A 144,179-nucleotide genomic window follows, 5' to 3' on the forward strand; every position below is an offset into this window, starting at 1 on the left:
CAGAGGTTTTCCTTCTAGGTCTTCTTGTATTCCTTACTGCAGCAGTCACCAACTTCCTTTTATCAAAACTGAACTACTTTTCTTTCTTGAAAGTTTTTATGTGACCTCTGTTAAGATATAGTGCAAAATCATTTAGGTAAATGATTCTCTGTTTTATTTATGACAGTTCATTTATCTAAATATGCATTTAGAAAAAAGCAAAAATATGTATAAAGAGAGAAAAAAGTATTTCCTGTATTAGTGAGAGTCCACCAAAATTCACTTTTAGGTTTACATCATTACAAATCATTTTACCTCATGACTATGGCTGATTGTAATTTTTCAATAAACAACAAACAACAATTTCATTTGTAACAGTGAAAGTTCTGTTTTTCTTTAAAAGTACCTAACAACAAAACAAAAAAAACAAAACTTGCAGCTCTTGAAATTCATTATTTCATATTTTTTCATCAGTTCATTTGTTTATATCCTCTTGGAGTTACTTCCTAGAAGTCATGGAGAGGAATTCATATGACTCGAATATCTCCACTAAGGGTGACTATGTATCAACTGGTCATTTTTTGCTTCCTTTTTTTTTTACTGTTAGAGGGCAATGACATTCTTGGGGTTAACTACTTCTTGTCACACTGCTAAAAAGAACATAGAGGCTTAATTCAATTGTCTAACCTTACGCTTTTTAATCCACATTACAGTCTCTAGAGCATCTGCTCGCAAGTGGCACACTTGAAGAGGCAGAAGAGAAACTAGAAGAACTAACCAAGTGTCTTAAATGATGCTAGAAACCTTGATTTAGGCAGCAAATGAAGCTCAGGAGCATAAGCTTTCGTGTAGGTATCTACAAATGTTTACACTTAGTCAGAAGAGTCATACCCCTTTACTGACGTAGTTGTGCTTCATGCAGATGCTTCTCACCGTGAAATGGAGTGGGTTTGGTTTCTTTGCACTTGGTTTATCAATTTCCTTCAGTTTGATTTCTAGGCTATAGATTCCTTGAAGGTACACCATATGGTGGATAGTTGCAAAGGGTGAGGAGTGAGTTTTAGAACTGCTTTTATAGGCAACCTATTCTTGACTAATCCTTGACAAGATGTCTGACATATTCACACCAACATATATAGCTCACTCCCTCACAAAAATGGAAAAGAGTGTCCTTAGAGGACAATCTGCTACCAGCCTTAAATAATGTTTGGCAGAGCTCTCCCTCAGTCTTATTCAGGAAACAATGGTTATTTCTGTGTTGTCCTCATACAAGACAAAAGTGATCATATGTTTCTGAGTGCATATGTGTTATATGTATGAGCTACTGTGTGGCTCAATTCATTGAATGTACATGTAATGAAATAGGACTTTTGTGGGGACAATTGATTGAAATGTAAGAATTTTTTGAGCTCTGGGAGCACCTGTCATCAATACTATTATCACTATTTCTCACATTTCTAACATTTATTGATCTGGGCTTGTCATTGTAATTCTTTTATAATAAATATGTGTGCAGTAGTCTTCATTGTTTCATAATGTTAATTTATTAAAATTCATTATTATTTTTTCAAAAATTTATTTTCTAATACAGAAAAAAATCTTGCACTTTTGTGTTTTTGCTGTTCCTGCATACCTTGTTTAGCTGAGAAATAATGTGAATACTGTATGTATTACTTTAGAGTGCCAAAAAGAATATGAAGAGTAGAAAGAAGAATAAGACTTATTTTTGGTAGTTATTACTTAGATGTTTTTATTAAAGACAGGTGTGAATACAGAAGACATCAAAGCCTGTCAGAAAGTGCAATTATTTTCAAGTCTGAAAGTTTGCTTATTCTTCCTGATACTCCAAATATGCTGCTTGCAATTTATTTCAAAGGATGAATGTTTCACAACAAAAACATGATAGAAGAAGGTTAGAAATGGAAAGTGCTAAGAGCTGGCATATCTACTTAGTAAAAGCAGAATTAGAAATCTAGTTGGGAGTCTGCACACTTGGGGTGCTAAGACTATCGAAAACTACCCTTGAAGATCTTCCACTCACATCTTCTGAGGATGACTAAGCACTGCAGAGGTGGCTGTACAATAACAGTAGGAGTGAAAGGATTTTGAATGCTAAAGCAAATACTGTTTGAAATGTCAGATAGGAAGCTCTAAGATGTTTCTCTTTTGCCTAGAGGTAGGCATTTCTGTGGAAAACTTTGCACTTATTATTCATGAAGCACACTGTTGAGTGTGCTGGTTTTGAAGCAAATCTAAAACATAGCACTGTACCAGCTACTATGAAGAAAATTAACTCTATCCCAACCAAAACCAGCTATGAAATTATGGTTTTGTAAGGAGCACTGTGGAGGCCCTTACAACTGCATGGTTATGGTAGGTGCAAGTTTCCCATGACTTATTTTTTTGCTAATGGTAGCTAAATCACAGCTTAGGAAACTCCATGGCTACCTTTTCTTCCCTTAGTTGTCTTATCTCTTGTATTAGAATTTGGGGTTTATAAAATATAAGGAACCCAAACACCCCTTTTTTCACTACTGTTTCAAAGTTCTTTTCCCTCATCTAAAGCTCACTAATTTTTGTTATTTGGTGTTAGCCTGAACGTGGCATTTTATTTGATCTGTTTCATGCCATATATATGTTACCCAAATCTTTCAGTAAGAGAAATTTAGGGTGGACTTTCTATTGCTGAGAAGCAGCACATATATAGAATAATGATTTTTTATTTTCTTTTAAAAATGTATTAACAGATAACAGGATTTATTATGATTAAGAGAAAAGGATAGAATGAGATAGTTCGTTTCAACAAGAATTGACCACCTCCTAGTCCTTTGTGTCTTTTGAATATTGCTATCTTGAATATTAGACTGCAGGAGGCTTTGAAAATTAATCTTAGAAGTTCTATCCAGGAAAAAATTTTGTGCCATAATATATCAGAAAAGAATTTTCAGCTCAGTTAGTGGATCTTGCTAATACAACCAGACTCAGTTAGTAAATATGTCAGTTTATTCAGTTACCTTTTATTTTTACCTGGACCATTAAAATCTTCCACTGAATTGCAACTATTAATTCAGTTCATAAATCTAAAGGAAAATAAAAGATGCTCAGTGCACATACAAAGTACAAAATCTTTGTCTGTTCCATCTATTATAGCAGTCACATAAATTTAAGGTTCAAATTAATCAGTAAGTTTTGGATCAATTCTTAAACATCCACAAGACTGTCTTTTAAGTATATGTAGCATCAGACTACATAATCTGTGCCCTTTCAGTATTTTCTTCTTAAAAAAAACCAACTGTGAAATAAACAGAAGCTAACAAAAAAAAAAAAAACACAAAAAAAAAAAACACAAAAAACCCACAGAAACTATAAGCACAGATAGCTTCCATATATGTTTTCAGACATTTTCCACTATCCCTGTCCTTTTCCCTCCTTGCCACACACAAAAAAAGAATTTCTCAGCAAGACGTCAGCAATGTAGTTAAGCCTAGAGACATTTCTGAGCAACCTTTCTTACAGGATGAGTATGACATCTTTTGCATCTGTTTGGAAATGAATCACCAAGAGAAGTACCAGCTGTGCTAAAAGTCACATCCAAAAACAAAATGAAAATGTAGACTGAGAGGATAAGATTTTTTTTTTCCCAGTTTATTGGAGATTGTGAATGTGGTAACGCAGACGAGGCAGGCAGAGTATATTCAATATGGATTTGATGTAACTGATTTCAGCGGGAAGGTGGATAGATGGGGAAACCAAGGCTCTACACTGGGCAGTACAGGGAGAACAACTGTTTCTTTGGGAGGAAAATGCCAGCCTGCGTTAGGGATTGCCCTGGCCAGCAATATGTGTGGTTCACTTCCCCCATGGCTCTCTCCCATGACATCTTTGTCTCAGTTTCACTCCATGTTTCTTTATTCCCCCTCCTGTCTCCTCCCATTACATTTGTACTCTCAATGTAATAGCTCCCTCCACATTTTTTACCACTGAACCTTTAATTTCCATAGTATTTACCCATTTCCTACTAATATGTATTACTGATATGTTTCTCTGTAAGCTTTGCATCAGCCAGTGTCTGACCTTTCCATTTGGATCATCAACTTTATCCAATGAATGTGTTTAATTGTAACAAAGCCCATATATGTCTCATTTAGGTTAAATAAATTTAGTTTGTATTCATGTTAGAAGGATTTGCTCACCTGCTTTCCTGCTTTCTCCACCTCTCAGGAAATTAATTAGCAATTTGTACAGTCTTGGATTAGTTTTTTTGTTTGTTTTTGTTTGTTTTTTTTAAATTTTCTGTCTGCTTAATTAAGTCACTGTAGAAAAGGAATTTTTATACTGTTTTCTATCATTGTACAACAGAGATAATACAGACAAAAGAACAATCATCAGCACAATGTGACTGATAATGTAGTCTTGTATTCTTTTTTTCCTCTGGAAATGAAAATATTTGTTCATTCTTATTTTGTAATGTGGATTGTTTCACTGAATTGGTTTGCATAACGACTCCAACAGTTACACCACCAGCAAATGTCAGCGAATTTGTAGAAACATGAAGCTGTGAAAGTGTAATCAGAATGAGAAAAACTTCAGTTCACCCTCAATTAGATATCTCTATTTGGATGGATGACAATCCCTCTACACATTATTTGCTACATTGACTAGAAACTCAATTCACTTGTGAGAACACAAAATTTTTAGTGGAACTGGAGGTGATTGACCTAACCTCTCATGAGTCTAGCAGTTTAAGGCAAAGCAAGAAGAGGTTCCATCTGATCTTTTCAAGCCCAGTGTTGATGTTTTGCATGGGACAGGGTATTTCAAATGGTTCTGCACATCTAAGTTTTGGCAATTGAATTAAGCATCCAAGTTTATGTATAAAAAATACATTGCAAACAGATACATTTAGGTTTTTAGCATCATTGACCATGTTGAAAGCTGTAAACTGTAAAGCAATGTCCTTGCTGTATCTGTGGATCCAGGTTCAACTCTCTATTACCTCAGAATCTGTTACCTAAAACTAAAAGACCACAGCCATCCATTTTAGTATTGGCTAAGCAAGTTTTCATGTTAGATAAGAAGATTAGAAAGAACAGTCAAAATCTATTCAAAATATTCAGAGAAGTAAACCTACAATTATAGTCAGATGTAAACATATTTTAATCTGCTGTAGTAATCATTTACAGATTTTTTGTTTCTAAGACCGTGTTTACTTTAATTTTTTATCCTTTCATCCAGATCTAACACTTCATATTATATTGTCTATTGTCTTGATTTCTTTTTGTTACTTCATGCATTCTAACTTTATATAATTCACCAAACTAGTAGCAACACTAGTAACAAAATTAAATAAACAAAAAATTCCTAGTGAACACCAAAGGATGTACTAATAGGACATAAAAAAAGAGTACTTTTATTTTTAGACTTATTGCCTTAAGACTTTAGTTGAAGTGTTCAAACCGTTTTGAAAAGATTTATGCTTTGTGTTGTGTATCCTTAAGTAAAGAAAGATGGATTTAGGATATGATGCCTAAAAAAAACTATCAGACTTATTCTCAGAAATTCCAGACATCCATCAAAAATCCTTAGTTTGGCAGTCTCATAATTAGAAAAGGTTTGGAATGCCAACCAAAATATTTCTTGGTTTTCATCCAAGTGGCATAACTATCAGTGTCATGAAAAATTGCCATAAGTATTGTTGCTCTTCAGTTGCTGTCCTGAAGCAGCCATACACAGAATAGAAAAGGGGTGTTTAAATAATGTTGACAGTTCAGACAGCTTCTTTATGCTGTGAGGTTTTCTTATTCCTTTCAAAAATGAGAATTTGAAAGTAAAATTATTACTTCTTGCTTTTTTTCTTATTTTTTTCCCCAGCAAGATTTTATTTTTCATAGTCCTGTTGTAATCAAGGTACCTCTCATAGTGATGAAAGTTATCATGATTGCAAATGACCTATATGCTTCAAAAATTGTCAGGATTGTTCAGTTAACATGCTTTTGTTGAAGTGAAAGAAAGTTAAGTTTCAGGAGCAGTGAACTGCCTTAGTAACAGAATGTTAAGGGGTTGGAATGAACCTCAAAGACCAGGTAGTCCCAAGTCTCCATGGCAAGGACATGGCAAGGGACACCTTCTTCTGGACCAGTTTGCTCAAGGCTAATCGAGCTTGGCTTTGAACACCACCAGGCTTGGGGCATACACAACCTCCCTGGGCAGCCTGTTCCAGTGTCTCACCACCCTCAAAAGTAAAGAATTTCTTCCCCATATCTGACCTAAATTTGCCCTTTTTCAATTTTTCCCAATTACGCCTTGCTCCACCACTACAGCTCCTGATGAAGAGTCTCTCTCTGGCTTCTCTCTAGGGCCCCTTCAGATAATGGAAGGTTGCCATGAGGTCTTCACGCAACCTTCTCTGGGCTGGACAGACCCAACTATCTCAGCCTGTCTTCATAGCAGAGGTACTCCAGTCCTGTTATGAACTTTATGTCTCTCCTCTGGACTTGCTCCAATAGTTCCATGTTCTTGCTATGGTGGGAACACCAGAGCTGTACACAGCACTTCAGGTAGGGTCTCACAAGGGTCAAGTAGATGGGGAGGATCTTACATCATGTGTAAGAACAAAGCACACAAACACAACCAAGTCTCTCAGACCCGGTCATTTGGTGATCCTCATTGTTTATGGAAATGTTTTGATTTTCATTAAATTCTTCATCAAAATGCACTTAAAATTGGTCTACACATATTCCCTCACATCCAAAAAGCATATTGGATTTACAGCAAAACCCAGGGACTGTTGCCAACATTAGATACTTGTTACACACACCATTCTGCTAGAAAATTTCTTCCAGCCTCAAAAGCTTGTAACCAAAAGAGCAGTGCTATGTAATGTCACGAAAAAGGAAGTATCGCTATCATCATTTAGAGCTGGTAAGATACAGTCAATTAATTAAATTTTCAGTGGAAGCCATGTTTGTTCATTTGCACCTTTGTATAAACACCTGACTCAATTAAAGGTTATGCCCAAATTGCTTTTCTGTTTACTGGCTATAAAATAACCCTTTAGATAACGTGCTTTTTTTCAGACACATTTGCATCATGTGTTACATGGCACTGAGTGCTCTTACTAAAGAGCTGAGAAAGTAATGAGTTTTTCCGTACAGTTTAAAGCATTGTTTGGCATAAAAATATTACTTCTTGAAATAATGATTATGGCAACTATGAAAATGCATGTAAGATATTCAATTCTCATACATATCACTGAGATACATTTTACTTATATTTTATCTCAAACTTTTAAAGAAATAAACATATATGGATTATTTTAGCACTTTTTTCAGGGTAGAAAATTTCTAGTTAAAATTTCCTTTATAAAACTCAGTGAAAAAAATTATATTTTTAGTTCATCTGCAGTTATTATTTCATGTAATGAAGTTGGGATTTAGGAATATTTTTTCATCCTTACCGTTCCATAATGCTGTATGTGATGGGAGCTGCTAAGCAAATAATAATGACTGTTTTGCATGTAGGCAATACCATAGGCGAGAATTTTTTTCCCAGATATTTAAAGTCATCTATTTTTACTTTGACTATTTCCTTATTTTCGTGATTACTTTATCTTTTAACAACTTCTCTATGGCACATGTGTTTAATTTCTCTTCCCAGATGCTTGATCTGTCTTTAAAAAAAAAGATTAAATTTCTAAGTTACACCTGGTGCTTTGGTAATGTCAAAGAATCTCTTTTGTACAAGTAATCACTTTGGTCTTTTGGTTTTGTTTTGTTTTGGGTCCCCTCCTCTCTCCCTCCCACTGTTAATGGTGAAAAACTGTTACCTTTTTGGTCATGTTAAAAGCAAAAATGTCAGAGGTTTCCTTTGGCTACCTTCAGACACCTAAAGCTCCATACAAAACATTTCACAGGAAACAGAGTACAGAGCTCTGACTGTAATGACCACACTTCCCTCTACTCCAGATTCTGCTGCTATGGTGCAAATAGAGTGGATTAGTACAGTGAACAAAATAAATAGAGACTTTCTAGTAGCCAGTTATTCTCAGAATTATTTGTAGATCTATTTGTTTTCCCAAGGAGAGATTTGATTAATCAGTATGATGAATCTCTCTTGAGTAATGCATAAAGATGATTTCCATGAAGTTTTGTGTTGCTTCAAAATTATCAGTGTCAATACCAAATGTTGACATTGCAGCTATACATAGAAAGGCACCACTTTTGAAGAGACTCTGGTGGCTGCGATATTTACTCTGAGCTGCTGAAAACATAAGTACAGGTCTTTCTCTATCTAACATTTTATTACTTATACGAAGTGCAAAATTCCCAACAAAAATAATTAGGCAAAGTGCATATAGTCAGGCAAGCATGTCAGCAATTAAGATACTACAATCTGGTACTCTGGTCTACAATATATTGGGTCGTCTGTGTTCTTACTCTTTTTTTGTCTGTGGAAGGAAATGTACTTTATAAAACGGACCAAAAAAAAAAAAGATATTTTTTTGTAAAGAAAACTCTTTCCTGTGCAACTCTAAAAGTTTATTTTCCACTAGTATTATCCACAGGTACATGGAAAGGGATTGTTTTACATCACACTCAGGCACAAAGATTGTGTCTAGTTGTTTATACATCCTTTGGGAGAAAGAAAGAAAGATGCAAAGGGAGAGTCTAGGAAGGTTTTGAGAAATGAAGAGAGGATATACTTATGAAAACTAGGAGAGGGAAATCCTTACCACTTCAGTGCACTTATGCCTAAATTAGTCATTAATGGACTCTGTTTCGATTACTTGGAACAAATTAATCTTTTATTTTTTTTTTAATAATACAGCAAACTGCATATCAGTTATGTTGCTGCCTCATGTATAGGGAAGAACATAAGAAAGTGAGACAACACAGGTAATGGAGAAGACTATTCTATTCTGCTCAAAGGTATATTCAATTGGTCTGGAAAATAAGAAAGAAAATGTAATATCTGAGACAGAATACCACGGGGACAAGTGAAGGTGGAGTTAGAAGGAGCAGAAAAGAAACCTTGATCCATTGAAAACAATTCAATCAATGGTAATTTAACAAAGTTGAGGGTGCTGGGAGAGCCTGGGGAGGACCTGATAATCTTTTAGTGATTGGATGAAGGAAACAGTTGCTGGACATACAAAAAGGCATATGGTGGAAATGCCCCTGAAGTGAAAAGATTGCTTTATGAAGCAAAAGGACTTACTTGTCAGTCACTATTGGTGCTCAGAGGACTGGTTCCATGTGCAGTAGCCCTTCCTCATCTGCACTGTGGCTTCTGAAGTCTCCCTTACTAGAGATATTCAAGACCCATCTGGACAAAATCCTGTGCCCTGCACTCTAGGATGACCCTACTTGAGCAAAGAGGTTGCACCATGTGACCCCCTGGGGATTCTTCCATCCTGACCCTTTCTGTGATTCAGATGGCTTTTCCTCTGCCTGGTTTTGCAGCTAAGAGAGAAAGGCATTATAACTGCAGGTGACAACACATGGCCATGGAACAAAAAATAACTTGATGCACTACAGAGCATTAGGACAAACTCTTTTCAATAACAGAAAGTGAATTTATATTCTGACGTGTTTTTCCTCTTTCTCACCATGGTTCTCTGAAAATCAGTCACAAAATACTCTCTTTGCCAACTGCATACTTTCAAATAATATTTAAGAAAGAGAATGATGTACACAATGTTCAGTCACACATATGAGCCATAAGGGGAAAAGAAACATATTGACCTAATTTTTTGGTCTGTCGTAACAATAGTCTCACAAAGTTTAGGAACTAGTAAAAATTTGGTTATGATCAGGAGCACAGATTCTAGTGTTTATAGCAGTGATTATAACTGCTAATATAGAATATATTGAATGATCACTGTCAGTTCTGAAAGTACTACAATTTCTATAAGTTATGCGTTAGAAGATATTTTATTTAAATCTGAATTCCTGTTTCATTTCAGATCCTTGTTGCATCATATGAAAATTCTTAAATAAAATTGTTCTGAATCTTTGAAATATCTAGTACAGTTAATTTGATTTATTAAATGTTTAACTTTTAGCTGCAAGGTACAGAAAAACACCCAAATTACATGTAAATAAGGTAGGAACTTGCAATGGATTATTTCTGGAAATTCTGTTGAATTTTAGCTCTGAAAAATAACAGCATTAATCATCTTCTATTGTTTTCAAAATCAGATATCTACTTCGTGCTTAGTGTCTTATGTTGTAATTTTAAAGCAACAAGTAAGGGAAAACATCAGGTCCCCATGATTTAACTGCTAGAGATAATTCTACAATGTTTTACCCTTAGTTAATTCACTAGACCTTAGCCAATTTCAAATCATAATCCATATCAACAGAGGACAAAGACAATGTTTGCCTCTAACATAGAGGGGATTAAAATTTAGGGGACAGCAATGTGAAAATATACTGAATAGAACACATATTAAACTGAAAATCATGCAAATCCTGCAGTGGGCAGGAATGGAAGCATGTCATGCAGATCGAACTTCGATTTATCATTGCAGTAACTGCAATTTTAACAATCTCATCAGATTATAGCAAGCAGATACAAGTAATCCAGTCCTATAAAACAAAGATCTATTGTTCTCCCCCTTACAGGGACTTTTAGGCCTTTGATCTAGGCTTTGGCAATTACATAATTCACTAGTATTTTTATCCTCCTCTTCCTTCCTCCATGAACGACAACAAATAACTCATAATCCTACCTTAATGTGGTTAATTCAAAGTTCCTTGAAGGAATGTTAGATGGAAAAATTCTTCAGAAAAATTTTATGGAGTGACTCATTAAGGTGCCACAGACAGCCTTCATGGTGATCTATGAATAATGGAATGGATTTAAAAGAGCGTTGTGAATCGGTGTCTGGTCTGGTTGATTAGAGCTAGCACTTGATAAGCTGTAGTGTACAGCAGTACTGAGCTGCAATAAGGTATAAAATAATACTGTTAAAAGTTCTAGAAAAGGGGAAACAGAGTCATTAGGAGGATTTGTAGGATGAGAGGGAAAGAGTGGATAAATGTCCATGTAGATAGCCACAAAAATACTTTGAAGAGACCAAAGGAGGCAGTATTTATACTACCTTGACCAGACAAGATACTCTGATACTAGAAAGAAAAAGAGTTCAACTATGAAATCAAGTCTAGTGGAAGTACAGAGTCAGAAGTACTACATCTAGCACGCAACCTAGTGTTAAAGAAAGACCAGAAAATATGAAACTCTCCATATTACTCTGAATGCAGCATCATATGGTACCTAACCCTTTATAGGCTTTGCTAGAAATACATTTTATACAAAGTTTTCCAAAAATTTATCACTGAAAAATTTCAAATACCATTTGAGCTTCAACATTTAATAAATTCCGAACATTTCTTCCTTCATATTTTCATCAGAATTGTCAATGCTCTCTGTTATCTCCACTAGAAAAAGAACTAGACTCCCAAAAGTAAGACACTATTTTTTAAGCCTCCCTGCCTCTTATTCTGTTTATTATTGTATCTTTTTAATGTTTTTCTCAAGGGGAAAACCTCAGCAAATGATAACATATCAAAGACCACAGGTTCTTCTAACATCATAGCAGTGGTTTGGGATGGTGACTAAGGTAAATCCTTTTCTACAGATTAATGTTGGGCTTTTATTTTATTTTTTAAGTGCTGCCTCTAGCTAGGTCAGGATCTAGAAATATTGAGTTAGTCAAATATGGAAGAAATGCAGGAACATAAAATAGCTTTTTGGTTTGCAAATATATAAGTGTGTCTATATATATTTATATCTAGAGAGAGAGTTTTTCCTCTCTCTTTTTTTTTTTTTTCTTTTTTTTTTTCTTTTTTTCAACTAGAAGATTGATAATTCTTCTGGTAATTTACAAGTGATGACAAAAGTATAAGAGAAGCTGTCCACACAGCCTGTAATGAAAACTAACAAATATATTTGAGCACTATCAGCAGAACTCTTGACCACCTTTGACGGCTACTATGAAACAGCTTAAAGATATTTCACATTGATTTTTTATTTTTTAAATATTGCATCTACACACAAGAATCACTATATATCACCTTTGAAGAATCTTTAATCAAATATATGCCTACATGAGAACAAAGTAACCACGTGTGCTGGAACTGAATGGGAGGGAGCTCCTTTTGCCTCAGCAGCCCTCCCAGTGCTGTGCTTTGCATCGGTAGCACCCCAGTGCTTTGGCTACTGCTGAGCAGGGCTGACACAGCATCAGTGCTCTCTCCCCAGCACTCCTCCCCACCAAGGGGCTGGGGGTGGCCAGCATCCTGGGAGGGGACACAACCAGGCCAGCTGACCCAAATTACCCAAAAGGATTTTCCACATGACATCGGCTCAGATATAAAAGCTAAGGGAAGGAGGGGAGGGACAGGTCTTCCAAGATTAGCATGTACTTCTTTTCAATTGACACATAATTAAATATTTTGGACATAAGTAGCAGCAGAGGTAACCAGGTAACCTGCTACTATTTTCCTGCCCACATTCATATCACAGTGAAACCTCTCTCAAAAGAGAACATTTATTTTCTTATGACTGTGAAGGCTGTGGAGGCATCACAAAGTGCAAGGATTCCTCTTATTAATCGTATTATCTACAGATTATTTGAAAACAACTTGGTGCACATATAGAAAATTTTGAAAATGTCATTAGACTATATAGTTGTTACAGAACTGACAAAATTACTGACAAGTTTACTCCTATTTTATTAAGTTATTTCCCTTCATCAGAAAATAAATAACATACATAAAGAAACCAAAAACAAATAAACTTGGAGGTTTGATCCACAGACAATCCAGAAATACAGACAAGCATTTAGGTCCAACTAAAGATGCCATCATACCCTCAATCTCTTACAGCACTGCTGCTTGAAAACATAGGATTTTTACATCTCTATCAAGGACAGGGGGAGTGCTTTTAATACCATAATTGATTATTGGATAGAAACAGCTGTATACCTCCAGACTTCATGTCTGTATCCTTCATGTTTCTCCCCGCCCGGTCTAGTAAACTTTAGAATTTACATCTCTATTCCTATAGTTCATTTGGTCATAACAGCCGCTGCACAGCACATTTCTGATGGTTAGATCCTGACTCTAAACAAAGCACATTTCAAGTGACATTATTTCCATTGAGAAAATATGAATAGGGGTCATCCAAATTGCAAAAGTATGATTTAGGAAAAGAAACAACTCTTTTTGCATTATGTGTTGTACTAAAGGAAAGATGGGATGTCACCTTCCACCATATGAAGCATAAATATATAGGGAACATAGTCTGAGATGCATTTAAATGTGTTAACTTTTTGTCTGATTTTCTGTTTCATTGCCTCTTAATATATGTGTGCTCATATAGATTTATTTTTAAACATATGATTGAACAAGGAAAAAATAGAAAAAGAATATGTATTTACCACTCTAGCAGATTACTTCTCTGAGAAAAAGGTATATAAACTATTTGTCGTACTGATCAAAACTAATATAATTTCTCTCTCCTTTGTAAATTTAACACATCATTGTTAATAGTAATTATTTCTTTTATTCTCATCTTTTAATTTTCCTTTATTTTTCCTATCCATAGAGATGTAGCTTGGAGAAAAAAATAATGGAAAAAGGTTTAAGTAAAACAGGCAAATGATCTCTTCAGTCTTTTTAAGTTGGAATTTAGTAGGAGAGAGAATTTTTTGTGAGTGTGTTTTTTACTGTTCCAAAATCTTATTGGATTTTTTTCAAAGCTAATATTTTAACACTGTTGCCAGGAAGAAAAAAAAAATTGCAAGCACAAGCTGCTGTTCTGAAAACATCGTTCTTGTAATTCCAGGCTTGTGTTTAGTGTCCCCATGAGTGCCATTCCAGCACCATAGGCTTCTCTTCTGTTCTTGCAATTTCTGTTGATTGTTGTGTGTATGGCCTCTTCCATATGCTGACAGTAGGTCAAAGAAATAAATAACACTGGTAAATATTTTTCTTCACATAAATACCACTAAACTTTGAGTTACACACATACACCAAAAAAAAAAAAAAAAAGAAAAAGAAAGAGAAAAAAAGATTAAACTTACTGATATTATCACACTAGCAGTACTCATGCTTACTTCTATAATATATGGAGAAAATGTCTTAGGAAAATACAATTATTTGGATAATTTAGATGATCTGTTACTACTACATGTAGTTTTCTTAACAATTTGTTGCATCCAAGTTAAAAAAATTAATTTTATAGCCTCAAATCAAGGCTGGGGAGGGGAGAAGTGGAAGAGAAATCCTATTCTAGTTCATAAGGTTAGTCAAGACTTATTGGTTGACCCACATTTAGTTCCAATGTGCTTTTTATATACACACATGTGCATACAGGCACACAGGCACAAGACACACACAGCAATTGAGGCAGATACACATTATATATCCATAGTTACTGCAACTACCTTTTTCACTACACAAGCATAAATTGAAACCAAATATTCATGAACAGAAAAATATCTATATAATTTCTAATATCTGCTATAGATTCCCCAAAGCAACAATATTAAAACAAGCATATGCAGTTGGTAGCTGGATTTGTGCCTTCAGATTTTTTTTGGTACCTACCCTGTTCATCCTGTTATCACCAAAACTGGCTCTACCTCCTCACTTTACATCTGCCTGAAAACTGTAAGTGACAGCTACAACCCTGAGACCTCTGATATCATCATGTGCTAGGACTTTTAAGGCCCCTGATATCATCTATGCTCCAGTTTTTGCTTTGAAGTAATAGACAAGTCGTTTTGTACAGAATAACTGGTGGTTATCCCTGTATGTTTATATTCCAAAATTACCATAACCCTAAGCATTACATTGCACAGTTGCATTGCACTGAAACTTGAAGGAATTTATCATGGTACAATTTGAAAAAAATATTTGCTCCCAAATTACAAATAGCATTTCTTCCCATCCCCCCGTCCAACCTTCTCTATCTTTTTTTCCCTTCTGTTCCTTTAGGATTTCTTTTAATGTAAACTACAGTAATTTCACGAATACAAGCCGCAGCAATTTGACAAAAATTTTGGTGGAAACCCGGAAGTGTGGCTAATAGTCGGGGGCAGCTAATCTGTGAATAATTTTCTGACATTTACAACCCCAGACGTGCCAGCCAGGGCGCCGAGCCAAGCACCTGCCAGTAAAAGCCGGCATTCCGCAATTGTTACAGTGTTACTGTGTTGCCCTGGCTACCTGCAGGCAGCACGGGGGGCAGGGAGAGAGGCGGGAGAGCTCTCTTCTTCCCTCCTCTGCCGCAGCCCAGGGGAGGACGGGGGAGGGGTGTGCTGCCATTGCCGCGGTTTGGGGAGGACGGGGAGGGGGCGTGCCGCCATTGCCGCGGCCCGGGGAGGACGGGGGGGGGGGGGCGCGCCGCCATTGCCGCGGCTCGGGAGCCGATGGGAGCCCCGCGCAGCCATTGCCGCGGCTCGGGGAGGAGGCGAGGTGCTTTGTCCGCACCCGCCGCCGGCGCCACAGGCGTGGGAAAGCTCCGTCCCTGCCCGCCGCTGCTGCCGTAGGAGCGGGGAAAGCTCCGTCCCTGCCTGCCACCGCGGGGCAGCGCCGACCCGGGGTGACCGAGCCCAGTGGCAGCGGCAGGTGGCCCCAAGCGGCAGCACCGGGCTGGGCCACCTGGCCCCGTCAGCAGCCCCTAGTGGGCCGAGCCTGCACAGCCTTAGCTCAGCCAGTAAACCCCGCCCTCCCGCGGTTCTGTTACTAATTGCACGCGGGTCCTCGCTGCGAACAACAGAGCGACTTATATTCAGGTGCGGCTTATTTATGGACAAAAACCGAAATATTTGCCAACACCCAGAGATGCGGCTTATACTCAGTGCGGCTTGTATTCGTGAATTTACTGTAATTGTTTACCTTAATCTTCTTCATGCTTTTTATATATGGGGATACAGGTCTGTGAAAAAAAAAGCAATCAAGTTCCATTACTTTACTGAAACTGCCTCAAACTGTTTTTATAGATAAGCTTATACAGAATCATTAAGAACTTATTTCTGTCCTTTGTGTTCAAGGCCTGAAAAATGAGAAAGTTATAAAATGTTTAAAAACCCCTGTGACAAGTAGGAAGAAAACAAATTGTCTTAAGATCCTCTGAAATCATTAAAGTGCCTTTATTTCCAGGAGATTTTTTTAATATATTAATATACATTTAATACTATAATAGTTTGGTTCAGATGTACAAAACTATTTGCTGTGTAGGTAAGATTCCATGCAGCAATAATTTCACATTGATTTTAGCAACTTTGGTTTGAGGAAACAGGAAGGGCTGATAGTTGGTCAGAAGACGCCTTAAAAGGTCCACGAGCAACCTAATTTTCTAAATCCTACTGAAAATATTATCCAGCAGGGAAAAAAAAAATTAAAAAGTACATAATATCTTTCGACATATTTTGGAGCAAATATTAACTCTGAGCTAATGTAATGTCTAAATATTCCAGCATTCATAAGACTTCCCTGAGAATTACTGCTCGTTTTTAATGGGATTTATTAAACTATCTTATTTTAAAACTATTTGCAAACAACCACAACAATGCTGTATTTTTCAGTTGCCAAGTATTTAATATATAAGCACTACAAAGATTATTATGTTAAAGTTATGATTGTAATACATCTCAGCCATATTATTCCAAAGATTATGTCAATGAAAAAGTGAAATTGCATCTATTTTATTTACCTGTGATAAATTCAAGCAATGATAAATCTGGTATTGTCATTTCAAACTCTAGAGAAATTAAAACTATTCCTACTGTGCATACACTAATGATTGCTATAGGGCCAGTTTTTAAAATGTTCAGAGTGAAAACAGAGATGAAACTGAAGCACATGTGAGTTTTCAGCTGGTGAGAAAAATAAACTGCAATTTCTAAAGGAAATTTTGGATGTAACTGCTGATGGGGAGTTTTGAGAGGCCAGTTTTTACACTAGATGGAAAACACCAAATTTGAAATTTGAGTTTCATATTACAGTTATACTGATAGTGATCTACCATAAGAAATTTCAACACTGAACTTTTAACAGTTAATTTTTCTTTAATGTTACTATTTTTCAGTGCCACAACACTGTAAATAGGACAATGGAGATGTGCTATTTGGATATAGTGTGAAGGCATAATAAAGGTAACCTGGAAATGGAGCAGTTGTGTCACTCATATCCCTCAGAAATTAGGCATCTAGATTTAATTAGTTATAGAGAATCCCTCTGAAGGCAGTGAAAGACGACCTCCAAAGAAAATTTATCCTTTCTTGTAACAACTCCAAAAAATACATGGACTCCCTCTTCTTTTTACTTCCTCTCCTATTCTTTTACCTGAAGAAAACCACTTACCTAATCTAGATACAAAACATAGGTGTCTGAAGTTAGAAAAGATGGATTTCTTCATGATGGATTCACCATGTACTGGCTGTGTTCCCAGGCAGTAGTAAGCTTTCAAACAAATATAATTCTGACTTATTGGTTTTGTTCACTTGTTGTTGTTATAAGTAAACCATGCTTCCAAAAGGACTGTAGAATATTCTTGATAACCTCTCACTGGCAAAAAAAACCAGGAGAGATCAGAATGCTTGGAATTTTTTTGTTGTTTGTTTAGAGGTTATTTTTAAACACTATATTTGAGCTAGTCAGACTAAAGTCCTGCCATAATTGAAATAAGTAGTTTTATTATGCCTTAATTAATCATAATTTCAGATGTTTATGGTAGGGAAAGCTAAGTGCACGTGTAAACAATTGGGTAGATTGACTTCATCTGTAATATCCCATCCACTAACATACGCACACATGTTTGGGAGTAGTGGACATTAAAAAAGCATTACAAATATATTCATTTTATACCTATGTGGAAACGTGAGAAGTCTATACATTTTAGTCCAAAAGCTGTGAAGCATATGGGTAAATGGTCATGGGCAACTGCAAGATTTAAATAAAATTCTGCAGGCACTCATACGTTTTGCAGAAAAAATGTGTTGCCTTCTTTATGAAAAGACTGTGTAAGGGTTTATTTGTCCAGCTTTAATCCATTTCTCTGAGGGAAATATTTCAACAGAGGAAAGATGTACATCCTATTAGAAAGGGCTTCAGTGATTTTTTGTATTATGTAGATTTACTCCACTGGTCTTGAGAAATGATATTCAAAAAGAAGACATATACTAACCTGTATGAAAATTAATATGATAAATACAAAATATTTGTCTACTGTTGAACTTGTTTCTCTGTTCTAGAAATCTTTTAAGTTGATTTTATGCCTTATTTTGTAAATACAAAAGTACTTGATTTATACTATGCATTATATACTGATTCACCTCTAAAACTAGAAATTAACATGTATCTATATCTACACTAGGATCTTTCTCAACCACTTTTCTAAGTGTTCAAAAATTATCAAAACCAATATGATTTTAATTTTAATGTGTCTTTTCTATTTGTAAAACAGGATCTCCTCATGTTCTGCGCATTAAACAGAAAGTCTGAATAGCATATATATTCTTGTATGCAATTTGGTGGAAATTCAGCAGTGAACAGCATGAAAAAGGTTTTACATGGAAGAATGTTAAAAAACAACTATTTCTAGTAGAAGCATCCCAACTAACTCATGATAAAAAGGTTATAGATGCAAGAATGTAAAAAAAAATATGCGTGAAGTCATACCATCATTAGCTTAGATACACGGTAAGTTCTTTCAGAGCATCACTAGGACGTATTACATACATGCTTAGAACACATAGGACTGATGTCATGGTTTTATTCTAAATACTATTGTGTATTCAGGACTTTTTTTTAAACAAAACAAAACAGAACAAAAAAACCAAAAAAAACCACCAAACAAGTAAAACCAAAAATACCCACACAAACCCAAAAAACCCACCAAAACAGGATATTGGACAAAGGTCTTCATATTTCACAATTCCTGACCAAGTGGGCACATATTTTGGTAAGGTAACAGCAAGACTTATTTTGTATCTGTGATAAGAATTACTGTGAGATGATGACACAGCAGCTACCTATTAGCACTATATTGGGTACTTGATGCCTTAGAGACTTGCATTTGGCAGGTGAATCGTGTTACAGAATTGATTCATGAATTGTCTTGCGGTGACAGGCACTATTTAATTGCTAGTATGCTTAAGAAAATCTTGGCTGATGAGGACACAGGACAGATTTCAAGCATACAGACATGACCTGTGCCACGCTGTTTGCTTTTCAGGATTCTGTGTCTGTTTAATTTAGAAACTCCTTATGTGGTCAAGGCCAAAAGTTTCTTTCTTTTTTTCCTGAAAATAATTCAACTGCCAACATAATGGCTCAGTCCAGTATTTTTTACAGAGGACACTATTAAAATTTCAGAATCAAAGGCCTAGATGAAAGACAACTCATTGCATTGTATGGTGCAAATATATATCCTGATATAAAAAATGAAATCTTTACGACTTTGTAAATGTTGACTAAATTAAAGGAAAAAGCATACTTCAAGGACAGGATTGCTCTGAAAGCTCATATGGGTTATTACTGAATTGCTGCTGTTAAATTTCTTCAAAGGACTTCTTCAAAGGGGAGGGGCAAATCAATAATTTGGGCTCATAAGGACACCTCTATGAAACTGTAAAAATATATTTAAAAGCAAAACCAACCAAACAAACAAAAAAACAACAAACAAACAAAAAAAAAACCTAAACTAAACCAAACTAAAAAGAACTGAAAAAAACACAACCAAACAAAAATTAAAACCCAACAGAGCAACCTTATTCCAGGCTTTTTAAAATCTTATACGCAACCCTTCACTAAGGAAAACTGCTTAGCCTTGCAAATTACTCCAGTAATTGAGGGGTTCTGTATCAATTCAGGGAAAAATTTTACGATACAAAAGAAATGGAGTTGTAGTAGTTGCAATTATCAGAGTGATAGAAAGTAAATTTTATAAATCTTGATTGAATTTAGTTTCAAATTTGAGGAATATTATCCTGAATGGTTAATATTATAAGCTAAACTAAGTAAAATTTATTAAATTTCTTATCACAAAATTTACATTTTATGTTTTTGTCACTCTTTGATTTTACTGAATTTCAAAGAGTCATGGAATGGTTTGGACTTAAAGCAACTTCAAATGTCATCTAGTTCCAGCCCTCCTGCCTTGGGCAGGGACACCTTTCACTAGACCAGGCTGCTTAATGTCTCATGCAACCTGGTCTTTAGTAGGCACTTCTACAAAAGGGGCATCTACAATGTATCTGGGCAACTTGTTCCACTGTGTCACCAGCCTCACAGTAAATAATTTCTTTCTAAAACTCACTTTAAATCTACTTCTTTTAGTTTAAAGACATTCCCACTGCTTCTATTCCTACCTGACATTGTAAAGCATCCTTCTCCAGCTCCATTGGGAACCCCATTTAGGTACTGGAAGGCTGCTAAAAATCTTCCCAGACCCTTCTCTTCATACTGAACAACCCCAAATCTCTCATCCTTTCATCATCTTCACAGGTGGGGCCTCCAGCCCTCTGACCACCTGCACAGCTCCTTCTTATGTTGAGGGCCCTGGAGCTGGATGCAGGTGGGCTCTCACAAGAGTGGAGTAGAAGAGAAAAAAGCCCCTCCCCCAACCTGCCAGCCACATTGATTTTGATCCAGTCTGGGGTACAACTGGCTTTCTGAACTGCAATTGCACAGTGTAGGTTTGTGTTTGGCTTCTCACCAACCAATGCCCTCAAGTCCTTCTCCACAGGGCTGCTTTCTATCTATTCTCCTCCCATCCTGTACTTGTGCTTGGGATGGTGCTGACTCAGGTACAGGACCTTGTGATTGGCCTTGCTGAACTTCATGAGATTTACACACCTATCAAGCTTGTTGAGGTTCCTCTGGCTGGCATCCCTTCCCTCCCGCTTGTTGACTGAACCCCACAGCTTTGTGTTACCAGCAAGCCTGTAGAGGATGTACCAGATCCCTCTGTCCATGTTGTCAGCAAAGATGTTGAACAGCATTTGTCCCAACACCAATTCTTGAAAAACATAATATTTTCAATTTCACTACAAATCATCTCTTCAATAGTAACTATCAGGGCAGAATATGAAAGCAATTTTTATTTTTATTTTAATCCTGACTCCCTGTGTTTCTTTACTTCAGTGTCTAAAATTCTGTTTTAATTTCAAGGTCAGATCCGATCCCTACTTATGACTTGATTCACAAATCAATGAATTACAGTTTTTTTTCTGATCTTTAGTTGTTCACTAGGAAAAAACTGTCAAATATAATCTAGGATCTCCAGTGCATTTCTCTTGAAAATCCACTTCCATTAACTGGTTCTACAACCCTTTATGTAATCATGACCATATCCTAATACTTTATTCAATTTTTTTCCTTAGCAATACTGTTTTATTTCCCAATATGTTCCTATCTGATCAATTTTTTACTGAAAATTTCTGGTTTCATAGATGTTACACTACAATAACCAAAGAGAATGCTGTGAGTTGTTGCATAGGATCATGAAATATGTGCATGAAATACACAAGGCAAGACTTATTTGGAATATCTGACCTTTGTACTAAAATATGCCTGTAATACACAAATGGTTAAGCAGTAGTTAAATCAGTAGTTATCATCTCAGCAGGTTATGGCACTGCTTTATTCCAACAGAGCACATGGAGACGTTTTGTTTCTGAGTTCATCAACACATTTTCTCTTTTGCTTGTTTGTTTTTTTCCTAAATTATCAAATATATATGTCCTCCTTAGAAGGAGAATCATGTAATATTAAATCTTAATGGAAAACAGAAGTTTCAGTTACAATTTTTAGATTAAAAAAACCCCACAACTTCAACGTGAGAGTACAGAGGTATACATTTCTATGCTACAGAGAAAGTATTCACTTTCCAAATGAAACAGAATTTCTTAATCTGTGAGATTCAATTTAATTTTTTCTCTTTCCAGTTTAATCTAGAGATGCAGTGTTCAGTCTTGCAGTTCCAGCTGTGAGCTTTCATTATCAGTTACTATAGTCTGTCTTACTATTGTGTCTAAAAACTAATTAATTTTAGAACTGGCTGAATTCTATGAATCATTCCTATTTTTGTAGCAGTCAATAAGCAAAATATTGCCACATCATTTAACATCAGTCTGAAATTTAGGTTTCTAATGTAATTCTGTCAGAGGAAGAGATTAGGGGAAAGAAAACTTCCTAATATATGAATATATGTTTTTTGTTGAATGTGAAGTATTACCGCATAGATCAGTTCATAAGTTTCTGTAAAACTATTGTTTTCTTTACACATACATCACCTATATTTCGAATCTAAGTACTATTGATTGCTCAATTGTATTACATTAGATATTCTTCTTTGATTTCACAATGCACAAATCTAGGAAATAAAATTAAATCTGTATCTGTCATATTCCATTTCATTCACAATAGATGTATTATGTTATATCGTTATTTTCTGTGACAGTCATAAAATCAATTGCAGCATCTGTTGTAATTTGAACCATATAGCTAAATACTGAAAAATGTCTCTGTATTTAATTTTTTATCAGTCCTTATCAATCACCACTTATTTTTCCCCACTCCAGAAATTCTTAATTTGATGTATGTGAGATACTGCAGTGGAGATCCTTTAATTCTTTCAAGTATTGGTCAATCTTATATTTCCTAATACCAACTAGTTTCAAAATGTTAAAAGGCTATAAGACAAAGGATTAGAAGGATTCAGGATAGTGTGAAAGTGGGAAGAGTTTTTATTTTTTTTCCCCTAACACTCTCTTACTTACTTTCTCTTTTTCCGCAGAGATATTTTTATCTTTTATCAAGAGTAGCAGCTTGGGCCTTCCCCTGAGGGTTGTTACTCTCTTGCCGTGGACTATTACACAGAAACATGAAAATGTCCCCAAAGGGAATTATTTTGGTATGAGAACCACTATGCTATTACAGATTAATTTCTCTCCTAAAATCTATTGATTTCACACTGATTTCCCAGTGCTCTGTTTTGTTCCAACATTTTGCCTGGGAAAAGAAGACATATTGCAGCTGGGGTTAGGAAGAACAGAGGGAGACATATTCAGGGTTTCCAGTTCTTCTCCCTATTGGTGTGGAAAGACCAGTAACTGTGCCATGCTTATAGAAAAGAAATGAGAAAGAAGCTAATTGTAGTATAGTAGGTTTGAGTTGTGCAGTGTCCAATACAGCAAGGTCAAGCAAAATAAGACAAAGCCGGGAAGGTACCAGCAAGGGTGTCTCAGCTATTTAGCAGTATGTAACCCTAAGGATTTTCCTTTTTAGGAATTATACAATGCAGACATGAACAGTATATTGTCTAATTCCAATGTGCTTTTGTTTAGTAAACCAGATGTTGACTTTATGTGATACTTGTTATCGTATACCGAAGAGATTTTAGTTCTTTCTTACTGTACCTTCTCCGCTCTTCAGCCAATACATAGCTCATTTCTTCAGCCTTTTTTCTCTTGCAAGATGATCCAACACATTAAATGTTAGCTTCTGATATGGACTCCTCACAAGGGATCTCTAAATGATCTTATAAAAAATGTTTACTGCACATCTTTATCATTCTGGCAGCTTGATTAATACTGAGATGTGGCAAATTACTAAGATGATCATTACTTTAAAATGATAAATTAAAAAAATGCACAAAAGAATGTTATATTAAACAAGTTTTAGTTTTCCAAATTTGTACTCCTAAAATAACTTTTAAGATTTCAGGTGGCTGTGAGTATAACTGATCTGTAACTGTTCACTATAGCTATAGTATTCTAAGGCTTTTTTCAAGTTATTATGTTACAGTTCTTCACTGCTCTGAGAATTTTTTCTTCTATCAATTTCATGACAAATAATAATCCAGATTCAGAGGTTTCTTTTTCTCAATTGCTTCATTTAGTTTTAAAGGCATTTATAAAATATAAAAAAATACGTCCGCTGTGCATTTTTTTTCTTTAAGTTTATTAATTATCTAACACCATGTATATACATAAACATCTAAATATTTTTTAACCTAAATATATAAAATAATGCAAATGATGTTATGATGTGTGCCTTTTTGTTTGTTTCTGTTTTATTATCAGTAGACTATATGTTAGATTTTTTATAATTAACATGGCATTCTTTATAATGACTTTCTTCCTTTTTAATGTGAAGCTTTGACTACAGCAAAGAATTTGGGAATAATTAATATGTGACACAATATGCATGTATGCTGCTAAGGATAGAGCATGTTATCTGTGTGAACAGTATTGACAGTACCTAGCTATTACGTTCTGCTTTTCCCCCATGAATATTGAAGAACTTTTTAATGGCAGGTAAAATCTGCCTTCCTGTATGAATAACATTCATGAATCACAGACGATTTTTTTTTTTCCAAGCTGTGTTATCCGAGAACTGACGGTGAAAGTATTACAAGGTACTGCATCTTGGATTTCCTTTGTTTTCACATCATGTGAAATCCTATTTTTCTCTTGTAGAAAATATGGTGACAGCTTTATTTTTCTCTTACAACCACATGGATTTTAGATGATCAGCAGCAGAAGGCCAAGCAGGTTATTCTGGAATGTGTGAAGAGACGTTAAAGACCTATGATTGCACAACTGAATTGAGCTACAAATAGCTGAACTCCAACGCAGAGACTCAGACATGAAATTTCTTGAACTCTATGCCTTTGTGGCAGTTACATCTCTCCTCTGTGCTGAAGGATTGGCAACAATGATGTACCTGAAATATTTTTTTCCTCTTTTATTCCAAAACACACATTAGAAGTTGTTGCTGTCTTTCTAAGTTAGAAAGTTAATTTCAACCAGTTTCATTTATTTAGTATATCACTGTGTTTACACTGTCTTTTAAAGCCCAGCCTACATACTGTATATGTTCCATTTACAGCTGTTAGACTAATGGCATTTTCATTACTGAATGATGCTGTCACATAAAGTGGCTGTTCATTTCTTGGAAATAAATTCAAACAATGTATTCTTCTAGTTGCTTAAAGAAAATAAAGAAAAAAAATTTTCTTGTGCTTGCATTATACATCCATGCCAAGAGAAAGCACAACTGTTATTCATTCCATTTTCTTAGGAACTGAAAATCCCATGTTTGGTGGGTGTTCTGGTCGTCTGGCAATAATTTTACTATATTCTTTCTTGTTTACCTCTTCTTTTATTATTTTCATTGTAGTAAAAAATAAATAGTATATATTAATTCCTAAATAGCGTGACATATCACAGTAATTTCACGACTATAAGGCGCACACTTTTGACTAAAATTTTGGCCCGAATCAGGAAGTGCGCCTCATAGTCCAGTGCACCTTATGTAATGTACAAAGTTTGGAAATTTGACACCCCAGAAGTGCGAGCCATGAGGGGGAGTGGCCCCGCAGCTGCTCTGGGTTGTGAGGGGGGAGCAGCAGCGGGGCCACGCCAAGCTGTGAGGGGGAGCGTCAGTGGGGCCATGCCGAACTGTGAGGGGGAGTGGCAGCGGGGCTGCGCCGGGCTGTGAGAGGAGAGTGGCCCCGTGGCTGTGCTGGACTTTGAGGGGAGAGTGGCCCCATGGTTGTGCCAGACTGTGAGGGAGAGTGGCCCTGTGGCTGCGCCGGGCTGTGAGGGGGAGTGGCCCCACGGCGCCGTAGCTGCTGGGGGCAAGGGTGCCCGCAGTGCCACGGCTGCTGGGTACAGGCAGGCCCGGGGACCCGCAGGGCCGTGGCAACGGGGTGGAGGCGGGGCCTCAGCCAGCAACCATGCGGGGGGTGCCGGAGATGGATCCTCGCTGCAAAAAAAAAGTGCACCGTATAGTCTGGTGTGCCTTATATAATGTACTAAGTTGCAAAATTTGTCGACTCCTGGAGGTGTGCCTTATAGTACGGTGCACCTTATATAATGTACAAAGTTGCGAAATTTGCCGACTCCCGGAGGTGCACTTTATAGACCGATGCGCCTTATGGTCGTGAAATTACTGTACTGTATTATTTCGGCTTTTGTAAGCCATTTTCCTTCACATATTATAGACACAGAGAGAGTCTTGATGCAGAAAATCATGCCTTCAATTATTCTGGACATTTTTTCTTACATTTGTTACAGGAAAGGTAATCAGTATAGAAATTGCCTTTTATTTCTTTCTTTGAGTATTGATCATTCTGCACTTTGAATTCACTACCAATTTTCTCCCTGATGATAACATTTTCTCTGCCTGGAGCTTCTACTGTTCTAAAATTAACTCTTGTGTAATAAACCATTTTTACACTTAATTTCATATCACAGAAAGTAGTGTGTCACGCATTCTATAGTTGTATAAAAAGCAAGGTTGTGAATGTTGGATGTAGTTGTAGCTATGTACAACATAATATTAGGTATTCAAGTTCTTGTCCCAGGGCTGCATAACCACCTTATTGAAGATGATCTCATGGAAGGTATTTGATGAGCATACATTCTCTTTTTAGCATTTTCCATACATGATGAGGGAAAAACATGAAAAATAATAAAGATACAGGCTGAATCTCTGCCTCTCTAACCTACATGACGTGATTTTATCACAAGTTCTTATTAAGCTACTGCAGCTCAGATCTGTCAGAACTTCTGTATTAAATCTCAGTTCATTTTCAGAAATAAAGAGATGCATTCAAATAGATTAAGACACTGAAATGTACGAAAATGAGTGAAAAACAATAACAAATGAACTATTTCTGTGTCCAAATTTATTGGATTCTAATGGGATTTGAAAGAAAATATTTAAATAAAACAAAAATCATGACTAAACTGCTGTTTAAGTGCAACTGCTGGCCTTTAACTATGGTCAGCATGAATGAACCTCATTCAAGCAACCATTTGTTTTCTAAGTAGTCACAGAAGTAAATACACTTGTGGATATATGAAGGGGAAGGCTACATTCATCTGTTTGTTGAACATTGAAAATCTAACCTTTTTGTTGAATATGGTTTAGCAAATCTTTTGAACCTGATGGTATAGCAAAAACAGAGTGAAAAGTCATCAGAGAAAGTTGTTAAATAACATGTATTAACTGTATGATGCATTTTTCAAAGGAATTTATTGAAATGTGCAATAGCAGGTTTTGCTTTTCATACAATGCCGCATGCAGTTGTGCACATTGTGGATGCCAATACCAGAAAACATTCTACTAAATATTTCAAAGCAAATTTGCATGGGCAGGAATTCCGTAAGCAATTTTTCATCTGATTTACAATGAGATAAGATTTATAGACTGAAGTTCTGGAAACAGGAGGCAGGTGAAATTTGCCTACTTTCCTTCCTGTGCTTAGGATGGCACTCAGCCAGATATTCACAATATAAGTATAGTAGGCATCTACATAGAACTATTAATTCAGAAATATCTCTTGTGTACTGGAGATCACCAGATTATGTGATAAAAGGTTTGGCTCTGCTCATGAACTGGTGGAGGAATCAGAATAAATTAATCACAGAAGTAAGCAGCCATGCTCCCTGCTGCTGTCGTGATTGTCACAGGAAGGCCATCACCCTCATGGTCCGGGTATGAAACAGGGTTAGTCACGAAGCACTTCTCTCAATCACCTTTCAGACTAAGGAGGGTTACTGCCAAACATGTGGAATTCATGGGACAAGGGGAATATCTTCTTTGGATTGCACAGCATTTTTAATGGTATCTTTAGGGTAGGCAAAGTGAGGGAACAAGGTAGTTTTTGGGGAAGAACTACCATTGGAATGGAGGTGCAAGGGAATAAAAAAGGACAGCGCCATGCCTGATGATCATTATGCTTCTCTGGTCATTCCTTGCACTTGGTTACCAGAGACTGTTCTGGCTTCTTACTGAATTCCATTACTATCTATTTTCCTTTCAAGGGGACTGTCTACTCCATGTGTGCCTGTGTGCGTGTGTGTGTGTATGCATGCATGTGGACATCAGAATGCCAGTTCCCATAATAAGTCTGTAGATTACAGGTGATTCCAGGGCTTGCGACCAGGGAAGGTGGGATTATTCAAATCAGTATATGATCACTGGTGACTAACAACCTGGACTACCCAACAAGAAAAAAGAGCTTAGAAATGGCAAACTTGAGTGGCCATAGTTTGGTGCCAGAGATGTGTGTGAGTGATCTCTGAGACAGACGGAGAACTTTTCTGCTGGGAGGACCAGCATGTCCAGATCAACTTTCAGAGGGACTATAGTATCTAAGGATTGACTGAGAGATGGTGTGAGGCAACTGGTCATAAATGGATCCAGGGGCAGCTACTAGACAGACTCATTGCTTAAGATCAGTTACTGAATGATTCATACATATGAATTTACAGAAGTATATTTGGATACTCATTCAGATCTGTCAGAGTGGGAAACAGGATGAATTGGTCAGTGTTTCCTGTTTCCTTGTCTGCTGAAGGTCTCTGTGTGAAACAACCTTTAGAAGAAATTTTGTGTATACTTATATACATACTGTATTAATGTGCTGGTGTTGGAAATACATGCTCACATTTGCTACTGATCGGATGTGGAGGCATAGAGCTGCAGTAGTCAGGTCTCTGTTAGGCTGCAGGATTTAACAACCCATGACAAAGAAAAATGGGAATTGAAAGAAAATGTGGATTTTCTCATTAAAGAAAACTGTAAAATCACAGCAGAACAGCAGAACAGATAAACATTTGTATGCAGATTTCCATCTTCCCTAAACTCCACAGGAGGTACATTATCAAAGTGTAATTCATCTTATCTTAACATAGATGCTTACAACAGTTTTTCTACATTCCTGTTCCTCCAGTTAAGGATTAATATAGACTAGAAAAATAGTTTATTAGTGACACTAATTTTATACATCTAAAAGACTTGAACCACTGTTTCTTAGACCCATACTTAAATGTTTGCTGAGTGTTCAGGGGACAACTTCTGTTGCTGCATTTGATATTATGTAGTATGACTGGTTATCTTTTCATTATTATTTTATATACTCTATCAAGCAGAAAACCTCCTACTAAAATATTACTTTCTGCAGATCTAGACTTCCAAATAAAGCTTTGTACTTGTATTTTATATTTAGAAGAAGTCTGTGTCCCTCTTATGTGTACATTAAGGTCAGTCACTGTTGTTTTTTCTCTCTTGCTAACATATCTTTGTTTGCTCACCATATCATTACCTTGGTTCACCATACACTGTTTCCTATATTGTTATTTCTTCCTTTTGGGCCTGCCACTGCAGTTCTAGCTTTGGAGACATCATTTATAAGGACAGTAATATTGATATTAATGTCAGACTCTCTTAATTATAAAAAAAAATGGAACTTGAGGAAAGTATAGGCCAGACATGGGTAGATTTTTCTTATAGGGACAGATAATATTGTTCTTTGACCTGAGGGTGACGTAATTTCTAAATTTTTTGTTCCTAAGATAAATCTCATCAAAGTGATTATACAGATTTTTTTAAAAGGAAAATCAATGCAGTTTATCTAAAACTCTTTTAGGAGTAAAAACGTTTAGCTCTGTAAGTCTGGCAGACTTTGAAGTACCTGACACTAGGGGTCCATAATGGAAAGTTATACTACAGTTACTAAATACGTATTTTTCTGACAGTTCAGTCATCATTCTTTCCTCAGCAAAGAGGAAGGAAAAAACTTGAAGAGACTTCGATTCATTTGAAAAGATGAGAAGGTAAAGACAGGAAATACAAATAATGTTTTACTTCTCCAGGAAAAGAACAGACACGCCAAAAAGAAAATATGTCAAATTATTGCTCAGATTTCTGGTTTTCAAATTTACTAATTTGTCATGTTGTGTGGCATTTAATAGTCTGATTTTGTGCAAATTGGTTTTAATAACTAGTTGAGATCCTGTTTGGGTATAAATTCAGAGGACTTTTTCAGATACATTTTTTTAAAATGAAAACTATTTGACAAAAAAAAATGACAAAAAGCACTCTAATGTTAATTCATCACCATCTGATGATCTGAAATTCTGAAAAAAGTTCACAAGATAATTGAATTTTTGCATAAAATAATCTGTATATTTCATGTCTTCTACAATGTGCTAAATGAGAATGAGGCGCTGAGAAATTATTTTCATTTTTATCATTGTTGCTTGTTTCTAAATACAATGTTTGATATTTGATTTTTAATGTTAAATGGAGATATCCAGATGTGAACTTTTTTAATTGAACAGCTGTGTTTGTTCAGTATCTTTTGTCTTTCATCAGTTCATCCATTCCTTACTTCTTGTTGCATTCCTTTGTTAGAGCAGAACTAAAATTAGACTGTAAATAATGCTAAAAAAAAAAAAAAAAATCCTGACATGCCTATTTCTGTGGCAGTACAAAGCCCAAATGAAAGAAGATTAAACCAGAGGTCTATTTCTGAACAATGTCTGAATAGGAATCTGGAAATGGAAAATGCAAAATACAAATGTGCAAAGAGCATCAAATAATCTGCCTTCTTGTAAAGTCTCACATCTTCCAGCAGTCGGTACCCAAATTATTGTCAAAGCTTGAGGTATCTTTACATCATGTGTGTACAAGGTTCATTGTAACTGTTTTGCATTTTTTACTGTATTTTTGACAATATATAATCGTTAGTAGAAGTGTAGTAGAAGAATGGAAACTGGGCCTAAAAACTTTTGGACACCTTATGCAGGTTGCCATGAACACAGCTTATTTTTAAAAGTCAAACAGTTTTCAGGTTTACTGTAGATGTATAGCAAATCTATGTCCTGGATATCCTGGATCTGCAGATGTTCAAGAGCATCCATCTTTCTGATAATAATCAGAAGCAGAATTACTGTTGCAAACAGGCTCTTGTTCTGGGTGTCTGAATACCACAGAGCCACAGTTCTGCAAGGTTTCTTCGTAGAGACAGTTAAAATTATGTGCTGTACCTGTGTAAGGAAAGTAAGCAATGCTAGAGGGCATTTCAAGGCATGGGACTTCACCATTCCACTATTTAATCCTTAGGGCACTCCCCATCATGTATTTTGTCTAGGCCAACTAATACTTTCCCAAAAAATCTCTGCGGCAGGGATGTTTGAAATTGATGGTTTGAAAGCAGCCAACCTACTCTGGAGATCAGGAGAACTGAATTATGAACCATGATCCTTTCATGAAGGACGGAACTGACCTCAGTTTCTGTGAGTAGTCCTCTGTGTGATTTTTTTTTTTAAATCTTTAAGGTAAACTGAGCTACAAGGTGTTCCAAGTAAAACTCCTGTACCTGAGGATTACAGAACAGAGCTATGATGGAGTGATCAAGGACTGGGAACCAAATATCCTCAGCACAGGTCACAGCTGTGCTTCTTATTCTAGGGGGAAGAAAATCTAAGGAGGCATTTTCAGTTGCATTCTACCACCCCTCTTTAGTGTGTTTTATTCTGATGACTGGGACTTTAAAGAAACTGATTTCTGCTTCTAAGTTCATGGTGATGCTGCACACTCTCCCTGCTATATTGAGAAGCAATGTGGAAAGGCCTTACTTATTTGTGGCACCCCTCTAAATGAACCAAAGGTAGCTGATGCTAAAAATTATAGCAACTGCTTGCTTGACTTTTCACTATTTCTCTCTGCCTACCCATTTCATATAGAGCATCTTCTACTATAAAATAGGACTTATCTTTTCCTGTATTTTTGCTTTTTTCTAATATAGAGGAGGGAGATGAAAACACTGGCATAATATATTTGCCCAGGTCAACCAGGAGCAAAAGTTTATAAGTAAGGACGAAGTTGCGGGTTGTTGGTGTAATTAAAGATCAGAGCATTATTTTATGCAATCTATTTAGGCAGTCAACTGTAATACCTAATAGTTTTTCTTTTTATAATCCAGTGTTGTTTCTCTCACATACTACATTTACTTGATAAAGTGAGGATGATTTTCTTAATTTGAGTTTAATGGTGTAGTGCAAAAAGAGGAACATGTTCACTCCAAATGTGTTAGCTAAACTGTGATTGCGAGCATTCAGCTATGAGCTCCTGGGTTCCACAGACACAGCTCAGTGTAAAATATATGCTGCTACTTCTGCTAAAAACTGATCCTTTAGTGAAGTGGGCAGCAGGGTTATTTTTCAGTCAAATTATTTACCTGATACAGCTTCCAACAGGTCAATGAGAAAGCTAGCACAAACACAAGGAAAACAGTGGTAATAAACCTTTGAGAAGGCAAGCAAAATTGTAATTTTATGAAGAACTCATACATATGATGCGTTTTAAAGAGGATGGATAAAAATAAAATTATGGTGGATAAAATATGTTTTAGATTCCAAATTTTTTTTTACATTCTTTTCCCAGAATTAGATCCCTAATTTTCCCCATAAGCATTTTATCTGGCAAGAATAAAAAAACCTGCAGCTATCATCTCACTGTCCATTCTAATTTTCCTTCCTATCCACTTATATCATGGGAAACAACAGACAAATGAAAGCTTCTCTACACATTACACTATGGTCCAAATAGGTTGTCACAGCAAGGAAATAAATCTAACAACTGTGCATGCTTAAAACAGGGTTACAATAATCCCTCATACTATATTAAAATTTTTTTCTAGTGGCCCAAATTACAGTGTATTAAACAGTACACAGTATATTAAAGGGTATTTCACACAATGTTTATTTTATACTCTTACGTATCTGTATTAATATATACAGCAGAGAAAACACTTCAGATGACATTATTATAACTGACATTGAAGTGTTTCCTGACTTCTACATATGTAATTCTACAGCCTTAATATTTTAAGGTATTTTATTATATTCAGAATATCATATTCTGTACAGATAATGCATTGTATTACACATTCAATGAAACAAACTTGTTATATATAAATTGAATAGATTCACCTTTGATCTACTTTCCTCCAAGCAATCTGAGTAGATTTGGTTTTATAAGGTATGCATTTAGGTGAGTAGTGGTGGTATTTTAGCAGTGGGGTAGATTCCTTCATTAAAAGGACAGTGGAGCTTTTTGAAATCAGTGATTGCAAAGTTTAGCAGCAACAATTTCTAACCATAATTTCTTCATAATACCAGAAGTAAGATGGTTACAGGCAAACTAATCCATTTTATTGCATCAAAACATTTCATTTAGTATTTTACACTGAGGAGGCAGCTGGTGGTATTCCATTTCTCTTTGGCAAACTTAGAAGGTGGTCGTTATGTGGCAGTTAAATGCATACTTGAAAAATTGCACACTGATTGATTTTATATTCTCACCAATCATTTCTATACAAACATGCAGTGCCTCATTTTCACAAGACCACTGTTTTCTTTCAGTGAAAAAGCAAAAAAAAAAAATTAAAAATCAAGCAAATCCTATTACAAGGATATTATTTTAGGAATGTATTAAATTACCTGAAAGCTAATGTCTTTCTTAGATATATCTAGGTCTCATCTAAACAATAATAATTACAAGATACCAGAGGAAATGAAATTGAAGAGAAATAGAAACCTTTTCCTCAGGGGATTTTGAACATCTTTTAATTTATGTCCCAGGAAAAAAATCAATATTTTAAAAAAACCCCTAAATTTAGATCTATTTGTAAGCAACATTAAAGTTTTAGCAATAACTAAGAGTACATCTGAAAATAGATTGGTGAAAAAAGAAGTCAACACTCATGTAGAGAAGGGTTTTTTTTCCTATTGTCTACAAACCCTGCATCTCTTTCCTAATGTTCAAAAAAATTAATACATAAGCCAGAAAATATTTGGAAGCATGAAGCATTTACTTTTTGACAGTGTTAAATCTGGAAAATCCTTTGTAAAGCTGGAAACTGTTTGATTGGCATTAGAGGAGAATTTTTTTTCAAGCATGTCAGAAGATTGAACAAAGACCTTTAGTTGGGTTTACAAGCTTGGGCACCTTTGTGGATCTTCTGAGCACCATTAGGGTTTGCCTGCCCTTCTAACACCCCTGCTCAGACCAGGTTTGTTTCTGGCTATTGGTTGGGTTAAAGTGTGAAAGGTTGTCTCCATTCCTATCCTTATCCTCCCAGCTGAAAACATAAGCATATCTTACCAATCAGTGTGTATGGTTTGTTTTATTCTTCTCATGACCTTCCTTATAACTTCTTGGTCAGTTTTTCCTTCACATATTCTGCTTCATGGCTCTTTTGACAAGGTAACCTCAAAGAAGCAAACATTTTACTTCCACCTACCCTTGCAGAGAGCACTGGGAAAACTCATGATTTTTATTTTCCTCTCCTTTTTTCTTCCATTGTCTTCGTGATACAATTCAGCTTTCTACCCTATTTTCTACTAACTGGAAGGCGGTGTCTTGGCATTGCACCAAAGTAATATTTCTTTAATGTGTGACTAGAAAGCTAAGGCAGAAAATTAGCTTTGCTCTACTGATGAAAACAAAGTTTAGCCAAAAGTCAAGTTTGGTTCTGGGTGGGTTTGGCTGTAGGTTGTTTGTGGGATTCTTTTTTGTTTTGGTTTGTGGTTATTGTTATGGATTTTTTGTTTGTTTGTTCGTTTTGTTTTGTTTTGTTTTTCTTTCCACAGACCTTTCATTCTTTTTGGAAGAAAACAATTTCTCATCTATATGGCAGAAAAAATATATAAGACTAAGACAACTGGTTGGTTTTCCAGGGATGTCATTCTTACCTTTGAATCCACAAACACTTGAAAAGCTTGGGCCAGCTGCCTGAACTGCTGAATATTACTCTGTGGAGGACAGTCCTTTCCAGCATGCATGGATTTTCATGTCTAACACACATTAAAACTCAGTTATGAACACAAGTAAATAATACACTTTCTATCAGTTACTATTTCTGTGGCATTTATCGGTGTAGAAGAGCCATGAAGTGCTTAATTATTTTTTTTCTGAAGCTCTAATAACTAGGTGCACACCACTATGAAACATCATATAAAGGCTTAAGAGGCAGAGAGCTGTTGTTTGTGCTGTCACAACAAAATTCTTAGCCTTGCAACTTCTATGTAACAATGCTGTACATTTATTTTTCTTCGCTCTCAGAGACAGGGGTTATTTTTCTTCACAGTTTTTTGTTGCCTAGTTGCTTCAATGTTGAACTCTATTTCTAATGTGTTTATTTCAGCATGTACTGTATAATTTCCATATGGCTCTGCTTTTGATGGCGATATGAGTCACTGATAATGATAGGTGAAGGAATATTCCTCTGAATGTACCCTCCTTTTTCTAAATTGTGGAGGACTTAATTCTACCTAGTACTTTCTTTGAGCCATTTTTCAAAATAGGGATTATAAAAGCATAAAGGCCTTGTTCTTATGGCCATTTTTCAACTATACTTAATTTTAGATTATAGGTAAAATAATTTTTGATAGTAAAGTTTGGAGAGATATCTTTGGCCATCAGGAAACAGAGGATAAATAAACAAGCCATTTTATTCAGTTACTAAGTCAGTGATTTTATTAGTCAGGTTTATAGAAAGAAGTAATGCTGTTTGCTAGAACAAGTTTTCCACTGGCAGAAAACAGAAAATTCTCATGCACAAAAGCCCCAATTCAGGTATACATTCATATTTGTGTCATATTTTTATAACAACAGTAGAAGGTCTTTCTTTTTCCAGGAATATTATCTAATATAATATCTCTCCTTACAAAGTCTGGCTTAACTATTATTCTCAGACAATCATAGATGCAGCAACATGGCTCACATGTGATTATATGACTGTGACCAACTTTTTTTTTTTGAAGAGGAGCCTATTCATGATCTTCTGTTTGAAGTTGTCAGTGTCTTTCAAACATTTCTCAAAGTAGCACTGTATAGTGAGTTCCTAAATCATATCTTCAATCATTGTTTATTTACCAACACTTTGGGTAGCACTCACAGTGTTAACTCATTTTAACTCATTTTCTTTCCCTTCACAAAACTGCTGTTTGTGTTTTGACAAAGCTGTCACACAGGCTTTTCTGGAATTGCAAAACTTAAATTTTATAGTTCACTTTATATCTCTATAGACATAAATTAAAGGATGATTTCTCTGTGAACTGTACAACAAAAAAGCAATAGATGTCTTCATTAACCACTCTTTGTATTAATAGGCTCTAATTTCTGTAATTATATGGAGACACATTTAAATACTTAAAGTTTTGTTTACTGCTTTGATATTCACTTTGACTTTAATATTACTTTCTGCTAATTTTACTATGAGCAAATAATTTTTACAGCAATTACAATATGAAGAGATTATTTACATTGTTCACCATACAAATTTAACACTGCATTAAATGTCACCAGAAATTTTAAGCATTGTACAGCACTGAAAGAGAGAGGAATGATTGCATTTTCACTAACAACACACATTGTGTTTAAAGTCAATTTGATATGGTCAGTTCTCCATTTTTTGAATTAAAGCCACAGAAGTAAATCAGCCTAGTAATACTGAAACACATGAATGTGTTGCAGTTACGAGTCCAGTGTACCTGCCTCTGTCTTTAAATTGACATTTGTAATCCTTCTTAAACACAACCTGGACCAAGTACAATTGTTCATATGACTCCATGCTGCATCTTCCAAGAAGGGATTGTTATGCTAGCACTCGGATAAACCCAGTCTAGCATTAATACTGAGTAGTTATCAAGATAATAGCTGTAACTATAGGGAACCACTACACAGCAACATTTACTCTGCTTTTCACCCTTCAGGTAGTGTTGTAGGGAGATTACTTTGGTCCAGCAGAATTTAATAACTTGGCCACTATCCAATCCAAAATAGCTAGAAGGACTTCCAAGCCCAAGTGTAACCAGAAAATGGTACAGCTGCATTTTTATAGCCCTGTGATTAAGCTCATGTTAGACACAGCTCATTATCTTTATTTGAATGAAACAGTTAATAAGATATAACCCTCACAAATTATTTAGGTATTTATTATAGAGACTTACTGATACTGCACCCTGGGCCTCGTCCTGCTCCCCAAATATCCTGCAGAGCTGGCCTGGGGTCGTATCATGTAGAATAGATGAAATATCAGAGGCTCTTTATCTCAGGGATGGCTTAATTCTTAGGCTTCCATATAGGCAGAGCAGGAGAAAAAGAGGATAAAGAGCAGAGGGGGAGAGCCAGAGAAAAAGAGGAAGTCCAAAATGGGGCTCAGGCTTTTCTATGGGTCAGGAAAGGCGGAGGGGATAGTCTTGGCTTCCTGCCAATCCCATCACAGGGGTCAGTCCATTGGTCTTGCAGGGGTTACAGGGTTAAAGGGACATACCATTCTTAAAGCAGCAGGGTATAGGGTTACAACAACTTACCATTAAGAGAAGAAGCATATATTGAGATAGAAAGTATTAAAAATAGTATCAGAAAATAAATCATAAAAATTAAGCTCTGAAAATAGGTTTAAAACATTTTTATGACAGATACTATATTGTAACCTAAAGAAACCCATTATCCTCTTTGATATGTTGCATGGTATAGAAGTTCTGAATTAAGGTTCCATTAATACAATTTTTCTGTGTTTGGATCCAGCATTACCTGTGACTTCCAGGAGACTCCAAATGGACTTAAACAGATGACAGTTCAGATATGCTACCAATCTTTCCTTCAGGTAATATAATTAATTTCCTCTAACATATAAAATGGTTTATCAATTTTATAAGAATCTATATTCAGTCGTGTTAGTAGGTTGGAATTTTCATGTTTAAGTCCTGAAGTTAGGTCACATAGTAGGACACTCTGGATTTGTTTGCTATTTCCATCCATAAAAACTACAAAAACAGGTTGGCCTCCTCAGAACCAGATATCTTATAGAGATGCACAAATCAATTTTTATCATCTTGTGAATGGACTATCTAGAATATAGAGTTATGAGAAAATAAAATAAGCATTTTGAATCCACTGTCAGATCTTTTATAAAGACCTTGAGAGTAACATGTAGGAAGAATTTTTGAAGTATATTGGGTCATTTGTTGGTAAAACCAGCCTAGGAATACAGAAATATTAATTGCTTCTATCTTACTAAAATTAATGTCTTCCTAATGATATATTTTCTCAATCTATGTTGATTGTAAAAGAGTCATGATGATATATGTTTTGTTAATAATGGATCATCACGGGATTTTGAGCAAATCCTTGACTTAATTGTTCTTTAAAATGACGATTACATTGAAAACATTAAAATAAATTTTTTACAACTACAATATGTTATAATGTTGAAATTTTTTTGTGGTTGTGGTTGTGGTTGTGTTGGTGGGTTTTGGGTTTTTTTGTTCAGCCTTACAATAAAACAATACACTGGGTATTTCCAGAATAATACCAATTACACAGGATACCCTTTGATCAGCACCTTAGATGATGTACATCACTCCGACTAAAGGATAAATTACTGATTTCATCTTCTGTACTGTTTTTACTCCGCAATAAAAGAACCTGAATTTGAGTAACATTCAAAACATATTTTTAACCATCACAGATTTGCAACTTTTACATATATGAGTAATAACATGTACTTTCAATCTCTTGCAGGAATTGTAGCTGTTATTGTGACAGTACAATTACAGTTATGGCTAATTGCCAAGTGGTTTCTGCTCTACATTTCATTCTTTTCTTTTTACCAGGAGTTAAATACAGTACTTCTATTTAAACAGGAGTATAGAAACAGGAAGTGTTTCTGCAAGTGCATAAGAGGAAACTGAGGAAAATGTGAGTCCATTGCCCAGCAAAATGGAGGATCTGATCACATGGAATACAGAAAAGACTGACATACTGAACGTCTTCTTTATGGTGATCTTTACTAACAGACCAGTCTTCAGGAATCACAGACCTCAGTGCATGTGGAATTGCTGATATAAGGAAGATATACCCTTGGTAGAGAGGATCAGGTCACGGGATAGTTGAATATCCTGGACATGAATAAGTCCATGGGCCCTTGCAGGCCAATCAAGCACTACATACAGAAGCACACACAAGTATTGAGGGAGCTGATACATGTCATTGTGCAACCACTGCCAAGTAACACTGAGGGCAAATAATACTCCTCTCTTCAAAATATACAAGAATGAGGATCTAGAGAACTACAAGCCAGTCAGTTTTATCTCAGTCCCTGGAAGGTGATTGAGCATCTAATCCTGGAAAATACTTCCAGGGATGATAAAACAACAAAAGTCATAAGGAATAGCCAGCACTGCTTCGCCAAGGGGAAGTCATGCCTGACCAATTTGGTAAACTTCTATGATGAAATATCTGGCCTGGTCCGATGCCAAGCTCTTGACCCCTCAGTACAGGAGAGACATGCATGTAAAGGAGAGAGTCCAGCAAATGGCCACAAAAATGATGAAGGGATAGATGCATCTCTTCTTTGAAGAAAGGCTGAGAATCTGAAACTGTTTAGCCTAGAGAAGGTTTAGAGGGATCTTGTAAATTTCTATCAATGCGTTAAGGTAGGATGCAAAGAAGTTGTAACCAGGTTCTTTTCAGAGGTTGCCAGCGACAGGAACGGAAACAATGGTCAGATGATAAAACACTGGAGGCTTCATCTGAACGTCAGGAAAGGTTTTTCACTGTAAGGGTGACTGAGCATTGGAAAAGGACTCTCAGAGGGTTTGTGGACTCTGCCTCCATGGATATATTCAAAATCACTCTATACATGGACCTGGGCAACTGATTCTAGTGACCTTGCTTCACCTGTTCATGGATTCAGTGATTCTGTGTAATATTACGTGTATTTAATTTTCATCATACACTTGTAAATGTAAAGTAGTATAATTCAATTTAATCTCACTTCTTTTTTCCTAAACATGATCACTTCAATAATAAAGAATTTACAAGGTTCTTCAGTACTTTTAAATTGTCTCTTAAAAATATTTTCTTTTATTTATTGGAGAACTTTTCAGCTATGTATTTAATTCATTAATTTTCAGACTGGAAAGAAATAATAAGCAATCAAAGAATCAAAGCTTGTGCCTATAAATATCTCAACTGTCCTCATTCTGAAGGATTCAATTTACTGAATTGCCTAAAGAATTCCAGAAGATAACTAAAAAATGACCATGTCCTTATAGTGGTATGTAGAATCATAGAAATGTAGAATAATTTACATTGGAAGAAATCATAAGGATTCATTCCAACCCACCTGCCATGCTCAGGGACACCTTCCAGGACAGCTTTGATCAGCGTCAAAGCTCCATCCAAACTGGCCTCAAGCACTTCCAGGAATGGGCCATCCACAACTTCTCTGGGCAAGTTGTTCCAGTGTCACACCAGGCTCTAACATCTAAATTAAACCTTCCTTCTTACAGTTTAAAACCATGCCCCATAGTCCTATTACTACACTCCCACATAAAAAGTCCCTTCCCATATATCCTTTAGGTGATCTTTAAATTTGGTAAGGCTGCTGTAAGGTCTCCTTAGAGTCTTCCCCAAGCTGAACAACCCCAATTCTCTTAACCATTCTCATAGGAGAGATGCTTCAACCCCCTGGTCATCTTCACATCTCCCTTTTCTGGACCTGACTGAGCAGGTCTATGTCTTTCTTATGCTGGGAATTGCAGAGATAAACAAGGTATTTCAAGTGAAGTCTCACAAGAACAGAGGGGAAGAGTAACCTCCGTTGTCCTGCAGCCCAGGATACTGTTGACTTAATATGAGGCAGGAAGAATTATCACAACAATATTTGCTTGTCTCATTATTATTCTTTCTTAACCATCTGCTTATGGTTACTGTTTAAGATAAAAGACCAATTTGAAGGATATTATTTAATCAGGTAAATCTGATTTTTTGCTCTTGAAGTAACTCTAGTCTTTGCCACAGAATGGTCCTGATGTTTGGAGGACTACTGAGTACAGAAATCTTTGCAATAGTTTAGCAAATGGTTGATTTCACTATTCAAATAATTTCTTGTTTTCCACTTTCATAATTGTGACATGGATTTAGAAGATACTGTGATGTCGTCTGGAAAACTGGAGTACTTTGGCATAAAATACCAGCTAGAATCTATGACATCAGTATGAAGTAAATTCTCTAATGTTGCAAGTCTGCCATAATTGATTTTAAACACCAGCACCCTGCTGGGTTTTTTTGGTTTTTTTTTTTTGGGGTTTTTTTTGTGGGTTTTTTTTTTTTTGTTGTTATTGTGCATTTTTACAGCACTAGCATTAAAATATTTAGCTAGTATTACAGAGTGCTACAAATGAAGACTCAAGTATTCAAATAGCCAGAGCACCATTTATACACTTAGCAGTCATATTTGCATGCAGCATCATGCCTGAACTAAGTCTATTTTTCACCCAGTTGGAACTATATAGAATAATGGGTGTACACTTGTATATGCGTGTCTCAAACACATAGAGTTTCACTTTGCATTCCTTGATGGGATTTGATCCCAGAGCCATAACTGCATTTTAATTTTCTAGATGTCAGGAATTGACTAACTTTTAGTTATCATATAGAATGGAAAAATAAAAAAAGTGTGTAACAGCTGTAATTTTTTGAAGCTCATGTAATCTAAAAATGGACACACAATTCGCATGCCAAGTTTTAGCCCAAAGCAAATTTTCACGGATAAATTATACAGCCCTAGAAATTCTAAGATTGCAATTGTAGCAGTGAAATGTTTCTAAGTACAGCAGTGCAAACAATGACCAATTACCATACAGTTTTACCACTTCAACACAAAAGAAATGCTCTACAACTATGAAATTTGAAAATGCCAAGGCATATTACTCTGGATCCAAATGCAGCTTTCAGATTATGTTGTAAGCTATAAAGCTCTTTCCTTAATTATCATAAATTGGAACAAATGAGAGAATTTTTAGGAAACTGTGGTTTAGTCATTCACAGAGCTTTAAAATGCTAAATCAAAAATAAAAGCTAAATCTGCTGAATATGACTTTCTGTTATCTGTCATATTCGCTGGAGAATCTGAACAATGGAAGCTTAAATTACTGTTTTAAACTCACCAAATTAGCAGAAGAACCCTTTGACCAGACCCTACCTTTCCATTGTCCATAAGAATTTCAGCATCATAAGTAAATTACAGTAATTTCATGATTATAAGCCACACCTAGTTATAAGTCGCACTTCCGGATTTGGACCAAAATTTTAGTCAAAATGGTGTGGCTTATAATTGTGAAATTATTGTACAATGAACTATACACACATTGATAATTAACATATACACAAAGTTTGTATTTGTATAATTGCAAGGAATTCAATGTCTTTAAGATTTTAAAGAGTACCAATACCACTAAAATGACTATTATCGATCATTCCAACTTCATAACATTGAGTATGAACCTCTACTCTTCCAACCACCTTACATAACCAAAAGAAATATGAAATTATTATTTTTCTATCATATTTATGACTGATAGCAGAAAAGTAGATGAAGTCACAGTTGCTAGTGTTACTGTCATGCATATCAAGATGACATACAAACAAGCCATCCAAATCAGGGTTATAATACACCAGGAAAGTACATTTTTTCAGCAATACCTTAAAGGTCAGGTGAAAATATAGAACTAGAATATGACTAAAGAAAATAAAACATGAGAAAGGTGTCTATATTCTGAATCTGCATGTATGAATTTACTTTGAAATAGCTGTGAAAAGAACCAAGAACTGAAGTGCTTAGTCCCCACAGTTTGTGGCTCCCGGTATAGCGCTTTGATTTGTAGTTTACGTGTGTTTAGAAGGGCTGAACAAATGTGCACACATGATTGGACAGCACAAACATAATAAAGGTGATAAATTATGTTGTTTGCATAACTTTAGAAATTTGAATCTTTATCCTCTGTGCAAGCAATAAGCAGTACCTAGGTTTTTTAATTGCTTTTTTTGTTTAATAGGATTAAACTCAGTATTTACCAAATTGAACATTTATTAGTTAAATTTGCCTATTTATAAGTGCAATAGCCCAAATCAAGTCTATCTTTTGAATAATAAGAATAATAAAAAGCATATTTTCAGAATATGATGATTTTACTTCCAGTATGACTGATGAATTAGGTCATTGTCACACAGATGTATAGGCAAACACAGCTAAAAATTATAGAAGAACATCACCCACACACATTACAGTGGGAAAAAAGTGGAGGAGAAAAGAGATGAACATTTAGCCCATACCACTCTCGATACACCATTCTATAACTCTTGCCTTCCTGAGGAAAACTGATCAGTATTTCACTGATATAAACACTAATGATCCACTGGGAAAAATGTTGTATCTGCACACAGAATATTTTTTGCTTGTTTGTTTTTGTTTTTGTTGTTGTTTTCTTTGGGATTTTTTTTTGTTTTTTTGTTTCTTTTTATCATATGAAAATTTTTAAAAAATATATTAGCAGATATCTAAATAACATAGAGTAAATCATTAAAACCTAAGGATCAGAGCCTTCGGATTCAATGATATTAAAATTTTCTAGAATTGCAACCACAGAAAAAAAATTGAGAAAAATAGCACACAGTAAACACACTTCAGGGTGTTTATAGGAGTTTTTTTTTATTTCTGTAGCATAATCCATGAAAAATTCTTTATCTGTTCTTAACACAATCCTTTTATAATTTCATAATATTTTTAATCAAAAAATCCTAAATTATGAAAAACATCCACAAAAATAAAAGTGATTTAACTGATAATATGTTGTACTTAAATGGATTTTAAGCACAATACTAATAAGTAGATTTTTATGTCAGAAATCAAACATCACTATAAAAAACACTTTTTATTATGATTGTAATTAATATTAGACCTTTTCAAAGACAGAACAAACTTTGGGACAAACAGACTTTGATAAAAATTGAAGGGAGAGCTAGAAGGGATTTGCTTCCAGCATCCTAGTTCAGAATAACGGTTTGAGAAAAGGAAATAAGAAGAATGAGGGAGACAGAGAAAAAGATGTGCATATTAGGGAATTTCATTGCACTCCTTGAGGTAAATTAAGCACAAGTTTGTGGTTAGTTGTATATTTAAAATACATCCCCCTCCTCCCAGTGCATTTCACACATTCCTACTGCCATTAACAGTTCTACAAGGAGTCTTCAAAGATGTGCCAGGAGCCCATTCCTCATAAACAGTTACACCAGCATTGATCCAGTGAGTGTTGCATTAGAAGCCCACACCTCAGCACCAACTCTGCTGCCCAAAGGTGGCCTCTGAGTCATCCCATTCTACTTTGGCTACAAGAGAGGATCTGGGGTGCTATTTACCCCACTACCAAGAGAAATTTCCCTCCTTTTCAGGGAATCCTACTGTCTCTGGCATTCCAACTGCTAGACAGTTTAACTTTTTCTATAGTTGGGAATTGTTCTTTGTGCCATATAACTCCTCAGTAAGTTGTGCTGTAATAATTTGAATTTCTTTTTAATTCATCCTGTGGTACAACTTAACAGGAGCAAGTAGAAAATAAAATGGAAAGTTAAGAAAGGGAAAAGACTGTAATGAGAAAGGACAGACTAATCACAGAATTGTAGAATCATAGAGCACTTCAGGCTGGAAGGGTACCTTAAAAATCATCTAGTTCCAACCCTCCTGCCATGGGCAGGGACATCTTTCACTAAACCAGGCTGCTCAAAGCCTCATGCATCCTGGCCTTTAGGTAAGTATTTCTGCAAAAGTGGCATCTACAATGTCTTTGGACAACCTGAATGTCATCAGCCTCATATCAAAGAATTTCATCCTAATACCTAAACTAAATCTACCCTCTTTTAGTTTAAAGCCATTACCCCTTGTTTTGTCACCTCCCTCCACCTGTTGCTCAGGTTTCTTTTGATGTAGCCCAGGATCCTGGTGGCTTTCTGAGCTGGAAGTACACATTTGGCTCCTGTCCAGCTTCTAGTCACTAGAACTCCAAGTCCTCCTCTGCAGGGCTCCATTCAATGAGTTCATGTCCCCTTCTTTACCCATGCACGGGATGTCCCTGATGCAGATGCAGCACCTTCCACTTGGACTTCCACTTTGACATTTGAACCTCATGAGATTTCCATTGGTTCACTTCATGACCTTGTCTAGGTCTCTCTGGGTGGCATCCTGTCCTTCAGAAGGGTCAACTGCACCTCTCAGCTTGGTGCTATCTGCAAATTTTGTGGGATTGAACTTGATCTTGCTGTTCATGTCGTAGATAAAGATATCAGACAGCATTGGTCCCAAGACAGAGCCCTTAAGTTCACCATTCATCACCAGCCTCCATGTAGATACAGGGAATTGACCGACAACTCTGTGGTTGTGTCCCTCTAGTCAATTCCTTATAGCATACCCTTCAAACACATACTTCTCCAATTTGGAGATAAGGATATCATATGGGAATGACAATTTATTACTAAATAATAGAGAGTGTTTATGACTTTGTTATTGAATGGTATTTTTAGCGAAGGAGTTAATCTTGTGACCATTACTCTGCCAGAATCACCTTTTTCTTATATTGCTCTTAGGTGAGATTATAAAATGTATTGTGACAGTTCAGCTCCTGTTCACATGCCTTTAAATGTCTGGTTCTTATTTCTTAATCAAGTTTGGAAACTGAAAAGACTGAATTAGTTGATATTCAGCTGAGATAAATTAGAGACATACCAGAAGGAAGGGGAAAATAATGAATTGGTATCTGCATTTGAATAATTTTCTATTTGACAAAGAAGAGTCAAATAGAAAGAGGTGCAGTTTTTATAAATTTGTTTTGAATAAATCTGTAACTTATATTTTTATCAGTAATGGAAATTTATTTCTGAGCATTTTTCATAACTCTGTCGTTATTTTCCGTGTACTCTTTGCCTCTCTTAATACAGTGTAATGTTTAAAAGTTGTACAGAAGCTTGAAATAATATTACCATTCTGTTAGTGTGCTGTATAACGTGCAGAAATACTTCTCCTCTCTGAATCTTGCATCAAATTTCTTTCTTACAAAATACCTGTCGCAGAGTGAGCTGCCATGAAAAAAAATGAGCCAACGTGGTTAATTTTTAGATTAAAATTGGGAGTTGGCAAAGTAAGAAGTATTATTGGTGGAGCTATATAACCTGAAAATTGTTTGATTTGTTGATACAGACTCCTCCTATTAACAATTCCATAAAAGAGACCATGGGCTCAATGCACCTGAGATAGATCAGCACCACTAGGTTGTATGAGTTTTTTCTTTTCCTCTCTAGAATACAGTCTGGGCCAAATGGCAAAACTGGAATTTCTGCTGGTTCTTGGATGTATGGCTAAAACTGAGAAGCCACTGTCCAATAAAGTTAACCATAATGCTCACACAGTGCTTTTGTGATTGCTAACTCTAGCAAAAAAAAAAACTTTCTATTTTTCTTTTCAGTCTATAAAATTGGATTATATCCAACTTCTATTAAAAACTGTCAGACATACAGCACAAAGACTCAAGTCTTGATATTGAGCCAAAATGGATGGCTCATAACTTTCTCACTTGCACTACTCATATGAGAGGAAAATACCACAGCCAAATGAAAAAGTAAGCTTACCACCATCAGAAAACATGCAGAAAATTGTGACCATATACCAATACAGAAATATTTTCAAGTGTAAACGCTTCTGATTGTAAATGTTCTGTTTTTATGGGTTTTATGGTAGGCTTTTAATGAAGTAAAATAAATTATGAATTTTCATAGAAAATATACTAAATCTTCATGGATATCCAATTGTTTAACAAAGGGGGACAAGTGATGTCTGAGTTATCCAGCACAGATCTATATATTTAATTGGAGATACAATATATTGTAAGGTGGACTGCATACTTCTAAAGGACACTTGTCTTTTAATTAAGGTTTATTGGATTATGGGAGCTCCTGACAAATATAGATGTAATTAAAGCTAGAAAGCCTCAAAATGCTTATGACTTTTAAACAGAAGTATGGACAACAGACCTTGAAGAGATACCTCTGCTAGTAGGGTAGATCTGTTCACCATTTCTTCTTTGTGACACTGGCAATTTATCTCTTTTCTCCAGGGTGCCCTAAGAATTCACCTCTATCTCTGTCTCATGACACAGATTCAGAAAACAAGAGAAAAGTTGACGAACTATTCAGACAATGAAGAGCTTGTGTCTTTCATTAGTTACAAACATAAGTAGACCCTGGGCTTAGTGTATGGTCCAAAGCATATAATCTTGCGAAGTGACTCAGAATAGAGGCCACAGTCCTGCACCACACATCTGGGTCTATGTGCTACTAATAGCATGTTACCAATCAAAAAATTCCAGTGAGACAATAGAATTAAGACTTGGATAGGCTGGTAACAATTTTTAGGCAAATCTATGAAATAATGTTGTATAATTTATTTTGTGAATGGAGTGTTAATATAAATATTGACATTTGATATACTTTTACAGAAAATTAGATTTTGGACTGATTGTATTCCATGTTGAAATTACAAGTTTGGTTTTATAATTTAAACTATCTAAATTAAATACATTAAATACCATTAGTATGTTGGAAGATCTGAGTTTTATGTGTGTTGTAGTTTGAAATATTAAAATTGTCTAATAAACATGACTGACAATAGGAAATGATCATTAAATGATGATGATAACTTGATTTTGCAGGAATGCTGAAAAAACCATGGAATTGATCATCTTAATTTATGAAATTTTTAATATTTGAATGAAACCATAGAGCCACAACAGCTGGAATTTAAGCCAAACTTACCACGAAGGGCGGAAGATTACATATGGTAATAGCAGTATCCTAAGCCCCAGGAAAATGGAACAGTGGTGTTCTAAGATAGTTCTGCCACCATGTACTTCATCTTTCTTGTATAGAGAACAAATTGTACAGTGCGGACTGAAAACATTAAAAAGACCCAAGAAAAAAATCTTATCATTTTCATCTTAGATGAGCTATTCCATAGCCTGGAACACTGATGCAAAGCAGAAGGTTTCTACAGGGCTTCCACGTGGCTTTGCACCAAGCACTTGAGCTGTAGGCATATTTTTGCAGCCCTTTTAAAGATTTTCAGGTTAGGCAGTGCTGTTTTTTCATTAATACAGGCTCTGCCTTACTACATCAGTGATGAGCTTTATCACTCTACACCTACAGGAGGTTTTAGCAACTATGATAGTCAGTTGCACAGCAGCTGTCCTTGATTCATAATATATTTGTTTCATAACTTACTGTTTTTCTTTCCTATGCATGCCAAGAAAGCCACTAAATCTGAACCAGAATTCATGATGCAAATTTCTGTACTTTTCTGAAAAATATCCTTATTTCTGTATCTGTCTTGTCACTTAATATAAGGAGCAGGTGATTAAGATAACCAGCAGATTTCAGCTTTTGAACCATGGAGTGAAAATGGAAAAGGTTTTTTACTCTATTACCTTCGAGTTCTTAGAAACTCAAACCTACCTTGGATTATACACTAGACTGCTCTGAAGAAACAGTACACCCATATCCTTATGCTCTTTTTACTAAAACAATACTTTTGCTTATATTGACCCTGACCATGATAGCCATGGCGTTGGCTATCAATCCCTCCAATGCCTTTTTCTGTCACATAGAGGCTGTGATGATTCATCAGTTAGTGTGTATTTATACTAGGAAGATAGATGAGTCCTAAGTGCCCTCTATGGACAGGAATGCCTTTCATGAGGTTAGGTTGATAATGGCCCGTCCAAACTGTCCTTAAACACTTCTAGGGATGTGAGATATCCACAACTTCTCTGGGTAACCTATTTCAGTGTCTTACCTTCCTCTCAGTACAGCATTTATTCCTTATATCTGATTTCTAATCTAAATCTTTCACTTTAAAACTGCTACCCCCTCATCCTGCTACTGCACTCCCTGATAAGGAGCTCCTCCCCGTCTTTCCTATCGACACTATTTAGGTACTTGAAGGCTGCTAGGTTTTCTCAGGCTTAGCGGTTTCAGCTGTCAACCTGACTTCATAGCAGAGGTGCTCCATCTTCATGGCCCTCCTCTGGACTTGCTCAAGTAGGTCCATGTCTTTCTTGTGTTGGAGACCCCAGAGCTGGACACAGAGCTCCAGGTGGAGTTTCACAAGAACAGATTACAGAGCGAGAGAATCACTTCCCTCAACCTGTCAGCCACACTGCTTTTGATACAGCCCAAGATGCAGTGGGCTTTCTGTGCTGCAAGAACATCTTGCCAGGGCATGCTAAGCTCTTTATCCACCAACACTTCCAAGTCCTTCTTTGCAGGGCTGCTTTCAACACTCTCATCACATAACCTGTTTTAGTTTGCCTTTACTCAGGATCAGGACTTGCACTTGGTCCTGTTGAACCTCACAAGGTTCCCATGGGCCTACTTCTCAAGCTTGTCAAGATCTCCATGGATAGTATCCCTTCACTCAAGTTCATTGGCTGCAACACTGAGCTTGGTGTCATCCACAAACTTGCTGAAGGTGCACCCAATCTCACTGTTCATACCCTTGGCAAAGAGACATTTAATAATCCTGGTTCCAATGCCAAACCCTGAAGGATGCCACATGTCACTATTCTTCAGCCAGACATCAAGCTGTTGACTGCAAATCTTTGCTTATCACCACTCAGAAGATTCACTGTACATTAAATGATTGACCTGTAAAATTCATGTCTCTCAATTTTAGTGATAATAGTGCTGCATGGGACAATGAATAGGGCTTTCCACAAGTCCAGGAATAAGATATTAGTCCCACTTCCTCTATCCATCAACGCTGTAACCCTTTTGTAGAAAGGTACCAATTTTCTGAGCAAACATAAACAACAAAAAGCAAATTATGAATAATAACAACACATGAGGCTCTTCATGTGGGGTATGTTTTCCTCCTCTGGCACAGTCATTCTGCATAGGATTCAGAATGCTGATTCTAGGGGTCTTTTTGAGAATCCCAATTTACTGTCACACATCTCACTCACCATCTTTTTCTCTCTTACAAACACACTTAATGCATACATCAACTTTAATTTACCATGACAGCTTAATTTCATTGGTGTTTTGGTCTGAGAGGTACATGAGCTTTGCAATGAAATATTACTTTGAACTATTTCAATTATCTCTTTCATCTTCTGTTCCTGTTCCTTTCTCATGTTATTTTCAGGTCCTAACCTTCAGTTATTTGTTTTTTGATACTACTTTTAGACATTATGTTCACACACTTCCAGGCAAGCATTGGTTACTTGGCAATTGTCTCAGTTCCCTTTTCAGACATTAACTATGATAACTGCTGAATCCAAATTTGCCTCTGGCAAGTTTGTGGTGCCAAGAGACAGTTGTGTAAACTCGTCCATGAAGTTATTTTATCTATAGCAAAAGCTGTAACAGTCTGAGGGGCTTACTTTTGGTCACTACACATTTTTCAAAATTCTTATTTCAACAGAACTCTTTGAGCATATTATAGACCAAAACAAGTCTCTGTTTCTATTCGAATATATAAATAACATTTTCATGTCATGCATTCTGACAAGTTGCTTAAAGGCAGGCATCTTGCAGAAGGCGATGACATTTTAGCTAAATCCAGTGTATATCCTTATGGCAATAATCAATATCTCCAACTTATTGCTACAGAGAATCTCAAATTTTGTCCTTGACCACATTAAACCCTGTCAGTGCTAAACTATCTTTATGCAACTGAACAAAAACCTCTTTTGTTGTTGTGGGTTAATCCCAGCAGTAAACACCCTCACAGTCACCCAGTCACTATCCCAAAGCAGGATGGAAGAGAGAATTGGAAGGAAAAAAGTGGAAAAACTTGTGGTTTGAGATAAAGACAATATTCCAAGTAGAGTAAAAGATGAATATGCAAGAAGAAAAAAAAAATTAATTAATTTTTTACTCCCCTTCAGCAGGCAGGTGTTCATCCTTTTTCAGTAAACCAAAACTCCCTCACGAATAGTGGTAATCTGTACTAACAAACACCATAACTCAAAACATCTCCACTTTCCCCAGATTTTATTCCTGATCAGGCCATCATACATATAGTGTGTATAAACCCTTGGCTAGGGTTGATAAGATAGATAACCAGTAGAGAAGATACTTTCTATTTTCATTGGTGAAGCTGGACTATGCTGTTTATTCATGAAAGATTTTTAATGGGATTTTGATACTGAAGATAGGTGATTATTCCATAAATATTTTTTAAAGGAAGAGGCAAAATGAATCCATCTATAGCTAGTTCTTAAATATTGTCATTTTTCCAGTGCTCTTATGAAGATATAATCATGCAAGTTTAATCATCATACGGTAAGAAGCTGCTGAAGAACTGACTGCTACAAACTGAAAACTACTGATAATTATTTTAGTAAATTTTGACTGAGACAATTTTTTCTTGTATTGTATCCAGAATTAGAGCAGAGTAAGAGCACTGGGGATTTGACCTATGGTACAGCTTCCTGGACCAGTTGTGTGCTCCATGAGAACCACACATCACTGCTGTCAAAAAAAAAAAAATCGTAGCAATGATAATAAACAGTCATGGAATACCATAAACTGACAAAAAGGCATAAACAACACCAACATAATATGTCTGAAAGTGTTTTCAGAAATCAGTGCATATTCTTTGGAAAATAAAGAAATTAGGCAAGTAAGGCATCAACTGATGACACTCCAGGTTATGTGAGCTTTGTATTTCACAGTTCTAAATTAATTAGCATCTAGCCGTTATGCAATGATGCACTACATCCCTATCATATGCTGTTATAGTCTAGATAAGCTGTGCACAAAATTAAAACCAAATTCCATTTCTTCTAAAGTAACAAAAATTGTCTTAGCTTCATTTTGGTTAAATTCAAAGTCAAAGAGTACCAAATAAAATTATCTTGTGTCCTGTTATGGTAACCTCAGGAACAGGTGCACAATTGTGCTCAGTTGAATAGCATTTTTCCAATAGCAGAAAGCATTTCAAGGATTTCCACCTGCCTTGTGTCCACATCCTATCTCAACGACTGCTTCTCATCAGTACACTTCTCATAGGCAGCCTGGGGACAGTCCATCTGGTATGTTCAATGGTGTGCTAACCTGGGAAGCCTGTTTGCCTAAGAGAACTTTAAAATGCTCCAGGTAGTGAGCTTGAATGTCTAAAGCTAGGCTATGAGAATGCAAGATGAATCAGGGAGATAAACTTGTAGGGGGGTATCTGTAAAATATAGATATGATTGATCATTCTATATGAACTAGAAAAAAAAATCTTTCTGTTTCTCCTTGCTATTTTTTCTCTACTTGTTCACTTGAGTTTTCTCACATTTAAATTAACTTAGTTCCAGATATGTCCTTATTTTCATGTGCAAATTATGTTCCCACCTTGAAGGGTGACATAATAAGGTCTTTAAACTTTTGTATTTCAAACGGATTGTTTTCCTCTTTCAGACTTGCTACTTATAACTCACTGCAGTCCTCAGGGAGCTGTGCCTTTTTCCTTGCATTTGAAGGTTTATCTTGGAGACAGGTAAAAGGAAGCAGCACACATTTCTACTCTGGCACAGATTATATTTTATCATTCTACTGCTTGCACAGTTTAAAACCACTGGCAGCAAATTGTGATCACCCCAGCCCTGAACAACTTACTCAAGCTTCATTTTGATTACTTTTACTAGAAGTTTAGTTTCAAAGGGAATTTTAAATCAGGTTAAATAAATGATGAGGATTACTTGAAATCCAGGTACAAAATACATTCCTTTTAGCTTAGGAATATTAGAAATAGTTCATTTTTACAGATAACAAAGGCCTTTATTTTTTATCACTAATTTTGATTTACAAACAATGTATCAAAATTTAGTTAGAATATGAAAACCTACATGACATCAGTTTAGCAGTTAAATTTTTTCATGACTGAATAGCATATTTTAACATTTTATTTATAAAAATGTTTATCTGTATGATGTATCTACTATGTATCCTCTTTCCAATGTCCTTTTAAATTTACCTCCACTTCCTCAGCATTATTCTGATAAAGCATTAACCACTTCAATAACTATGCTTTCTTATGCTGTTTTGTAATTTTAGGCAGGGAAAAACACCTTTTCCTCATTAAAAAATTCTGTCAAATGCACTTGAATTGTGGCATTGTGACATTGTAAACCTGACATATGTTGAACAGTGATAAAACAAAAGCTCTATTAAAAATAATTATGAAGTACTAATATGTCATACGTGAGTTTAGAATCAGGCATATTAGACTCTTCATGAAAAAGACATCACATTACAAAGTCATTACTGAAGTACCTTTCAGACCTAAACACAATTTCCTGAAGTAACACAGACTTGGAATTAAGGCAACATGATTTTATATGTCACTACAGAGAACTTTAAAGACTTTGTCAAGTTACTGTGTTTACATGGTGTTCCAGCCTGCAGCAAATACCTATAGCGTCATCCTTTTGCAATCTGAGAAATTACATGCTGACATCAGTCTATACAGGAACATGACAAATTTCAAAGCTTATGAGCCAGAAATGTAGGAAAATATTATTCTTACTGAACATTTCATTGAGAACAATAATAAATTCTATATAAAGTGCTGTATCTAACTGAGGAGTTTTTTTCAGTGTGTATTTCAGTCACCCAAGAAGATGCCATCATACTTTGCACCTCCACACTTCAGGGTCCGTGAATTCACAATTAAATAACTAAAATCACTAAGAAATTTATGGAAGAAAAGCATGAGAAAATGTATATACTGGAAGTTTTACACTTGATTATATTATTGGTAATAATTGCAGCTGAAATTTGTCAAATTTCTGAAATTAAGATAGTATTGACTATTATTGTCTTTCTGTTTCTTTAAACCCTTGGTAGGAAATGAAGTATGACTTTAGAATAGCAGGCCTGACTTTTATTATCAAATAAGTAACCTCAACATGCCTATGAAATACCCAGAAAAATTGTAAGCTTTAGAAATAAAAGCTATATTACTAGATCATTCTAAACTTTGTAATTCAAACTTAGACCCTTTATTTCAAGTTCATTTTACTGTGTCAGCATCCTGGGAATAATAAAGACTTCTGATGACAAATAACATCAGAGTAATAAATAAATAAAAGGCATGAGGCTAATGGAAAGTAAAGTCAACAACTCACAAATACTAAGGTGAGCAAAGTAAGAAAATAAGAGAATTGTTTCAGTCAGATGCTGCTTTCCGTGCACACAATATAAAAATACTTTGGCATTTCTTTGGGGAATAATATTCAGAATACAGTTCTTCATTAATGACTTGTCGTATAGCACTCATGCTTGAATATAAATACAGGAATATCTCTATTACTCTTTTATTCCTTCTTAGGAAGTCATATCTTTCCTTGTAGGCACTCAAGGATTTCCTAAAGCTGCACATGCACATGCGCATGCATGTCAGTGACAGTATTAGGAGCTAGTATTATTCTTCATAAAATTCTCATTACCGAACCAAAACTATAAAATAGGAGAAGTGGTTTTCTACTGCTCTTATTTTCAGATTGTATTTACATTTCTATATTTTCTTCATATTAAAATAGAAACATCCATTCCTATTTGCCAGAAGACCTTCTTTATCTGATTTTAGACTGAGAAGAATAAAAGTAAGGAAACAAAATAGGGAGTGAAAAACCAACATATGGGTGCAGATGTCAAGATGTTTTCAGCGGGGGACTGGAGGTGTAGCCTCTGTTGGAATAGGTGTTGGAAGAGAAGTTAATCATGGGAAAGGGAAAGGTGTTATTGATATACTTCCATTTGTTTCTCCCTGCCTAAAGATATTGCAATAGGCAATAAATTGCATTTATTTTCCCCATTTCTATTCTGTTTTACCTATGAGGGCAGTTGCAAAAGCAATGTCCTTACGTCAACATATGACATTTCCTATCCTATTTTCTCCCCTCACCATGCTAAGGAGAGAAAAGGAAGGCGTAAGTGGGTAGAAATGTGTCTGTTGGCCAAAGTTAACCCACAGTTAAGGCTTCTTTGGCTTTTTTTGTATACAAAAATGATAGGTCATCTGTGAAATCCCTGCACGTAAAACAATAAATAAAAAATACATGATTAATAAAAAAACTTTTATATTTACATCAAATTTACCCATCATTCAACATGTTATTTAAAAATATATTCTCTGTGCTACTGAAACTTGTCCAAATGTATCCTCATATTTTATAATAATAGCAATAAATACAAAAACAAAACATTACATTATTTTTTTGATTCAGGAGTTGCATTAAAATCATGCTTGACACTTAATACACAGAAGCAGCAACAGTTATTGTCCTCCTAAGAGCAGTGTTTCAGTGGAACTAGTTTTAAGCAAATTTTAATGACCTAAAAGGTAGGAGTCTGCATTATGCAAGTCACTTTAGATGTCTGTATAACTGGTAGAGAAAGATAAGCACCTTTGGAACGTAATTCAACCCACTCTAAATGACTTTTATAAAAGTCATCCACCTTCAGCAGCTAAAGTCAGCTAAACTAATCCTCCCACCCCTCCAATGCGACTTTTTTCCAAAGAAAAGTGTTACACGAACACCAAGAGTAATATTTCATCGTCAATATTTTGTCAAATTCATGTTCTCTTGGGTAGGAACTTTACATGAATTCTAGAAAGTATATCTACAGTTAACAGAAGAAGAGGAAACAGACAAAAGTGATTATGTGCGTGGATGATACAATTCCTCCAAAGCCATCTTCCCCTGGAACTTACTATAATAGATAAGATCTCCTAGATGCCAAGAGTGAGCCAAATTCCTTAAGAATTTGGTCACTGTTTTAACACCTTGGAACATAATTGATTAGAAATTAGTTTGTGTAAATGGTCATTCCACCTTTAGAACTTTTGACTTAGATTGGATGCTTTTCTTTGTATAAACTTTTTATTGGCTATAGTTTCAATCTCTCTTGAACCTATAAATATGACTGTCTCCCCTTTGTCTCTGGGGATGTGGCTTGACCACCCTTCTCATGAAATAAATTCTTGTGGAACACGTCAAGTAAGGTCTTTCTCTGCTGGCTAATGTAAGCTCCTGAGAGATGACTGATTGATATTAGCACTCTCAGGTCCTGGTAAAACAACTACCAGAGATAAAAAATAAAGTTTGCATATATATATATTTATTATTCAAATAATCCATCACCATGGATAGATCTCTTATAAAAAACATATAATAAGTGTATATATTCTCCTGTTGTGTTAGGTGTCAGACATGGGCCACCTAGGGCTGACTACTGAGGATTATATTACATCTTCAAGCAAAATGAACATGACATTAAATATTTTTTGCTTTTTGCAATGAATCAAAGACAGACTAAAAAGGCTGGAGCTAGAACCAGGCATGAGTGCACATAAGGAAATAGAGACATTTAACATCTTCCTGAGACAAAAAATTCAGGACAAAAAAGCTCCTTAAAGAGTCTTCTCTGGGATACTGTAAGAACTCCTGTATTGCCCAGTTACCCTGGACAACATTAATTCTAACTTGTTTCCAGTGTGTGTATTTAAAATCAAAAAATCTGAAAAACAAACCTGCAAAATACAGATTGAAAGCTCAGTTGTCTTAACAAAAGTTACACTGACGGTAATGCATTCACTTGCTCCAAATTTTTCCCTACCTAATTTTTGCTTGTTTTACCTCACCTGAATGTCTGCTTTCCTGTGTACCTCTAATACCTTCTTCAAGGTAACTAGCTTAGTTAATATCGTCTTAAAATAGATAACTAAAATAGGCCAAATTAAATGGAAGGCTAAATTGCCAGCTCAGATGGGGATTCTATACTATAGGGTAGCAGAGTTCATTGAGGTGAATCCCACCTCTGGTATTCTATATTTGGGGTGTTTTATAGCTTATAAAAGTACATAATTAACAGAGTGAATGTGAATCTGTATGTGCATTGAAAGACTCTTGAATCAATTTCATTGATGTTCCTCTCCTTCTTAAATGCAAAAAAGAATTAGGTTATAAAATATGAGAAAAAATGGGCCCACATATAATCAAAGTAAATACATTTTTGAAAAAAGTGAAATTTCTTTACATCAAAGCTAAATTTTAGAGTGGTAACTTATTTGGTACTGTTTTAATGACTTTTCAGACATATTCTCTAGAAATTTCAAACTCCTTCCATAGCTTACACTAATTCTGAAGGATGCTTTAATGAGAAGACTTAAGGTCTTGTTTTTAATATATATAAATCATAGCTTCCTATATGTCCATAACTATATATAACACCAACTTTCAAATCAATTAAGAGACTAAAAATATTATCCAGGTGCCACAGTTAAAATTTTTGCGACTCAATTTCTAAGCACAACAAAAGATATCAGGGGGAAAAAAAGGACTATTTATATTTCTCTTGCACTAACTTATATAACATAAGCCTAGTGAGAAGAGATTTTTAGTGTTCATTTTTAGAAAGTAATTGGCTAGAACAGTGTAAAATCTAATCTGTAATAGACAAAAAGAAATGTAGGATTTTTCATTAATGGGAAGGAGAACCCAGCAGTCTTCCTCTGCTATTCAAAATGCTGTGAAGAAAGCAGGACTAATCAGTGAGATGCCTGCTTTTTTAGACTAGGTTGGTATGTGAATAAGTTCAATAATATCTCATATGTTCTTTTCTGGAAGTCAAAGAGGGTGAATATCTAGCTACAAACATTTTTCAAATGCAGAGATACTGTGGCTATCGGAAAGATGGTTTCTGCTATTCTTGAGCAGACTATCTGTAGAGATATTGCTTCTACTTATTTCAATGTTTTAATTCACTAGGAGTAATTTCCTATTTTATAAAGATATGAACAATAGTTAAATAATCATGTCATCATATGCATTAGATGCTCATGAAAAGGCATGTGTAAAAACAATAAAAATATTGACTTCATGAATGCTAATATCTTTTGAACGGTAAATGTACAATGAAGAAAACAATTTAATTTTAATTGTATAATGGAATATGAGATAAATCATTGGGTACAATTAAAAGTAACAGTATCAGAACAACATGATATGATTGGACAGGAAAGATGAAAATCATAAATTTATCAGTTGTTTTGTTACTGTGTAACTTTCGGTCTACTCATCTATAGAAGGAAATATCCCTTCCGTACAATTCCTTCCTAACTTCCCTGTTCTTGTCTCGGTTTGAAAAGGTCTAATCGGTCTGCGCATTTTACATGGTAAAAGAGCAGCAGTTAAGGCTCTCACAGATGAACAGCTAAACTGGATGGGGGAATGGGGGAAAAAGAAGAGGGAATGGGTGTGAGGGGAAGGGAGATGGAAGAAAAAAAACAACAAAAGAGAAAGACAGTATCTACCTGCCTTCTTTCCACTGCATGTTTTCTAGACTTTTCCCAGAAATAGTAATTAATGATGTATTTTGTAAAGTTTTCTGAGAGCTGAAGTAAATATTTTGCTAAAGATTTGTATGAACACTTAGTTCTGTTTCATGTTCCTTCTGTAGACCATACCCATTAGCAACAGCACAGATCAAATGAGACAATAAATTTCTTCAAACAAAGTCTGCAACAAAACGTTTAAAAATTTATTGTTATTTAAGACAGTGAAAGTTATCTGTCTAATTATTGTTAATGTTAAAGAAAAGTACCATGCTAATGTCTTGCGACTTTCTAGACAAATAAAGAAAACACAAATATCTAATCTGGTATTCTTTGACTTTAGAAAAAAAAAAAAAAAAAAAAAAAAAAATCCAAGAATTATTAAACATAATGCCACAAGTATATAGTCATTTCTGCAGAATAACTTTTAGGTTGTGAAATTTTAGTTTATTTGACAGAATGTCTGATTTTCTTGGTGACCTGTTAGCTGTCTTTGAAACATATCTGAACAATAATTTGCAAGAAAATAAAAATTTCTAGAATGAATGTGAAAACATAAAAAAGAGTCATGGATACAGTGAAAGGACACATTTTGTAGGCAGAAAATCCTCAATATAAAGCTAAAATAGTATTTCATATTTTCAATATATAAAGTGTCATTAGAATCTCTAACCCAATTGACTGTATAAACATGTTCACGTTAGGTCAGAAATGTTTCACAGCACAATATCTCAAAAGAACTGTGACTATGTACTTGTGTTCTTCTATCAGCTAGATAAATTAGTATCGTATTACTTCTTACAAATATATTAAGATTTATACAAAATTTATTCTTTTAAAATAATATTCCACATTTTAATCTTCCCAAAGCAAAGACAGAAAATGAGTCACCAGTTTTCTTTGTTTTTATAATACTAAAAATTTCCACTTAGCAATATAGCATCCTAATTTCTAGATTATAGGACATAAGGATGAGGAACATTCATTTCCCATGTTGAATGCGACAAGTGATGAAAAATTATCAAGGATTTCTCTGGTTTGAGACTTGGATGTAAGCTTACATTCAACTGGTTCTCCAGCTGCTACTGTATGACATGGATTCCATTCTATGCAAAACAGGCATTGAGTAAAATTCAAACCAAATCCTACCTGTGCATAGGTAGAACATGGAATGCTTGAAAAATGGCATCTCCTTTCTCCAAGAAATAAGTTCTCCTAGTCAGTTCTATTTCTCCTAATGTATTTTCTTTCTTGGTGTTGAATCCCAGCTACTGTTTCTATTAATTGTATTTAACAACAGGGTACGTATCAAAGGACATATGGGCATACGGATCCTGATTATTTGACTTATATATTCATTAAGTTTAAACCAGTCACCTAGACAGCAGCCACCTGGTCATTATTGAATGACCAATTTTGTAACATAGATAAAATATTTTAGATCTGATACAAGCTAGAAATCTTGCCCCTGTCTTTCCACAAATAAGTAAGTGTCCTCTGATTAGACACTTCTTAAGAAGAAAAAAAATTAAACTTGTGCTTTCTCTTTCTGAAGTTCATGATAGATAACTTGAATTTTAGCACAGAAAGATACAAGAGTTGAAGACCAATGACACATATCATCTAAAGGTTCATATGACTGATTGCATAATATTTCTCTAGTCCTCAAAAATAACTCATTGGTCCATGTCATTAGGACACGTTGATATACAATAAGTTTTATGGAAGTAATCTCTTAATTCATAATGTGGGATTAAAATGACAAACAGAACAGTTGCTCTTTCATCTTGAAAGTCTTGTTATGATGAAACATCCTATGCAATCATTGAATAGCTAGAGGTCAACTGAACCAAATCCTAAAGGCATAGGACTACCCTAAGTGATTCATGCTTCAAACAATTTAGGAAATATATCTGCTCAGATATCTGTTTTCATGTCATATGTTATGATCTGAAAGATATCTGGTTAATTACCAGCAATAAGGAGGATACTTCAGTCTGTGGAAGAGGTATACAACGGAAAATTAAAAAAAAAAAATTATGACACTCCCATCTCTAAACAGCTGCTTTTTGTTCCACTTGAAAAATTATATCCAGTTGATGATTCTTTTATTCTCAAGGATTATGTAAGTGGATCTTCTTTGAAATTAAAATTATCTTTGGGTTTGTATATTTGAGTTAGAATTTAATCTAATCTCTCTGCTTCTGTAGAAAATCTGGTGAATAAGGTTCTGTTTACATTAATATTTACGAATATGTCTTGAATAAGCTGGCTTTGGCTGAATGATAGAAAACCATATTGATGAAGAATTTAATGTTGAAGTTCTCTTTTGAAGACAGAATGTGAAGTCAAGGTCTTACCTCATACCTTATTGTCAGGGAAAAATCTGTCTTCAATTTAAAATCAGTCAGAGGAAACAAATATTAAAAACCAAACAAATGGGTAGAGAATCCACTATAAGAAGTTTGCACTTTGCCATCTCTCTCATATCTTATTTCATTTACAATTACCTGTATTTGGCAAATTCTGCTTCATTATAGAAGATACTTAAATGATTGAGCCTTGAGAGATGCTTGAGTGTGCTTTACCTGTGATAAAGAGACAGGAATATTTTTTGTGAATAGTTATTTTTCAGTATTTCTAAGAGTTTAATTGTTATTAATGAACACTTCTGTTGCAAATATGCATGTGTCAAAATAAGCTTAACATTATGAAATGGTTGCTTGTAGGAGACTGTAAGAATGTCTGACCAGCTCAGAACAACCAGGCAACCAGGTGGAAATTTCTGCTTAGGTTGAACAGTGCACTGCTCCACATCCTACCTCATGGAGCCTCTGGTCTAGGCCCAAAACAGCTGCCAAGCATGTGGCACACTGAAAGACACACTGTAGTGCCAGCTGACTGCATGGGTCCTGGGAGGAATATAAAATTGCAGGCACATACTTGAGGGAGGGCCCCAGACACCAGAGCAGGTAAAAAGATAGTGATACAAATGCTGGACAGTGCACTCAACTGCCTTGGATTTAAAAGCAGCTGAGACTATGCTGGATCTGAGGTAGTGACTATACATACATATTTTTCTCTCTTTCTCTCTCCTTCTTCTCCTAACTTCCTCTTCTTGAAATATTTTGTAAACCAGACTACAATATTTCAGTCAATGCCTTAGTAAGTGCCCTCTTGTGTCTGGACAACTTAAAGTTGGATAAGTTTAAGCTTACTAAGATAAAGTTTGGTAAGCACTTTATTGCGTCTGGTTATTGGTTTAAGATTTGCCTAGTACAGTAATTTCACAACCATAAGGCACACTGGACTATAAGGTGCACCTCCAGGAGTCGGCAAATTTCTCAGCTTTGTACATTATATAAGGTGCACCGGACTATCAGGCTCTTTTTTTTTTTTTTGCGCGAAGATCCGTGCCATGTGCAACAAAGTAACGAATTAGTAACGGAATCCCGCGATCCTGGAGTTTACTGGCAGGTGCAGAATTTGCAAATATTTTTCACAGATCGGTGTAGCCTTTAAACACAGCCCCAAGTGCCCTCCTCATGCGCGGGACCCAGCACTCCTGCCCGCCCCTGGCTGGCAAGGTGGGGCTCAGGGCGGCCGCGGCTTGGGACCATCCGTGGCTTGGGGTGGTGCGACGCTGTCCACTCCCTCTCTCCCCGCGTGGCTGCTGCTGGCCGGGGGCTGGCCGGTGCTGCCCCACCTCGCAGCTCAGCACTCCTGTGGCACCGCTTTGCCTCGCAGCTCGGCTCACGGCTCACACTTTTTTTTTGCAGCAGGGAGCTGTGGCGCATGCAACAAAGTAACAAATTACTGGCAGGTGCTGAATTTGCAAACATTTTTCACAGATTGGCGTAGCCTTTAAACGCAGTCCCAGGTGCCCTCCCCGTGCCACAGACCCCGGCACTCCCGCCTGCCCCTGGCACTGGCTGGAGCAGCTCGCAGCTCCTGGCTACCACCACGTGGCTGCAGGTCCCGGCTTCCCCCGCCCGGTGGCTGCAGCTGCCGTGGGCCCAGCACTCCCACCCGGCGCTGGCTGGCACATCTTGGCTTCTTGTTCCCCCTGTGCCCAGGCCATGGCCGGCACCACCCAGCTTCTTGTTTCCCCCACGCCTGGGCCAGCGCCGGCGCTGGCCGGCAGCAGCTCCCTCCCTCCCCGTGCAGCTCCTGCCAGCTGTGGCCGCCTGCTCCCACCCCCCCTCACGACTCGGTCACGGCACCACCTCCCCATTGCGGCTCACACTTCCAGTTTGGCAAATTTCGCAACTTTGTCAATTATATAAGGCCCACCTGACTATAAGGTGCACTTCTGAGTTTGGGGGAAAATTTTAGTCAAAAGGGTGTGCCTTATAGTCATGAAATTACTGTACTTTATTGTATGTTAATGTTCTAAAGTTTACAAGTAAAAGATTGTAGTTCAGTGCCCGGAGAATTTTGCTGTTTCTCTCATGCAATGCCAGAGTAAATCTAATTATCTTCCCCTTAAGCACACCAAGTGAGCTGGGGCTTAACATTACTGTATTTGTTTTTTTTTCTAAAAATATATGAAAAAATTTGCTTAAGGTAAAATAGTCCGGATATTTTAAATTTTCGTTGGTACCATACCTTTTTTTAAGTGAAATCTGTAGCAGAAATAAAACACTACTTTGTTTGTTCCATTCTTTATAACATGGAATATTTTGGAAAATAAAACATGGGAGGTAATAGTCTTCAATTAATCAAGTTTTCAAGATATTGATTCTTCAAGGAATAATTATTTATATCACAATACCAACCAGAGTTGTTCAAAATGCAAACAATTTCAAATGTCATAGCTAATATTTTCTATTTCATGGTCAAATTACTGTGCAACAATGATGCAGTGGACATGGAAACATACGTTTATAAACGTGATCATTCCCCTTTTAAGATTACATTTATCATTCCAGTCAGCTATTATTCTGGGGGAAGTGGGGTGGGCAGAAAACTGTGATCCAAAAGCAGAAAGGCCTCAGGTTCTGTATCCTTCCAGTTCCATGCATGTCTGCTGTGTGATGTAGCTGAACATTAAACTATCCTCAGGGATCTCTTAATGCATTACAAGATGGGAATGACTTTGCTTGCTGTTACTAAACTAAAGCTTTTCTGAGAATTATCATTACTGTGCTTTAGCAGTGTGGTATTTCTACTATCTATTCAACACTCACTCACCTCCTATCCTTCAGGATCTGGAACATGTTAATGTGACATTTTTTTTCTTTTCTCTTTTAAATGGGGAAAAGAATCCTTATGCTAATTGTATTTAACCATCAGCACTTCCTAAAAGACCATTTCTCCTCAATTCTTAATTCATCACTCAGTGGAGGAAGAATATACACAATTTCTCACGGGTATGCAATATAATAATTATATTTCATTGTCTATTTTTATATTTATATCACAAGATTCTTAGTCAGAAATTTTCATATGAAGACTAATTCTTTTTTTAATGTATGCCATCTTTCTCTTATCAAATACTTTGCACACAATACATACTGTAGGATACATGTATGCTGCATTATTTTATGCTTTGGGGGATTAATTTTCTCATCCTTTTTATTAATGTAATACATATAATGTCCTCTTTCTTAGGCATGATAATAAAAGAACTTCTGGTTTTGATTATAGATGTTCCACTGAAGATGTATAAAATTACATTTTATAATGTTGCGTAATTGTATTTACCTATCAGCTGAAAATTCATTCAAGTCATCTTTGCTTAGTATTTGTATTTTGAGTTTTTTCCCCTTTTGTGTATATGAAAAATGTCAGTTTCTTTCTCTTAAAGAAGATTTCATCATTTATCTTCAGGGAGAGATTTTTGAAAGCACCCTACAAAATGTGCACTCCTGCTTGATGACACACAATAATTCCACTACTGTAGACAGAAGGCTGGAGGTCAGACATGCAATTTCATGTGCTTTCTCTGAGCCAAGACTTTGGTTGCTCAGTGGTAACTTATCATAAGCCAAATATTGTCCCTGTTGGAATCATTGATAGAACTGAATTGACCTTTTCAATAGAATTATCCTTTCTAATGATCAGATCTGAAAAAAATACCCAACCCATATATATGTATATTCATAGTTATATATACACAAGCACATTTACATTTATGAGGAGATGCTAACCAGCATCTGTTCTAGCTCAACTCCAGAAGGGATGGGAGAGTTGACTCCTATGCAAAGTATGTTAATTCTTGTCTCAGACTTACATAGTCATTAATTAGACTCATTTTATAGACATGTTCCCAGATATTTTAAAATAGGTATTTTTGTACTTTCATTAGGTTTTTCACTAGACTCTCACTTTCAAAATTGCTTTATCATGCTAAATAACCTTTCACTATTCAATTACTCTGAATAACTATTCTAATTATTTTAAGATACTTGCTTAAAAGGAGAAGAAACATGCTATTTCTCACTAACTTTGCGAAAGACAAGCTGTTATATTGGTTCTAAAGGAAATATAATTTCGTCCTTCCCAATTCTTTCTTTTGGTTATATTTATGCCAAGACTTTGCAGTGCTCTCTGGTGCCTTTTTCAAATCTTCCTGGGAACACTTGAACATTCATTTTGAAAAGCTTTTAAATTTTTTTGTTATTTCTGTTTTCTTCTTTCTTACCAACATGATATTCCCTTAATGATGTTTAAGGTAAACTAGAAATCTCTACACTTCCCTGGATTTTAGTTTCACTAGTGTTCTAACTGTTCTGCCATTATCATTTTACTGCCTATATCCTCCTTTCTTTTCTTTACCAACAACATTGCTGCTGAATTTCCCACCCCCCCACTTATATTTCTTTTTCCTGGTTATTGAGCTCCTTTAAAATCCTCCAGTTCCTTAGGGCAGTATCAAAGAAGACTGTGTGTATGCTCAGAAGCTTCCTTCTCATAATATAAGAGAATCAAAACATAAAGTTAGTGAAAACATATCAAAGCAATCTTGCAACATGGTCTAGTGGGAAAAAGTATTCTCTGGAAGATTATTAAGGATGCTTATGTAAACAAGGAGTGAGGTAACCAGATTCCTTTTTTTTCCTTGTGAATAAATCCTATTTCTAACATATCTCATGAGTAGAAGGAGTATAAAAGTAAAGCATTACCAGAAATAATGTCAAGTTCATTCTAACCTGAGGCAAGCACAGCTGGAATCAATTCTTCAAAGAACAAGGAAAAAAAATAGCCTAGTATCAGCTTTGCCTGTAAATCAATTTCTCTCTTCACTAAAAGGTATGCAAAAAATGTATAAATAAACCAAAATATAAAAATGTCTTTTTATTTTTTCTGCTGGTTTCCATTGCACAAAATTATGTCAAAGATTCTGAAAATAATTTGATTGTGGATGCACTTTTTGTATGAAAATTATGCTCATTAATCTTCCAGAGATACTACTAGTAATTGGTGTACGTTTATTTTTCTTATAATAGCAAAATAGTATCTCCGTTACTTTATTGCTTGTGTATTAGACAATTTTAGAAACTTTCTTGCTGCTGTAGTTAAAATGATTGTCAATAAAAAATGGAGAAGGATTTTAATTGCATATTCCATTTTCTTAGTACAAATGTTGTAAAAAATTAATTAGGGAAGGAGAAAAAAATAAAAGAAGGAAACTAACTGTTAGAGAAAGCAACCCTGAGAAATTAGATGTTATTTATTCTGGTTTAATTCAGCAGGTGAAATGTGAGAAATAAGAAAATAAGAAATAAACCTGATGAAAGTTCCAAGAATACTGGTTTACTGGTTTTATTTTTTTTTTTTTTTAGTTTCTGGGAAAATCTGAGGAGGTAAACATTAAGTGGCAATTCTTGATTGATCTCAAAGACACAATAACAGTCACATTTTCACATTTTCTCTGGTTCTGCATCATTCAACTGGTGGTCTGAGTGGTCTGAGGCAAATTAATGCATTTGTGTTATGAATACCATTGTTTCTATTCATCTCAGGAAGACAAGCATATGAATAAGAGCAAAAATGTCTGGTCAATAATAATTTTCAAAAACCCCGAACAACAATAATGATACAAAGATAAAAACAAACAAGCAAAAAAAGAAAACTAAAAAAATACAAGCAGTGTCACAGAAGAAAATTATCTGGTTGAGATCAGATGGGTAATAAAATGTAGAGTGGCACCATGCTATAGCAATGTTTATTGAAAATTCAGGACTGTCTAACTTGAGAGATTTCAAAGTTAACAGAAAGCAACCATGAGATGTCCTGAACTATTATAAGCTTTTCCCTACTTACCTACAGAACACCTCACCATTAGTATGATTATACTTAAACCCTGTCCTATGAATTCTGATTTTAACAGAACCATTCTGTCTTCTTGATCAGTTTGCGAGTTGTAGGGCTTTTTTGGGGGTTGTTGTTGTTTGGTTTTTTGTTTGTTTTTTCCTTTTGAAACTAAATAGCTGAAACAAGTTCTGAAGCAACTCATTTACAATGTCCTGTGGTTGCTTGAAAAGTGTTTATTTGTTCTGATGTATTAGGAATCAGTAAAAATAAATTATTGTAAAAATTCAGACTTCTACTATGCTTCTATTGCATGTTTGTTAACCTGGTGGTATACTCAAAGTCAGAATTTATGTTCTGAAATAGTTTGTTATCCTATCCTCAATGGTTTTCCACTTCTTTCCTTCTTTAGATAAAACAAGTTGAAACTCGCTTACAACACAGTAATGTTTCTTTGTGTGTGTGTGTGTGTGTGTGTGTGTGTGATAAGGACTAAAAATAATATATTTAATTCCAGAAATACCAGCAAATACTTTGTAGTCATGACAAATAACTGCAAAACATGTTCATGTGAAATGTTACCCTGCCCTTAAAGTGAAAAACAGCAGAAGAAGTGCCATAGCCAGCTGTACTCCAGTGGACTGGAATTCTGAGAGCAACTAGCCCTGGTACTTCACTTGAGGCCAGGCACACACAAAATAACTTGTTTGGTTAATTTGAAATATCTGAAGTAGGAGTAGAAAAAGTTCTCCATCTTTGGCTCTAACGAAGAGGATAAACACGGAAGACGGGAAAGCAAACTATCTCAGAATATAAAATTCTGACTTTGAGTATGGGGTATTGACAAATTAATAAATATGCTATATGAAGGGGAAAAAAATCCCCAAACAAACTGCCATGTATCAAGAGCTACATCTTTGCCTCAATAAGTTGATGGAAATCCAATGGATTTAAGCAATTTTGAAATGTTATCTATTAATAAAATGTTTCAATTGTATCTGCATGCAAAGTAGTGAGAACGACTGGGGTCCTACAAGTTTACAACAGAGAATGTTGCAGATTATAAAAACTCTGCAAGGAATACCTACCAGGATGTTCAGAACAACTCCAAGACCATTCATGCTGTGCTGGTAAGAGCCTTTTCCCCCACGTTTCAGTGAGTTACAGGTCCCATGGTTTTTTCATCAAGGGCAGAGTTATCCTTGACAGGGTCATGAAGAAATGAACCCCTCATAAGAGGCAGGCACAAGTGCCATCACACCATCACCAGGGCCAGACTGTGGTTCTACAGAGCCTAAACAGTATCCTGGCCTTGAGCAGGGCAGATGCCCCAGATGAGATTCATCAGCGACAGTGACGTATGTTGTCCTCAGTACCCTAGCAATAGTGAGAGAGTCCTGTCTTTTGGATGCTAACTTAAACTTCTGAGTTCTACCTGTCATCTTGGTCTTGCTGCTTTTCCATCTGCCTTAATTATTCTCATCAATATTATTTTAATATGGGGTAAGGCAAAATAAGTATAAATTGGAAACGGATGTGTTATATTTCTTCCACATAAATGGTACTATTTGCAAAGTTATCAATGAGCAACCTAGTAAATTTTTGGATCTGTTTGGATCCACAACTATTAGTTGTTTTCCTTTGCATATAGTAAGTTCCATTGGGCATTGTAAGGGTAGTGTTTTGTTATTTAATATCAAAGGCAGAAGTGCTTGTATATTCACACACTTCTCAGTGTTTGTAATGATCCACTGCTAACATTTTAAGAAAAGACTGCCTGTTTGTTGCTTTGGTTTCTTGGGTTTTTTTTCCTTCTGCCTTCTACATCTGTATTGAGGGACGCCTATTATTATCATCCCTAACACACACAAAACCTTTAGTTCAGGTTTTCATCGCATAAAGTATTTCTGGTGTAATCCTTCATCAGCAAGACATTTTTATCAATCCTTGTGAGACTTCAGGCTACATAGAAATGCTGCTGTTTGAAATTAGACTAGTACAAGATTAAATCAGAGAAAGATTAAATCTCAGTAGCATGAGTTTTTCTCTTACCCATGAATCAAGTTTTGTAGTAATGTAGTCTTTTCTGTAAAAATGTAAAACACTATGTAGGTCCTTTCCTTAAAAAATACAAATGAAAATAAAATTAAGAATAATATATAAATTTAGTTTTCTGTTTGAATACAGAAATACATTTTGATACGTGACTAATAATCATCATAGCAAAAAAGCTTCAAATGTTGTAACTAGCATTAAAATTGAATATTTGAGGGTGTTTGTGGGGATTTTTTTTTTTGGTTCAGTTTGGTTTGGTTTAGTTTGGTCTGCCTTCATCTTTGGTGTTTTTTTGTTTGGTTTTTTTTTTTTTTACCTGGTGTTAATTTTGACCTTTTTTTAAATTGCGTGTCTTAATTGTTCTTTCAATTTTCTAATTGGCAGAGGCAGTTTAATTCATGTTTGCACAATAACAATTCACAAATGGTCAAATATATATTGTGGAATTTCATTTGAAACGGACCTCAAAGCATTGATGAATTTGCTTTTCCTTGGTCATGCTTGGGGTAAAAACCCAAGCAGAGAAGATGCAACAAGTTTATAACTTTATTAATTTAAACTATTTGGGAAAAAGCAGCCAAGAAAAATTTACAGCCTGTGCAGATATGTTTTTTCATTTTGCAAAGCAAGTTCATTTTTAAGTTCCATGTTCTTGACCTTGCTTATTTCCTATATGTTCACCAGTAGTGCCAGGTTCATTATAATTAGTCTTGATGTGATGGGAAAGAAAATATTTTTTATCAGGTTGGTTTTCACTTAAAAGAAGTATAAAAAAGTTATTCCCTTAATATTTATATGTAGTGTTTTTCCTCTAATAGGCAGACTTCACTGCCACAAAAGTAGTACTACAACATGTCTTACATGCATCATCTTTCACCGCCTGACAGAACTGTTTTCACAGCACAGACAGGCAGAGATGAAATATTATTTCACCAAAAAAAAAAAAAAAAAAAGTGGAAAATTTCTTAGGAAAAAAAACATATACTCTCTTCATGAGAAAAACATCTTAGACAGCAGGCTACTTGGAACAACTGTACTGTCCTCCCTCTCCAAGGCAGTATTTCTCAAATTCTCAAAAAAAAAAAATTCACCTTCTTAATGAAAGGCTGTAAAAACACTTGAAGTTTTTCTAATAATGGAAAAGATTTGTTTAGTGAACATGGGCAAACAAGAAGGCAGAGAGGACAAAAGGCATGTACTCCTGAAGCTCAGGGAAGAAGGAGGGAGTGACTGAAAGTAACTAGAAAAATTGAATTCATCCCAACACAAAAGGGACTACAAGGTGGCCTCTATCTCAGATAACCTGCTGTATCAGAAGTGTGGGTTTGCTGGTTGTTTAAATATCCTTCCCTGAGTTAATAAAAAATGTTTGATTGTCTCCCTGAGCAGGTTATACCAGTATGGGGAAAATCATATGCAACTCAGCCTAACACAGATTATCAGAAAAGCAAAATCAAAATCAATTCTGAAAAAAGCAAAGGACTTGAGCCAGCTTCAAGCTGGCTTCACAGATTCCTTCCTTATAATTGGGGATACTCAGCATGGCAACATTGAGCATATAAAAACTAGGAAAAAGTAAACATGAGACAGGGAAGAATCAGGGTCAAGTGACCTGGGTGCCTGGATAAGGAGCAGGTTAGAAAAGGCAAAACCCACGTGAAGGTGAATCTGGCAAGGAGCATGAAAGGCAACAAGAGCTTTTGCAATCAAATCAGTAGAAAAAGGAAAACTAGGGAAAATATGGGGCTGCTGCTGAATGGGATGAGGGATCTAGTGACAAAGTAGTCAAAGTAGCCTTCTTTGCCTTGTCTTCACTGTTGAAATTCATCTTTGCTGTAGAAAATTCTGAAGTAATGAAAACATTTCTTCTTAGGGGAGAAAGATCAGGGCAGGGTACATTTCAACTGACTGGATGAGCACAAGTCCAGGAGACATGCTTTTGGTCACACACAGGTGCTGAGGGAGCTGGCAATGTCATAGGCCATGTTCCATAAGGGTATGTGGAAAGTGAGACTATCTGCTTCACTGAGATCATCCAATCAAGGAACTTTCAATGCAAAAGGGATAATAAGTAAAGGGAGAAACAAAACCACAGAGTTAGAAAGCTGATAGACAAGGGATAATGTAGATAATGTGAAAGGCCAAAAGTCTACAGCCAGTAATTGATGAGCTGTAAAGAAACTGCAGACACAGCTGTGGAGAGGACAAAGGTGGTTTTGCAATTGATAGGAAGGAAGGAAGGAAGGAAGGAAGGAAGGAAGGAAGGAAGGAAGGAAGGAAGGAAGGAAGGAAGGAAGGAAGGAAGGAAGGAAGGAAGGAAGGAAGGAAGGAAGGAAGGAAGGAAGGAAGGAAGGAAGGAAGGAAGGAAGGAAGGAAGGAAGGAAGGAAGGAAGGAAGGAAGGAAGGAAGGAAGGAAAAAAAAACAAACATGAGGATATTTGATGGGGGAAGATGTGGGCCTGTGCAAAACCTAAAAGTGAATGTTTTGATTAATGGGACTGGGGAAGAAACAAATTAGGGAAAAGGCAAAAAGGGGTATCAAACATGCCAGTCATTTTGTCTTTTAGCCTTCCATATAATCACTACAGTCTTTCCTGTCTTTTTATTACATCTACTCTTAGCTATCTATCTGTATAATCCCATTCTCTATTTGGTGTGTCTGGGAGTGCTTTTAGGACTAAGTGCTAGCCATGTGGGAGAGCAGTGTGAGAGCATGTGGAGCACCAACAGGAGTCAGACAGGAAATGTAGGTGACCCCGGGCCTGTGTTGCAAGCAACTGGAACAAAGTGGTTCTCAACATCTGTAGTTGGAGATGCCAAAGCTTCCCACTGCGCCTGTCGTTGTATGAAGTGTATAGAAATTTGGCAGACGATAAACCCTGTTGCATTCCAGCTAATCCTAGGATATGAGAGGGATGGGTTGTGGCTGAGCTTAATACTGATTATAGCCAATTCAGCAATATAAGTCTGGTCATGTTCAATAAGAAATTCCATGAGAACAAATTCACAAATAGTGCAGTTTCAACACTATAGATCTGGTGGCACTCAATATGTACTGGTGTGATTCTGGATTGAATAGTGATCATTAATAGTGTGATTTACCAAGCCAATACTATTGGTCTGACCAAGTTCAATAAGAATTTACACATCCAGAGTAATGCATAGCTCAGTTTATTGAAACAATAGGGAAGCAGGTTCAGGATTGCCAGTGATAAATGCACTACCTACAGAGTGCTAATATGTTTTGTAACAGAAAGTGTATTAACAGAGATCCATTAACACTGCAGGTGCCCCTGGACTGTACTGTCAACTACTGGAATGAGTGGAGGTCTCAGGTTCAGCTGCTGAGAGGGACCAGGACGAGCAAGGCTAGTGAGGTGCTCAGTTACTGCAGGGTAATAGGTAGGACCATGGATAATAGCCCATAGCCCTGGTGCTGACTGATAGGAGAAAATGTCTGTACCTTCCCCACACCTGGTGTGCACTGGGTGTACATGTTTATCTGGCAGCAAGCTTCAAGCTGGAGCAGCCAGCAAGTAATGGTGGGTCTGGGTCTGTCACGGGGCATTCAGAAAGGCAAGGTTTCATGCTGGTGTGCCAGGCAGACTTGCAAAGGTAAAAGGACATGTGTGACAAGCGTGTGAGCGCTGTTTGTTTCCAGAGAGCACCAAGCTGGACCAGTTGTCAGGTACAGAACTTATGCAGTAGTTAAGATGATCCAGGATCCAGGATGAGGTGTTGAGCAGAAGTGTACTGGTGTTTGAGGGAACTGTGAATGAGCATGTCTTTGTGAGGATAATGAAAGCTCGAAGATCTCACTCTAATGAACAGATTTTCCATGCATGTTCTTTCCATAACAAAAAACAACAGCTCTTTGATGAAAAGTGGAGATGCTATTTTGTCCTGTTTACTGAAGCAGATTTTCTTCCAGTGATCAACACTGATACAGGGCCTTGAGGGCTGTGTGAGGAGCAGCAGGGATCACTTGGTCTGTTCAGGCTGGAGTAGGCTGGGGACAGACCTCACTGCAGTTACAACTTCCTCATGAGGGGAAGAGGAGGGGCAGACACTGATCTCTTCTCTATGGTGACCAGTGACAGGATCAGAAAAAATGGTCTGAAGCTGTGTTAGGGTAGGTTTAGCCTGGGTAATAGAAAAAGGTTCTTCACCCAAAGGGTGGTTGTTGGCTGGAATAGGATCCCCAGGGAAGTGATCACAGTACGAACCCTGACAGAGTTAAAGAAGCATTGGGACGGTACTCTCAGGCACATGATGTGACTTGGGGATGGTGCTGTGCAGGACAGGAGTTGGACTTGATGATTCTTGTGGGTCCCTTCCAACTCAGCATATTCTGTTATTCTGTGATTCTGTGATTTTGATCTTGTATCCTGGTTTTACATGGAATAGAATTAATTTTCTTCCTTGTAGTTGGTATACAGTGCTGTGTTTTGCATTTATAGTAAAAATAATGTTGATAACATATTGGTGTTTCGGTTGTTGCTAAGCTGACCTTACCCTATGTCAAGGACTTTGCAGTTTTCCATGCTTGGCCACTGAGCAGGTGCAGAGGGAGCTGGAGGGGGAACACGGACAGGACAACTCACCTGAATTGGTCAAAGGTATATTCCACACCACAGAATGTTGTGCTCAGTATATAAACAGGCGGAGGTGGGCAGGAGTCACCGATCACTCCTTGAAGGCAAGATGGGCATTGGTCAGCAGGTGGTGAGCAATTGTATTATACATCACTTTTTATTCTTGGATTTTATTTTTCTCTCTCTTTCCTTTTCATTACTAAGATTAATAACGGTGTTGTTATAATAATTAGTATTATTAATATGTTTTTACTTTGTTTCAATTATTAAACTGTTCTTATACCAACTCACAAGGTTTACTAATTTTTTCCCTGTTTCCCAATTCAAAGACAAACAGGAAAGTGCGTCCTTGTAGCAAAGGCTGTGAATGCTACTCTGGGCTGCCTTAAGGAAGGTGCTGCCAATAGATAAGGCGAGGATCTTTAGACTGTGATTACTGAACACTGGCACAGGTTTCACAGAGAGATTGTGGAATGTCCCTCCTTGGAGATATTCAAAAACCATCTCGATATTGTCCTGAACAACTGGTTCTATGTGTCCCTGTTTCAACTGTGTGCTTGGACCAAACCATCTCTAGAGGTCTCTTCAAACCTCAACCATTCTGTGGTTCTGTGAGTCCAAAATCTTTTGGGTTTACATTGCAAAACAGATATTATATAAATGCAGGCCATTATATTTATATACATCTGAAAGCTCAATTAATTTACAGTATATTAAATGCAATATAACATAAAGACAGCATTCTTTTTTTTTTTGCCTTTTTTATCGTTGTGTATTGACAAAGCCAGAAACAGTTGCAATACTTCAATAATAGCATATGATGAAGTAACTAATTTTATGTCAACCTCTAGAAGCAGGTCCAGTGATACCTAAACATTTTAAAGGAATTTGGGTTTACTTTTTCATAAGTTTGATGAACCACAGTTGTGAACTGTTCGTAATTCTACCACTTTCTCAAGTTAATAGCTCTGAACTGAGCAGACTATAGTGGGTTTCTGAGGGTGTTCATGCAGTCCAAGACAAGTAATCTGACATTTTACTTCAGAATATATATATGGGAAAAAAGTTAATGTAAAAGAAACTAATTTCATTTACTCTGTACTAAGTGTTTACATTTCAGAATGTGATACTATTGCCTCTTTCACTGAAATGGAAGCTACCCCGAAAGAACACTTTCAAACCCAATACTTTCAAAGGAAAGACGATATATTAACGGCACAAAAAAATTGTTCACTTTTTAAAATATAGGAATTTCTTCTTATTTTTTTGCTTATGTTGCAACATGTGTGTCTCACCCTAAGACACCATTTGTAACTGGTATCCACTTGCTATTCTAATTCAATAACCTTGCATATGTTTCATTTTTTTCCCCTTTAAATTAAGAGGTACTTTTTTCAGATAATCCCAAAATTCTTAATGAGTCAAAAATTCAAAACTGGATTACATGACTGTTGCTTCTGTTGTTTGCATTCTCTTGCATTCCATGCTGTAAAAAGATTAGTTACGCATACTTTTGTTACTGTTAAGTTACTTATTCTCACCAGTTTTAACTGTTTTGGAAGTGAGATTGTTTTGAGGTTTTTTTTGTATGAATGTGGAATAACATTTATACTGGTATTCTGAATGCTAATGCAAATCTTGGACATTTTTAACCAGATGTTTATTCTTCAAAATAAAAATGAAGAAAAAAAATCTGAAACTCAAATATCTTCAGGCTTGGTGAGCTGGAATAGAAGTTCTAAGGACATAAAAACAGAATTGAGAAAAAGTAGGTAAACTATGTATTTGAAACCTATTAATATCTTGATATTAATTTAATTAGTTCTGAAGTGAAAATCCATTCTGAAGAATCATGTAAACTACTTCATTACAGGTCTGCTTTTCGGATGAAGCAATTGACTTCCTTCGAGTCTGAATCTGGTTGCAGTTTTGGGTATTACATGCTCCTTCAACCACACTGTACATATCATTAGTCAGACTTGACTGACTCTGGCTTTCACATCCCCCTACCACACTGCACACTCAGACTGTGGACCACTGAGCATCACTGATACACTGCTGTGACATGCAACAAAGAGCTTTGCCATCACATCATAAAATCGCTGTTGTGGTAAACTCAGACATGATTCTCAGAGTATTTTAAGCTCATAGAACTGAAAATCTCTCAGAGAAGACCTAAACAGGATGATGTTCAGGGTGCACAATCTACTCTGAAAATCTTGGCCTGTCGACCAAGAATAGCTTGGTGATATAGTTTTCCTCAGGAATGTGAATGTATGCTCTGCTCCTGTCTCTGTATTGCACTGCTTCTTATGGCCAACAGACATCCTACCATCTAACCAAGCATGAATCCTTTTCAAGCATGAGATTACTCTCATCTTAAGCATTTGTTTCTTTCCTGATTTATCCAGTATTCCCACAACTTTGATTTGCTTCTTATTCCATACTGTGTGTTCTCACAAGCTGCTTTTAGAGACACCAGTCTGGCTTTAAAGCCTTCCAGAAGATGGTGGTATACAGTGGAGGTAGGCAACTTAAAGTGCAGAATTGCCTCATTTTACATGTAGGAAGATCTAGTCCTGCACTCCTACCAATGTTCAACATTATGCAATATTGAAATTTTGACCTTCCAGTGAACATCTGTAGCAAGGCTTGTTGCTATTAAATAGTCAGTGCAGAATTACTCACAAGTCAACTTCTTCCCACTTATCTATGCTTCTAAAAGGCACTTGTAGCTTTCAGCATTGTTGCTCAGTATCAGCCTTCCTTCTTGAAAAATTTTACTGTTATTTGTCTCATTCAATTCTCCTTGTAAACAGTAATTATAGTTTCATCATAATGCAACCTTGTTCGTTTTCACAAACTTTAAAATTTTTTCAGAAATTTCTCTTTTGAATTTATTGCCATTTACAAAGGTAAGAGGATTACTGAAGACTCAGATCTGATCAGTGGTGGCATAAATTACAGAAGAAAAAAGACAAGATAACATTTTGGATTTTCTCTATTTAATGTTGCTTAAAAAAAGACCAAGAAATTTCTTCCCCAAAATTGCACATATTTGAGACATATTCATTAAAAGATTTTCTTTTTTCAGAAAAAAATATTTATAAATGACTGTATTATATAAATGTCTGCAATCTTATGTGGCAAAGCCTGTGATTCATTTAATTCTCAAGCTAAAGAACATAAAGATTTCTGTGAGATTCTGTGAAGTGAATGAATCATTAAGAAAAGAATGTGTCATTTAGCCCATTTTAAACTTAGTGATGTTTTTGCACAGAATGTCTTCTCTTTAGATCATAATATCACAACATTTTTTAATATTGATTTTAATAGACACTTTAGGATCTTTTTGGAAATTGTTACACTCACAGTCAGCTTGACTGTAACAGCTTGACTAGAAGCCTCAAAGTATTCTAAAACAATATAGTAAATTAAAAAAAAAAAAAGTAGCTAATCAAATCTGCATTAAAAAATTAACTAAAACCCTTAGTCAATAATCTATGATGGAAAGGCATTTTCAAAAACAAATCTATAAAATTATTTTAATTTCTACGTATAAAACTAAATTCACTTATATCAAGATTTCCTTTGACTTCCATTGCTCCATCAGAGGTATTTTTCTTCCACTGTTTATATACAGATTATCTTCACCAGTATCTTTGTTTGCCATTTGCTGGTTCCTCCTAGAAGTGGGTGAATGTATTTTCAGTATAACCAAACTATCCATTAATACAAACAACATTTCCTTCTGTAAGATTCTGAAGTGTGTCTTCCATATATTTCATATTACTGACATTTTTTCTTCTCAGATTAACAGACTTTTTTTTTTTTTTTTTTTTTTTTTTAAGAGAAGTTTTATATAGGCAAGGTGCTGGAAGAAACAAGACTTTGACCTGATGAAGCAGTTCCTATCTTGTAAATCCAGGTAAGCATCTTGACCATTTCTAAATTTCATGATAGACATAAAACCACTTTCATTTTCTTACTGTACATAAAACTCGTCAGAAGAAAAACTACACCAAGGAAGGAGAGACAGAGGGTTCACAAGAAGAGATCATTTTATCAGCATGATTATGAGACCTGGACTATCGATCATAGCACAAAGTGTACTATCTAGCAGTTTGGATGTCACTTTATTAAAATTCTTTTAACTGTTAAGAATTAAAAATAGGCAGTTAATTTCCTTGCACATTGGTCTTTAATTTCAGTGAGGTTTCATCTGAATCATAGACCTAAAGCCTCAAAGACATACTAATCTCCCAATTAAATTTTTTTTGTCTATTATGAAAGAAACTTACTGCAATATTCCAAATAAAAATTGCATTAATAATGTATAGAGAATGATGTTTCTGAAGAATCTACAAAACTACTTTTTTTTGGTTTTCTTGTAATTAAAGAAATGCACAGTTTCAAAACAAGATGTACATACTTGCTTTGTCATCTGAATTGTTCCACCATTAGGGATGCACCTATGAAGCAGTTTTGTCTCCCTATTAATTTACTAGCGTTGTGTTTTAATAGTATACATTCAGAACATTGAGAAGGTATGCAGTGCAGAAACTATAAGTTAAACCCCAATTATTCAAAAGATAGTAAGCCACCCAAGTTTATGCTAAATGTTGCATCATGAGCACAGAAAGGGAATTCTTTCTCTCATTCTTCCTTCCCTATTTCATGCTACTTCAATTATTAGATCAATTACGATTTATAGAAGATAATAAGAGATGTAGTGGGTTGACACTGGCTAGATATCAGGCACCCAGCCACCTCTCTCTCACTTCCCTGCACAGCTGGACAGGGGAGAAAAAATATAATAGAAGTTCATGGGTTGGGATAAGGACCAGGGGAGATCACTCATTAAATATTGTCACAGTCAAAACAGGCTCAAACTAGAGATATGAAGTGAGTTTATTGCTAACAAAATAAGAGCAGGATAATGAGAAGTAAAAACAGATATTAAAAACACCTTCCCCCCAACCTCTCCTTCCTTCCCAGCTGTACCTCCCCCAGCAGCCCAGAGAGACATGGGATGGGGGTTATGGTCAGTTCATCATCTGCTGTTCCTGCCGCTGCTCAGGGAGAGGAGTAGCTCTCCTCCACCAGTGTGTGATTCCTCCAGCAGGAGAGAGCTCTCCATGAACTTCTCCAGTGTGAGTCCATTTCAGAGCAACCATTCTCTGTGACCTCCTGCAACATGAGTCTCTTCTGAGGACAATAGCACCCCTCAAACCTCTGTAGTGTGGGTCACTCTTTCACGGGGTGAAGTTCTTTAAGGACAGGCTACTCCAGCATGGGTCCTCCACGGGGTCACAAGTCCTACCAGAAAACCCACTTCAGCTTGTACTTCTCTCTCCACATGTCTGCAGGTCTCTGCCAGGAGACTATTCCAACATGGACCTCCCACAGGATCACAGCCTCCTCTCGGGCACCAGCTGCTCTTCCATGGGTTTCCTCCATGGGCTGCAGGTGGATCTCTGTGTGCCCATGGTCCTCCATGGCCCTCCATGGGCTGTAGGAGCACAACTGCTTCACCATGGGCTGCAGGGGAATCTCAGCTCTGGCACCTGGAGCACATCCTGTCCCTCCTTCACTGCCCTTTGTGTCCGCAGAGTTGTTCCTCTTGCATATTCTTACCCTTATCTTCTCTCCTCAATAACATTTTTTTCTTCTTAAATATGTTATCACAGGGGAGTTACCAGAATTTTTAGTTGGCCCAGACTTGACCAGCAGCACATCCATCTTGGAGCTGACAGGGACTCAGCTTGACATGGTAAAAGTTTTTGGTGACTTGACACATAAGGCACCCTATAGCCCATCAGGTATGAAAATCTGGCCATACAAACTCAATGCAGATACTAACTTAAACCTAAACTCTCCAGATTTCTTCATATTCACTGAGGAGCTACAGTCAGTTCAGTGAGACACCATGCAAAATAAATGGTCGTAGAACAAATAAATTAGGATTCTGCTTGAATTCTATTTAGTGATTTCAGTCACCAATGACAATAAAGGGCATAAGGAAATTGGTCTTCCCAGTCTCTACCAGTTTTTCACTAGCATTTACTCCTTGTTAATACTAAGAAGCAAATAGTAGAATATTTTCTTCATAAAAGTTGAAGAGAATTAAGATACGAAACTACAGAAAACGTGAGAGAAGTCATCCCATTTTAAGGAAAACTGAGCTATCCAAAATGTTCAATAACAGCAATGGAAAACGTTTTCATTTTTGGTGCCATTAAAATCAAATTATAACATTGCTTTTATTTATCTATTTATTTAATAATCTGTTTAGCCTAATTATGCTCATAAAAAGGTCTGAATTTTTCTTAATTGTAATCGGTTTCACCAAATTGAATCAGTGGAATATTATCTGATATCTATAATAGCCATGTTCATTCTAATCACATTAGCCTTTGTTAGCTGCTACATGTTCCAAAATGCAAGTTAGTGGAATTCGTTTTGTTTACGTAGTAGGCTGCAGATTAAATCCATGCCTCTTTTTTTTTTTTCAACTCTTATTTTAATTCGCCTTACTAAAAAACACACAGAGAACTAATATTTTTTCTTTATCAAATAAAATTAATAAATCACTTTTATTGGTTTTATTGCACTAATTACTAGATATTGTGTCTGAAGCTTTAAATCATTATTCTCTCAGAATTTTTTTTACATATCATCTTTAGACAAAGTATGGAATTTAAATTTGTATGGAAGTTAACCAACTAGCATCTCAGTCCCAAATGAGGCTTGTAGATGCAAAGATATTGCAAATATTTACAGTTATATTATCTCATTCAGAATAATAGAATTCATACACACACATCTGAGGAATGTAAACAGTCGGAGAAATTGCTTCCTATCTATCAATATTAAAATTTATACCCTGTTTTTCACCTGTTACTTGCAGAAATTAAAGAACAGAAGTGTTAGGTAAGCTTTTCTAGTAAGAAACACTTTAAAACTTCTGATCTGGGGTCCATAGTATTTTTATTATTTTAACTAGCAAGTTCTGTAAGCTAGCATTATTGATGATGAATACTAACATCATGAGATTGACTTGTCTACACTCTGTCTTATATTTAATCACTTCCGATCCTCACTGCTAATGTCAAATTTGTTTTAACAAATATTTTGTATGAATTCTGATATTATTTCTAAAACAATGCATGACTGATGATTTTTAGAGCATCTGTCCTTTTATCATCATGCTGTTATACTGCTTGTGCTCCCTCTCACATTGGTGAATTAACCCAAGAATTCTACAACTTTTTCATATTATTCTGATACTGATTTAGCTATTATTTTAGCTTTAGGTAGCGGTAAAAGCATTTCATTATTTTGCTTCTTCAAAGCATGAGATTTACATTTGGATCTATTTTCAATTTCTCTTGGGGTTTGTAGGTGGTATTCTCAGTCAAAGGCAAAGAATTACCTGACAGTGACTACACCCAGATCTTTCTTCTTCCTCAAGATAAAAAAAATCACATGCTTCAATCATGTGTGATTTTTAGGCAATTCATAAAAGAAGCTGGCAGGACCCCTTGACAGACTGCCTCTGGACACCACCTTATATTAAAAAAATAAAAAACTGAATGGACAAGCAATGCTTTTCAATGAACCTGAGAGCATTTAAGTAATTCCATTTTTAGTTGACTGAAAGATTACGCATTGGTTTTTATTCAATTTTTAAAATATTCCTGCAGGACTGAGAGATTTTTATCAGTGTGAACGGGAAGAGGAAGACAAGAACAACAGTAAAAAAAATTTACTGTCAGGAGGTGTCCTGCAACAGCAAGAAGTTCAGTACATAAAAGGGACTTGTCTGCCTAGTTGAAGGAACTTGTAGGAGCTTTGGATTTCTAATAGGGCTTATGGGTGAGAGCAGATAATTTTGCTAGAAACATGAACTTCAAAAGATGTCTTTCAGTCCATTACTGTCAAAAGAAAATTTGAAAAGATCAATTCCTGCAATTTTTGTGCATTAAACAATTTAAAATAATGCAGGAGTGTTGGTTGTGACACAGCCAGAGTTAGTCTATATATTTGTGGGTTTCTAAAGCAGACGCTATTCAATCACTTTTTTGTGTGTTGCATTAGCTGCCCTGTTTGAACTAAGTAACATTACAGATTTCAAAAAGTCAGGTCAAAAGACTCTTTATGTGTGTTAGAAAGCCAACCACTCAAAAAGGTTTAAAAAGCCACAATTATGGTTCTGTTTATAACATTAATTTGGTCCCTCCACGTACATACATATGGTCTGCGATTAGATCCTCTGATATGCTTTTCTTAGAAGCTGTCTGCATCATTTTGTGTAAGGAACTATCTGTGCTGACCTAGAATGCAACAACTCAATAATTTCCTTTCTTTTCCCTGATAAACATATGCCTTATTTATGGCTCAATATTCAAAGCAGATTCAGAAAACAGGAATAATTCCTACTGGAATTTTTCCATATCCCCTTTACTATAATATGCAACATTAAACACTAATGAATGCATGGTAATGGCATCCTTCAGAGATAAGTATGCTTCACTCTCTCCACTGTATATGCAAGAAACAAAGGCCCAGAGATATTATCCTCTGTTTTGGAGTTTATTTTGAGAAACATGAACTGATTTTTCATATTTAAAGAATTCAAACCACTGAACTGTAATTTAACAGCTTAGAGAGGGGAAAAATAAAAAAAAATTAAAAAAAAAAAAATTAAAAAAGTGACTTCATTACCAACTCTGACCGTGCTTTTCAGCAACAAGGGTTGTAAAGAATGGACTGGTCTCAAGAATCTGAGATGGTGTGAATCTCATATGTACACAAAAGTGCAGATCCAATCCACTACCTGGAACTAAATTTAAAAGTTCAGCTCAGTGGGGTTTTGAGGGCTGACTGCAATTCCTAAATACCTGTCTTAAGTGCTATTTGAAATATATTAGGCTGCATGAGGTCTCAGTTCATGAGATATCTGTCTCTGCATTGGAAGCACTATCCCTCTCTGCATTGGCATCTTGAATCCAGGTTGGATTTTCAAGTGTATCTCAATGTCATTAGGCACTTCTGCATTATACAAGGCTGAGCTCCACCCTCACTCATATTTGGGGGAAGCTGCAGAGCTGTTAGTTCATCCAAAAAGTTGTATAATTGAATGGAGTGTCTCTTCAGCAGGATCCAGATGACTGAAACTGTTAAGTGTCCGCTAATGAACGTGTGATGATGAGGCTTTCCTACTTGGTCTGCTTTTGCTGTCTCAGGAGAACACGGATGCCTTTGCATATCCTTTGTCATATCTGTCAGTCACTTGTAAGACTGCCAAATATGCTTCAAATTTTCAAATTGCACAGATATGCCCATATAGATATGTGAGTTGAGTCACCTCATGAATGATTGAGCTCATCTTGAGACAAGATAGCTAGTATGTCATTGGAATTTACACCTGGAGTGAGTTTTGTGGACATTTAAAGGTGGAGAACATATTTTTTTTAAAAAATGTGCTACATTGAAACAAAACTGCTTTTTTTTTTCTTTTTCCCTTGAAGTGACGAATATTTCATTGTTCAGATATATTTCTCTGCCAGTCAAATTCCTTCCTGATTACACCTCTTAATTTCTGCATTATTCTACACACAGAGAGGTGCACTCTTTCAGCTTCTAAACCTTATTCACATTCCAGTAAAATCTACTTGACCCACACTGACCTACTCTTAGCGTGTATTTTGACTTATTTTCCCATCTAATCCTTGTTCCACTGAGCTGTTCAGACCTTTTGTCTCAAGTTTTTTGCCTCAGGATACTCCCTTTTACTCTCTGTCCCAGGTTCATTATTAGATTCATGTACTTTATTCTTTCTTTCTGTCTTCTCCTGGATCTTCATGGAGATTGACACACATAGTTTGTGTCTTCAGTATTTTCTACCTTCAACCTTGTGTTATATCTTCTTCCAACTCTGAGAAAATTTAATGAAATAGCAAGTGCTAAGTGCTAAAAGTTGTGATACCCTATCCCCTTCTGATGAATGAGAAAGAGTAAAATCAATAATGAATAAGAAGTCCTTCATTTGCTGTCATTCCTAGATTCCTGTAGGCTGGTATTTTCCAATTGTTACCTATAGGGTGGTATCTTTCCACAGGATACATCTGACATGGAGCTTCTCAGGCAGAATGGTTTAAATTTGGTGGTTTTAAACATGACACATATTACTCTTAAGTTAAATATTATTTGATAAATACTGTCAGTTTTCACATATTTCCACATCATATGCCAGAAACTGCTAGGGAAAAAGAATAGTGAAGAATCTGAAAGATGTCTTGACCAACGCTTCTCACAATGTTAGGAAATTATTATCTTAGATAAAAATGGTTTTATTTTGCTGCTATTGTGATTCTGAATAGATAGTGGTCTAGTTACAGAACTATTTATGAGCAAATTTGCATGAAAAGAAAGCTTAAGAGCTGCTCAAAATGGATCCAAGGAGCAAACAACCACCTGAGCAATTTAATCTGATCTTATTCTTTGGTCTTCATCTATCTCTATATATCTGCATTCCAAAGTCACTTCTTCATCCCATCTGTTATGCTAAAAAAACATTCCAGAGCACCCATTCTGAGCTGCATTATGGTTTAAGAAGGGAAAAAGAAAGGAAAAAAAACTGAATTAAGCTTCATTCAGTTTCCAAAACATGAAAATCAAAGGTTTTGTGCATGACACCAAGGTGCTTGTCCATAAACCAGGGTTCACCCACAGATCTGCTGGCAAATGTACCATTCCTCCCCACAGGTATTGCATTCTCTTAATCCCTCAAATGTCAGTAAATGCCTATGTTAGATAACAGAACTCCAGAAAGTTTTGGCTCCCTATTATGGATGCCTCGAAATGGTGTCAAGAATATACAAACATGTGAAACTTTGTGAGTGATAAGGATTTTTATTTTTAATTTAACTTACACGCAATTAATCCCTGAAAGATGAGAACAAAACACCCCTCTTCTGACATATTTTTACATGTTCCTTGACATCTCCTGCTGGAAATTTTACTTCATGAGGAAATTAAAACCATTATAATCTAGTGAATGGATGCAGTTTGTCTCCCTTAACTTGCTGCTGAAATTTTAACCAGAGCTTTACAGAAGTTAATTCATCAATATTCAAATTCAAGAGAGCCTGCAAACAAAATGGTTTATACAGAAGGTTGTTCACAATGGGAGCACATCATTATTACTGAAAAATAATGCAATAATACATTACTGCAAAGGAAGCTACAAGGATGGCAATAAGATACACTTTAAAATAATAAGCATCATATCTTATTTGTAGCATAGCAGATTAAATATTCATAAAACTACAGGAAGGAATTGGGTCATGGGAGAAGGAATGGCTATTGCTGGAAAGCATGTGGAGACATCATATTACATTGAGAGATATCAGGGAACATATTATCTTGAACAACTGTTGAGTTTATTGCCATGCACTCCACCCCAAACAGATATTATTTAACAGCTAAATTAAACCTTCATTACATGTTCTTATACTTATTTGCAGTGAAATAGACCTTTCATGGTAAATTGCAAATTCATAACACTTGTGCATATTACAAATGCTTATTTAAGCAGCAAATAATTTTGCTAGGTGACTCTTCTGCAGTTGAGCCAAAAATTTCAGCCATTGAACTCTTATTTTTAAATTCTGCTCTTTTGTGTTACATATTTGTCCTTTTTGCACCTTGCTTAGTTCTCTTTTTTTCTATCAGGATTTCCAGGTTTTCAGCCCTAACAAAACTAAAATGTAAAGTTTTGCATATTAGAGCATTATTGGTATTTTATAATAAAAATATAATAATAATTAATTCTGGCTGACATGGTGCATTATTTCAGACACTACTACATAATTAATTTTTATATTTGCATTTCTGAAGAGTTATATAAATTAAAATATGTTCAAACATAGCATTATACTATATGGTAAATGTATTTTTCAGATAGAATTTTTTTCATTTTCCTACTCATATTAAAAAGATTATAAAAGTTAAAATGGACTATTGAAGAAAGCAGGACATTCAACAACATATGTCCTTTAAAAGCATTTCCAGGTAAAGGTCTGACCATTTGGCTTGTAGAGGCAATTATTTTACTTGTAAAATTTACCAGCACCTAATTTTCTGCAGTTTAATTTGATTCTTCTCAAAAAAATAATGTTTTATTCCTAAAACATAAAAAATTCATGAAAATCTAAAGAATTATATACTTTCTAAGGCTAAAATGAGTGTGTTTAGATTTATGAAACACAGTTCGAAGTTAATGTGTTCAAATACTAGGTGCTGTCTTAACAACAAAAAACCCCCCCAACAATTAAAAAGGAAAATATATCTAAGTCACAAACATAATGGATGAAAATATGGAATTTGGATACTATAACAACAATTATCATGTTCTAAACAAGAAACATCCACTCTCAGAAAAATCTCCTGGTTCCCCACCAGACATAATTTCTAATATGATTTAATTTGAGGAACATGAGAATATGTTAAATAACATACGTGGAGAAAATACCAAAAAAAAAAAAAAAAAAGAGATTCAATGATGATCCATCAGAAGATGATGAAATTAATAATAAAACAACAGTATATAAATCAACTGTTAGCTTGAAAATGCATTGGGTGCACATGCATCAAAGTAACATGAACCTGGAAAAAAACTATGCTCTAAAATTTCATTTTCTTTGCCTGGTTACTCTTAAATAAAAATGCAGATAACTTTGTGTCAAGGAGAGGTCACAAGATAATTCTGGTTGTTTTCCCTCTTATTAAATGCCTTTATCATTTTGTTCTTACCAATAATTCAGACTTCAGAGGAAAGACATCAAATAATCTAATACCTTTTCTTTTTTTTTTTTCTTGTTTTCTGTATTTTTAGCCATTTTCCAATAAAATAGAGCTGGTGATTGTAATCTATTCAGAAATAAAAGGTACTTCAATAACTCACTGACAAGTTTAGCATGTAAAAAATTCCATCAGTTTTGAATTTAATCCCTTGCAGCCCCAGTGAGTTGAGCAAAGCCTGGCAAGACTAACAGATTAATCTCCAGAGGAAATAGAGATCACTCAGTGTCCCTGGTCTGCAGCCAAGCTCAGGCATAGGGTAGAATATATTCCACAAGCTAGCAGGCTTCTTAGCATGCATGGGAACCTGTGTACCACACAGAGGTGTCAACAGATTTTATGATATGTCAGGATGACAAAACATAAGGATTGAGTTTTTATATTATTAATAATAGGTGTATTATGCATTACTTCACTGGTTTGATGGAAGTGAGCTGAGTAAGTGAGGCTTATCGAGAAGGCACATGCATATAAATACAATCCATGTACCAAAATTTCCAGTGATACAACACCAGATATTTCACAGTAGTCATTGTAGTAGTGTTCATTAAGTGTTTCAGAAAAGTAAAATTTTATAGAAACTTCAATTATTATTTTATTCCAGACATGAGAACAGGAAAAAAATGAGAACAGGAAGAAAATGAGACAACATGAAAAAAACAGGATCAAATCTTAGCAATTAAAATTTTTGCATCATTACTTAACTCTTGTTTATACTGGTTACTCACATTACTTATAACTGGGCCCTCAAACTCAGATTTATATGCAGTTATGATTTTTAACTTACATTCTGCTGCCAACAGAGACTGCATATTAATTTCCACAAAAACTGTGCTCAACATTGTAATTTGCAATTATGGAGACCATAAGACAACATCTTACCACTGTTTACTGTACATTCACTACATATTGAGCAAATAATGTGTTTAAAAGAATTTTACTCTTCCCTCGAGAATTTTCAGTTTGAGAACTTAGGAATCCTCAGTTCCTAACTTTACCATTTGGCTTTTCTGACAGATTCTTCATTCCCTTAGGCAGCAACATATTTTGCACAATGGAGAGGAAAAGGGAGGTGACAAAGATTGGCCCCTAATCAGAGACAGCACAGAGTAAAATAATGTCTACAAGTCTAGATACTGCTATGTCCAACACAGCATGTTAAAAACTGTATTATCAACTTCATTGTATTTAAAGATATATGCATTTTACATATATGGGTGCATATGTATTTTACTTTCTCCTTCTGGGTGACACCCTAGGTATGTTATATAAAGTTGGCAGAAAAACTGAACAGGCTATTTCTACTTTATTAAAGTTATTGTAGGAACTTCAACAAACAGCAGCATAACAGAAGGAATAACTCTTTACATGGATGGTCAATACTGCATCCAATCCTAAACATCCTGTATAATTATCCAGCAAACCATCAGAGTGTGCACTCAGCAAGGTTTCTTATGACAGAAAACTAGAAGTGTCTGTTACACCAGAGATTTATGCTATTGTCCAGAAGACATCTTTCAGTGGTCCCCTAGGACACGAATAAAAGCAATGGGCACAAACAGAAGCTAGGTAGGTTCCCTCTGAACATAAGTAAACACTTTTTCACTGTGAGGGTAACAGAGCACTGCCAGAGGTTGCCCAATGTAGTTGTGGGTCTCCTTCCTTGGTGATATTGAAAAGCCATCTAGACATGTTCCTGAACAACCTGCTCTAGGGGATACAAATTGTGGAGGGAGTTGAACCAAATGAATCTTTAGAGGTCCCTTCCAACCTTAACCATTCCTTGATTCTGTGAAAAGCACAACCAGGTGATATCTCCTATTTGAGCCTCTAGTTCCCATTTGTTGATCCCAACAGCCTTAACTAATTTTCTACGTGGCTGATGATCACCCAGAAATGCTGCATGGTGCTCCTAATAGAAATGTTAGGACTCTTTGAGCTTTTCACTTACCTGAAATCAGTATTAGAACCAGGATGGAAATTACATGTCTTTATCTGCTTAGGACCAGTCCTCTTATTTATGTTATTTAACTGCATGTCTCTTATCCAGGAAAAAAAAAAAATCTTTTTCCCTACAGTAATCCAGTCATAAGCATACTTTCATAAGATGTCTTTCCAGAAAGATATGTTTCAGTAAAAACCCAAATAGTCACATTCCAGCGAGGCTACAGATGACAGTGAGAGACATTAGACTCATTAATGAAATACATTTGTGCATGTTAAGGGCTTACAATGGTCACAAGCACCCCTTTATTTTCAAGTCAGTAGCAAATCCAATTATTGATCACACTTAGTTGTCTGGGATGTTTACAGAAGACTGCATTCTTCTTTAAATAGTTGCTAATTTATGCAAATGGCAATTTAATTGTGTTTATAAGGGGAAATATTATAATGGTTGAACATTCCTCAGGAGATTATTGGAACTCTGGAGTTTTTAGAAAATGTTATCATAATATCATAGAATCATTTAGGTTGAAAGGGACCTTAAAGATCACCCAATTCGACCCCACCTGCTGTGGATAGAGAACTGTCACTAGATCAGGTTGCTCAGAGCTCAATCCAACCCAACCTTAAACTTTTCCAAGAAAGGGCCATCCATAGCTTCTCTGGGCTACCTGTTCTACTGTCTCACCCCCTTTACAGTAAAGATTTTTTTTTTCCTAATGTCTAACTTAAATCTACTCTCTTTTAGTAGAATTAAGCCATTTCCCCTCATTCCATAACTACATGCCATGGTAAATAGTTTCTCTCCATCTTTCTTATGGCTCCCTTCAAGTACTGGAAGGTTGCAATAAGGCCGCTCTTAAACATTCTCTTTTCCAGGCTGAACAAATCCAATTCTCCCAATTCCCTTCATATAGAAGGCACTCCCTCCCTCTAATGAATTTGATGGCCCTCCTTTGAACTCAATCCATCAGGTCTGTATTATCTTCATGATTTTTTGGGGAAAGTTTCATTTATCATAGAAGAGTACCATTCTGAAGATGATAGAGCTATAAAAACTAGGTTTATATTGCACCAGAATGAGTTTTGCAGTCACAGTAATTCTGATCTGGTGCAGAAAATGTTTTTTTTTTTTCTTTTCTCAACAGTCTTATAGGAATTCCTGAGGAGTACCAAACCGTAATCACTGCAGGCTGTTGAATGTCTAGTATACCAAAGGCTTGTGACAATAGTTGTACCTCCATAAATATATTTTCAAACCTGTATGTTATATAGCAGTGTTTTTAGAAAATACTGGCCAGAAACCTGGCAAAATAATTTTAGTATTTACTGCACAAGCACCTGGTTGGTGTTTCAATTTGAAATGTATGGCTTGATTATCTCATTATTTGTCACTAGTATTTGGAGAATATAATATTATAGTTTATAAGTGCTACTTATAAGTTCTCTCCTCATAGAAATACAAATTTAAAATTTTACCTCTTTTTATTACTGTAATTTTATGTTTATATTATTCTATTTTTAGACACTTATTTAATTCTGAAGTTGAGACAGTATTACCAAATTCACAATCTAAGTGATAAATATAGTCTTAACCTAAAGTGTGGCAGGTTATTCTCATTTTGTTGTAAATTTCTCTTCTGACAGTGCTGATGCCTTCCCTCGAACATTAAATTAGCGTCATTATCATTACAGGCCTATTTAGTTCTTATAGTTACATTTCCAGGATCAAATGTATTTATTTATATTACCTGAAGAGAAGCACAATAGTTTATGGAACCTTGTAAGAAAATCAGAAATGGTAGTCCTTAACCTAACCTCGCAGTACTACATACATTCCATTAAAAAGCTGGGTTATGGGAATCCAGGATATTCCCCTGACTTCCCTGGAACCTGGGCAGGGGGCTCAGATACCTTGGCACGATGCCCAAGACCCCTGTGGGTTTGATTTAAGTCCCTGGGAAAAATCACCATCCTTATATGAAGAATTACAAGTCACAAAAAATAAGTAGAGCATAAATTAGAGTGTTAAGAAGTAGAAAAGTGAATTTTTAAAATTGTTTTTATTAGGGGTCTGAACACAAGATGGAGGAATTAGGGCGTGGTATGTCTTTCTTCTTCTTCGTGGAGTCAATCTTTTGAGTTAGGATGGCACTTTGGGATTGGTTTGGGAGAAAGTTCAACAGTGCGATGTAGGTGTCATGTATTAGAAAGCAATTGTAAACAGCGTGTACATTATTTATAGTACAAAAGACAAGACCTGCCCCTAGGGCAGGCAGAGTGCCTCCACCTGACCTGCAGAATGGACCTCTGCAAGTCAGTGAGAAAATTCCTTAGATGACAAAGAATATACAACCTTGGAAGCCTCAGAAAACAGCTTCTGACTGTTCCTTCGGTGCTTGAGCTGGGAAAAACAGAGACCCTGAGACCACCAACTATTGTGCGGCGGGTGATCTCTGACTCAAACAGAGATGCCACCGTTCACAATAAGTATTTAGTATATCTCAGGAAGTAATTGTTGTTGAAATATTGCAGCAAGCTATAGAGGTTTCTGGTGGGGTAACAACAAGATACATTCTTGACTTTGCACTAATTCATTAGTATACATGGAAAAAAGGCACTCATTGCAGATAAAGGGTTTCAGAGAGTAAGTTTTCAAGTGGCATAGTGTCCATTAGAATGGTTCACAATAAAATAGAACAACCTCAAATCCTGTGTCCCGTTCTGGGCCCCTCACTACAGGAAAGACATTGAGGTACCGGCATGTGTCCAGAGAAAGGCAAGAAAGCTGGTAAAGGTGCTGGAGCACAAATCTTAGGAGAAGCAGCTGAGGGAACTGGTGGTGCTTAACCTGGAAAAAAACCAAGAGCTTAAAAAGGATCTTCTCACACTCTACAAAAAACTGACAAAAGAAGTTGTAGCAACGTGGGAGTTAGTATTTTCTCCCAGGTGACAAAAATCAAGTCAAGAAGAAATGGTGTCAAGTTGTAGTAGAGGAGGTTTAGATTGTGTATTAGGAAAAACTTCTTTGCAAAAAGTGTTGCAGTTATGTCAAGACAGACACAACTGGTACCAACACCAGTCTTTTATTAAAAACTTTACATGTTTTCTTTCAGGCAACTCTGACTCCTTTCTCACAGGCAGCTCCACTCAGCTCTGACTCCTTCTCTCCTCTCTGCACATTTCCTTCTTCTCTCTGCATGACTGGCTAAACCCCAAGCTGTCCCTTATCTAGCCACCTAACCATGTCTGTCCTTCACACAACATCATCTCACCTTACCTGTCCCCTACCTCTACACAGCCAGCAGCCTTCACCCCAAACGGCAGCAGATTCTAAATCTCCAACTTATGGCCACCTAGCCCACTCTTTTATAACACCCATCCATACTGGGCAGACAAGGCTGTTTCCAGTAATAGTACAGCTGTGGTTCATTGGGAAAGATTACCTTCTGCACCAACCTTACAACCTGTCTTCCCACAGTCTAGCATTGGCACAGGCTTTTCAGCAAAGTGGTGGAATCATCACAGCTGGAAGAGCTCAAAAAATGTGAGTGTGGCACTCAGGGATATGGCTTACTGATGAACATGGTGGTACTGGGTTAACAGTTGGAACTGATGATCTCAAAAGTGTTTTTTTCAACCTAAATAATTCTATGATTCTACGGTTACTCTAACTCGTTTGGCTCAAAATAATGATTTCTTTTGTGCTTTCTGAATGGTGTCCCAAGTACATTACCAGTGTCAAGGCACCGTGAGGGTCATTGGCTCCCTGGGGCTGGAGCTTCAGAGGTGTGGGGATCAAGCTTAGCCATGTCAGGGCAGGACCCATCCACCAGGGTCTATCTTAGGACCCATCAGCCAGGGTCCAGCCCTACTCAGCAGCAGGACAGCTGTGAGGCAATGGAGCAGCCCCAGCTCTGCTACATCCCAGAGGATGGCTAAAAGGTGGGGCTGGGATGTGCACCTGTAGAAGGGCCTGGCTCAACTGGGCAGGACAGGGCTGAGGAAAGCTGGAGAATCCCCCTGCTGTGGCATTGTTGGGGCAGGGACTGATGTTTCTGGAGAGTGACATGGAGCCCTGGGCTTTGGACAGAGTGGAGGGACATGCAGGGAATTGTGGAGGGGTGGCGAGGCCTGGCGGTGCCTCCAGGGCCTTGACATGGAAAATTCTGTGATAAACTCTAATTAGGCTTTCCTTTCCTCAAGGAAGAACAAGGGACCTTTTTATATTTTAAAAAACTGGGGCTTTTGAAAGGTGAAGTTTAAGAATATTTGTTTTTCTAAGTTACAGTGGTTAAAATAACTTCATATCCTGTTATGATCAGATTTTGTTTCATTAGAATAGCTCCAATGTATGTATAGTGATCAGTTCTTTTTAAACAGTGTTTGTACTTCTCAATTTCAGGTTTGAGGAGAGAGATGATGTTGTCAGGAGACAACTTCCATTGTTGACAAATTCAATGTAAGCTCTGACACAATTTGATACGCATACAAATTATGTCATATTAAGAATGACAACATATCTTTTGTTTACTGTGTTTTCTCTTGTGCCATACACTGTGTTTTGCTGGAAGACTCAACTCACCTGGAGGGAGAGAGGTCGTGTTCTTGCTCACTGCTGACTGTCATCTATTGGATCAATGCACAGTCCTTGGTAGTGAGCAGAGCAGCACTCCGCTCCTGAGAGAAGGAAGCAGAATGGGAGGACTCAAAAGTCCCCATACAAATGCATATTCCCAAGAACGGAAGGAGACACACTATAAAGAGGCTGAGGTGGTACATGGGTAGTTTCCAGAGGTTTCCAGTGCACTGCTTGGAATTATTCATTACTCAGCAAGACACTAGACATTGCTGTACTCAGAGCAAGAGTGAGGTGAAGGGAAAGACCTACCTCTGAGATGAAACAGTCAGCAGTGAGAACTTCTAATACTGTTTTCATTTTGATTTGGTCTGACCAACTTGATCTGAGCTTCTTTCCACAGAAGTAATTGTATTGTAGTTTATCCTTCAATAAACTGTAATGTCAGCAGTCCAAAGTCCTTTCAGTATTTTTTGTATTATCACTTCAAAGAAGAAATATTGATATACACAGTTGAATTTCACAGTCAGGATTCCTGGATTTCATCTATACATCCCAAAAGAAATGCTGTGAAACCTCTTGAAGGTATGATTGATTCTGTTAAATAGAAATCAATAAGACAATCCTTGATCTCTCATTCAGAAAGCTGAGATTTATTAGTATCCTTCTTGACCCAATGAATGTTTTTATATGTATAAATTCAATGCTGCATCAGTATTTTTCAGGACGTATTTTTTAAACACAAGATAATAGGACCTACAGATGAATCTGCCTGAGGACATATTGCCAGATACTTAAAAATTTTAAATTTACAAAGTATTATTACAAATACTTTAATATTATAACTCTGGTAGGATTTCCTCCCTTCTAATTAATTAAAAATAAAGTACAACCAAGCAAGAAAGAGAGAAAGAAAGAGAAAGCAATTTAACAAATGTTGTTATGACATACTATCAAAACAGAATTCCTTACAGTTCATTTTCTTGAACATATCCTTTTTCAAAATGTACCATAATTGTTAGATAATATTCCCCATTTGCTTCAGTATATTCTTGTAAAATATTTCATAACTTTTAACTGGAAATAATCTGAAGTTGTGCTACTGATTTCCTTTTAGATAATGGAATAATGAAGAGATTGCAGGTTGCATAGACCTCTCAGGAACAATGTTAATAAATGTAAAAAAGGTTAAATATCTGGCAGAACAGGGACTTGCAATTAAGTGTTACAGATTATGTTTAAAATAACATTTGTTCTACATCTAATATGAGCCAAGAGACTCACTAAAAATTGCTTTCTAGATTATACTCTATTCCCAGAAAATTAAAATAATAATCATTCCCTTGAGTGTTGAGAGGAACTGTACTGAAGACAATTTTTTAACGTCTCTTTTTGACTTTTTCCTTGTAATATTATAGTTTGTGATTACTAGACAGAAGCACAAACTTTCAAATTACTAGGCAAACTCATTCATTCCAGACATCTTGTATATGAAGATTTATCTAAGTATGGAAGTTAATAAATTCCAAAGAGATTGGTACCACATTTTTTAACTCACCATCAAGCTAATCATAAATGAAACCTGAACAAAATTCTTCACCTGGAAATTCCAATAAGATCAATTAATGAATGATGGATATAAATTGGTATTTGATTACTGTTAAATTGTCTTGACTTTGTTTGATACTTCAGTTGTATCAGGCCACATGGTAAGATGATTCTGTGATTACAGTATGTGCTTTCAATAGCATTTGAATTTCATTAAAGTTGACATTGCTACCGAATTTCTAAAATATATATGTTCCATACCCTTCCTTTATGACAGTGACTTTATATCCTGGTGTATAGGGTTTTCATGGTTTTTGGTAACAGAGGGGTTACAGGGTTGGCTACTGTGAGAAGCTGCTAGAAGCTTCCTCAGGGTCCAGCAGAGCCAATCCCTAGTGGCTCCGAAGACAGACATGCCAGTTAGGCTCCAAAGACTGGGCCAATTGGAAATGGTGGTAACACCTCTGTGATAACACATTTAAGAAGAAATCAAAATAAAAAGTGGTTGTGTAGTTGTAATTGTGACTAAAGAAGAGCAGAGTGAGAACGTGGGAGAGCAACTATGCAGGCACAAAGGTCAGTGGAAAAAGAGGGAGAGGAGGTGCTTCAGGCGTTGGAGCTGAGATTCCTCCCTAGCTCATGGTGCAGACAATGGCGAAGCAGCCGTGCTCTTGGAGGCCATGGAGGTCCATGGGGATACCGAGATCCATCCACAGCTCATGAAAGGAGAAACTGACACTGGAGTGGCTGGATGCATGGAGGAGGAGGTGAGCCCATGGGAGACCTGTGGAGAGAGGGGCCCCACTCCCCTGCTGGAGCAGCCTGTCCTTGAAAGACTGCACCCTGTGGAAAAGTGATCCACGCTGCAGCAGTTCGCAGAGAGCTGTAGCTCATGAGAGGGACTCACTTTGGAGAAGTTAATGGAGAACTATCTTCCATGGGAGGGACACTACAGTGCAGCAGGTAACAACTCATCTTCCTGAGCAGAGGAGAGGCCATGGGTGATGACCATAACCTCACACTGGGGTAGGAGGTGGAGCTGGACAGGAGGGAGGGGTGAGGGAAGATTAAGACCTTCCCAAATTAAACACGCTATAAGGGGTTTTTTGTTTCGATTTTTTTTTTTTTTTTTTATTCTCAACATGCATTAACTGACCCAAATGTTTATGAAACAAAACATCATAACTGATATAACTCTATGGCATGATTTTTGTTCTGGGCTCCGGTAAAAGGTACGGATTTGCTTTGGTCAACACATTGTAAGAAGTATGACAGGTTTCTGCACTCCTTGTTAAGAGAATTTAAGCCAAAATTCAGTAGAAGTGGGTAAATTATTTAGTTTCTTCTTTTTTTCCTTAAAAACTATGTTAGTACTGAACTGCCAGAGAGGGGATTGAGTTTTTTTAGCCTCAAAATATGTTTATTTAAACGATATAGGACAATTCATGTAATGTCAGATAAGTGGATAGAACAGGTGCTATGAATCTCCCCTTACAAACCCTGAAAAGCTTATTGAATGATTGTAACACAAGCTTTATATTAAATCCTCTCTCAGTCCCTTGTGAGCTGTGCATATGCTGCACACATCCTTGCAGCCCCAATGACTATCAGAGCATCTGGCTATATTCTAGCAGACTATTGGTAAGATGCTCCATTTTGTACTGTTTCCCTCTTTTCTCTTCCTCTTATATCCTTCAGATTTAGACTGAAAAAAAAGCTGTGGTAAATGGAAGCAACCATTGAGTGAAGAGGTGTCTATGATGATCTCTATGAAATCCTCAAACAGCTGGAATTCAGCCTAGAGGTTTCACCTTTTCTTGTTCAAAAGGTGATTTCTTCACATGTGTGAAGAAATGTGCATTTTCTATAAAATATCCTGCATGTCTACACATGAGGTGATACAGTCCATTATACTGCCTTTTTTTTCAATGTGTGAATATCTTCTTCTTAAACTAATTAGAAAGAGCGTTCATGGAACAAAGAAATTTCTTTAAAGTAAAATTAAATTCAAAATACTGTTTCTTTTACTATAGTAACTATTAGAACAGTTATTTCAAACACTCTGTTACCACAAAAGCAGGAAATTCTTTCTAACCCTTGACCTCAGCTCTTCAATATGAGGTTTCTGAGTTAAGCACATATATGTCTTCATTCTCTTATCTTAGGCTGTTTCCTCTTCCTCATGCCTCTGTACCCTTCAACTCTTTTCCACAGAAGAAAAGCTGTGAAAATTAGAAGAAATTACATACCACCGTGATGATGGGCACTTTAATAATTGAGTTACCACATAAATGTCATACCACCTTTATGATGTCATGCAGGTGTTCAGAGTTCCTTTGCATCTGAGGGTAAGGCTGCCAAGTTATTAATTGATGATGGGAAGAAGCACCACACAGCATCAGTAAAACAGACAAGTAAGTTTGAAGACATATTCAGTGTCTGTATTAGCCAGCTCTCTGCTGCTTCTGACTCATTACGCCGTTTTCACAGTTCTCTTGCATTGACACCAGGTCTTTTAATTGGAAAATGAACACGGAAAGGCGCATAACTTTAAATTTCTTGTTGTTCATATATATATATATGTATATATATATATGTAATTTATGGAAGCATATAAGAATACAATTCTCTTATTTAGAGAAATATTTTTATAGGATACGTCAGATGGAAATATATTTTACTATTTCCTTTTTTTTTTTCATCTTGGCTTCAAATTAAAAAAGAGAATATAGATTTCACTCTGTGGATTTTGATATCTAAATCTATGTTTGATCTGTCTGCTTATACAATCCATAAAGGTGTGGTCAAAGTACTTACTGGAGTCAAGGGCACAATTCCTCTTTTTCTAAAGTAGATGTCTAAACCAAGCTAAATGAACCTTAACCAGAAATTTCCTCTTTCTTTTTTATTTTCTTTTCTTTTCTATAAAGAAAGTCAGCATACTGTGGCTCTCATATGCAGACATCTATTTTGTGATCATATAAAGTTGGATTACTGTAATTAGACTCACAATATTTCAATAGTAAGCTTGCATAAATTTAACCATGCTTCTGATTTTTTTGCGTTCACTGTTCTGGAGTATTCCTTTCTAATTTTTCACTTTAGTGGGTAATAGCTGTGGAATGAGATAGGGAGAAGATTAATGTACCAAAAATGAGAGTAATTGAAGCTGTAGATGACAGGGAAATACGTGTAGATTTGTCATATGTCATTAACAATAAGGAAACAATAAGCAAATTGTTTTCAGATAGCTAAATCACAAGACTTAAGAAGGAGAATCTTAATGCTACACTCAGAAACTTGTAAAAAGACTTTAAAAAAAAAGGAAAAAAAAAAAAAAGAAGAGACACTCCAGAGAAAACAATCCTTTAAAGCTGTCAACACAAGCCAAAAAGGGTGAGTACTGCAGGTGTATAAACATGCCAGTAGAAACCTTGGAGATTTTTCTCATTTGGAGTTCTGTCTAGTAAGAATTGGAGTTCCACATGGTGAACACCCACGCAGCCAAAGTGATACCTCTTCCTTGACTTGCATGAAGGATTCTTCTATTGAAGAAAAAAATCCAGTTAAATCTAGTAATAGAACTTTTATTACTACACATTTCTTACTATAAACTTTATAGACCTTTGTAAATCAAGCACTGCTTAATCCTCTCTCGTATCATTCCTTTCAAGATAATGGGTAAAAAGGAGTTTCAAGCAGAACACAACAAACCTGAAGAAGTTCAATCAAAATTTATCTAAATATTAAAATATGTTTGGAGGGTTTTTTGGTTGTTGTTTTGTTTGGTTAGGGGTTTTTTTTGAGGGGTTTTTGTTGTTGTTGTTGCTGTTTTTTTCTGGAATGTATTCTTAATAGTGCAGAAGAATAATAACTATCTGTTGTGGGTTGCTATATTTTTAGCCAGCTATCAGATATCAGGAAATGGCTTCCTTTCATCATGTATTAAATCATCATGAATTATTAGTCATTGCTGATAAAATATTGATCTTGTGTCTATAAAGTGCATTCTAAGAGACTGGATATAAGTCATCTCAAGAAAATACTAGCAATATTTTCAGCTACCTTCCTCTACCATGTACCAATCAATCAATCACTCTGATTAGCTGTGGCAAAATCTTCCAAAATATGAAACAAGAGCATAGAAATAAAAATTACCTGTTTGGTGCAACTTTACAGATAAATGATTTAGAAATAATTATATTGGTGATGACAGCAGCCTTTGGAAAAAGAAAAGAAAAGAAAAAAAAAGGTCCCCTGGAAGTCAATTTCTACTCCTCGCAGAATTTCTGCTTTTTGCTCTTCTACACTTTGAAAATATTTCTCTGTTAGGTTTGGTGAAATACCCTTTTTCAGTAACCCATAAAATAGCTTTTGATGAGCCACAGATCTTCCATTTTATTATTATTTTCCATCTTATTTAATTAAGACTTTAGATAAGGAATAGTAATTTTACATAAAAATGCCTACAGCCAAGCTGCCAAACCTTTTGCTATGGTCTTGCAACCACAGTTGCTTAGCCATAATTGACCTATTGCTTTAGCAACAAAGGAGATCACTTTCTGAATCATAGAGACACTATACAATTTGCATAAAGATGAGAAAATGTTCTTGAGTTTATGGAATATTGAATAACTTTTCTAAAGACTGTTTCGTTTTCCCTGATATTAGAAAATTACTGTTTCCTTTCCTCAGGTTTTACCACTGAACACAATGTATTTTTTGCTAACTGAATAATACTGTCTTAGTTATAGAAAACTAAAATAGGAAGTCAGGCTACAAAATATGCAAGCTGTGAGATGCCTTTTTTTTCAGACTAATGTATTCCATCTCTGTGCAAGATCAAATGAAGATGAATTTCCTCCCCAGGCTGAACCAACCTCTTATCACGATTCTATTTTACCTCTTATAGACAATCACGACAAATTAAAATTAATTTTATTTAAAATATCACTTTCATTTTAAAAATACTTCTTGTTTGTTTTCATTTACCATTCTTAAGTGCTTGACACAGTACTGCGTTACATAACTGTGAGTGGATAATTGTCCTTGCCTGTTCTGTAAATTAGGAATGCATAACACTTGTAACTCTCTTTCCATAAAATACATTCACAATTATGTCCTTGAAGTCTCTCAGCATACAGCGTAGACTGTGCTTCTGTGTCAGGGTTAACTTTCTCTCAAATCAAGTGGAAATTTCTAACGGGAACTTGAAATCAGCCTTTATGGTTCTCATCACTTGGATTTGGACCCCCATTATCTCCCCCAAGAAGAACATCACACTTTTTAACCTGTTCATCTCATATTTTCTAATAATAAGGATATAAATCAAAAAGTAAAAATGGTGGGTTTACGACGCTGTTAGTTTCAATAGCCAATGTTACTTTTAAGATAATCCTCTCAGAAGAAAAAAAATTAAATATGCTTTAGTAAACTTCAAAGGCCTTGGGTACCCTGTTGAAATTTTCCAGTACACGAAATAAAAGAGTTTGTTCAGAAAAATGGCTTGTAATTTAATTTAATTCTGCAAGACTGTTCCTGAATTACTGTCAGATCCATGTGGGCTTTTTATTCCCAAAAAGGTAAATTAACCAGCCTTACAGCAGACTTACAGGGCTCTATAAAGCACCCTATACAAAATGAGATGGGAAAAAATTTGACTTCTAAGAAGATTAGCAAAAATTTAAAAAAAAAGTGACAGATTTAATATGGAGACATCAGAAAATATTAATATAAATGTTGAAGAATGGTCAAAAAGAAGATATAATTTATATAATATATTAATTGCTTAGGACAAGGGTCAGCAAAACACAAAATAGTTGAATTAGCATGAATTTCAATAGTTTCTATTTAAATATTCTTAAAATAATTAAAACTAAAAATTTCTTGGAAAACTGACATTGATTTTCATGTGTTTAATACAATGCAATGTATTCACTGACTGAGGGAAGCAAACCAATTAAAGCCCACATCAGAATACATTCAATGTAATGGAAAAATATAAAGAGTGCACTTTGGCCCACAAACACTTCCCACTTTCCATTTCATAATATTATCAGTTGTTTTCTAGATTACAAATTTCTTTTTTGAACTAGGTCAGTAAGCTCTCAGCCAAATAGAAACTAAGTGTACCAGAAATAAGACACATCAGTTTCTGAGGTTTTTGGGGTTTTTTTTCCCTCTTACTAAAATAAATTAGGCTTTCAGGTTGACATGAAGTCTGTTGGAACATTGTCTGTTGTGGGCATTAACAAAGTAAATTTTGCTGCCAAAGTCTAAATTTCTTTGAAAATCTGATTTCCAGGACATAAAAATTATCCATAAATTCTCACAGAATAGTTTCTACCTGTTACCTCTTGTATTGCTTGGCACCACCAAGAAGATCCAGGCTCTGTTCTCTCGATACCCTCCCTTCAGATACTTACATGTTTTGATGAGGTCCCTTCATAGTTGTCTCTTCTTGAGGCTGAACAGGGCCAGCTCCCTCAGTCTTTCATTGTAAGAGAGATGCTCCAGCCAATTAATCATCTTTGTTTCCATCTCCTCTACCCCTTCTAGGAGTTCCATGTCTTCCTGGTACTGAGAAGTCCAGAACTGGAAACAATATTCCAGATAAGGCTTCACCAGGGTTGACTAGAGTGCCAGGATCACCTCCCTCAATCTGCTGGCAATGCAATAACTGTTTGAAATATTTTTTTTTAAATAGTTAATTTTTTAACCGCTTATTTTTCTATTTAATATTACTTTGCATAGTCCTAAAAATGTCTTAATTAGAAAGCTTTCGTATTTTCTACCAACAGAGCTTTAAAATTATCAGCATCATTCATAGATCTCTTTATAGGGATTGATAGAAAGAGGGTTGACATTATTAAATTCAAGTGCAAATATGCACATTCAGGAAATAGCTAGTTCCTCTACATTAATCTCTTTGTATATAAGAAGTCTTACTAAAATTTACCACTTCTGGCACTTAAGCATATTACCAAAGCACTTTGTAAACTTTTTCACCATAAAGAGGAAAAGAAAATCCTATGAAAACATAAAAAATATATTAAAAGTGTTCTTATTGCCAAAGCTACTGAAGTCAAATGTTTAGCTTAACTAAGTTTAGCTATTCAAGGTTTTGTTCTAATGTTGCCATTATATTATTTTATTTTATTTTATTTGTAAGTCTTGCAGTTTATATACTATAAAACAAAGAGCATACATAAAGATGTATCATGTGGTGGTATGTAGATGTTAAGACATTTATTTGATTTTAATGACTTTGAAAATCATCTGAAGAATGATCTTCATGTTATGTTCCAATGTGTAGTATTGTTAACATTCATAAGCACAATTTATGTTGGGAAGAATGATGCCTTTATTTACAGGTCCAGTCTCCCAAAGAGAATGATTGTGCTTTAGTCAGCCTTTTATGTCAATTTTCTTCTCTGCATATTTTATGAAGGTTTTTTTTTTTTTTACAACGGATTTCCTTTCTCTATTTTGAAATTGATTTCGAAAAGTTAAATGCTTCCTGACTCATTGAAAACAGGGCTGTGTTCAATGTTCTCCAATAATTACAAGAGTTTCAGACTCATTGAAGTTCCAACAAGAATTAGACAGTTTAGAAAAGGTATAAAATTATTCAGAATTTTCAAATATCAAATGTTAAGTAGCTTCCATTCCTAAATGAAATCAATTAAATCTACCTTTACAAAGTCAGTACTGTACTAATGTATCTTCATCCTGTTTCAAATAATCTCTGCTTATCCAGCACCATTGAAAACATTTCCGTGTGCCCGCTCTTCAAATAGTGATATATGTAGGAAAAACTGGAGGGTGAAAAATAATCCATATTTAATAACTGTAGTTGTTAGATATCCTAAATATTAATAATCCAGAGAGATGAGTAATTCATGGATGCATTGGTCAGCCTAAATTTTCATTAATTAATTTTGTGACTCTCTAAATACCGTCAAAATGGAACTCATCTCTGTAGCAACTTTTCTCATCTAGAATTTCCTCACTGTGATAAGTGTTTAATCTGTAAAAGGTGGTAAACCTACAGACTATGAGGATTGCTCCTTAGAGCTAACATGGGTTAGGTTTGGTATTTTCAGGAACTGGGTGCGTCATGAAAATGTATTCTGTCTGCATTTGGGCATCCATTCCCCTGAAAAGACACAGAATGATAGAAAGAGGCAGGTGAAAAGGAAGATGTGTAAGGCTAGGGCTGGGCAAGGAAAAGAAGGGAAGGGAAGTTCTGGGAAGGGAAGGGAAGTTCCGGGAAGGGAAAGGAAGTTCGGGAAGTTCCGGGAAGGGAAGTTCCGGGAAGTTCTGGGAAAGGAAGGGAAGGGAAGGGAAGGGAAGGGAAGGGAAGGGAAGGGAAGGGAAGGGAAGGGAAGGGAAGGGAAGGGAAGGGAAGGGAAGGGAAGGGAAGGGAAGGGAAGGGAAGGGAAGGGAAGGGAAGGGAAGGGAAGGGAAGGGAAGGGAAGGGAAGGGAAGGGAAGGGAAGGGAAGGGAAGGGAAGGGAAGGGAAGGGAAGGGAAGGGAAGGGAAGGGAAGGGAAGGGAAGGGAAGGGGAAAAAAAGGAAAAAAAAAAAGCAGAAATTAAGAAAAATAAAAGGAAAATTGGGAGGACAAGGAGGCGGGGGGAAAATATTAAAATGGTGACAGGACAAAAAAGATGGAAGAAGGAAGAAGGATGGGGAAAAAATGAAGAAAAAAAAAAAGGAATAAAAAGGGAAAAAACCCTATAAAACAAAGAAAGGGACCACTCTGAGATTCCTCTAACATGTCTGGAATATGGCCAAAACCATACAGCAATTGTAGACACAGCTTTAAACAACTCTGTTCTAGTCTTTTCTTTCCACCCTTTTCTTCCAGCAAATCATGACAAGAAAATAAACCTGATTCAACATTTGCAATTGCTTCATTAATTGATAAACAGGTTACACAGTAGACTACATTAGGATTTAAAGACTCTTTGATTTGACTGTATTCATGACTTTGAATCTCTTACTTTGTCATAATTGTCTCCACTACATGTTTTACTTTATTTTTGTGTCTAGCATATTAAAAAAAAAACAAAAACAAAAACAAAAACAAACAAAAACCCAAAAAACAAAAAAACCTGCAGTCTGTTAAAAATCCAAGTGGTAAATCAATGCATTGTCTGGCTTTACTATTCTGATAAATTGTAACATTATGGTTTAGTTCTATGAAAGCACCTCCTTTATTTTTTTTTGTTAAATAAACCTCTGGGGTCTTAATATTTTCTTTGCGGAATCTCCTTACTTTCACATATTAGGTAATCTGCCTATACCTTTAAGGTTGAAATACCCTTAGAAGGAAATAATGACCTACTAAACTAGGCATAAAGCTAAAGGTACAAGTAACTGGTTATATTTTCAGTTAAATACAAAATTAATTTTTTGTTTTTCTTTCTTAATCCTTATCTGAATTATTTTATACTCTACATATTACTTAATATTAATAATAAATCAACATAATTTTTTATGTATAAAAATATGCATATCCTTCCTTAATACCATCAAATCTGGAACAATACCCCACGAAAGATTTCGTTATTTATATCAATTCAAGACAGGCATTATTCATCATTACTGTGGTTTCCACAAAATTGTATGCCATGAAAAATCCTGGCTTAAACCTAATCTGCCATAAAATAAAGTTTATCATTTAATGAAAAAATATGGCTGCCTGGCAATTTCTACTACAAATCCTTTGTAAAATTTGTCAGAACTTTTGGGCTATATTTTTACTGTTTGCTTTACTTAATATTCAAATAGAAGTTCAATTAATTCCTATGATGTTTTTGTATTCTCGTTAAGAAAATCTCATAAGTAACTAATAAAAATTTCAAATGACTGATGAATCAATTTGATACATTGAAGTTGGGTGATGTGGAGAGAGAGGTGCTAGATGGCTTTTTTTTTCTGGTAAAGCAATGAGAATATTGAAGAATTATGAAACTTTGAAGAATATTGAAAATTATGAAAATTTCAGATAATTCTCTTCTTTCTATGCTCTCTTTCCTCTCTTGTGTTCTGATCAAACTGTAGAAGTACACCCATACTGTAGAAAAAAAAAAAAAAAAAAGGACCTAATAAGTACTTTCTTTCTGCTTTCATTCATTATTTTTCATGCTCTCTGGCATGATTTTGGCTCACACCAACCACTGATCTCTGAGACCGTGCCTAGACACTGCTCAAGGGTCAAAGTCATCCAAATCCACTCTCACTGGGGAATGTGTCAGAGTCCATAGTTTTGGTCCAGTTCACCAGGTTCAATTCTGGAACATCAGTTCAGGAAGTTATATATTCCAGACCTCCCTGAGGTCATGCCCCAGTCAAGTCAGTGGCACTCTTAATACACATCATTTTGATGTGTTGTAGCAGAGCCCACACAATTTTTCAGTACTTTGACCTGAAAATGGTAGAGATTGTGAAAGGGCTGCTTACTACCAACAGGGCTTAGGTGCTGTCCAAAACCATGTGCTGTCTGTCCAGCATTAAAATAGTCAGTGTTTACTCACCCTTGGGGCCAGACTGCAGAGTCTATTGTATCTCTGTAAGAGGCATAGGTTGAGCAGCTGTCATGGAGCTCGGCAAAACTTCACTGATACTTTGTCTCTAGCCAAAAGTCATTTTGATAGTATGTTCATCATCTTCTTACCCGTAAGCAAGCTGCAGTGCGTGGGTGGGAAGGAGAAAAGGACAAACTCAAATGAGAGGGGCCAAGAAGCAGAGAGATGCTGACAGTGTTAAAATAGGAGTAAAAGGAACAGAAGTGCAGAAAGAGCAGAACAGAAAAAGGAACCACACAGAAAGTCTGCCAGAGCTGCTCTTTGAACAGAGAAAATATTATGAAATACTAGATACACTGAAAATTTAGACTGTAGGCATGTCAAGCAGAATCACCTTCCTCTAATAGATGTTTGAATATTCTGGCATTAAGCTCCTTGTATCTCAGGCAGGTGTAATTGTATTATCCTTGCTATAAGTGATGTTTTATCTGCAAAATAATGCTTCTCAATTACTCTGATACCACAGTGATGTGTACCACAGAAATGCCCCCGAAGTAAATATTTTTTAATTCAGAGTTCAGTTTTTATTATGTTCTGTACATAAAGTATGGGCAATGATCTTAGTGATGACATTAAAAAACAATTGGCTGACTGGCTAACTAGCTATTCTTTGCATAGAGTTCTTTTTTTCACATTGTAATAATTTTCTCCAAAAAGAAAAAAAAGGCTATATAATTAGAGTTTGCATCAAAAAGCATATTTCAGTCCACTGAACTTAAAGCTATATAGGAAATTCAATCTGATGATACTTGGTGTTTGAGTATTTTTCCTTATACTGTTGCTAGAGGACTGTTTTTAGTATATTCCTCTGATCTACACAGTGAAAAGTACTGATTATTTTTTTATATTTGTACTTTTTATATGTGAGATGTATCTATTCAGCTGACCAAATCAGGGAGGAACATGACTGACATAGCTGATCACATTACTATGCAATACCCTCCCCTGTGGAGCAGAGGTCATGAATCTTTTCTTAGTTCACTTGATAGGCCAGGTGTTCAGAAACTGCAGACAAAGCATTTCTACTCTCCACAATCCTTAGGAAGGGATGCATACAGCTTATAAAGATCTAAAAGATTGTGTAGACTGCAGATTTTATAGTGCTGCAGAGAATGAATGACTCTTTTATTCAAGAAAGCAAGCTACTTATTTTGGGTTCAGTTCTAGTGATTAAGGTTTGTGCAAAATGGTATCCTTACTCTCAGTGTGCCTATTTACATGGCTAATTCCTTCTCTTTGGTTGCAAAAAACCGAAGTAGCTCACTTAAAAAAATATGGGTAACAGTATACAGGAATAAAAAGGTACACAATTTCTTTTGTAAGCCTATGACAGCAAAGTCTGTACTTTTTATGTTTGCTCAGCAACAAAAAAAACCAGTGTCACAATCCTTGTTGTGCTCTTGGGAAAAACATCAATATCATTGCTATAAAACTGTTGACTTTTAATTGCATTCTCAGGTTTTGTTGCAATTCCTGTCCAACTTATAAGAATGACCAGAGCTCAATGAGAAAAAGAAAATATTTTTTTGTTTGATCAGTTATTCAGACACAGTCTTTTAAATTCTCTTTACCTCCATGGGACAATGAATTCCACAATCTCATACTTATTTTGAAATTTGTGTGTGTGTGTTGTGAGATTTTGCACTGCCTCTATATCCTATTGACCATTTAGAGGTATAGTGAGGCACCAGTTAACCATTTTTCCCTGGCATTTGTCAAAATAATCTTTACTGGTATGGTGATTCACATTGCAGACAGAAAACAAGTTATAATAAAAAAGGTTAATTATAGTTTCTCTGTATTCATCATGACATAGCACAGTGGAACAGTCAGTGAAAATGATGTGCTAGGGAATTTCAGCTAGGAAAATGGGGGAGGGTGTAACAGAGTGTTTCTTCATGAAAGAAGTGCTTTGTCCAGCATGCTAAAAATGAGCTACTTGTTGGTGTGCAGAACTGGAACAAGTCCAGATTCTTCAGACCTTACATTTTCTTAGCTTTTCTTTGAATCAGACACTGATTGGTATTTCTAACTGGTGCAACTATATCTGACATTATTCTTGCTTCAAAAAGAACAACAAGTAAATATTAAGAAAAGTATTTTGAAATTCATTTACACAGACCAGGAGGAGTCTCTTCATCCCAGTTGATTAGAGATGCTAAACCAAAACCAACAAGTTTTTTGCCTGAATTAATGGAGTAGTCTTACATTAAAATTAAGATTTATTGATAACATCCATTTATAATTCCTTTAAATGTTTTTTGGATGGAGGGTGGGGGTCTCTATCTTTTTTTTCCCCTTTCAAATACATACTCTATTTAAACAAACACTTGGCATTGCACTTTTTGTAATTTTGAGAAGTTTGTGGAGCTTCTTCCCACTTTTCCTCTGGTGTTGACTGAAAGTTTCAGAACACTTTGAATCCCAACACTTTTTATTACGGGTTTTTATTATTAATTTAAATGTGTTATTGGAGAAAGGGTATCCACATTTATTCATGAATACGGGTAAAGGAGGAACAGATTTTAAATCAAATAAAGTTGTGAAGATAAAAAAACCCCAACAGCTTACTGTTTCAATTAAAAAGTTAAAGATTTTGTAAAAAGTCAGGTTTGACTTTCCTGATTAAACTGTTCTGTTCCTTTACCTAGAACATCCTTTTTAATGAAAATATAATTTCCAATGGAAAAACTAATCATAGATGACCTTTGCTTACTGAAAAACTTTGTTTTTCAAAAGGAAGTACTTTCTTTTTATCCGCTTTATTATTATTAATGTATTTTACAACAGTCCCAACAGTCTCCCTTTAATTCCTAAAATTCTTTCATTCAAGAAACTCTAAATATGAATATACACATTCTTGAAAAATCACCAAGTAGGTATGTGCTTATGAAAAAGGTATTAGCAATTTTACTTCTGCCTATTTCTCTAAGTTTCAGTTTAAAACTTAACAAGAAAACAAATAAACATAACCAAAACAAAATAAACTAGAACAACCCCCCAAAAAATACTCAAACTAGAAAGCAAAAAACCCCACAAGCTCACAGTGTTCTGAGCTTCCAAAAGACAAATGAATGTCTGGAAATGCATCAAAATATAAAATATTGGTAAACCATCAAAGCTTTCCTTCAATTACTTCAGACATTAGAGTAAACACAGCACATTTATGATTATATTTCTAAGATTTAATGCTGGCCCAGTTCCTCTGTCTTTTGGACCAGTGGAGGTTTCGTGATTAGATGACAGTATCTCAGTGTAGTTCCTATAAAACTGAGACCCTTAAATGTTCCTAAATGTGCCATGAATATTTTTTAACACATGAAACAATCAATTTTATATAACATGAAACATAATGCACATTTTTCGGGTTAAAATTCCCTGTCTAGGCTGAAGAAAATAGTTTTTTTTTTTTACCCTGCCAATATTCCTTAAAATATAGATTATCATATCAAGAAAGATTAAATTATATCTGGAATCTGGTATAAGAATCTCCACCAAATAAATATAATCTTATGTGCTGAATCATGAACTGAAAAGAGGTCTCTTAAATAAAATCTTTAAATTCTGTTTTGACAGACGCTATGTAGTCTTTCACCTAGAATGCATTTTGCCTAGATGCATTCAAACATTGAAGTGTGTGTATTTTCTTTTATATGACTTCGAAAAAGTATAAAATAAAAAAAATATATAATGTATATTTATTTTATATCTGTCTTTTATCAGAAAGCATCCTATCTAACTGACCAAAAGCACACCTCAGTCAGGGCTTTTTTCCCTTCTTTAGTTTTTTATTCCAAATAATCCAGAAATGTGAAAGGAAAAAAAAAAATGGAAGATGGAATTTGGCCAGGACCAGTGTACTGTTTAAGAGGATTGAGATGAGTAGCAACTAAACCTTTAAAGTTGTTAATTTTTTATTTTTTTTTCAATTATAGAAGCCAGAGATTTATTCCGTGGTCTTTGTGGTAACTTCTCTTGGTAGCACCAGGAGCACAAAATCTTCAGCATATGATCTTTGTCTCATCATCTGCTGAATAGCCACTATATATTTTAGATGAAAGATCCATCTTAATCTCTTTGCTTTTACCCTAAGAAAAATCTATTGAGTCCATTGAAATAAAATAAAATATTTTTTTAGGTTTTTTCCGTGCTACCAATAAACCGAAAATGATGATTTGACCCAGTCATTAATTGTAACATATTTACACCTGCAAAGAATATGGAGCAATAGGTATCTACAGATAACAACCATTTAAAAAATTATGGGGTTTTATTAAATGCATGGGCCTGTAGCAGACTTGCGAATAGTACCATAAACATACAGGACATAGCCAGATTTCACTGCTGCTAGGTGTAAGAATCAAAGAAGAATGAATTAACCTATGCATGCAGATAGTTAAATAAATGACCCTATATTTTTACTTTACATACTTGCAAATGAAGTTCAGTGAGTAACATGGTATTTGCTCATAATGAGGTTTAAACATTGAGGTACAGTGCCAAGCTTGCACACCAACTAAGACCTTGTCTAAGTTCCACTATATTTGTCTTTGTACAGACCTTGGTAAGGATAGGCTTATGTGATAGGATGTACTGACTGGGCTTTTGGGTTTTTCTCATGACTGATGCAGATATAGGATGGAAAACGAATCCAGAATAACATGTACTAAGAGGGTCACAATATGTTGCTTGGTTGTTAGCATGCACCACAGAATATCAGGTCACTTGGTAAAGAAAGGTTCTGTCTGTGTGATGTCTTATCAAATAAGAATTTTATAATTACATCCTTTTTCCTGCAAGGTGGGAAAAAAAAACCAAAACCATCAACAACCAAAAAAAAGAAGAACAAGACTAAAACAACAAAAAACACCCAAAAGCCCAAACACATAAAAGGAATGAAGAACAAAATAATCACAAAAATAATGTGTACCTGTTAATTTAGAAGAATAGCTGTGATTCTTAATATTTTTCATTTTTGCTGTTGTATTGCCTTGACTTTTACAAGATCTGTAGTTCAGAATCTCATAAGCAAACAAAAAATAAAAAATTTGAACAAAAAAAAGCAAAACAAGAATCAAAACAAAAAAAATCCTGATCTGCAAAACTTAAAACTTAATAATTTTTAATAATTATGCAAGTTTTGCGTAATTCAGAAGCATATATAGTTCAATTAATTGCTGAAAACTGAAAGGGACCTATAGGATGTGTATTTCCTTGCCTTAAGTTTACATTAAGAAAATTAATTTTTAAGGGAGAAGGTGAAAACAGAGATCATCAAGCCATCAGAAAGCAAACTATTGAAATATCTATATAGTTTTGAATAAAATTGAACTTTGCAGAGGATTGAAATTAGAGTACACAGTCTCCTTGCTTTAATGTTGTTCAGCAAACAGCATCAGAAGCCACATCAGAAAAAATGTAAGAATTAATTGAATTGAATAGGATTGAATGTCCTATTTTTTTCTGAGGGAGAGAAAAAGAGCAATTGATTGAATAAAAGTAGAGAGAAAGAAGAAATTTTTTTTGTTGTTTCAGTAAATGTGAATCAGGACCTAATTTGATTGTCTAAACCTTAACTTTCAAAAAAAAAAACAACCTAAACATTTGTAAGATGAATTATAAAATTGCCTCCTCCAAACTGTTTTGTATTTGTCTCTATATAGAGGGAATGAGTGTCTGCAGAAATAGAAGTACCTTTTTTTTTTTTTTTTTTGTGTGTGTGTATGTGCATGTGTGTGTAGAAGCATTTCCGAGATTCAAAAAACCTTTCTGTGTTTTCCCATTGCCTGAGCAGACAGTGTGGTTCACTCCCTGAAACATCAGATAACACTGATGGTTACTGTGCTACAGTCTATAGCAACATAGAAAAAAAATGTGGTAGATATAATTGTATCAGATAGACACTGGTCTGATTTTGTTCTGTTGTTGTCAATAATTTGAACTCTTTGATGGAATACTGCCAAATTTATATACTACACTGCAATACTGATTTTCCAAATTCATAAAAATAACTTAGGACACTTGGTAGTTTATTGGGTTTTTGTTGTTTTTTCTTTAAATTATGCTTTTCATTTTATATTGTCTAAAATGAATAGTGAGTGAAATGGTTGATATAATTGAGTCATTCAGAAGGAGTTTGACATCTATTTAAAACTCTGATTAAGGAGGGAAAGGGATACAAGATGAGCAATTGTAAGATGACCCTAGATCTGCTGCCCTTTGAAATTTGGCTTGTAGTCTACTTACCTGATAGTGCTCTCATTGACATGCTTATAAACTTCCATATTTAAGGGTCAGAACTGATAAATGGTGCCCTACTGAATGTCTTAGCAGTTTAAAAATTAGCCATAGTATCTCTTTTTCCCAGTTAAAACAGACTATAGACTCCATTGACAATCAACATACCAATCATTCCCTTGCCAAATTAGTTTATTGCAGTGATATGTCATACTGACATAATGTGGTCAGAACATCAGATTCAATTCCATCTCTATAATCTGAACCTTTATGGAATGGTATTTAAGTATTTTTCACATCTGTAACCTAGTGGAATAGAAAAGGCTCAATTTGAGAGCATAGAAAGCCCTAAAGGACTAATATGAGCAGAAATAATATGTCCTATTTGAAGGACAATTTAGTCTACTTCTGAATCCTATTGAAACTTTTCTGCTATATAGACATGATTTTTATGAGTTCAGTATCCCAGTCCACAAGATTTCTTCTCCCTCAGTCATTCTGTTCTCTTCCTCTCAGCACTGCAACTTTTCTCAGAAGAGGAACTCTAACTAGTGAATCAAAATTTAGTGGTCACATTTACAGAAGTTTTCAGTGTGCAAAACTTGGCCATTCCAATTAAGTGCCTAACCAGAAGCTACTGAGTGATATTCTTAGATGCAGCAGATAAAGCGTGATAGCACAGTATTATGCATAATAAGCCATTTTCATGCTGTAAAGAAAGGGGTAGATGACATCAGAATTCTCAAAATTCTGTCAATTGTAATATATGCTCTCATTTACTAGTTAGTTAGACTACAAGGATTATAGGTATATCACTTTTTTTTTCCCAGAGAAAAGGCTGTTTTTTGTCAAATACATGCACAAAAATATTTTAGAATGTATATCTATTAACACACACACATTTTAAAAATCTCTTATATTAAATGACCAGAAAGTTAACTAATAAATCACTAGGAAATAATATCGTTTTGCCAATGAATAGGAAACTTACATATTCAGGTATCTGTTTCAAACCTTTAATTTACAAGTAAACCTGACTATTCCATATTACTGAAATTCAAAGACAGAAAGCAATGTTAGAGTAAGGGGGGAGAATCATGGTTTACTGAAGTACGCACCATATGACAGGTAGGTCTGTCTGTAAAGCTAACTAAGAGTTACAGAGTAGAAAATAAAACAATCAACATAACCTCTTGAAATCAGAGAGGTGGGAATGAAATTAATCATAGCATAATACTTTCGTAATGATTAATTCATTGACTTAGAGTTTTCATTTTATTTAAACTTCACTTTTATTATAAAAACCTTATATTTTGCTGGGACTTGTGAAATCACAGAGACCACATATTTGTTTGCCATGCAATTTTAGATGATTCACAGTACTGTTTTTCAAGGCAATTTCCTAACTTACTTTCTGTCAATAAAGAACTTTGAGAAATCCTCACATCTCTAAGTAGATATGCTAAAGTATAAAAACAGAAATATATGCAGGAACTTCATTCTCATTAGATATTTGCTCGCATATATCACCCACTTTTCTGTGCACTAACAACAAGATGAGAGCCAATGAAAATATTCCTTGTCTGAATTAGACCCTAGAAGAAGAAATTAACTATACTGTACAGGATAAAAAAGGGAATCTTCCCTGATAGAAGAGCCCATGTGGGATCTGATCAACAGAAATTCACATACACAAGCCTGCGTTTAATTTGTTCACCACACTTCCATTTCTCTTAAAGAAGTCCGAACCTCAGACTAAGAAGCAGGAAGGCAATTGCTGTCATTTTACTCTAAAAAGTGAATACTTAGCTTCATGTAATAAGGTACAAGGTCTGCCTCAGGACAAACTATACTTACTGTTCTAATGCTGCCATTCTCAGAGCCTGAGGAAAAGAGATCCTTCATTTTTCTTTCATTACATCTGAAGCTTTTAAGTCCAAGAAAAGAGTAGAGAATTCTTCTTTTGGAGTTCAGTGTTGGAAATAAATTTCGGCATTCAGAAGAAGGAATTGCAGCACAGATATTAATTAAATTGCACTAGTCACTGCACAGAGCTTTCCCTGGAGTTTTTGTAAGCAGTTGCAAATACCAGGTAATCTAATTTCCTCCTTTATTTGTGTTTGATCTCTGATACAAATACACTGCAGCTACTGTATTTGTCTTTTTTTAAAAAACATCTGAAAAATTATTTGGATTTTTTTTTCTATGGCAATGGTCTTGGTTTTTACAAACATAATAAATTCTTTCCTTCCTTTGTGTTAACACTCCAGCATTCTTAATGCTTTCCAGATCCTTTGTTTTCACCCTATTTTAACAGACATTTCTATTTGCAACAACATTTTGATTTTCCCCAGATTTCCTTCTCTTGAAATGGTAGAATACTACTGAAAGTATCTCAGGGCTACTTATGATGATCTTAGAAAATAAAATTTATTCCAAATTGGGAAGGGCATAAGGTCCCAGAGTACAACCCAAATATGATCCAGACATCTGGATCCAAGAAAAAATACAGCCTGAGAAAATATTGTTTAAGTCGCTGCAGTAGAATTCATCCTATCTAACTTTAAGTGCCTATACTTTTAAAGTCCTTACTTGCTCAGAAGCATACTTTTACTATGGCTTCTCTAATTCCCATGTGACTTAAAATAATACTGAATTGACCTAATTTTCCTGCAGTTCTCCCCTCCCCTGGTACCATTACAGTCAAACTTTCCACTTTCAATAGTCAAAATACATTCTAAGTCAAACTTATGCATGGCAGACAATGAGCCTGTAATTGTGAATTTGTTGTTCTTTTGGACAAGAAGTTCTCATAAAATAGTTATTTACTAATCGTATTTTAAAAGCAGACAAATAAATTAATCTAGGTACTCTATATTAAGCAGTAAGCACACAATACACATAAAAGGTCAAAAGAAATATTTCTTTTATGTTTATCTAAATGTCACATTTTAACTTTTTCTTTGTGTCCTTTAATATATTTCTTCAGAAAATACAAATCTCTGACTGTTTCTTCCCCCTTTTTATTATTTTTTGCTTCACTGATCTACCAGGTGTCTCAGATCGTATTTTTCTCTACCTAAGTAAATTATTCGCTACCCATTTCCTCTTTTTAACTGTTCCATTTATTTTTTTGCTATTTCCTCAGTCTGAACTGTTTGATATTTCACTATATTAAAACTTCATTACTCTGCATGCTGGAATTTAGGTCACTTAAAGAGAATAAATCCACAATTTTCTTATATGGTCTGCTGAACGATATTATTATTGCTTTATCTTTTTTTTTTTCAGAACAATAATATCCTTGTGGAAAGGTGAATGGAAAGAAAACTAAACATATTATTCTAAATAAGTGTTAAACATAATCAACCTCTTGCACAGAAGTAATAATTCATTTCATTTGTGTTACATACCTTTGCTTTTTCATCCTAAGGTCTCATTTATATTTTCAGCTGCAGCTACAAACTGGCTTAATGGTTTCAGTAAGTGTTTTCACCATAATTCTTCAGTTTGGGGATGGGAATTATAAGGTACATGCCTGTTTTACGTAATGCAAACAATATGTTTTGTTATTTCTTATCCACTGGTCTAAATGATTTGTGTTCTGTTGTATGTATTAGTTTTTCAATAGTTCTGAGTCCTTATCTTTGTTATTTTCCTGAGTCTTATTCTTCCTCTTCTTATATTCATTATTATATGTAAACATATGTTTAGTAAAACTATAATGTATCACTTTGTACCATTCAAAATTAGAAAATTTGTCAAAGTAAATGAGTGAATCTGAAAATTTATTTGTTTGAAAGAAGAAGACTTAACTTCTGACAAAAACTCAGTCTCTGACAGAAATAGGGGAAAAAATAGAACCTAGACCTTTCTTGGTAAAGGAAAATATACTTAATTGCTCACTAAAATGAATGCACACACATGCACATTTAACACAGACATGCATGCAATAAAAGAAATTAAATTCCATAACACAAGAAATTAATAAACTTCTCAGGTAACAAATGTGTTTTTGTAAAATATTTCAGACATCTCTTGGCCAGAGTATGTCTCCTTGATCCCTTTTATTTAATAATTTCAGTAAATCGTATTTGCTGGGTTTCCAATAGATTTCTATTTTTCAGGGTAAAAGGAAACCTTGAAGAGAGATAGGGGAGAAGGGAAGGGGGGGAAAAAAGTGATATTTGATTCAATTTCTTCTCAAACACTTAGTAATGATTTTGAGAATCAGTGACTCTAATATTACATAGACTACTGAGTACATGTATGGTTGGCTGTGTGATCCATCACTTCAGTTTTCCAGTCTCCCTTTTTCATCACAGCAAAAGCCCTTTTACAAATTTGAAGTAAATAAACTTCCAATCATCTCTGCATGTCCAATCAAATGTTCATTAAGGCCCAGCACACTGGTCAGTTGGATTTTAAAAGTGTCCTACTTAGAAGAATTTAAAAGTGTCCAATGCTGCTCACTTTCCTGAGGAGATTATTTCAATGGCTGATTGTTCTCATTGTGGAAAACTTTCTTCTTATGTCTAATCAGAATCTCCCCGGGAGTAACTTGTGCCCATTACCCCTCACCATTTCCATGTGACTCCCATGTGTGTAAAAAGGGAGTCTCCATCTGCTTTGTAGATGCACTTTAAAAACTGGAAGATTATAAGGTCTCCCCTAAACTTTTTTCCCTCAAGGCTGAACAAATGCAGTTCTCAGCCGTACCCACATGGCAGCATCCCAGTCCTTGGATCATCTTTTTAGCCCTTCTCTGGACCCTCTCCAGCCTGTCCACATCTTATTTGCTTAGGAGGGATCAAAACCCAGCACTGTATTTCCAGGTGTGGCCTGACAAGCACAGAGTGGGATAATAAAGTGGCTTTTATATCTCAACTGATGATGCTGTTGTTGATGCACCCCAAAATCCTGCTAGCTTTCTTTGCAGCACACCTCTCATGTTGAGCTTGTAGTTCACCAGGTCCCTTTCTGTAGAGTTGTTCCACAAATACGAATATGCCAGCCTGAGATCTGCTCCTGGACTATGTCTTCCCAGAACAAGACCTTATACTTGTCCTTGTTAAACTTCATCAGGTTCTTGCTAGCCCTCTCTTCCAGCCTATCCAGATCTTCCTGTAGGGTGCCTCTGCCTCCTGAAGTGTCCCCTTTCCCATCAGAGTACATTTGATCCCATCATCCAGATCATTCATAAAGATATTAAGCAACATGGGCTCTATATAGTTCCCTGGGGGACCCCACATGTGACATGTGACAGGCTGCCAGTTTGAAAAGCAGTTGTTTACTATCACTCTCTGGGTGCAGCCTGTCAGCCAGATTCCCACCCACCATGCAGACCACTTCTCTAGACCATGACACAGATGCAGATTGTCCCATAGTCGAGTACAACAAAAAATATAAAAGATACTTAAAAAAAAAAAAAAAAGGTAAATAGCATTTTGTGTTGGATCCAGACGATGTCTAGCAGGGAGTAAGTTATGAGGCCAGTCTGTTAATAGTGCTGAAAGTTTTGGTTGTATATAGAATATATGATCAAGTGAGTGGATTGTACACTATATGCAAAATACCCTTATGTTTTGTCACCTGAATGATGTTGCTCAATTTTCTGTGTATTTCTCAAGGAAAAACCCTAATTTGAAGAAAGAAAATACATTAGTACTAAAACAGTAGGCTTCTCTTCAAGAGTTATGTAAATGTGTCACTTCAAGTTTTTTGGGGTTTTAGGGGATATTTTTGGTTGGTTGGTTGGTTGGTTTTGGGGGTTTTTGGGGGGGTTTTTTGGGGTTTTTTGGGGGTTTTTTTTGTGTGGAATTATTCCAGCAAGTACCCTTTCATATTAAAATTCTAACCTTCTTCCTACCTTTGCATAGCTGTAAAAACATTTGCCAATTTACTTCCTCTAACAGCCTGCAGCTCTCCAGCACTATCCAGAAATTACCTGATTTCTTTTCAATACTCTCAGCTTCTCTCTAAAACAGCCATGCTGTGTCAGCAAAGATATTTTTAGTCTTTTCCTTCAGCCTCAATATCATTCTCATAAAAGCTTGTCATCCAGTCCTCCTGCTTTTTCTTTTATCACTCATTTCCATTAAAATTCTAATTTTTTTTAACACACAGGCGTTTTTCTACATTGTCTGTTTCCATCATTCTAATGATGTCATACACTGCTTTAAAAGCACTGCAAAAGTACTAAAAATCAGTTTGACAATTTCAGGTTGATGGCTTTTTTTTCCCCTTTATTTTGTTTTACAATAGATATTTAACTATTTCCTATATCATCCAACTTTACCTTTTATCTCCATCTCTAGTAACAGTTATCTGTAAAGTAGTACACATGCATGGGACTTCTAAAAAGAGTTATTTAACATGAAAGAGTCACATGAGTCAAACACTGTCCTTGTAATTAATCTGATCAGTTAAAAAAGTAATCTGATTGGGTTACAAACATTTCCTTTCCTCTCAGAGAATGCATGCTAAACATATTTTGTGAGAGATTGTGAAAAGACATCTTTTCTACATGTGTGTAACAAAGCCCCCAGATGAGACCAGTCAATCTAATTTGGAAATCACAGGTCGTGATACAGGTACAGTGACATTTCTTCACAAGAAAATAAACCAAAGTTAAATCAGGAAAAATGTGGGGGCAAAAAGTGAAGAAAAGAAGAATACAAGTTTACCATGTTGTATTTTCAAAACTGAGTATTTTGACAGATTTGTAGATGTGCATGCAGAGCCACAGCAAAATGGAAAAATATGCATTACCTGATGAACAGATTGACCATCTGTGTTAGCTTCTGCTGACAATATTTATGCGACCAGTTTTATATATAATGTAAAAGAATTATCTCAAATATTTAAATAAAATTATTTCAAACTCCACTCCATAATAATAGCATAACTGTTGCTAATATATTGCACATGTTTTATGTTTTTCACAGAGGAATGTGCCTTTATGTATAAATATGAATGTGTAAGAGAAAATGAGAAAAAGAGTAGAAGAGAAAATATTCATTTTAATTAGTGAGAAAAGCCTTTTATTCACTCTTTCCTTACTAACATTTATCTACACCTTAAATTTGTCTAAGCTATCATAATAGACTGTAGTGGCTTGAGGACCTGATTTAAGTTTAACTACAGAGCTTTTTTAATCTGTTACCTTCCTCTCTTCCTTCCTCCACAATAGCATTTGAGACCCAAGAGTATCACACATAAACAGGCAAGGTCCTGCAACCCCTAGACTTCCATTTAATGACTTTGAGATAAGGATTTCTGCTCAGTGTCTAATATTGCATCTTTTCAGCTGCAAAAAAGAAGAGAATATAAAGAGAATCCTATGTTTTCTGCAGTATAAAAAAACCAAAATTCAATCTGTATTAAAACAACCTGCATTAAGTGAAATGTTTTGGCTGTGTATACTCAGGACTACTCTACCAATGAAGCTCTCTACAGCATAATATTGCACCCCATCATTCATGAAGTGTTTGAATGGGACAATTAGTACATCTAATCAGAATCTGTTCTCTAGCGCTTTACTAAAAAGTGTTGCATTCCAAGGCTGAATCAGACATCTTTATACATACATTATTAAGTGTTATTTTGCCATCTCAAATGAAAGGTTAATCTTTCTTTTATGTCATAAAAAGCAGGTTTTAAGCTGAAAAAATTTACTTGATATTGCAAATATATATTGATATGCTAGCTCAGACAGTAATCTTCATAATTTCTCATTTCTGCAGACAAGTACATTTCTGATGAAGTAGCATTCTGTATTAACCTGAGCTTAGGATGTTTAAAAATGTTTACCCTTCTTTGTACACTTATGGTTTCCTATAAATCAACCCTAAATTTCAATTAATATTTTCAAATTAATTCTTTTCCATTGAAATATACCCCGATGTATTTTGTCTCATAATCTTTCAAATTAAGTGAACAGCTTTTAATGCTATACTGGATCATCTCCATGAGCCCTAAAGCATTAAATATTATTTTCTTAAGCCTCCTTGTTACATCTATAAGGCATGACTAAAAGTACTGATTGCTCAAGAGTGCTCAGTTCAGTGTTCCTTTGCATTTCTGCATCCAATATTAGGATGCAGAAGAGTGTGCCTCTATTTTAGGAATTTAATTTTATTAAAATTCGTCCCTTTAGACCTTTCCTGAATGATGGATCTTGTACAGAGTAGGCACTATCAAAACTGTAGCCACGGCTGGCTACGCTTTAGTAATGTATTTCCTGAGTTCTTTGCGCTAATGTAATGAGCTACATCATAGCTGAAATGCAGATGCAGAAGCTGTCTTCTTATCAGTGTAAGGCATTTCTGTACTGTAAAGTAAACCTTTTCTGCAGGTGAATATAGCTTTTGTAAATCAGTAATTGAAATTGTGTTTAACTGTACAGAATTTAGAAGTTAGAAATATATAACAAAAGCAGAACCTGGGGTGTCTTTATTGAATTTCAATTGTTCAGAAAAAAGAAGTGCTGTAATGCATTTTTTATGTACTAAAACATAAAACAGTACATAAAACAGTACCTCACTACTTGTATTGTTTTGATCTTTCAATTTCTAACTTAGAGGAACAAACGGGTTCTTTTTCATGAATGCTGTATATTTTATGTCCTTTAACTTTATATTATGACCTCAAAATCTGAATACAAGAATAAGCTAATTCTAGGAAAGTGGCTCTGGGCATTTATGAACTGCTATTCCACCCCCCTTTTTTTATAAAGACAAATAACTAAAATATACCATGGGAAAACTTGCTTTTCTCATTTATCTTCAAAATAACATCACAATGATCTGCAAATGTTAAGGGATACAGTCAGATTTAACTGGTGGCAGTTTTGTAGAAAATGCACACTTATTCTAAGACTATAGTGCTTTTTTGTGTATTCATTTCCACAGTCAGGAAAAATGTGAGAGGGTGTCCACTTGGAAACTTGCAAAAGCTGCCTTCCTTCTGTAGATATTATAGATAAATTATAACTATCACAAGATACTCAAAACATAAAATCTTCTACTCAGTTTTCTAAGACATCTCAGAAGCAGATGTATGGGAGTAGCTCAGCTTCATCTGGGGACAAACTTTGAAGTAAAAGATACTCCAGGGATACATTAATAATAAAGACAGAAATGTATTAACGATAGTTGAATACCTTATCAGACAACGCCCAAATACTTGCTTGCATCTTAATGGTTGATTAAGGAATAGGAGATTGATAAACATGTGGAGAGAACTGGAAGTCTGAAATTACATGAAATTGCAGTACTTTTAAGTAAATTACAGTACTTTGTACATTTCATGCAAAAAAGAGTACCTATGGTGCTCCATTGTTCTGAAGGTCACGTTGACATAAGAAACGAATTACAAGCCCTTGAAATTAAAATCCCATAGTCTATACTAGATATCTAAATAAGTAGCCTTAGAAATATTTCAAAACCCTGAAGTTCCAATTGAATTCTCATTTCTACAGTGCCTATTTTCGGGAAGACTGGGGTCCTTTTGGACCACCACACCAGGAGAAATTTTTTTCAGCAGGGCCAGGAACTGACCTGGACTTGAAATAAATAATGACTACAGTAATTTCACAATTATAAACCGCACCATTTTGACTAAAATTTTGGATCGAATCCAAAGTGTGGCTTATAATCAGGTACGGTTTATATATGGACAAAGAAAGAAAAGTTGCTGTTTTAGTTTGGAGGACAGGTGTCTGCTGAGAAAGGCAGGAACTTCTCTTTGAAAAGGAGAATGTAAACCCCCTCTCTCCAAATTATTATAATTTTTAAACCAAGGGGCTTTCAGGCAAAAATACGGGAATTAGGGATAACAGTCTTTACTAGGGAAATGAAAATAGAAATACAGTACTACAAAGAAACAAACTGCAAACCCTGACAAAGTCAGAGTACAACCTGACACCCTGTCAGGCAGGGTGTTGATAGCAGTTCCATTAAATGGTGGTTGCAGTCCTCTTGCAGTGACAGATGTGGTTCAGTTGAAGCAGTGCTCCTGTAGAAGGTGCAGTTTCCCTCCGGAGGTCCAGTGGTGATGTGGAGAAATCCAGTTTTCCTCTGGAGTCCAGTGGAAAAAGGGGCTCCCTTAGTGTCCCAAAACCTCTGTTTTTATATTGGTAAGAAATATTGGGCTCTTCCCCCTGGCTGGAGCATCTCCCAATGGGATGAAGTAATTTTATCAGTCCCACAGTAGGACTCAATGAGCCATTAGCAGAAAATGACTCACTGGAGGAAGGATGGGTTGTGAAAAGATAAAGAACAATGCCCTGCCTGGTTTCAATGGATGGCCCATTAGCAGAATATCTGCCATTGAGATAAGGATCACTGCCCCCACCCTCAACAGATGGTGATAGAACAGATACCTTTTATCACACTCTGTATTGTAATGTGCGGCTTATAATCAGGTGCGGCTTATGTATGGACAAAGAATGAAAAGTTGCCGACACCCGGAAGTGCGGCTTATACTCAGTGAGGCTTATAATTGTGAAATTACTGTACATATAGAATCTACATTGTGCCATTAATGAACTCGATACTTTGTTTGCAGGCTATGTGGAAGAGTTTGTTCACTTGCAGGTGCTGTAAACTTAGCATTTTTCACCTAGCAAGGGAGCAGTTCAAGAAACTGGAGGATGGATAAATATGACTGAACTGGTGAATTGGCAAGATGTGGTGTGTTCAGATATCTGATTTAAGATGCTTTAATTCTAAATTCCTTTCCAGATTCGTAAAGAGTGCACACATATTTGTCTCTGCGGCAAATCCACTCCAATGGAATATGCACTTAAACTATGCTTTGTGAACATAAAATCTTACTATGAACTGTCTCAGCACAATCCACTCTTGTTTTTTATAACTACTGGGAATCCAAAGACATATATGCTCACAGTCCTGACTTTAATTCTCAGGAAATTAAGATACTTTAGATACAAGTGAGTGATACAAGACACAGTGAATGAAATTAGTATACCATTCCTGTAGTTTTCTACACACACATACAGAAACTTATAAACCAGCAAGATATATTAACCTTTTCTCTAAAAGCAAGTTCCAATTGTTTTGGATGCATAGTTGAGTGTTCCAGGAAGGCACAGAGTTTTTTAACAAAATAGAAATTTAATGTATTACCTCTTAGTTTCCTGTTAAATATCAAAGGCAACATAAATGGTTATAAACGGTCTTTTCAAAAACCATAGTTTTACTTGTTAGAAAAAAAAGGAATGTTGAGATCTTTCTGCTTAAATGCATCAGCCAGTCTCACTGTGTTCCATGAACATGCAAAAAAATATAAATACTTTTCTTGTGAACAAAGTAAGGATTATGTAATATCTTTCATACTCTTAAGTATTTCTGTGCAAAGAAAATCCTTAAAGTTGCAAAATCCCTGATCAGACACTGCAAGAGAGTGCAGCAAAGTAAAACTTTAAATGAACAAGTACTTTGTAAAGCTTCTTCCCAACAGTTGCTTTGGTTGCTAAAATGAAGATTTTGAGCTAGTGACACAACTATCATTTATTTCAGAGATGGATCAGGTCTTTAAATTTCAACTTATTAAAATTGATTCGGGTTCCATTTATGTAATTGAGAACAGGATTTTTGCCAGGAAAATTAAGCTCTTTCAACCATTTGAATAAGGAAGCTTTGTACAGTCATCTATATTTTATTTCTACTGTGGTAGAACTGTCTGAGACTGAACGATTCTTTTCTTCCCCTCTAAATCAATTCCATTATGAATCAGAGCCAAAAGAAAATATAGTTCCCCAATCCCTATGTAATTCACATTTATAAGTGCAGAAATATGTATCTAAAATCTGGAAGTGGATATTTGCATACTTTCGTTTCAAGTTCCAAATGCACAATGTTTTGTCTGTCAACATAATGAGAAAAACTCCAGTGTTGACAACAGTGAGCAGCTCTACTGGAGTTTGTCATGGTAGATCTGCTCAAATGTTCTGTCTTAGTTAATCATGTGTGTCCTCTGTGCGGTGTGAACTTAGAGACTGTTCCCTTTCAGCTCTCTCTCTTGCTCTGAAGAAGGCAGAAATTTGTTGCCCAGGCAAAAAAGTAAAGTTTCAGGGGCCAAGTGCTGTCCAGGCTCTGCCTACCACAAAACAAAGCAGAGATCCTGCCAGCTGATGGTGTTCTGTAATCCCGTGGCCAGCCATTCTTTGCATTGGGCTAGAATAATTTTCATAAACCTCAGACTTAACCAAGAAAAGCAGCAGCCAAGTGCTTTGGACTGGTATGAGGCAGAAACAGTAGCATGAGTTCTATGGTTTCTGTTAAAACACCAAGAATCTCAACTCTGGATCTAGTTCAAGTGATGCTAATAGTGTTGTTGATATGCTTTTATGAGATTTCAGTGCCCTCAACCCACTAATTTCTCAACCCAGATGTTATATATAGACATGTTTTATAGAGGCATATAGTACAATTGAACCATTGACAATTAGTATAGATCTTGTGGATTTAATCAAAAAGTATTGAATTTTTTTAATTATTTACCCCCATCTTTAAGTCATCCAAAGATGGAAAAGAAAGGAAGGAAAACCCTAAAGTTGAATTTCATTATATTGATGGGAAACCAATAGCAGGTAACTGTTTTCTTCTGAACTTAGGTGCTAATTTTTGCAGAGTAGAACGATTTCATCTTCAGATTTCTTCTGAATCTGGGTGAGGTAAATTCCACTCCAGGTAAGAACACAGTAGAGGTAGCAAATTAAAATTTGATCTGTTCTCAGATCTATCAGGGGGGTAAAATGCAGTTAGATCACTGTGTAACAGTAAGAAACATTGGGAAATTAATTCTTCATGAGATATAATTTTATTTTTTTTTTTTTTAGGTTTAATCCCTTCCTTCTTTTAATATTCCCTTTCCCTCTCTTCCTACCAGCTTGTCAAGTCTCCATGAAAAAGGTAAATTTTTAAATTGAAAGAATATGAAGAGTATAGTTCTCTAACCATCCCTGATGCAGCTTGGAAAGTTTAGAATGGTTTTCCAATCAGCATTAAGTGACAACAAAGAGCAGGAAAGAGGCAAACAAGAAAACTAAGACAGTTCTTATATATAAATTTAGGAAAGTGAACCTACTTGGAAGTAGCTCAATAGTTAGCAGGAGAACAGAATGTGAAGAGTCAGTAGAGAATGGAGATAAAATTACAGAGAAAAAGTGAGTTAAATGTACAAAAAACTGCAAAGGAAAGAGTATTAATTCCAGTTTAATCAAGGGACATACTGTTGTGTTTTAATGGACCTTTTCACTCAAACAATAAGTATAACTGTGGGTTTTTTGCGGAAAAACAGGGACGTGAGATTAGAGAACACTGTTGAAAATATGAACATCTACTCTATCCTACTAATGAGGAAATACATGGACAGGAAAGTAAAGGAAAAGAAAGGATAAAATCTAACAACATCATCATCATGTATGGAAAATAAAAAAATAAAAACTTTTTGGAAAAGTAGTATTACTCAGAGACCATGTATTCTCCAGAAGAAAATCAAGACCTTTCTCTTAAAAATGTGTGAAGAAAAACTGAAAATCACTACGGTGGCATCTTTCAAGTCTGTTGATGTATTTATAATGACAGTTTTCTTCAAAAGAAGGATGGGAATGTCTCCCTGAAAAATAAATCAAACCAGCAAGGAATTATGTAAATAACAAGTTATACAGTGCATATGTTTTTAGAGAAAAAAGCCCTAAAATTTATACTTGCTAATGATTGAAATATATTTAATGATATGTGTATCATTGGTTTAAATGGGAATATTTGCATGTGGAATAGCTCAAGCAAGCAGTGTAAACAAAAATATTTTGAGGACACAAGTAATGAAGAAGAATCAAGGGAGGAACATAATTATGTTGAATGCAAGTATTTTATTAAATGGAAAATAATGATGATGAAATTGGTTTCTTTAAGCACAGACAGAACACCAGCTATGTTTGGTTCCAAAGTTTCATGGCCCATCATCATCAACAATCAGTCAGAGAAAAAGTGATAGACTTGACACATATCAAGTAGTGGTTAAAGCTAACTCCAGTCAGAGAAAAGGCCTTTAATAATACAGGTCATGCAATAAACTATAGACAACCTTCAAAGACAGAAGTTTTCAAAATAAAATTAACAGTCTTAGTGGAATGAATGTTCTAAGAAGATGTATTGATCAGGTTTGGTTTTTTTTCCCATACGTTGTGATAATTCTATGATCAACAAATAAAGGATTTGGTGAACCTTTCACACTTAATTTTGCCAAGCTTGTGGTTGACTGAGTTTAGTCCAGAGGTAAAAGAGTAAGGAAAGTTTATTATACACATGGCAAGAAGAAAGCACTTCCAAGTGCCTTGCAATTGAAGGTATTCAAAGTGAGGTTTGGGATGTATGTAAAATAAAGGAAAAAATAAAATCCAGGAGACCTCAATATTCCTGCTAAAAGTGCTTCAGGTAAAAATATGAAAACTCATTTGGAAAAATAAGAAAAATATGGGTTTCTTGAAGACATGACTGTGAACTTGAAAACTGCATACACTGTATACCTTAAAGAATATTTAGAGTTACCAGTATTTGTATAATCTTGTCCATGACAATAATAGTCCATATGTTTTACTGCAACAGTGAATTAACACTTACATCTGGATGTTGGTGTATTAAAAAAGGAAATTCTTGCAAAGTAAAGCAATGTCTTTGTGGAAGACTGGAGCAAGAAGAGTAGAATGTCTATGCCAGGTAAAACCACAAACCTTTTTCAACTAGTCATGTACTCCAAAATACTTACCATATAATTTGAAAATAAAACCTTTCAATACATATATAGGACAAATCTAAATGATACACATGAAAAGGCATGTTACTTCTCATATTTTAACAAATTCTCAACAGCAACAACAGAAGATATGTTGTATCATATATCCCAGCAGTCATTTAGCTGTCAATGCCATTACAGCTAAACACTTATCCAACTACTCATACTTCTGAATATATGCAACTAAAATTTTATGTCAGTTGGTACACAGATATTTGTAAAATTGCATTGGTTAAACCAGATAATTAGGAGACAAAATAGTTTCTGGTGCTCCCAGCTCTACAGCTGCTTTCTGCATTTGGAAAATTTATTAATCTTAGTTTTAAAACATGTGCTTAAAATTAGATATTCTTCATCTACCCCTTTCTCTACAAATCAGTATTTGAATAAATTTGATTGTTTTGGAAATCACTTCCTTCCTCTCAAAGTGAAAATAGATGGTATTGCAAACCTATGGAAGAGGGACCTTTATATAAAGTCATCTTTTCAAAAGATATTTGAAATTCTGGTCTCCATGTCTCCTCATGTTTTGTTGCCTCAATATCCAGAACTATCTGTCAATTAATCTGTTCAGTCTGACTTCCATAAATTGTGCAATATTTGGAGGAGGGGGAACCCTAAGAAAATTAAGATAAAATGTGTCAAGAAATATTTGTTTAAGCTAAATTCACTACATTTTTTTCCAAGTTGACCCCAGAAGTTCCTTTGGTTTTGCCCAGTAATGTTAAACTAAATACAAAGCATTGAAATAGTAGCATGTATCCACTAGCATAGATGTGTATGCGTGTGTGTGGATTTTTATGTGCATACTTCTCATGGTTATGAGTACTGCATGTACATTTATGTAGATCAACTTGTTCACAAGCGCACCCATATATATACACACACATACATCTGGGTACATATCTATCTATGTGTGTGTATGCATGTCTTTTTAAGTACAGAATAAAATAGGTTTTTTCTTTTCTACACTTGAGCCTTCCTCCTTCTCCTCTCCCCAAGCTGCGTGCAAAATTCATTGTACACCTGCCAAAGTAGACCCAATACTTTTTTTCAGCAAAATGGTGCAGCAGTTTTTGAATGCTACCACCAAGGCAGGGTTTCTTTTGAAGCTGAACAGCTCTGTCCCTAGTGCAGTACTCTAGTGCCATGACTTAATCCAGCAAAGTCCTTCTTGTGAAATTTTGAAAATAGAAAAAAAATTTGTCTGCTTGAGAGATCCTGTTTGTCTACTTTACTTTCATGAAGCCTCACTTACTTAGCATAAGTAGAAATCATTGATTTCCAGACAGAAATCTCTGTTTGCTGAACATGAACTGTGAACCTGGAAGTCTAGGGGTCAGAGGTACCAAGTTACAGTAGAATATGACAAGGTATTTAAAACTGATTTCCTTTCAAATACTTCCGAATCTACTTGCTTGAAACATAATTATTGCTATATTTTAAACACAGGATGTAATTCTCTCTAGCTTTTCACTTATGCTATTTTATTGGCACACTGTGTTGGTATGTCCTCTGGTGATGCAAACTGTGCATTACTTTGTATTAAATAGGCAGTAAATTAAGTCAAAATCAAGCTCTTCAATCTCTCTCTCATTTTTATTGTATAGCTATGGGCTGAAATCTTGTTTTTACTGTATGACATGCATCTGAAATTTTATGTTAGGCAGTTCGACAGACAGTACTGGGAAAAAAGAAAAACATTTCTTGGCTTAAAGGCTCTGCAGCCTTCAACAGAATTCAACTCTTACAGAATATCCCTGGCAACTGCTACAGTCTGCTTCCCAGAAATCAGTGACCTGTGTTAAGTTATTAGCTATTGGACTCGGGCAGCTCACTCTTCACAAGTCTCTCTTGAGAAGCTTTTCACCTCCCAGATATCTGATGCATTCCCTGCATCTCATACACCTTTGTTAAAAACTACTCATAACAGATGTTCATCAATACTACGCTTTCCACACATCAAGATCCCAGGGTTTAAAAAGCTATTCATGTGAATGCTGCATGTGCATATAACGTTGACAGATTTTCCTGGACACTGCTTTCTACAGTTTAATACTGTCGTTATACGAAGGTGTTTGTGTGTCTGTAAATCTTTCCCAAGTAGCTATGCTTTGAGTATTTTAATAATGTGGGGTAGTTAATAGCTACCCAGACTGGACTGGAGTTGCTGAGGTCCCTCAAAAAAGCCTTAAGCTGATGCTTAAAGCCTATAATATCTTTGGTATCAGTAAAATTTTATCAAAAGGAACAAATCGGTGGGCTGGACACAGTCTGTGAAGGGACTGACGAAGGTGAGGAATTGGGATAATAGCTTTTAGCACGCATAGCATATAAAAGTTGTGAGTAAGCAGTTGTTTACAGCTCCTAATATAAGAACTAGCAGGCATCAAATAAAACTAGCAGGTTGCTTATTCAGAAAAAACAGCAGGGAACATCTCTGCAGGTGGTGCAATGTATAGTTCAGTTCTGGAACGTGTTACTTTGAGACTTTTGTAAAAAGTTTAAATAGGTCTACATATCATTATAAAAGAAATCATGCAAGAAATTTGCTTTGAGAGATTCAACTACAAATACAATCAAATCTACAAAGGCCTCACAGCCTATTTGGTGGTAAAACACTATTCTGAAATGCAATCCTACCTGCTTATATGTGTACTTCTGCTCTTTCATGTGCTAACACTACTGCACTTGTGAAACTTGTGGATCTGACCTGACTGACCTGCTACAGGCTCTGGCAAGGCTGTTCGTACATTCTGCTCTTTGAATAATTCATTCTGACTCTACACAGGACTAGTATCAGTAGCCCTCTTCAAATTCCATTTTCCCATCAATGATAGCAAGTCATTATACTACAGTGTGATATTTTTATGTAACTTTCATCAACGCCTCCTACACATATACAAACTCAGCAAAAGTTATTTTCATTTTGCTTTGAAATGGTGTGATTATAACACATAGGTCATGCAAACATTATTTCTCATTTGCATAATTATTCTATTTTCAATTATACATTATAAGCCATATAAATATCAGGTTAATTCATGTTAGAAATTCAGTGATCAGGAGTCCTTGAATGTTTCTGTTGCATACCAATGGCTTCATACATTTATTGTAGGTATAAGTTAATTAAATTTAAAAAGAGAAACGGAAAGAAAAACTCACCTGCATACAAAACCAAAACAATTGAAAAACATAAAGCCAGAAGATCTTCCTTTTAAATAGGTATCATAGCAAAAGCTTAAACCATAACCAAGTGCATTGAGAAATATAAAGTTTTTGTTGTGGACTGAATAAAAATAATATATCACATAGTTTAGGCCAATAAAGTATCACAGATTTGCCCTATTTGAAAGCTAGAGACCATAAAGATGACAGCAAAAAGAGAAATTCTTGGAGGAATCCAGGTCTTTGCTTGATAGTAAACATCAGTACTTCTCTTAAAAATGGCAAGTCGTCAAGAAAACTGAATGTTTTTCCTTTTAAACAGAACATTATGTGTCTTAAGTGTATTCAAAGGCAGAAAAATGACTGCTTAAAAAGAACAATTCTTCAGCTATGATACCTGTAGGTGATACCTGTATGCTTTTAACTTTCATCTACCTAGATTGCTGGTAAAAAAAATAGGAAAGGCATAACTGCTGGTTCAAAGCTAAGACCCTCAAGAGAACATCTGCCCTCATGAAATGTGATAATTAGTATCTGCTAAGTTCTGGGATTACCATATGAAACATGATTGATTTTAACTGAATACTGTCTTACTTTATCTTTTCTTGGAGTGTCGTGGTCTGTATAATTACCTATAATTTGGGCTAAATAAGTAGAAATTCAAGTGTGTAGTGCCAGAATTAGATCTGAAATTAGATTGACAGCTAAAAATTCGATGGCACCCAATTTTACAGGAAAACTTGTATCCAATTATATACTTTTTTTTTTTTTCAGGTGTTACCACATCCTGATCCTTCTCTGCTCCTATTATCTTCTTTCTTTAACTGCCTCACAGTAACGTTTCTCATTACTTAGGCTGTACTCACACAGACATTGGATTGTAAGTACCTCAGTTTGGAGATAAATTTTTTCCCTTTTGGATCTTGAGAGAAGGAAACTGTCATGTAAGAATTATCACTTTTAATTAGTGAACTCACAGATTGGCAGCATGTAGAAAAGCTGGGACAGCAAAAGGAAATGGGATGATTTTAGCAGTGATAATCTTTATAGTGCCAAGAAACTTTCACAGCAGTTCATTAGAGGGGAATCTGTGACTTAGGCAAGACTGAATCAGCACTCATGCTGGCTACATCAGTAGTGCTCAACTGAGGATTAAAAAGACCAAAAAAGGAGGAGTGGGTCATTGATGCTGGTCTGGGAAGGCAGGGTGCATTCCTCTGTGCATGGGTTATGTCCTGGTTTTCCTCTGAGTCCTGTGAATGAATGAAAAAAATAGATGTGGTTTTACAGTTCACAGTTGAATGTGAAGACTGGTATATTTTTGCAGCATTAAATGTAGTGTATACATTGCATGCCATGGGCTCCACTTTGATTGTGGAAGGACTCAGACACTTCTGGGGGAGCTTTACAGGATTTCGCAAGCTGGGAGAAACCATATTGGCTATTAACCAGTGATGAACCTTCTTCATTAAATTAAGGTGCCATCTGCAAGACAAATATGATCAGGCAGGAATTTTATTTTTTTACTTTCTATTTCCACATAGTAATACCTTTTTCCATGAGTGTGTGGTGGTCTGTTCTCAGGGGTTTTGAATGATGTCTCTTTTGTCTTCCCTGTAGACTCTAGTGCCCGCCAGTTCTCCAAAGTAGGCTTGTGAGGTATGTTAACCAATTCTTCAAGAGTTGCTATTGATGAATAGTTTTAATGGCTGAACTATATGAAACCAAAGTGATTAAAGTACATTTGGAACCCAGCTTCTTTTAAAATTTTTTGTTAAATTTACCCTTGATAAAAATTCCCTTGTCCTTTATGCAATGAGGGTTAATATTAAATATCAAGAGAGTATAATATTAAAATACCAACATTCCATTACCGTTGAACTCACTGACAGAAAATATGAGAAATTTTAACAGTATTCTAATCACATAAGCAAGCTAGAAGTTCTCTATTGCAGACATCCTATCTGAATAAGTGTTAATTTAAAACCAGGTACACAAGAAATTATTTTATTCTCAGTCTTCCTAAAGAAAATTTCTGCTACCTATCAAAACTGTTGTAGAATCATAAAATTCAAAACTTCAGAAGAGAACTGGGTCAACTTAAAAAAATGTGAAAAAATAATTTTCAAATATATGTGTTTTATAAGCTACATAACTCTAGTTTTTAACCTTGCTATTGTAGATATTCTAAGTACAGGGTTAATGCCACTGCCTACAGCCAAATTGCAAACAGTCTGGCAGATGGGAAAACCTTCTCTCAAACAACCTGTTCAGTCTATTGGTGGATGGGCTACTTCCTAATTCTTGTATAACCGCTAAGATTCTTTTGGACAGACAGATTTTCAGGGATAGAAAGTGGATCTCTCTAGCTTCATGTCTTATGGCACGGTGCTCAAAAAATAAAACTACAGTATTTATAAATAAAATTAAAAGTTTTACAACTCCTGTACTTTATCAACTTGATGGTGAGGTAGAATTTACTTGTACTAGCCTGTTTTATGTAATGCAACAATTTTTTGCTTTAATAGTGACACAGAATGTTAGCGCTAGATCACCAAGTAATTTTTTTCTTATCTTGCACAGTACATGACCATTTTTCTGCTCCAAAGAAATAGTGTTAACTGTCTGTGCAGCCTGAAATAAATAATTTTTCATGTAATAAAGTTAATACCTTAAGAGTACTCTCAAATTTACTGAGGTGCACATTCCTACCTAATTTTTGAACCTTAAATTTAATTATTTTGGAGAATTATAATGCTGGAATAAAAGATAACAAAATTATTTTTAAATTCTTTGCAAACTAGAATTTGAAAAGTAAGTATAGATATTTCAATGAATTATGTTTTTAACTTGTGAAGTTGACCTCAGAGTTTTATCAAATTTTGATTTTTTTTGTTTTTTCTGAGAAACCATGATATAGTGAGCTACCCCTAAATTAGGCTGTGGAAGACAGGTATAACAGGTATATCGTTACTACTTTGTTTTATTTTTTTTCACACCTCTGAAAGGAAAAAAAAAATTGTCTTTGTTTGTGAGAACAAATTAAAAAAAAACACTTGCTTTTCCTACCAAATTCTTTGTGGTTTTTTGTGACAGTCTTTGAAATCTTATATTTATTTGCCCTACTATGTATATTTCACACACAGAAACAAACGGGGAGCTACCATGAGAACTGGATCCTTTCTCCATTTATTTTGTTTGTTTGGTTTGGGTGTGTTGTTGTTGTTGTTCTTGTTTTGGTGAGGGGTTTTTTTTTGTTTTTTTTCTTTTTCAAATCCCCTTTAATGAAATTTATTTCCATCTGTGGTACAATGGGGAAAAGAATGCTGCTCTGATTTATTGGTAAAGAAAACAAAAGCCAAGAACAGCTAAATGAAATACATCTGAGAAAGCTAAACTGGGTGAAGGCTTAGATCTTTGGCAGAGCTGAAGGTTATACTTGTTCTAAGAGATGTACCTGAGGCTGAAAGGCATCTTGCTGCTGTCTTTGATTCATCTCCTTTGTTCTTACAGTGGTGAATGTGTAAGTTACTTTTGAGCTCTCCACACCATTGCAGTAATGAATATTAAAGCGCAGCAAAAAAAATATATATTAGAACTATATGGAACTACCATGAAGGCATTTTTCTTCTTTAGTTCAGGTGTCTGTCCTGAGAGTGTATATTTAAGGAATATCTATCATATGCACCTTAATGTATGAAGATACTTGAATTAACCTGTTGCTCACAGGGCTGTAGTTACATACAATTCTATTTGTACCGTCTGGGGTTCAGCCTAGAGTGGCTTGTTTATGACTACTGATAATACAACTGAGATCTTAAACCCTTTTTAAACTTACTCTGATTGCATCAGAGATCTGGAAGTCACCAATCTGACAAACCAAGTTATCAAACTTCTCAATTCAAGGGGAAAAAAAAGCAAGAACACAACATTGTTTCTCCTAAAGACAGGTCCTAAAACACATACCTCTGTTCTTGCACACAAAGACATAAAGAAGTAGGAGTATTCTTAACTTAGAAGTAATCATCCTGATGGAAAACATGGAGAAGCTTTCTGTTGTTTTCTTTTTATTATTTAAATGTTATTCTTTGTGAAAATATCATTTAAGATTTTGCAAAAGCGTGTGATATTGTTTCTTGTAACTCCCCATTGTCCCTATGCAATTCATAATTTATTTTTCATTTTATTATCTATTAGTGGGAACTATTGAAGTTACTTAACTTGCTTATAATACAACTAACAAGGTAACATCCTTGCAACTTGAACCTGCAAATATCATGGTTATACAGACATATCACAGTAAAATAATAATTACTGTAAAGGTAGACAGAACAAGAGTGGTTTTCCTATTCTGAAGTACTAACATTTACTTCAACAGTCACAAAGTAACTTCTGTATGTGCAGACACACTTAACTCGAAACCCAGCAGCTTACGAGGTGTTTTGGAGAGCATTTTATGGTAAGGTTGACTTACTTGCAGCTTCTGAAAGAAATAAATGGAATGCACTGCTCTTTCACACATGCAACATATTTTCAAAAATATGGCTGGGGAGACTAGACTGGTGAATAAACAATTATTTTTAAGACAAAGGTGGGAAATTCTGGTTCTCTGGCATGAAGATTTTAGTTGTTTGTAATGACTATGTGCAAGCCTACATTGAAATGTTTGTCTCAAAGTATTTCTCAGAAGTGTTTTTTTTTGGGGCGATTGGTACACACTGAAGTAAACCATCTGCCAGAATTCTGCCAGAACGTAGAACTAAAGAAAGAGGATCAGGTTTTAGGAAGAATATATAAGAGATTTGAGCCTGTTACATTAAGATACACAAGGCTGAAAATTGCTGTTGTGTGTATTTTGTAGAAAAATAACAAAGTAGAAGCACTAGTTTGGCCTCTCACTGTGTCTGGAATTACACTGCTCTGTAAAACAGTTCTTCTTTCTGATACATTTTCCGTAAAACTGAAAGCTCATATGGGTGCCCTTTGAACATGGTATATCATTCATTTCTGATAAAATGCTTGCTTGGGAGCAAAGGATTTGCAGAACTCAAAACTATAGGAATTGTTAGAAATTATTTATGTCTGTGTATTTTCTAATTATGAGTTGTCTGCCAGACGGAAATAACATCTGGAGGATATTTCAATATATCAATTCTCATTGTCTGGGTAAAACCATATTAATTTTTAACCTATCAATATCAAAATCAAAATCAAGTAAAATAAAGAATTATTTATGAATGCACTTAAAAACAGGTATAATCTTTCATCTGAAGCTATATCACAGTTTTAAAAATATATTTTCACTGTTTTCTAAACACTCTGAGTCTTACAGTTTGTCCAGATATGGAAACTGAGTCGATTTCAAATTTCTGCAATATCACTAAATTACTAAAAACAATAAATACAGAATATTTTCACCTCTAATTTAATAGCATAAGTAGAATCTAGGAGTGCTGATTTCTGAAAATATATGGGTTTACTCTCTAAACAGATATGGTCACAGTGAATCATGGTAACAAACTTTTGATATTGATGGTCATATTTCTAAGTCTAAGGATATGGGTTTTTTTATTATTTTTAACCCTTGAAATTTGCTGTAAGTGGGAAAAGTTGCCTGTATGCTTGATGCCTAGTTCATATGTCCTGCCCATAGACAGTATAGCTTCCCCTTATATTAAAAGCATAAATTCCAGATGTAATATGGAAGACATTTTTGTATGCATTGCAAGGAACTGCTTTTCAGTATTCAAGGCTAACAGACACATGGATGTTGTGAGGGAAATATAGTCTAAACATAATTAAGTGGAGTATTCATTAATAGTACATGCTTCTATTTTCCTCCATTAAAACACGTAATGTGCTACAACGACCATCTTTTGTGATGCCAAGGATTTAAACTGGATAATTACTATCCAGAATTTTAACAAAAAGGACTTAAAATTAAAAGTTTCCCTGTGTCCTCACAGGGTAACTTTCATCTGTTATTTTTAAACCCTCCATTGCAAACAAAGTGCATTCTGTTGAATTGACAATCTAAATATTACTTTCTGCAGTCGGCCTCCCAGCAGTGCTGGTAGCCTGAGCGCTAATTGTGTGCCAGTGTTGAACCCCAGCCAGTTCTGCTTGCAGACTCATTAGCATATTCATAAGTCACAGCTTCACGCAGGTGCCAGAAAGAGCAAAATGTTTTGTGACTATTCACTGCTGCAATAGTAGAAATACTGAATTAATGCTAAAAAGCTATTATATGTGAGAAAATAAACTTCTAATATTGCAATGTCGGTTCAAAAACTCTCAAGCAATTGCTCCATGTGAAAATGAAACAAGACCTTTTTTTCCTTTTCTTTTTACCCTTTTTCTTGCTTTGCCTTCTCTCTCCCCCATCCCCCTTCCCCACCCCTCCCCTTTGCCCTGCAGAGTGGAAAATTCAGATCAGGCAGATGAAAAACAACGTTTCTTGCTTCATCCCCTTTTGAAAACTGGCTCTGGTTTTCTTAATAGAGGCCAAGGAAGATAGTGTGATAATTACTAGATTAGACATCTACAGACCCTGCTGCATGAGCGATAAACCAGTATAATGGAGCTAAGCTTCTTCTAAATGAATCGGAGCAATCTGGACTCACACTAATTCAAATAAATTCAAAATAAAAGCATGTTCTCAACATACTGCTGCCAGTAGTAGCACGATAAAGGGATTGTCTGGATCAGTGTATCTCTTCGCTGCAGGTCACTTTTGGCCCTTTCATCAATAAAATTTTGTCTTTCTGCTATACAAAGACAACTGATTCAATTAAAATTCTATTTCAAAAACCTTAGTAAAGCAAAGTATTTAAAGGATTTTTCAGCATTGTTAAATCCAGATAATACGACTCCAGTTTATCATTCAAGCACATCTAGCAGTGTGCCTTCTCAAATAAAGTTGCATCACTTGATTTAGCTAGTTTTACCACTGATCTTCCAGACAATGTTTATTATTTCTGTATAGTATATTAGAGTAGGTTTCCTATTTTGTTTCACCATAAAGGATCCTAGAATCATAGAATGTTAAGGGGTTGGAATGTACCTTAAAGATCATCTAGTCCCAACCCACCCTGCCAAGGGCAGGGGCATGTCCCACTAGACCAGGTTGCTCAAGGTCTTATCCACCCTGGCTTCAAACTCTGCCAGGGCTTGGGCAGCCACAACCTCCTCGAGCAGCCTGTTCCAGTGTCTCATCATCCTCAAAGTAAAGAATTTCTTCCCCATATCTAACCTAAATTTCCTCTCTTTCAGTTTGTCCCCATTATTCCTTGTCCTATCCCTACAGTTCCTGACAAAGAGTCCCTCTCCTTCATCCCAGTAGGTGCCCTTCAGATACTGAAATGTTGTTAAGAAGTCTCCATGTAACCTTCTCTTCTCCAGGTTGAATCCCAACTTTCTTAGTCTGCCTTTGTAAATTCAGCCTTCCTGTAGATACAGATTAGCAGGAAGTTAATGATCTATATATTAACAAAATTTATTAGATAGTGATTCACAATCAAAGTACAGTAATTTCACGATTACAAACCGAATTTGATTATAAGCCACAGGTCCGGGTGTCAGCAACATTTCAATTTTCCTCCATATATAAGCCGCACTGGATTGCAAGCTGCACTTTTGTTCTCAGCGAGGATCCACATGCAACTTTCACAAAGTTGCCAATTAGTAACAGAATCGCGGGATCACAGGGTTTACTGACTCGGCCCTGCTGAGGGTGGCCACCAGGGAGCAGCCCCAGCCCCGCTCGCCACTGCCCCGTTGCCTGGGGCTGGGGGGGCTCCATCTCGGCTCGGGGCTGCTGCTGGCTCGGACTTCCAGGTTGGGAAATTTCCAAAATTTGTTCATATATTGGCCGCCCCTGAATGTAAGCTGCATTTCCGGTTTGGGAGCAAAATTTTAGTCAAAGTAGTGCAGCTATAATAGTGAAATTACTGCACACATTATTTTTTTTTTTTTAGGCAGAAGATCTACTCTAATTTCACCACCAAGAAATATGTGCTAATCATCAGGACTTTGGAAAATACTTTGGTTTTTATCCTCTCATGGACGGACAGTATTAAAATTATTAAATGCTTATTTCTTTACACACCATCCCACACATCCTAGTTGTTCATACTTTAATTGGAGGAATGTTTATGTGAAAGTTATAAAAAGCTACATGAAAAATATTTTAAAAATTAATAAGCACAAGGTAAGTACAAGGGACCTGTAGAAGCACTTGCATTTCAATGCTATCCCTGCAATCTTATGTTTCATAAAGATTTTGAGATTTTTACTCAATGTCTGTGAGGAGCATTTGACATTGACTGTGCTAAATATTTCCTAGATATTTCAAGTATTCCAGCTAGAAAAGCCTTTGAGGCCTAGGGAGCCACATTCGTTCCCATCACAAAGCTGGAAGATGCCATCAAGTGACAAAACTTGTCCCTGCTTTAGCCTTGGATTTCTCCTGCTATGAGACAAGAGGGGAGTCCTGAGCATAAAGACCCCCAGGGAGTTGTCTGTGAGCTGCTGAAAAAATCCATCCAGTGCAGTCCATTCCTTGTGGAGACTTGGATGTCCTCAGAAAGAAGGGCATCAGAAATGAGGTAGCAGACTGCATTATAAGCTTTGTTGTGTGCACCACAGCCCTTTTGCATCTCAGACTAGTGGCCAAGTAGTAGAATCGTGTACTGAAATCTCTGTAAGATCTTGAATGCCTCAGATGCTGAAGGAAACAGATGGGTTTATTTGGTTTGGTTTTGCCTTTATCTTCCTGTGTTCTTAATTCTAAGTGTTAGGCTACTTTGTTAAAAAGAGGGACCACCTCTATTTTAGAAAACTATCGGGATCACACCAAACATTGAGTACTTTTGAGCTGCTCATTTTAAGTTTACAGGTTTGAGTTGCTCGGTCCTGTCAAGAAGTGAGGTACTCTGCAGGGTAATCAAGGCATAAACTAGCTCTACTAGCAAAAAATATAAGTCTAAGAAATGGTTATGTATTCTGTTCTTAGGCTACAGCATGTTAAATTTAAAAATTTAATTTCACATTTAGAAGTAGTAGCTGACTTTAAGTAAGTAATAGATGAGAGATGTGATTATGGATGGTTACAGGCAGCTACATGCTTGCTCGATCTGTGTATTGGCCTGAGGGACCCTGAAGCCAGGTAGGTTCATCAGTTCGTCACCCTGCCTGAGCCATGGCACAGCTCTGCAGGAGCCCTCTGAAATTTAAGACATGTTCAGTGCACAGACAGAGTGTTTCAATAGCGCAGACTCATTGCTACTGGAACAAACACAGAGTACAGAATAACTAAAAGTATGGACAGGGTATGTTTATCTTTTCTGATGCCAAATCATGCAAATATATTCATGCTCCATTATTTGGTATGGACACTGGCCCCTATAAAATTCCTACTCATCTGAACTGTGTGAAATCTCAGTAAGCAAGAAGCATCCAGGTCATTATGTCTTAGACAGACATGGTATCCTGTTTCTATCTCTTGGCTGTCCCTCATTTATGTTTGTAGAAGTTGAATTTTAACCCAGCACAAAACGTGCGTGTGTGTGTGTGTGTGTGTGTGTGTGTGTGTGTTGGAATGGAAGTGCTGCCCTCAGGCTACAAAGATTCTTAGAAACAGTGAAACAAATACATTCAGTGGGTGTTGTCTCAACAAACTGGAACATAATCTTGAGTATACTGGGCCTGAGAAAAAAATTATAGCAAGTTTTGCTCTCCAAGGAGAATGCCCAGTTAAAGTAAAATATCCCCACCATATCCTTGGGAGTACTATGACTGTGGTTGTTCCCTTTATAGCTAATGGAAAGGAACAGGCACCTCTAGAGAGTCATTAATCTCATCATAAGATAGAACAGATGAATATCCCTGGAGGAGCCTATTATTCTCCATTAACTATAAAGGGATTCTAAAATGCCTGGTTCAGGTTTTAGATGTCTAACTTTCAGATGTTAAATTACAACCAATTAAGTCAATCACATGTTGTCCCCTAGCAGAACACATTCTTTCCCTCCACAACCAGTCTATTCAACCAGTATCCACAAAGAGAAGGCTGGAAAGAGAAAAGTCAGTCCTGAATCTACCCTGAACCTCCTCACATATTTGCAGTAATTGTCATCCACAGCATGCCAGTGGGCAATAATGCATAATCTCAGAAACTTCTGAGTCCAACTCCTTTTTAACAGTCCATTATTTCCAGTTTTGGGACACTAACTGATATATGAGGAAGGAAAGTGTCAGAAAGGGTATTATCTGTTGCTGCTTCTAATGAGTACCATCTGGACAGCTTTACACACAGAAAAAGTATTTTGCACCTGTTTTGCACATCATTAAAAACACCAGAAACATTTTTCTTTTATATACCAATATCAGTGTTATCAGTAGAAACACTATATTTCCAGAAGCTGACTATCTGGGTTGTGATACATCTGTTTTCTACCTAGTAGGCACAGGTCTGAAGTCTGTAGAGTTTCAAAACCCCTTTCTTGATGTACCACTTGGAGGAATTCACCATGGTTTGCTGCTATATTCATAAAATTTCCATTTTCATAATTTTTTATAATCAAATACTCTGTGAGCTTTCCTGCATATATATTCTTTAATGTAAAAAAAAAAAATACACCGAAAACCAAACCCCAAAACAATTACTGTGCCAACATGAGTTATTCCAAATTTCAAATACAAACATAGCTGTAAAAATATGACCACATACATACTACCTTTTACTAGTGTTTGTAAACTATATTCAATGGATTATGTATTTCTTTTTTCCTAGAATGAGTCTCTCTTCAAGGCTATGTTTTATTTTTCTTAATATATTTTTATTATGAAACAACTAAATAAGTTCTGCTTTTTCTTATTGTGAGGAGTATTTTTTTACATGACAACTCAGGGTGCCACAAAGCTTTGCTAAGAGGTCAATTCTGAATCCCAAATTCTGCAGAAGCCAGACAGAAAATAACTGAACATAAAAGAGCATGAAGATGCATATTTTCAAGAACAGTATTTTCATGGTAACTACTGAAAAGTAAACCACTAAAGCACAGTTTTTCTCCTAAAATCTAAAATTTTGAGGATTTAAAATTGTTAAAATCTCTTTCACCATTGATAAACATTAAACTACTATTTTTTCTCTGTTTTTATTTTGTCTGTGCAGGTATCCACATGTGCACAGAATGTCTGTTTATCTATCTGTATGCATATGCATGTATATAGTATCCTCTTTAGTTCCAAAAATGCAGTTACAGGCAATTTAATGTGAAAATGGGAAGGAAAAACTGATTTACTTATCCAAATTGGTAGAGATGTTTTTGTCACAATTGTATGGTAGGATATAAAAGTTCATTTAGAAAGAAAATCCAATTTGTACAAAACATGAAGAATAACACAATATTGTAAAATCCGGCTGTATAAGGCAAGACTGTACCTGGGTAATACTTGCCAACATGACTGCAAGATATGCAGAGAGATACAAAAATCCACAGACCTCAGCAGCACTACAGGAGTAACAGAATGAACAGCTTCTCAAAAATGTCATCAATGTATTATGTATAAAATAGATCTGTACTACATTTCAGTGTCAGTCATGCATGACTTTTTGTTCCTCTGCTAGCCTTGCCTAGCATAGGGAAGGGAAGTAAATTTCCATTCATCTGGGCTTTTCTGAAAAGTAACATCTTTTTAACTCATCTCCTAGGGAACTTCTGAAAAAATACAAAACTAGATCATAGAGTCCTTGAGTTTATGAGTAAAAATTTCCCAGGATAATACAATTTGGAAAAACCGCATGTATCTTGGGAAAAAGATATTATCAGAAAGTTCTTAGCTGTTCTTCATTACTTGGCTGGCAGTCTTCATAACAGATACAGCAGGAGGCATCTGATAGGGAAAGTCATAATATAACCTTTAGCTGGAAAAGCTTAAGAAGATGTCACTACGTTCCTCAGCTGAAAGCTACTGCCCTGACAGTTGTGACCGCAAAATAAACAGTATGACTACTTCAAATCCATTACAGTCCAGTGTCACAGGGTTATCTTAAATCACTGCTGAGTGTAATGTCAGATTATTAGGTTTTTGTTTAGGTATTAGCTGATAAATAATTTGTCATGGAGAATTACTTTTATAATAGGTAGATAGTGATGAATTCCTAAAGTTCTTTATTGATTTCTTTTTTAATTCAAGTATTTACAATGAATACCTCATCTTATCTGCAGGGGTATGCAGTAGATGTTTAGTAATTTCTCTCCATAATAAATTGGGAGAGAAAGGCCCACAATGGATTTGGCATGATTTATGTGCATTAAAGTGTTTGTGGCTGGTTTACAAAGTAAAAATATTGCACCTCAAAGTGTTATTGATATTTTAACTTTATTAATAAACTAATAAAGTATTGTCTTTTTTTCAGCCATGCACTATGAGTGTATTGTGTAATAATAAACTATATGATGCTGTGAACTATAATGTTCTTTGTACTGTGGTCTTTCAGTGCTATACTAAACCCTCTGGTCTAATTGAATTACCTCATAGAGGTAATTCATAAATAAAAGGGTCAAGTTCTGTTGATGTGAAATAAGTCAGGCTAGATATTGTTAAAATCTATATGCCTCTCATGATGTCTGTCCATTTTGTACATTGTTAAGTTTGAGTAAGCAGAAGAACATTGTGTCACATACATTTCTTATTTTATTATTTTATCAAATTTATATAATCTGGCTAGTGTAGGTACATTCAAAATTATGCTACTCCTGTATGGAGCTCTGTAGAAGCAGCAGAAATTGACCTATGGGCCTCTGTGCCATTTGTGATGAGCATTATATCGAAATTCCTTTGAAATGCTGTCACAGATGCAGGAAACAAAAAAGGCCGTTATGTAACATATGATATCGACATCTTGGAGGAAAGAATATTAGGAAGCCTGCCCTAGGTAGGCATTTCTCTGTGTGTACAGGTATTGAGTGTGCAGTCTGCCTGTCTGACAGGTTAGCTGTATTTTTTCTGAATTATTTCAAATAAGTTATTATTACTATGCCATATATATGCAGAAATACCACAAAAACTTAAAAGGAATCTGATTTCTCTTAAGCACCGACTCTGTCAAGGTGCTGTGAGCATGTGACCATAGGTTGCTGCATTAAAACAAAAGTACTCTGGGGTCATCTTAAACAACTGTGATCCATCATACTTTTACTTCATGGAAAGAATAACAGTGCTATGGTTCTTTTTGGCCTCAAGAGCTGCCTAACGATCTGTCAACACTTCTACTAAGTTACTGCAAAAATGGGGTTTGAGTAACTCTGTTCTGCTGTGAACAATGCTGGTGCACAGGCAAGCTGCTTAGCTGGCCTTGCTTTTGAAACTGCTGACCTGACACCAGGAAAGGCAAGTGATCAGGCAGGAGATGCACAGGCTGCACAATGAAAAATTTAATAACTTGTAAATGGTTCAAGAAGGAAAGAGAAGTTTGAAAGAGAAGAAAGGAGGTAGATAACCCTAGCTTTCAAACAAACATTTTGCCTTCCTAAAATTACTCTGTCTACTTTCAAATTGATCAGGAAAAACATCTATTGTTTTCAGAATGCTGAGTTTGATCCTAAAATCATAGAAATAAATTTTATACAGAAATATTTCTTTATTACAACAATAAAATAATGCATAAACCCTACCTATCATTACTGTTCAAGAAGCTTTAAAGTGTCCATTTCTATTACCATCTCAGAAAATCAGGCCATTTCCTTGAATACTTAAACATGGTTTGATGGTGCCTACACTCAGGCAACTGGGTATAAAAAAAAATAAATTCTTTTTTCATCATTCTTATGCTAAAAATATATATTAAAAAAAACCAGCTGAAAAGCTACAGAATGAAAATAATATTATGCAGAGAAACAATTTTTAAATTACAAACACAGTTGAATGCTGCTGCATTAATATATCTGCAATAGATATTTAAATTACATAGCCATTCAAACAAATCTGTAGACAAAGACTGAATTATGTTCACTAAATTTTTACATTGTTATTTTTCACATGGTTTCTCTACATCTAAAAATTAATTTCTCTATCCTTCTACATTTTAGAAATGGCAATGCTTTTATACTTGCTATTCCTTGCCTTAAAAGTGTTATGCAATTTAGTGGCAACTTACATGTGACACATGATGTCATCCAAGAATAGTTTATTGTAAAGAATGGTATAAGTGGTTACAGTAAGGAAAGGAATGCAGTAGGATAAAAATGTTAGAATATATATATATACAGTTAGTTCTATCTTATTTATCCTTTGAAAGTTTCTAAAATAACTTCAAAAATTTCTAAGCATCTAATAATTTCTGTGCAGGTGGTGATGTTTCCTTCTTTGCTTTTTTTTTTTGTTTGTTTGCTTGGTTGGTTGTTTTTTTTTGTTTTCCTGGCAATTATCACCAAAAAAATTTATTTGTACACTGATTTGTCCATATTTATTCATGGACTACAGTCATGCAAAAGAACTGCATAGTTGTATATGGTAAATATTTTAGCATGTGTATGATAATGACATTCAGATGAATAAATAGAGAACTTGCCTAGGACACATCACAATGCAAATGAGAAAATAAAATCTTTTCAACAAAATAATTAATTCATTAGTGAGCATTACAAAATTAAAGGATGTAATATTAGTAATCACATATAAATAATGAATGTCTTTAAAATTCAGTTATGTGGTGAAAAATAATGCATGGATTCAACATCACTTTGATGAGACCAGTATAAACTGCAGACAAAATACACAGAAAACAGACGAAACGCATACTCGTCATGTGCCCAAGTGATTCGAAAGGTAATTTATTGATCAACAATATTCATTACTCTGAGAATCTTCTTCTGTGGTAGGTAGTATACTTTATACATACAAAATACATTTACAGTCTTTCTTGTCACTGTGTTATTCTCTGATAGAATAACATTCTTTCTGTACCATTTAAGGATCTCATTCATTTTTTATTGAAGTGACAGGAGTCTCCAGACTGAGGGCATTGTATTCTCTAACAGTTCAACCCTTATGTAAAGACAGGTTTGCTTTGGGAGCCAGTTAAATTCTGTACATAACATACATATAATCTGTACATATGTGTAGTAGACCTGATAGCATACTTACTGTAAACATTGGAAAGACTGTTATTAATGTCAATGGCTTTTGATCTAGCAATTTTAGTATATTGTATCAGAACACAGACTAAATTCAAACATTCTGAATTTTGATCTTTCTCATACCTGAAAAATTCTTTGCATACACCACCATGCACTGCATAGTGGCACAGGCTCATATTGCACTTTTGCCTCTACTGTATACCTGCAATAAATTTTATACAGGGTCTTGACAAGATTGGCAGTGAAGCTTAGCATTTGTTACTTTGTCAACAGAGGGAAGCACACTCCTCACT

The sequence above is a fragment of the Catharus ustulatus genome, chromosome 2 (genome assembly GCF_009819885.2).
Source record: "Catharus ustulatus isolate bCatUst1 chromosome 2, bCatUst1.pri.v2, whole genome shotgun sequence".
In the NCBI taxonomy this organism is placed as follows: Eukaryota; Metazoa; Chordata; class Aves; order Passeriformes; family Turdidae; genus Catharus; species Catharus ustulatus.